The sequence below is a fragment of the Equus caballus genome, chromosome 9 (assembly GCF_041296265.1).
Source record: "Equus caballus isolate H_3958 breed thoroughbred chromosome 9, TB-T2T, whole genome shotgun sequence".
Lineage (NCBI taxonomy): Eukaryota > Metazoa > Chordata > Mammalia > Perissodactyla > Equidae > Equus > Equus caballus.
The window spans coordinates 6,214,971-6,359,149 of record NC_091692.1 but is presented as its reverse complement, the minus strand read 5'-3'; the positions used below and the strand labels follow the sequence as shown (position 1 = coordinate 6,359,149).

Sequence of the window (144,179 nt, the reverse complement as noted above, 5' to 3'; positions counted from 1 at the left end):
TCTCAAACAATCGTTGAAGTTTATATATTTTTTACACATATTGCTGCTCCGAAATAGTCCCTGGAATATACGTATGTTCCTTAGAATCTTCCTAATTATTTATTTCTTAAAGCCTCAAAGAAAAGAGTTCTGACTTAGGCAAAACATCTAATGTGAAATACCTTTTTTTCCTTGCTTTGCCGTAATATGTCTGAGTTTTATAAAATGCATTTCTTTTTCTCAAATGAGGGAATCAGCATCCTTTCAAAAATTCTAGCAGGTAAGACTATGCGCTTAAGCGTTCTCAGGGATGCCAAAGTGGAATTTCCCTTCATCCAAGTTTCTCCAGGGTTTTGCTTCCCAATTGCCCTAGAACTTGGAAGCAGCTATTCCACTCTTGCTCTTTCCCCTGGTTATCTTGCCAAATTCTGCAAATGTTGTTCTTGCTTCCTCCCAAATCACACCCAGGGACATTGTCCTCACTTCTTTCTAGATGGCCTTTTTCCCCTTATCCTTTGACATACTTCTGAGTTCCTTTAGCACTACAGAACATGCACTATTTTAAATCAAGTCAATGACACATTCTCAGTTCCCATATCCATGCTTTTTAAAAAAAATTCTGATACATGTATTGTCTTTATTCAAAAACAGCACTCTATTCAAACTCGTAGAATAGTAGTCCAGAGTGAAACTCAACTATGTCATAGGTGCAAGAATATCTGGAACAGAAAACCTTAGTGAACAGATCTTCTTAAAAGTACATTATTCCTTTTAATTGTTGGATACTTACCTAATAACATGATTTGGAAACGCAAATGAAAAAAATCTAAGCATGTAGAAGAAGACATATGGTAATTTTACAGTGTCTACTTTTTGATGTTTTTAGGTTAATTTTTCCAAAAATGTCCTTTCATTCTTCATGGGATATAAGATATACTATTCTCAAAAAATTTACTGTTCTTATTTCACTTAGCATAATACCCCCAGGCCCATCCATGTTGTTGCAAATGGCAAGATTTCATTCTTTTTTATGGTTGAGTAGTCTCCTATTGTGTGTGTGTATGTGTATGTGTGTGTGTGTGTATCACACCTTCTTTATCCATTCATCCATCGATGGACACAGGTTGTTTCCATATCTTGGTATTGTAAATAATGCTGCAGTGAACAGAGGTTTGCATATATCTTTTTGAATTAATGTTTTCATGTTCTTCAGATATTTACCCAGAAGTGGAATTGCTGGATCTTACAGTATTTTTAATTTTTTGAGGAAACTCCATACTGTTTTCCATAGTGGCTGCACCAATTTACTGTTCTTAATTGTTACTCTCATTTCCTTCAATTACTACAATTTTACAATAATACCAAGAAAATAATTAGAAAAATCATAGAATTATGCTGCTGTTACTGACCTCTAATGAATTCCCTTTATTTTAGGGATGAAGAAATAGGTCCCCAATAGGTTACATGGCTTTCCAAAGTCACACAGATACCGACTCAACCAGTGTCAAAATAGAGTTCACTTTGTTTTATATGTACACTCTCTTCTATGTTGAAATATTATTTTCCCAATGCTATTCTATTTTCCCTAAATTACAGCCAACGTATACTATGTTAGAAGTTGTAATATTCACCATCTCTATTGGACACATGTAGGCATCTTCTTAGATTTTTTTGATGGTGTTCTCTCTTGGATCCTCTGCCCCAGCTTCCACAGCAACTAAGGCAGTAAATCATAAGTAATATTGCATTCCTAGAAGGATTGTGGCTATTAGTGTCAGCATCAAAGACTTTAAGAATGCAGGGATGGGGGTCCCCATCATATTCCTGTTCAGTTTACCGGCCTGTGTAGCCTCTGCAAAAACTAGGTGGATCGTGGCAGGAGATGATGGATGACCACCAGCTGAACCAGATGACATCTCTAAACACAGGTGACATGCCGGGTGTGGTATTCTTACCGCAGCAGACGAGCACATTCTGAGATCTGGGTGAGCGGGCGCTGTCAGGTGGGGCTCCCAGGCAGGGGACAGGATCTCAATGACAGGGCACCACTTGAGACTCAACCAGGAGGCTGACCAACAATAACAAGGACCAACCACAGGGGTAAGACAGTGATTTCACCACTGGAACTAGGCTACAAGGTAGGCCCTGGGGCCCAGAAACGAGAAGGAAGCCCAATTACCAGAATCAAGACGCTCATGCTCTGGAGCCTGGGCTGCAAGCTGGGAGGGCGTGACGATGCTGTCTCCAAGTGAGGACCCCTGTGTTCCTGGGGACAGCAAAGCTGAGACTCCAGGAAAGGACGAAGTGGCCTCAACCACAGGAAAGGGCATGATGACTGACGAGAGCCTAAACAGGTCATCATAGATACACACCGTTCCTACCCTCCCTCCCCCTACTGGGCTTTTAAAGTCGGTTTTTCTGTGTATTTCTTCACATGTTTGTTCACATACGTTCTTTATTTTAATGTCCACATTCCAGCTTTCCTTTTGAGGCTCACAGTTGAAGAAGCAATTTTCAGAGAATAAAAGACACTTCCAGCACCTCCTTTTTGCTCTCTCCACGAATAGAAAATCTGTACAGAACACTTGCAGATTGCTTTGTAATTAGCGACAGCCGTAACTTTGTAATTAGCAACTTTTTTGAAAAGTTAGCCCATTTATTCACTCATTATTAAACATCAATGATGGGGCCAGCCAGTGGCATAGTGGTTAAGTTTGCACACTGCTCTCTGGTGGCCCTGGGTTTGCAGGTTCAGATCCCAGGTGCAGATCTACACACCACTCATCAAGCCATGCTGTGGCAGCCTCCCACATACAAAATGGAGGAAGCTTGGCACAGATGTCAGCTCAGGGACAATCTTCCTCACCAAAAAAAAAAAAAAAAAAATCAATGATTTATTCATTCAACAAATATTTACTAAGTACTTACTGAATGCACAGAGTCTACTTCCAAGTCAGTCAGATCTGTGTTCTACATCAGCTTGCTGTTTTCTATTGATAGTGCCTATTCCTTATAGTGTCAAAAGGATTACGTGAGATAATTCATATAAAGCATAAAGCACAGAACCTTGCAATAGTAGTTAGCTAATATATAATAGCTACTACTATTACTTTTATTATTATTAACGATAACATTAAAACTAGGTGGCAGTCCATAGGGGAAACTAGACTTTGAAATAAATCAATGTAATATAGAGTAATAGGTCTAATGGTACGAGCACCATGGGGATGTGTAAAGTTCAGAGAAAATAATCACAGAAGCCTTGACAGGATGAATCATGTTTTAGCTTAAGGTTGAAAGTTGGAGAGTCCACCAAACAGTCACGGAAAGGATGTTGCAAGCAGAGGCGTTTCTTCGTGCCGTGTGATCCAGGATGGAAGGCAAGACTGGAAACGTACAAAGGGGCTACGTGACAAATAGCATCAGATCCTTTGCAGAGGAGGCAGGATTCGATATGGGTCAATTATTGAGAAGATTTTCAAACTCTGAAGATTTGAAGCTGTTTAAGCCGTGGGGAAACACTTTTCACCTTTTATAAAAATCATTCTAGCAGCAGCTGGAGCTGGGATTAAGTGACTGGAGAAAGGGAGGTAGGCAGCCAGGGAGACCCTGAAGGCCAGAAGGCCAGTGAGGAGCTGTGAAAACAGATGAGGAGCAAGGGGGTGGGCATCTGTCTGGCTCTGTGTTTTTTACCTGGGACTCGCCCAGCCTAATCCTGAGCAAAATACACCAGGAATCCCAGCCGTGTCCCGGACAGTCATCCTGTCCACCTTCTTGCGCTCTCTCTGGCACTGGTGTCATCCAGATGCAGGTTGATGCGGCTTTTGGAAGACCTTTGGAACTGAACCTGGTCAGGCAACTGCTGAGCCTCTCAAAGGTGTCGCAGTCTTTGCCCTTCTGCTCCCTTTTTGCTAAACCCTGAACAGAGAAGTGTTTCTTAGAGTGACTTACACTGGCCACCTGTTTCAGGGGCTTGTTAAAAATGCCCGTTCCTAAAAATCCCTCAGCATTGGACATCAAATCTGCACTTTTTACAATCTCCCCAGGGCAGACTGACTTTGAGAACCCCTGCAAGAGACCACTAGGCAAGTGGTTCTTTTTTTTTTTTCTTTTTTTTGAGGAAGATTAGCCCTGAGGTAACTGCTGCCAATCCTTCTCTTTTCGCTGAGGAAGACTGGCCCTGAGCTAACATCCGTGCCCATCTTCCTCTACTTTATATGTGGGACGCCTACCACAGCATGGCTTGCCAAGCGGTGCCATGTCTGCACCTGGGATCTGAACTGATGAACCCTGGGCCGCCGAAGCAGAACATGCAAACTTAACCGCTGCGCCACTGGGCCGGCCCTGGCAAGCGGTTCTTAAACTTAACTAATCATCTAACTAGCTTGGGGAACTTTTGAAAAACAGCCTTTGAGGCCCCATCCCTGCAGAGGTCTGAAGGCCAAGCATCCAGTGGGGAGTCCTGACCCAGCAAGAGCTCCCCTTGGGGTTGGACACCAGTCAGATTTAGAAACCATTGCCTAATATCTCCTTCCTGGTAAATTGCCCTTCTGCTGCTTGAAGAAACGAAATAATTAGTCGCAAACCTTTCCTGGTGTAATTACAAAGGGATGGCTGAGTTGCTATTTTATTGAAATGAATTACCGCAGAAAGATTTTGAAAAATGAAGAGGCTAAGATGAAAGAGGAAGGTCTTTCTCCCAACTTGTGGCTATTAAAAGCTGGCCTTGAGAAGCGATAGCTACAGATGAGCACAGCACTTCTTGACTGATGCGTTACAAGGTGTCCATTATGCAGAAAACCACCGATGCTTGACAAAGAATTTTCTTTCATCTAATCACTTGCGTCAGAGGCCTTTTCCAGCTCCTCTCTCATTTGCCCCAGAATCCAGGGGAACTCCCTTTAACCATGTAACGCCTGTGCTTCCAGTTCCAAAAGCAAGGATCATCATTTTTCCACTTGCTTGTCTGGCAGCGTGGGTGAAGTTTATGGGACCTAAAAAGGATCTAATCCGATAATGGTCCTGTTTGGGGAGGGAGAAGAGGGGGAGAGAGTAAGAACTTTGGAGAAATTTAATAACAATTCATCGTTATAAATCAAAAACAACAACAACGGGAAAACGGCTTCCTGGGTCTTGTCCACCACATCAGAATCCAAGTCTAGTGACCGCAGTAGAGCTAGTAACTTAAATGAGATTAAGGAGTCGAAGGGGAAAGAAAGTTCTACAGAAAGAGAATGTTACGCCATTGGTTATCTCTTAAAGTGGATCTGGTTCCACTGTTTATTTTTCCCTCGTTTGTTTATCATTCTCCTCGGGTTTGCCTATGATAGCTCTTTGCTCCATGAGAAACTCTGTTGAATACATTGGAGGGAAACTTGACTGGTTTCTAAATGATGAAAAGGTGCTCTTGGAAAACTTTTCAAGGGAGTAACGGTAGTAGCTCAAACTTTTTGCTATAATTTACTATGGTTGAGCAAGTAGGCAGGCTTCCTGCAAGAGACCTTTCAAGAACTTGCGAGTACAGAAGAGGGCGAGCTTTTGCTTGAGGTAAAAACGCGAGCCTTCTCATAATTCCGATTATTTAAACATTCATAAAGAGAATGGCCCAAGAACACGTGAATGATCCTTTCTACATCCTGGGAGACCAGGAAGGGAATTTATTTTTAAGCACAGACCTGCCAGTACTAGTGCTGCTCAACCATTTGGCCTGGAAATTCCAGAAAAATATTCAAAAGAAAAAATCTCACTGCAATCTATAAGTATTTAGTCGATAATTATTAGGGAAGGACCAATGCATCCTCCGAGACAAGAAAGACTTGCTGAGAAAGTGTCACTTGAACTGAGTATTACAGGATATTACAAGTTTGCCAGATAGTGGAGGAGATAAGGACATTTTAGGAGTGTGACCAGGCAGACACATGCGGTGATTAAGACCAAAAAAAGCACATGATTTAGTGCCAAAAGTGTGTGGGAGAGTGAAGATGAGTGCCTAAGCTGTCCGGTCGGGCAATCTGAAGGGGTGAGTCTGAAGCTGTAGGTCACGTGAAGGCGTTTGTCAGCAACAGGCCAGTCATCAAGTGTTTCCAGTAGGGGTGTTTGTTGTGAAATCAGATTCAAGTTTTAACAAGGAAATGCTAGCCGCAGAGTGGCTGAGTTTAAGGAGTGACCGGCAATTGTGACTAGGAGACCGATTAGAAGGCTAATGCAATTAATGCTAATGAAAGAAGAATGAAGAGAGGGTGAATTAGGATGGGGATAAAGGGGATGCTAGAAGTTAAAGCAATTTGACTAGGACCGATGGAGAGGTTTTCTGGAACGGTAGTCCTATGGTTTTTCCTACTCCATTCTCTTTACTGCTGATCGTCATTTGCTATCATTTGCTTTCTTTGAAAATATGTATCCTCTTCTCTCCTGCTCCCACATGGGCGACAGCAGTCTCCTTTCTCTGAAATACCATTTCAGTCAGCACCTCCTGACTTGCATTATTTGTAAACTTGTTTGATAGGATTCCTTCCCTGCTTTGAATCTAGCTGAAAAGGTAGCTATCACTCTGCTTAGGATCCAAAAAAAAGCACATTCAGTGGAACCAAACATACTATACTCTCCCCATCCACCACCACCACCACGACTTCAGCCCTGATGACATAAACTGCGAAACGCAAGAAACATCAAAAAGAACGTTTACTTCCCCAAAAGAACCTGATCCCAAACAAGATTTACCAGAAGCTCTATATTTCCTTCCTCAGGCCCCTACTTTGGGCTTTTCTAAACTGTCCCAAAGTGTTATGCTTCCCAAGTAGAAGACACACAAGTCCCCACACCTCTTCAGCCTACTGAGCAAGAGAAAAAATAAGGAGGAAAAGGAACAAAACCTTTATAATTCCTTTCAACCCTCTCATTAATTGTTCCACGTTTTAGCGTTGGAGGAGGGGACGGTCAGGATGTTGCTTTTTGTCGCCCCACTCTCTAACCAATGTCAGGGAGCACAAGATGAGAGGGATGGGGAAAGTGGGGTGGATATAACTCATCTACGGGACTTTTGTTTTCTCAAGAGCAGGGCTGAGGATCTTACTTCCCTGTAACTTCTACTTACAGTAGAAGTTGGCTTCCTTATAATAGGTACGTAATAGTAATTAAATAGAGCGTATTGAATTGAATCATTATACTTTTTAAAAAATTTGTATTGTCTCTAAGTCTTTATGGTTTTAGAGAATTTCCACACAGTCTCCCTCTGTTCTTTCCGTAATGTTGAAATATAATCAGTGGAAGTCCCCACTATGTAATATAATTATATAATAATCTAAAATGTGGGTGAAAATACTTAAGTTAGCATCAATAAGCAGCAGGTGGAAAACCAGGACTCAGACTCAGGGTTTTTGACTCGGTATTCTGCTCTCTCAAGCATTCCTGGATCTTTCACGGGACCCTTGTCGTGAGAGTTGTATCTGAGGAGCCTGGACTCAGATATGTGCAGCTATTTTCAAATTCCTGGGCAGTGATGGTAGACCTCCATTTCCTGGCTATGAAGGAATTTTCGAAAACTAGGAAAATGGGTAAAGAATACTAGTGATGAGATAAACTAAATATTTGTCCAACTACCCAGAACTGATGAAAATTTGTCGGGATTAGTCTTAAGATAAGAATATGGCATAGGATGTTCTCTGATTACCTATTATATCAAAGCACCATCTCCCAAATGAGGTTCCCACATTCCGAGGGTCTTATAAAGATGGAAATCTCAAGCCCCACTCCCACCTACTGAGTCAAACTCCCTAGGATTTGACATGTTTAAAAATCTCTTTAGGTGATTCTTATGCAGTCAAGTTTGAAAAAAATCACTGGACTAAGGATTTGGTCACCTCATTTAATCTCTCCAGATATTTTGTCCTCAATTGTTCTATCTGCAAAATGGGATAATAAGACCTTATCTTCCCAGAGCTAGGAGGTTAGATCTAATTATCTCTTCCAGTCCGCCATGGTTGAAAAACTTGATATTCAATTATTTATTTTTCTCTTCAATCATCATTGATGATTAGAGCCTACTTCCCTCTCCTAACACCACCACCTTCCCCCAAATTCCCTTCCCCAATCCCTTCTCTCATTTACAATTCAACTCCTCTGTGAAACTGCTCCCTATGGCACACACCCAGACACACCCAGAACTTACCCCCATCTCCTCTCTGAACTCAAAACATTTAAGGTCCCAGCACTGATTTGGCCCAACGCAGCCACCGCTTTGTGGTGACGACCTCTCTTAAGTCTCTTTTGTAACTCCCTCTTGAGGACAGCGACTGTCCTGTTGATGACATTGATGTTGATCAATACCATGTCCACTATCATCTCAAAACAGATTTACAATCACTTTTTTATACATGTTCTATCATCTTGAAGTAAATCCTCCAAAAAGCCTGCTATGCACAGCCTTCGAACTTAGTCTCTAATAGATTTGAACTCATTTCGCTTCCTCAACTAAAGGCAGTTAACTCTCCAGTGTCTAGATCGCTAACTCTTCAAATCAGAAAGAATATAAAGTATTTCCTAAAAACAAGGAGATTTTAATTAAATTACAAAAAAATGCTAAGTTGAATAACCAGTTTGTGGCTTTCGAGGGAAATAAACACTCTTGAAAGATAATGAGGAGCATGAAAAAAGAGACGTGACCATCAGTCAGCCCTTCCCAAAAATGGACGGGAAAGCAGTTAGTTGTATTTTTGATGTTGAACTTCCCCCTAGAATCATAACTCTATTTAAATCAACGCTATCTACTAAATTATATCTGAAGCCCCTAGTCAAGAGTCCTCTTAATATAGGATTGCAAAAAACAATTAGTCCCTACTTTTAAAGTTGGTACAAGGCAATGCTTAAACATTATCTAATTGTCAGCTTTCAGGCAGCTGGTGCTTTTTTTTTTCTTTCAATTATCTATTTTATTCTTTTATTTTAAACTCAAACTTTGGAACTTTGTGGCATTTTGGTTTGAGATTGGAAAGAGAAAATTAATCTCCTGAACAGGCAATTGTATAGAGCAATTCACTGGAGATTAGTGATGTCAAGAGGAAGCCCAGATTTGAGGACCAGCATTTTCAGAATGATCCCTGGTGTCTCTCCAGCAGTTCTCTACTCCACATTCAAGGTAAACAAGTGTGGTAGGCGGAAAGGAATCTCATAAATCTCCCGAAAAGATCATTGCTTTTCAGTGATCCACCGTTAACTTTACCCTTTTCTATGATCGCTTCAATGTCTGAATATTAATGAAATTTGCAACTGCAAATAATTCTTTGATCCCATAATAAGTTCTCTTGACCCTCTGCCTGATATTCTTTCAGTATTCTAGAGTGTCCTCTGCAGGAAAGGGTGGGGACTAGGGAAAAAATAGGGAGCTAAGAAAGCAAGCGACATGAGAAATATGCCATTGGCCATTATTTAGCAAATAAATAGAAAACAATCAAAAGTTTACATTTGGCAGCATTGTTCTTCTAGAGAGTTTACTAGAATTCACCATCCTAAAAAAGTGTTGGAACCAAAAGGTTAGTGATGGGTGAATCCACCAAGCAATAGCAAATATATTCAAGGCAATGGGTCAATGCAGGGCAGCATGCTGACCTTCATGGGCCCTTGCACTTTTTGCCATCATGGGTCCCTCCCATCATAATAATATCAATATTAAAAATTATTTTTATATAACTTTAAATATTTAAATGTTTCATTATTTTTAGGCAAAATTTAATCAATTTTTATAGGCCCTAAAAATGTTTTTTTTTTTTTCTGATGGAGAAAAAAATTAAAACATTTTGTATGACCCTACAAGTTCCTTTTTTTCTTATGATTTTAACAAAATTAAAAGATCTTAGTGGATTTCTCAAAGTATTTTAGGCCATGTGCTCTGTGCTACTGTGCCTAACAGATTAGTTGGCCTCGAGTCAGGGAAGTAAAGACGATGGTTGGTTTGAGATGAAATGGGTCTTTTCCATTCTGAAGCTTCCTTTGTCGGATTTCACCTGGTGCTGTAGCCGTCTCCATGGTAGATGCTCAGTAGCGTAGCTTACTCAAGAGAAGTCTGAGATCAAACCTTCTCTGCACACCTGCTTCTCTTACAGGGTAAATCCTTCTAACTAGTAGAAAGTCTCAGATCCATTTGGTGATTTTAAGTAATTGCCTGGACCAGAAAATTGCCTTTATGGCACTAGACTGAAGTTGTTTTCCAAGTTCTCTGACTCAATTAGCTTGCATGATGTTCTTGTGATATATGACCAGCAATTATATTTCTCACAAGTCTTAGAGACCTGTTAAAATTTTCAAGGATTGAAATTAATTAGTTGAATTTAGTGACTAAACTAAGAATTGATGATAATGATGATAATGGCAATGATGATAACTATGATAATTACGTTTTCTTATACATGTTTATTTATTCAAGAAAGGAATACTAATATGTGAATTTTAATTCAGTTTCTTCCCCAGAGTCTATATACTTAATTGGCTCTACTAGTTACTTAACAGTGCTATTCCTGTCCCCAAAAGAGTGAAAAACAATAAAAATATTACATTTTTTTCCAAAATACATTGATTTAATGATAATGAAATTGACCTCAAAATTAAATTACAATGGCAGAAGAATATGATGTATGGTAAAGAGCACTGGGAATCAAGAAGTTTTAGCCTTACTTCTGCCCTTTACACTGTGAGAATTTGGGAAATTGAGATGCCTTCTCTGGATTAAAGAAATTGAGAAAGACTAGAGAATTCCCGAGGCCTCTTCCAATGTTAAAACTCCGTGAAAGCAATAAAAAGCTTATAATCTCTAGTTAATAAAAATATTTATTTCAACATTGTGATTCTGCATATCTATCTGGATTGCAAACTCTTTTGAAAACGCAGATTATTAGGCCCCAAACCGAGCTCTCACCCACTGCAGAAGTTCTGATTTTTAACAGGCACCCCAGAGTTTGGAAATACTAATCTAGGTAATAGAAGATTTATAACTATTTCCGTTTTGCAAGAGTTCTAGCTTATCTGAGTCCTAAATAATAAAGATCTACATTGAAAGAATTAATCATATTAAGAAGTCAGGAGGAAAGCAAGGTGCCTAACTATGGTAACTATTACAAAGGACTAACGAAGTGGATTAAGTGCAACAATAAAGTCATAGTATACGGACAGAAGACTGCTCTCAGGAAATAAGACACAAATGCTAATGATAATTGTAGATCAATACAGTAAAAAATAGGAACATTTCTGAAAAATTATTAAAATCTTTCTTATGTCAAAATTAACCACTAATAGTGTAAGATTAATTTTGAGACAGGAACGATTTAAATTGCTTTAAATGGTTTGAGTCTGGAATATCCAACTATCTATTCCCTTGTCTTGTGTTTTCTTTAGTTTTGAGAGGCAATATTTTTGGAATTCCACCTTCTGAAAAAAATTATAGCTAATACTTATATAGCACTTACTATGTACTGGGCGTGCCATGTTGTAAGAGCTTTACATAAAATAAATAACTTAATCTGCACGACGAATCTGTGATTGGGACACAGTCATTATCCCATTTTTACACTTGAAGAGATTAAGCGTTGAAATGTTTGATGACTTCATCAGGGTGAGGCAGGTGGCATGGCACTCCTTTGCTTACCTCTATCAAACGCTTTATTTCCATCTTGCTAACTTCAAAATATTATGCAGTGCCTTTTAAATGATTGGCTTCTGGTGAACCCACCCCCCACTCCCGCCAACACCACATGCCAGGCATTGAGAAAGAGGAGAACATGAGGAAAGGGATAAAAAAGATAAATTAGGATATATTCTCTGTGCTCATGTAGTGTACATTGTGCTCATCGGCTTACATTTGTTATAATTAATTGAAATGTTTTATACTTGCATTAACCCGTGCTTGGAAATATGTGTCTTGTGTGAACACTGTGAAAGAGTCACAGTATCTATGCTGAGTCTGTGTATCCTCAGACATGGAATGGGCAGGGTGTACTACTTTCAAACCCCCACGAGCTCAGCCAGGTATTTACGCAGGTGAGCAACCTGAAATCTTGACAGTTTTGGGGCAGGACAAAGAGGAGGGAGAGTGTAGATGGTGGGAGTTACATCAGTAGCCTGCAGCCCCAGACAACCCTGCTCCCTGTCTGACTCTTCTGCGTTCCATCCCCACAAGACCTTGCAAGCCTTGAACTTACCCAGTGTTCAGAGATAACTGGGTGCAATGAGGTCTTTTTCCCAGCAATACTTGGTTGTAAGAGGGGGTTCTTGAAGACGGAAAACTTTGAAGAGCCAAAGGGAATAAATGATGTCATTTGAGGACTCATGACAGGAGAAATCAATGAGGTAGAAAGGGAATGAGTAAAGGATTTCATGAGACCTCTCGAGTTATTCCCACTAGGCCTGGGCTACTCTTTCCTATATTCAAGAGTAATAGTTAATACTTGGATCTTACCATATCCACAATCAATCGTTTTAAGAATAACAAACCATAGAATTTTCATTTCTTAAACAACATATTTTTGTTCATTCATATATTTTCTCTTTTCTCTCTACTAATTAAGATCAGTATATATAAGATTTTATGGAACTCATGAAAAACTGAAAATGTGTCTAAACATAAGAAATTAATGACAGAGAGAGGCCAGTCACCACTACATCCATATTAGAATAGTTAAATTAAAAAGATTGACCATACCAAGTGTTGACAAAGATGTGAAGAAATCGAAACTCGTACACAGCTACTTGGAATGTTAAATAGTACATCCATCTTGGAAAACAGTTTGACAGTTGTTTTTTTAAAGCTAAGCATACATTTGCAATACAATCCAGCCATTCCACACCTAGGTATTTACTCAAGAGAAATGAAACTATCCATGAAAAGTCTATGGCCAAGTGTTTATAGCAGATTTATTTGTGATAACCAAAACTCAAAAGAACCCCACAGTACATCAATAAATGAATGAATGAATAAATTGTGGTATATTCATACAATGAAATATGACACAGTAATAAAAAGATGAACATGATACACATAATTACGATCAGTGAAAGAGACCAGAAGAAAAAGAGTAAATAGTGCACAATTCCACTTACATAAAATTCTAGACAATAAAAGCTAACTTAGAGTGATGGAAAGCAAATCAGTGGTTACCTTCAGATGGTAGAGTGGAGAGAGGAAAGGATGGACGGAGGAGAGATTTCTAAGCAGAATGAGGGAACTTTGGGGAGTAACGGATATGCTCATCTGGAACGGGATGATGGTTTCACAGGTGTATGCATAAGTCAGAACGTATCAAATTGTACGACTTAATATGTGCAGTTATTCTATGTCAATTATATCTCAATAAAGCTATTATTTAAAAAAATACTAGTCAATTTAAAATTTGAACCAGGAAAAATACTGGACAATAAACATCCAAAAAAGACAAGAGATGGAGAAATGGAAAATTTAGCATTTATTGTATCAAAGTCTGTCAGATAGGTCCTTCTGTAATAAATGACAGTCACAGGAGGTGGAAGAGAAGTAGTCTAGGGCACATTTTTTAAGAAGTGTTCAAAGGATGATTTGCTTGTACAGTTAGAGAGAAACGGTGAGAGAAATTCAACGTCCCTGCAATCTTGTAAGCCCCTTCCAGAAAAGAACATAAATCTAAAAGATTGGGAGGTTGGAAAGACGGGCAGGTTAAAAAAAAGACATACAGTAAAAGGAAATTGATCACATATCAAGGCTACATTAGGGGAAAAAAATGAGATTGCTTGAGTGACCCTTTATGCTGTACACAGCACCACCTTGAGGAAAACAAGAGGAAATACTTTTTTTTTTTTTTTTTTGGTGTGTGCAAGCTGTTTATTTTTTTTTTTTATTAATGTTATGATAGATTACAACCTTGTGAGATTTCAGTTGTACATTATTGTTAGTCATGTTGTGGGTACACCTCTTCCCCCTTTGTGCAAGAGGAAATACTATTTTGTGTGTAACACGGCCCAATTCATGCATTGCTTTACTCCATTCAGCATTTACTTAGCACTTCTAGGTACACCCAGCACTGCTCTGCATGGGAGACAGCAATCAACCAAAACTCACAACAACAAGAATCCTTGCCCGTTTAGAGCTTGCTTATCAAGAAAAGCAGCTTTGTTTTTAAATAATTTATGGTGGTTGTAAATTTACTTTACAAACTTTTTAAAAAACAGAAGAATCTAGAGGAAGCTTTTATGTTGAAAATGAACATAAAAGACCATTGTGAATGTTCCTTTTTAAATGTGTTTTCACAGACAGATTTGCATAAATCAGAGGGTTTTTTTGGTATCACTCCACAGTCAATTCTAAGATTGTTAAAACAAAATAAAAACAAGACAGTCGATGCAGAAGTGTTCTGCTTTATTCCCTTTCCAGGACTGAGGCAAACATCCGCCTCCCCACCCCCCACCCCCCGAGCTGCCAGGAGTATAGCTGTGACCTCATCCTGGAATGATTGTACCCCTCTCTCAAACACTCTTTGAATTGTACCTGCACCTTCCTCCTGGAACATATTTAAACTTTGGCGAGGGCGCTCTCTTTAGCCAAAAGCAGTTTCCATCTTCATTTCTCTCCATGCTTCAGCCTGGATAGATTCTATTGCTGTGTCTTCAAGTTCACCAAGCTTTCCTTCTGCAGTTTCTAAGCTATTCTTAATTCTACCCAGTAAATATTCATTTCAGATATTGTACTTTTCATTTTCTAGAAGTTTTATCTTCCATTTATCTCCTCATTATGCTCAAGGTTTTTATTAAATCCTTGAGCATTTCAGCCTCTTTGTATGTTTTAAAGTGTTCTTAAAATCTGTGTCTGCTAATTCCGTCATCTCTGTCATTTCTGGGTCTGTTTCGGTTGAAAGATTTATTTTCCTGATTATAGATCCCATTTTCTCCTCCTTTTTCTTGTCATGTTTAATAATTTTTGATCGGATGCATGGACACTGTGAATGTAACATTGTTGAGTGCCTAAATTTCGTTTTCCTTTAAAGAGTTTTGGTCTTTGTTCTTACAAGAGTTTAAGTTACTGGCAGATTGGCTTAATCCTCTCAAGGCTTATTTTTAAGCTTTGTTAAGGTGGACCTTAACACCCTCACCTTTACTCTCAGGATAGTTTAACCCTGAGGTCTCTTCTGCATGCCCTGGTGGAGTACTGAGGATCTCCACTCAGGCTGGCCAGAGCTCAAACAACTCCTTGCCCCATATGAGCTCCGTGAGTTGTTCAGTGTTGAGCCCTCTGGTCGTCCTTTCCCTGGCCTCTGAAGTTTTATTCTGTGTATGTGCAGCTAAGAATTTTGCCGAGACTAAAGGAGATCCTTAATACAGATTTCTAGAGCTCCTTTTTTCTGTAGATCCTTCTTCTGCCCCATGTCTTCCGGCTGCCTCAAATTCCTTACCTTCCAATCTCTGTCTTCTCAACTCAGTGGGGCCACTGTGCTCTTCTTATGATCCCTGTCCCTGATGCCCACTGGGGAAGTGTCCCCAGGACAATGGTAGGGGCTTGTCTCAAGTGTTTCTCATCTCTAAGGCATCATGGTCCAGTATTTCCTGTTCTCCAATATCTGAAAATAGACCCTTCATACATTTTGTCCAATATTCCAGCCATTTATGGTGTGAGGGTAAGTCTAATTCTTGTCACTACACCATGGCTAGAAGCAAAGTTCCAAAATTCCTTTTTTTCTCATCTGTACATGCAGTATAGTGTGAATACAAGCTCATTTCAACAATGCGTACTCTCCATTTTTATAACATTGTTCTTTAAGAAAATGTATTTGAGATCCTAATGTGAGAGAGCGTATAGCTTTTCCCCTTTGCTAGTCCTTAAATAGTGAGAATGGAGGTGGGTGCTGGGAACAGAGAATTGGGAAGAAATGTTGATTCCACTCAGTACGGCAACATGCTAACTCTCTTTACTTCTATATTTGCATAGGAAATGGTAACCCTCTAGGAAACAAACAAACCAAAAATGAAGGGGAGTATTGCAAGGGAAGAAAGGAGCTAAAATCTAGATTCAAAATCATGCTGACCTGAGCCGTTCTACTTCAGCCAAGTGTTTGCAAGTTGGGGGCCTCCCAGGACTTTACTGTTTTGAAATACATTTTAGATTATCCTCAAGGGAACTAGCAAAATAAAGATTGCCAAACACAAGAGGTTACATCTTGTATGCAAGAGCTCCTATGTTCCACATTTGACAAACTTGTGCTTGGTATTCAAAGGTCACCACAAACACCACCACCAAAAACCAAACAGCAAATCTCAATAGTTTATTATAGGTGTTGAAATAATATTTATAGAATTCTTGATATCAAATGCATCTCCCATCCCTTCTCTAGCCTTCAATATCTTTTAAAGTAAAGAGTAACACATAAACAGAAATACTCCTGCTTTAGCCCTAATCCCAACAGTACTGCTGAAAACCTTGGTTCTGTTTCAAAGCCCTGTATCCAGCTACAGTGTTCCTTAGTGATTGATGGAGAGCGAAGTCTTTCTAATGAGGTAGTCTTGGATCCTGGATTCACCATTTGCATCTTCATAACCTGGGCGGAAGTGATTCAACTTCTCTAAGGCGTAAGTGTAAAGTTTAGATGTAATGTCACTTAACGACATGCATCCTTCTAAGGTCTGAGACCAAAAAGTTCTAAATCACCCTTAACTCTCTCCTTTCAAATTCAATCCGTCGGTAAATTCTGTTAACTCTAACTTAGAAATCTATCCCAAATCCTACGATTTCCTGCCCTCCCCGTTGCAAGTGACCATGATTGTGTGCCTGAAATATTGTTGGAATTTTCTAATTGATCTGCTTCTATGCCTAGCTCATTCCCGAACTGTTTCATATTTTACTCAAATGGCATATCGTTTGTTCCTATCGGCACGAGCCCAGCGATGTTTCTTCAGACTGCCAGCCGCAGGAGTTTCCAGGGGCTGCAGCTGATTTGAGTTCACAGTTTCCAACCTTCTCAGAACCAGCCTCATGGCACCGCATCCAGGATGTGTGCACCAGTCGTGCGAAGCCTCCTGCACAGAGATCTGAGCCCCAGCCCCACAGGGTTTCTCATAAAGGTGGCTCTCAGCAGACGGGGAGTGAAATTAAGCTGTCCTAGTCTGGTGCCCTCCCTGAACATGGGAGAGCAAATGCAATCCTTCACGGGATTCTGGGACTTCCCGCGCAGGCAGAGGAGTCCTGCATGCATGTGTTTCACTCACTAGTGCTCTACATACTACTTATTGGGCAAAAGGGTCCATTGATTGAAAAAAAATATTTGAAAACTGCTGGTCAACAGAATTAAGTCAGAAAGTTTTGGAGCATATACAAAGAAGTGCTCATACCACAAAATGAAGAGGGCACATTCTTTGCCGTAAGCCTTAAATGAGTCTTTGCGTCAGCAAAACACTCCTGTTTGCAGCTGGAGCTGGTCTAGATTCAGTATATTTGTTCAATTAAATGTCATATCTCATCAGAGATTCCGGTCAAAGTCGGTCTATAATAGTGACTTAAGTTTTCCGTTGATTTTGTCTACAGGACTCCATGTCGTCCACAGCAACTGCTAAGCCCAAATCCATACGACACCCCAGTGGTCAGCCAGAACCAGGACGACCGCCTGCAGGACCTTGTCACCGACCTCAGTTCTCTGGTCTCTTTAAACGAGAAATCCCCATTTAGGACCCTCAGAGCCGCATCGATGCTAAAAGCATGTTTCCAGGACATCTCCACGCTGTGTCAGTAGGAAAATTCTCCAGATTCACAACATGTAACCATACTCGCAACTTACTCTTAAACATGATTCTCATCTATAAATGCTAAGCTGAAACTTACTGGACCTTCAGTTTCTCCAAGTTCACTTCCTCTGGTCTCAGATTCTTAGATCTTATTCCTTTTGTTTAGTGTCCTGAGCAAGAACTTCCTGATGAATCTGCCTTATAAGGGGCATGGATTCTTCACGGTTTGGCTGTTTTCTGCTTCTTAAATCTTCAGCTTCAAAAGATCATCTTTCTCATCAGTTTAGGCTGGCAGAGTTCGGGTCGGGCAGGTTTCTCCAGCTTTACAAGTTCAGGTCAATGGTTTTAACCATGCATTTATTTATCATACTTATTATTACATAGAAAGACTCTGAAAGACTCTCTCAGAATTTGTATCTTGACTTCAGGGGAGGCGTTCCAGCACCATGGTTGAAGAACGTGGACCTGGAATCGCAGAGAGCTCGTTTCGAACTTTGGCCCGAGTATTGATCAGCTGAGGAAATTTAGGCAAAATATTTAACCTCTCTGAATCTTAGCTGATACCTTTGTAAATACATCATGGAAGTGAAGATGAGGTAGGCATGGAAAGTGCTAAACACAGTGGCTGGCACTTAATAACTACTCATAAAACAGTCTGCTATCATTCTTGTTATTTTATTTTTCACCTCAGATTATTGTTAACTGAATTATGCAAATACAACATTATTTCCCCAAATTTATTCACTGGATAGAAAATATTCCACGTCCGTCAATCACAGTGAGTGACTTTCTGTTTTAATAATTCTCAACTGGGTAAAGGGGGTGGGAAGAAGGTAGGCATCCTGCTTACTTCTTCTGAAAACCTTTGCTGCTGTTGTATATTCGGGTTTTTTTGTTTTTTTGTTTTTGGAGTACCCGAAAGTCTCCAGACTTCATCAGGTTGTTGACAAATAAAATCATATTGACATGGATATCCAAACGCCCTACTTGCACCTGCTCAGGCAGAACTCCAGTTCCCAGCAAAGCCCACCCCTGCTGCCCACCCCAGGTGCTCCTGGAGTCATCAGGGTACCCCTCCCATGTTCTGCTGGCATCTGATAACTACCCCTTCACCACAAGGCTTCCCACACTGACGCCTGCTGCCTACGAGAGGACCTCCCTTCCACAGCAGACAGCAAACCCTCCACCAAAGCCAGGAGCACTGCTTGTGAAGCTCCCACAGACCCTGACCCGGGAGAGGTCAGAGCAGTGCTGGGTTCCATCCCGATGGGGAGAGTGCTTCTTTCTCGTATCCATGCAGCAAGTTGTCACCTGGGCCCAGCCACAGAGCTGCTCATGTCCTTGACCATACGCGGGGCCTCAGGAAAACAGCCCCTTCCACCTTGCCTGGAATCCTCTCTCTGTCCAGTCCAAGCAGCTCAGGAGGATGCTTTCCTGTGCCTTCTGTTGTCGTCTTCATCACTTCAGTACACCAAAAAAGTAAACAAGCACTTCTCTCACTTCCACCAGAGCGCCAAGATCCCCTATAGGTCAGTTCGGGCAAATGAGCCGTGACAGGCCACATGTTCAAATGGCCAAACTCTATGTCCACTCCCGGACGCAGCTGTGGCATCCTGCCACACATTTTAAGACACAGGGAAGCTTGTTTAGTCATTAGTTGGAGGTAGTGTTACACTTAATCCCTAATTGTACACTGTGAACCTGTTTCCACCTAAATTCCCTTTGTTATGGTTGTGAGGTGAATAATTAGAAAGCATGGATTCTGGTGCCAGTTTCTCCTGAAAACATCGGGGTGATATTGAAGTGCATAGTTAACCAATTTAGGCCTGTTTATCCACCTACAAGATAAAGTGATCAGTCCGCGTGGTTTCTAAAATCGCCCCCTGGCCGAAAGTACGTGAGGTTTGGGGCTAATAAAGTAGAATATTCTCTTTTGTGTTGCCTTTCAGTGATGGTGGTAGTGGTTATGGAATTCTCTGTAAAAATAGTTGGGTATTGTATTAGATTGTCAGTTATTGCTCTGGTTCCAAACCTGTTTGTTACCCTTTCCCATAAGTTGAGCTATTACCTATAAGGCACACTATGTCCCAACTAGTTTATTAAAAAATTAATACTGGGACTGGGTCACTGGCATAGCAGTTAAGTTTATGCACTCTGCTCCAGTGGCCCGGGGTTCACCAGTTCAGATCCCGGGTATGGACCTACACACTGCTTATCAAGCCATGCTGTGGCAGGCGTCCCACGTATAAAGTAGAGGAAGATGGGCACAGATGTGAGCTCAGGGCCAGTCTTCCTCAGCAAAAAGAGGAGGATTGGTGGCAGATGTTAGCTCAGGGCTAATCTTCCTTAAAAAAAAAATGAATATTATTTTCCCAATATAGTGCAGATCATGTTAAATTTAAAGGATTGACATAATATGCCTAATTAGGAGAAAATCAACATGAAGTGCTTCTCTGAATGTGTTACAGCAGCCCCACATCGAACAGGATACATCATCCTGATTTCTTACAGCCACCAATGCCAAGGTCCTGTATGATACAGACATTCAGCAGGGCACCCAAATTGTTGGCACTCGTGCAAAGGTTGTCATATTAGCAGTCATGGTATTTTACCACGGAGTTTTATTTAAGCAACCTCAGCACTTTGGATCATGAGAGTGCTTAAGAGTTTGTGACTGAGTTTGTTGGTACTCTTTCATATGTCCGAGTGCAGGTGACATTGTTCACGGCACTTTCCTAGAAGACAAACAAAGAATGAGATATTTCAGTATTGTTGGTGAAACTGACATTTATAAAAATGCAGACTAAGTACTATCCATACATACATTCCTTAAAAATCTTGGAAAGAGATCTAGATAGACAACTATAGATAACGATTTGTTGGCTGATTTTGCCATATATGTATATATGTACACAAACACACACATATGGCAAATCACATATATGGTGTGCTTATATATATATTTGTGTATATACATATATATACAAAAAACCAAAGTGTATTTGTAGGAATTTGAAGCATTTATTAAAACATTTTAAATGCCTACATTGAAGCATTTTTGCTATTTTACGTAATCTATACTTTTCAAATGCTAGTAACAACTGACATCGATGTAGTATTTTATGGTTTTCAGAGCACTGAAATATACATACATACATAATTCTCTCAAAAACACTGTGAACATATTTTCTACATTTTGAAGGCAAGGAACCTAAATCTTGGAGAGGATAAATGATTTGTCCAAAGTCACATAGGTACTGAATGGCAGAGATGGAAACCCATGTCTGTGGATTCTGAATCTAATATTCTTCCTGATGAACTATAAAACCTATCTGTTTAGTGGTTAATGTCATTATAAGAAGCAATAAAAGAAGTAATCTTAGTCCTCCACTTCTTACTTCATAAGGAAATGTACTCTTCATTGTTGAAAGGAGAAACATCCTTACGTTAAGAAACGAGGACAGAGAATGACATCAGCATCATGGGGGAGTGAGTCATTCCCTTTGTCTCTCCCCTCTGAGTTACAACCAGTCAGAAAGCCAGTGACCAACACAGGACTCCCTGCACAGCACACCAGGACGCCTGGGTGATACATGCATCTAGACATCTGAAGGTGGGTGGACTCAACCTCTGGGAGAGTCGAACCTGGGGAGCATCCCTCTCCTTCTGCCCAGCAATGGTAATCCAAGATGCTTATCCTCCCATCGGCTCACACACCAGCAAATGCAGGCTGCTAGGGCAAACACAGCACTTGTGCCTTGGCCCCTGCCCTCTGCCCCCTGCCCCCAGTGGTGGCAGATGTTGCACACATGTCTTGAGGTTCCAGGACACAGTGGAGTTGGTGACCTGGCCCCCTCCCTCTCTCCCCAGCAGTGGCGCCATCTTTCCTGCAGTGGGGACTACACCCAAGCCGTGAATTTCCCCAGCAGGGGCAGGGTCCCCTGATCTGAGGTTTCAGAGCAGGTTGTCAGTGTGAGCACCAGCCCCAACAACCAGAGGCTGGGGTCCCTGTCCACCCTTAGTGGTGGTGGATGGCACATGTCCTGAGGCTTCAGGACACAGAGCGGTGCCACGGACCCAGCCCTCTCTTCCTCCCTGGCAGTGTTGCTCATTTCTCTAGCAGTAGGGACAGCAACCAAAACTCGGACTTCACCAGCAGGAGCAGGGTGCCCTGATCTGAGGTCTCAAAAAGCACACCATTGCGCGCCAGTGACTAGAGATGGCAGGGCCAGCAGCAACACATGCAACTCAGCCCCTACTCCTCCCCCAGCCACAGCAGCTGGCACCTGCACCCTGAGGCTTTAGTAACCACAGCATAACCTGAGATCCAGCCCCCAGTGGTGGCACCCCTGACACCAACTCTACCAGCAGCAGGGGCTGCATACAAGAACTCAGGCCCCAACAGCAACAGTGACACCTGTGAGCCCACAGCCCCTGGCTGCAGTGCTGCCAGTACCCCCAGATAACACAAGAGCAGCAGTGCGGGTGGTCTAAGGGACAGCGGAACCCAAGCCTGTAAAGAGCCCATGGAGAGAAGTCGGGGAACATGAGACCCAGGCAACCCTGGAAGCAGCAGAAGTGCTCACAGCCTGGTGACCCCAGTGGTAACACCTGAGACTGCAGCAACATCGAAAGCAGCAGGGCACCAGCAACCCCAGAGGCACAAGCAGCACAAGGAGGGCACTGATGACACTTCTAGCAGAGGCAGTGGAGAGCGGAAAGTGCAGGCTCTCAAGTACAACCAGAAGCAGGTCAGAATCAGTAACTGAAGCCATACCCAAATAAGAAAGTGGTGACTACCAATGTGCCAGCAGAGGATCAACTCATCAAGCACCATGAAGAACTACAGGAACATGGCAGAGCAGAAGGAGAATGACAGCTCTCCAGAAACCAAACTGGAAATCACAGAAGATTACAATCTGACTGACAGAGAACTCAAAATAGCCGTCATGAAGAAACTCAGTGACTTACAGGAAAACTCAGGAAGACAGTTGAATGACCTAAGGAGTAAAGTTAATGAACAGAAGGAAGACTTCACCAAAGAGATTGAAGCTCTGAAAAAAAAAAACCAAACAAACAAAAATTCTGGATATGAAGAACACAATTAATGAGACAAAATGTAATGTAGAAAGCACAAAGAATACAGCAGACCTTGTGGAGGAGAAAATCAGTGAGCTTGAATACAGAAACCTAGAAATGATCCAGGTGGAAGAGGAGAGAGAACCAAGATTTTTAAAAACTGAAGGAATTTTTCAAGAAATATCCAACTCAATTAGGAAAAGCAGCATAAGGATTATAGGTATTCCAGAGGGAGAAGAGAAGGAGAGAGGAGCAGACAGTTTGTTCAAAGAAATAATGGCTGAGAACTTCCCAAAACGGGGGAAGAAAGTGAACTTACAAGTACATGAAGCCAATAGAACTCCTAATTACATGAATGCAAAGAGACCTTCTCCAAAGCGTGTAATATTAAAACTGTCAAAAGTCAATTACAAAGAAAAAAATAATAAGGGCAGCAAGAGAGAAGAAAATAACCTATAAAAGAACCCCTGTCAGGCTGTCAGCAGATTTCTCAGCAGAAACCTTACAGGCCAGGAGAGAATGGGACGATATATTCAAAATACTGAAAGACAAAAACTTTCAGTCAAGAATATTCTATCGAGTGAAATTATCCTTCAGATTTGACAGAGAAATAAAAACTTTCCCAGACAAATAAAAGCTGAGGGAGTTCATCCCCACTAGACCCGCCTTACAAGAAATGATGAAGGAAGCCCTCATACCCAAAACAAAAAGGCAAAGGTTTACAAAGCTTTGAGCAAGGAGATAGACAGACAAAATCAGAAAATTGCAGCTATCAGAACAGGACAGCAAAGACTTAATTATAAAATAAAGGATAAAGGTGGGGAGAAAAAAAGAAGTGAGGATAGATGGTTTTTTTTCACCTCCACACAATTCTTGCGTATTTCCTTAGAACTATTTTACGTTACGTCCCAAATTACCTTTTGATTCATTTTGGTGGAGGTGAGGGTTTGGGAGGAAGAGAAACATTGACATATTTCCCTCCACTCTAAAGAAGCAAAGAGATGACTTGGGAAGCCATCTTGAGAGGGAGTGGGGTAGACTCAAAAAAGTGTAGACTTTGGCATTACGCCAACCTAGATTTTAATCTCAGAACCACATTTTTCTAGCTGAATATCCTTAGGTAAATCAGTGTTTGAATCTCAATTTTATCACCCGTTAAGGGGGTGAATAAGTCTTGCCTCACAACACTATTGTGAGGATTGGTTAAATAACATATGAAAACATGGGCAGGTGGTAGCCACATAAATGTTAGTTTTTTCTTGTATCGACTCATCCTTACACCAAACAGACACCACTTAAGCTTTGCACTCTCAGTTTAAATTTCCTTTTCATGCTTTTATTTGGTGTTGATCTGGAAAACTGTGAGAAATTAATCCTGGCGTAGAGCAGAAGATTAGCAATAATTCTCAATTTCTGCTGAAATCTTTATTGCACAAATACACACTTATTTTGGCTTATGCACAAGTCAAAGAATTAGGCAAGACAATTTCTTAAATTCTCTTTCGTGTTTTAGTTCCTCAATCCATGTGCTTTTTATTAACATTTATGATCATATATTTATCTGCCAATGTTTTCCCCCGCTCTTAGAAATCAAGAGGGAAAGAAAAACTGCATTTACCTCCATTGTTTTGGAACAAACTATTTGAGTGATTTTATAAATAGATGTTATAGTAGGTGGAAAAAAGTAATGAGAAACAGCTCACTCACCACCACCATTTTCCCATCCACCAACCTTCTTGTTATGGTGGTCTCTTTGCCTTCCCAGTCCTTAACCTGAACCAAGGAGTCATTATCTAAGGTTACCAGACTCTGAAAAACAGACAAAACCAAATCCAGCTCAGATTGTTGTATTTGAACTCTAAAATCTTGTCAGATGTCAAATTCTTTTTGGCTGCCGTGCTACTCTCAGGTTGTTTTAGAATGGTGTTTACGATTCATTTATTTTAAGACATTGTCAATGGTAAATTTGTTGGCTGATTCTTCTGGTAAAAAGTAGTTTTATAAGAGTAAAAAACATAATATTACTTTGAAGAGTAAGTCATTCTTTTTTATGTTTTATTGTATAAGCAAAGTATTATCTTTTTGCATAAAGAATCACAAGTAAGTTTCGACTTTAAAAATACATATGAAGCTAATTCAAACTCCCATTGTAAGACCTTACTTAAATGAGAAAAGTCCTGTTTCCTCCTCTTACCTCAACAACATAAAAATAGTGAAAATTATAATTATAGTCACAAGAACAACCTCTACCACTTATGTATCACTATTGTGTAAGGCACTCTTCAAAGAGGTTTTAATATATTAATTCATGTAATCCTCACAACAACCATATGAGATAAGTACTATTATTATCCATTTTTGCAACGGAAAAGACTGAGCCAGCAAGGTTGTGTGGCTTGCCCAAAGTCACACAGCTGATTGGGGTCAGAGGTGGGATTCACACTCAGGTCATGCCGATCCAGTCTGCATCTTCCTCCATTATATTATATATCACAAAGTTTAGAGATATCAATGATTAAATTCTACTCTATTGCAAAATCATGTTATATAATCATTTGGATGCATACATCTCAGAGCTTACAATTCCAGTGAGTTGGGCCTTCTACCAAAATTATTTACTGTTCTATTCTGTAGCAGAGACAATGATAATCATTAAATTTTCCTTCTGCTTTCCTATATTTTGTAGCCTTTTTATTCTAGTAGATTTTTGAAAATTTACCACAGACATCTTTATTAAACATTTTAAGCCAAAATTCTTCTTTCATTTTACGTTGTACAGGAATCTGAAGTCTCATATTATTTAGCAACTATCTGTTAATGTGATGCGTTAGTTCCTTTTATCAGGGCATCCTCTTCCATATACTGCAACAATCCTCTATTGAGTTCATTCATCCAAACAACAAATATTTATTGAGCAACTATTATGTAACAAGTACTGTGTTCTGTGAAACAAAACAGACAAGACATTCTGTCTTTGAGGAGCTTACATTCTGGTGTGGGGGAACATATAATAAACAGAAAATACAAAAAAAACGTAAATTATGTATTCCAGTTGGAGCCCACAAGATGAAAGAAACTGTGTGTGTCACTTCCAGGCTGAGGCAATACAAACCCCAGTGTCTCTTTCCTTGTTGACTGTCTTGTTGACTGAGTCCACAAGTTCCCAACGGTGGAGGTACAAGGTAGTTGAACCTCCTTGGGCCCGGGTCCCTGAGAAATTGAGAGGGGAAGACACCCTACGCCTCCATTTCCTGCCCCCACCCTACACGTACACAAACTTCCCCTAACTCCACCCCACCACTGAGTATGCACTATGAGTTAGAAATAAATCCCCACTGTAAGTCACTGAGAGCTTGTGATTAATTTGTTAGCGTGGCATAATCTCACCTATACCAGCTAATATGTTTTATGCATTATAATTTTATGTGTGGAAAATGCTACAAAATGGAAAGCAGAACTTTTGGTTGTGAGAGACAATCTAGAGAGATAATTCTCAAAACATGGTCTGCTAATCATCTGCATCAGAATTGTTGTCAAAAATACGATTTTCAGGTGCCCACTCCAGACATCGGAGCCTCTGGGGATGGGACCTCGAAGTAGGCATTTTTCACAAGCATTCCAGGAGATTTGAATACATTTTAAATTTTGAGGTCCTCAGACCTAGGTTTTAGCCCAAAGTGTATCTAATACAGACTTTTGATATGTTTGCTATAATTGCTTACTTACTTAGGATGATTTCAAAATTAACATGAAATTTATCTGAAACAATGTCGAAGGCCTCACCTTGATCTTACGGCCAGCTGGTGTGGTTTCTTCAAACTCTTCTCCCAGTTTAAAGGAGATCTCATTATTTTTAAAGATGCTTTTGGTTTTTATAGTGATGACATCTTCCTTTGTATTTATGGTCACAGTGGGTTTTGCCAGACAGCCAAGCTTCCTGCTGACTCTTCCTATTCCTGGAAACCAGATAAAAAAGACGCAATGGTTAAACCTGTTGTTGGCTCCAAGAACTCACATTAGCCATATAATTCTCTGCTAACTAGGAGACTTCTGAGTTAAACAGATTTAATGCCACATGAATTCAAATATCTAAAGCCAGTAGCACCATTGTATGTTAAAATTGATTACATTTGCAGAAAAAATATCAGTGGCCAGCTTTTGCGTAGTGACTGTTACGTCTCTCTAGTCCAGTAGTTATTAATCTTGTTGGTTCCTAGACCCCTTTGAAAATTTGATTAAAGCCATGAAAAAATACACTAATTTACACACAGACAACATACTTAGGCATGGATTCTTCCAGAACTTTGTCTCTTCACTTGCATTCGTATATGAACACACATATAGGGTTTGTTTTCTCTATTATGTTTTTTATTGTAGTTAACTACTTATAACATAAAGTTTATTATTTTTAACATTTTAATGTACACAATTCAGTAGCATTAAGTACATTCACAATCTTGTGCCACTATCACACTATAGATATAGGTTTCTAAAAAGTATATAAATGTTAGTATAACTATTGTTTTCCAACTTGCTTTTCCCCCTTATCTGTATCTCTTGGAGCTTTTCCATATCAATACACATAGATATATATTTTTGTCATAACTACTGAATATTCCACAGTGTGTATATTCCAAAATTTTTTGTCTCCATCTCTTTATTGATAGGCATTTAGTTTGCTTCCATTTTTTGTTACTATAAATAATGCTGTAGTGAACATCTTTGCACACACAACTTTATATGGTACATGTAGGAGTATTTTCTATAGCAATAGCATTACACATATAGTAATACCTAAGTTAAATTTCTAAGAGAAGATAAATTGGGGAAGCACTATATATGGTTTGTGGAATTCATATTGTGAAACATGATGACAAGCTATGATAGATTGGATGATGGCCTTCAAAGATATTCAGATCCTCATCTCTGGAACCTGTGAATGCCACCTTATATGCCAAAAGGGACTTTGCAGATATGGTTAATTTAAGGACTTTGAGATGGGGACATTATTCTGAATTATTGAGGAGGACCTTGCATGTAATCATAAATTTCCTTATAAGAAGAAATTTTCCCTATTAGAAGAAGATAGATATTAGACTACAGAAAGGAGAAGGCAATATGACAATGGGAGCAGAGATTGGCCACACACCAAGGAATGCCACAACCATCAGAAACTGGAAAACAAGATGTGTTCTGAAGATCCTCTAAAGATCAAAAGCACACGTTTGCAAAATGATTGTTTATTAAAATCATTTGCTGTTTAGTACATGGCATACGTGCGTTTAACCTATGTCAATCCATGGCAAATTACACGAGGGCGGGGATTATCTCAATCCCGACCTAGTTTTGCACAGAGCTATATCTAGGTGCTGAATCAATATTTATTGTTTCTATGTGAACAATGGAAGGGAGGGGCCTAAGAATAATCTAATTTCATGCAGAGTAAGTTCTGTGCTGTCAAAGCTCCCATTTTTACTGGATATGATGTACAAGTAAACATGGCTCACCTAGTTCTTTCATATATTCTTCAAAATTTTCACAAGAAATGGATTTCCACGTTCCCTGGAGCTGATCAACCATTCTGTCTACGTTGATCTTAAAGAAAAATAGCATTATACGGATGAGTATATTAGTGCTCCCTGAAAGAGTATTGGAACCTGTTCTTAACACAATCCTGGTAGATAGTGCAGAGAAGTCAGGGGAAAAGTTTAGGGACTCTAATCCTGTCATCTTCCCTTAGCACCATCTAAAGAAGAAAAGCTCTCTCAAATGTAAGTCAGGATGAAAATGGAAACAGGTGGCAGTTTTTAGCAGAACTAGATATAATTTTTCCATCTCTAATTTAGGATCAAAACTAGATATTACAAATTCTCTCTATTTTCTTCCATAAGAACTGACACACGCACACCAATTACAAGGGGTGGACCAAAGCAGCTATGTTTATGCCATAGGACCCCTGTACTCCAGCTTTTTCTTTTTTGCTGACCAAGAGTGATATCAAAAAAGTGAATTTATTGCCTGTTTCGAGATCTTATCATATTCTTGTTCTTGAAAACTTGAACTAAAAACTATGGAGACTTCATAGGTAGTATTTGGTGCTTGAACTAAAGTTAACTTTAGTCAGGGCTAGAACAACCATTTTGAGCTTGTACATACTGAGCAAGACAATGGAACAGAGAAAATATGAAGGAAAGAGATTGTGTTACACACAAACACACACCCACAGCCTTGTTCCTGGCGGTTTTCCAGATGCCAGCTCAATTCCACGTGAGGCTAGAGTTGTCAGTGCTGTGAGAACACCAATGTCTTCTTAGCAAACCCTCCTTAATCTAGGCTACTTTCCGTTCCTTTCAATCTTGACTGTATCACTCTGCTGTCCGCTGATATCTGTAAGGAATCAGAATAGAGAACAAGAAATACAATAGCAAATATACCAAATAGAGAAGAGGAGACTCCAAAGGTTAAAGTAAAACACAAACACAGCCTTACACGTGCCATCAGCCCTGAGGACAACATCATTGATTCTAGGCAGCGCTTGATGTCCATGTGCTGACACAGACTTATTAAGAAAAAGCGAAATTATAAAATGCTTTTAAGACAGGAAAGGAGATACAGCATTTTATAGCAATTCCCATTAAAATGTTAAATTTCCAGTATCCATAATTATCTGCCAAGGCACTTTCCCAGGCCAGTGGTCTTACTGATAATTATTCAACGAATATTTATGGAGCAACTAGTATTATAGACCCAACAGGACACTAAGTGATTTTGCATACACCATTGATTTAATGCCCCAACTATGGTTGGAAAAGATACCATAATTTGTTTCTGTTTGTTTTCCTTTCCTATGTTAGGCAGTTTAACATTATAGATTTTTTTAATTAATGTGTACAATTTTTAAAGTTATGCATACTCAATTGAATAGGCATGAAACTGAAGCCAGGAAATGACCCACCACTGAAGGTACTAAAGGTGTTGAAGTTAGGCCCTGAAGATGCTAAAATTCCTAGGATTTTTCAAGAAACTGTTGATGGTGTTGCCTCGCATGTTGGATGCACATTGATCGCCCAACATAAGAAAAATCACCTGCGGAAAATCATTTCCTTGAAGGAGATGCCATATTGGGAGCTCAGTGTCGTGCTCTGCTGCTGGCAGGTTAGACTTTCAGAGGCATCAGTGAAAAAGAGCCCATGCATGGCCTCTGTCTCTGCCCCTGAGGTCCCTGCATTCATGCACCCATCGTGTCAACTCAAAGACTGGCTAATGTCAACTGGCCTAGTCATTGTGTCTCCTTGGCTGTTCACTGTCTTCTTGTGATGTATGCTTTCTGGTGTCTTAATATGTGAGCCAAAACTCTTCACACATTGTGCCCACTCTCCTCAGGACATCCATAGTCTTCTACACCAAACTGCCTTGTCTCCAATTTTTCAGTCTTTTTCTTTCCAGATCCCTGAGCAGCCTATCAAAGTATTCCTTCCACCTACAAGCACATTCTCATCTCAGGCCGCTGCTCCCTCCACACAAAATGAGGAAAAAGTGCACCACTCTGAGCTTGGTCCATTGAAACGATTTTTCCTCACCAATGTTTTTCAAGCCCCCTCCCTCTCTGAGTATAATTAAACCACTGCCCGTTTTCAGCTTGCATCCTCACATGGAGCTGATCTACTTATAAAATATGTTCAGGCCTTTCCTACTCCTTCAGCTGGTCACATGGGACCCCCACATTGTCCTAGGAAGGATCTGAGGGAGGGATGCTGGAACAACTGTGGGGGGTGACAGGGGGTCTGGGACACCTGCTCATGCAGTTACCTCATATCTGCTGGTCCTACTTGTCTTGATCCCAGATACACGGCTTTGATCTTATGTTGGACTGCTGCTGGGCCTGCCTGAATTTATGACTCCGTGGGTCTGACAGAACCTAGATCATAATGGACAGTTCCAGATGCGTGGTTACTTATTGTCCTATAATCAAGAATTCTGTCTCTTGTAGGCCCCAGTAACACACCAGGAACTCTTTTTCAAAAAGCATATAAGATTCTATTGCAGGGGTCCAACCTCATGGCCGAGAGGTTAAGTTGGCATGCTCTGCGTCATGGCCTAGGGTTTCACCAGTTCAGATTCTGGGCGTGGACATGGCACCACTCAGCAAGCCATGCTGAGGCAGCAGCCCACATAGCAAAACCAGAAGGGCCTACAACTAGCATATATAACTATGTACTGGCTCTGGGGAGAAGAAAAGAGAAAAAAGGAAAGATTGGCAACAGATGTTAGCTCAGGTGCCAATCTTTAAAAAAAAAAAAAAAACAGGGCCAGCCCTGTGGCCAAGTGGTTAAGTTCACATGCTCCACTTCCACAGCCCAGGGTTTTGCTGGTTCTGATCCTGGGTGCGGACATGGCACCGCTCTTCAGGCCACGCTGAAGAGGCGTCTCATGTGCCACAACTAGGACTCACAACTAAAAATACACAACTATGTACCAGGGGGCTTTAGGGAGAAAAAGGAAAAGTAAAGTCTTTTTAAAAAACCCAAAAACCAAAAAAGACTCCTAACAACAAAAAAATATTCTATTGCAGATGGAATGGCCTCACTCCAAAACTCCAGAGGTCTGTGTGGTGATGCTCCCACTGGGGCTTCATCTATATGCCACACTGCCTTGTTTCCCATCACTGACACCTCCAACGGCATTGGGTTTGCCAGATCATATGGTCCCAGCCCAGGGCTGCTTGTACTGCAGCCCTGACTTCCTGCTCTAGGCCCCACTCAAAACAGGGAGCTTCTCATGTCCCTAGGAATGGGCTGGAGCACATTCCTAGATGTGGAATATGCTGCCACCATAAGTCAAAGGATGTTACCAGGAATTTTGTTTTCTTCTTTCTGGTAGCAGCAATTTGTCTTTCTGAAGAGATGTCCTCACTTGCCCTTGACCCAACTGGATCTCTAAACACTTTACAACAGTGGAAGTCCCTCAATTGTTACCAGCTTTAACTCCCATACCCTGTAATGCATGTGTCCTACCAATGCCTCAGCATGCTAGCCACTTCTTGCTCATCCTTGTGATCAACAAAATGTTGTGCAGGGTGTCCAGACAGCCCAGATCTCATCTGATTCTATTATGACAGAGAGCAGAGGTAACATAGCCCCCAGACAAACTGTACTTGTATAGTATTGCCTTCCGTGTAAATACAAATGGTTTCTGATCCTTTTTCGGATCTTTCCTGATTGGGATAGAGAAGAATGCCAAATCCATGTCTGCAAACCATGGACCTGAGGCCATAGTAATCTGCTCTAGGAAAGATAATACATCTAGCACAGTAATCACAATTATTTGAGTTTCCAGGGGCCTCTAGTCATTCTCTAAGATTCATTTGGTTTCTGCACTGGTCAGACTGGTGGAGCTACGATATGGATCATCACCACATGCAATCTTAAGATCTTTTAGAGTAGCCTTCATTTCCGCCATTCCTCCCCATCACCACCACCAAATGCAATATTTTTTGATTCACTACGTTAGCCAGGACTGGCGAGGGGGTGGGGGGTTGGGGGCAGGAATGTGGATGTGCAGCTTCAGAAGCTTCCACTTCATCTTCTTCACCATGATAGATAGCTCTCATTTGGTAGAACGAGAAGAATTCAAGGTGGTGGCTACTCTAACAGCCAAGATTATCAATCCCAATTATACCTTCAGGGACTGGGGAGGTGACCACTGGATGGGTCTTCAGACCTACAGGACCTACTGAGAGCAAGACTTTGGCCAGCACTCTGTTTATTTCTTGGCCCCTGTATGCCTCCACTCTAACATGATGCTTTGGAACTCTGTGCTTCAATGTTAATTCAGACCCAATGCCCTCAAAATATCTCCATATTCCTCTTTCCTCAGTATGTATTTTCCCAAATAAATTACCATACGTCTCTTTCGAGGAAAATGGGAGAAATCAAGACAGTATATTTTTGCCATATATTTCAAGATTCATCCTCCTGTGGACTTGGCCACCCCCTCAGTCAATAGTTTCCGGATCTGAAAACTGGCTGAGGTCTGGGATCTGGGCAAAGTATCCTGACTTTCTATTGGGGTGACCACCCTCAGCCTGCTGCTCATCCGTTCTTGCCTTCTTTTGACTGTGTATATTAAGCAGCACCCTCATTGGCTATTCATCTTTTTTGCCCCAGGGATGCAATGCTCTATTAGTCATCTCCACAGTTCCCTCCAGGTGAAACCCTCTTACCTACCCTTCACCTCTGCCTCTTGTTATGGTAATTGCAACCCCCTGGCCTCTGGAAGTAAAGGGCTGCCACCTGGCCCCTATTGGTTCAGAATCTCATCATCCCCATGGCCATCAATGAGCCAACTGTTGACTGATATAGCTATAACATAGATATAGACGTAGGTATCAGTTTCCTTTCTAAGAAAAGTATTGGGACTATATTTATTCGTAACAGAAGTACAGATCTCACAACTTTCCTACAGAGGAGAGCTCCACCATACACGAGTTTCCAGTGTTTTGGCATACTGAACTCGAATTATTTCAGCTAAGCAATTTGAAGTGTATTGGAGCTGGACCAGGCTTAGTGGGCACCTGCAGAGACTGGCAGGGTAGGACAACTCAGGCCTTACTCATTTGCTGTTCATTAAATAAACATTTGAGTGCCTACTAAACAGAAGACACTGTGCTAAGGCACTGGGTATAAAATGGTTAATGAAAGAGATGTCCAAAATATTTCCAACATTATGAAAGAGAATCTGAAATTATGCTATATTCCCTAATATTTCCATATGGATACATGTCCTTATAATAGAAACATGGAGAACTGGTTGATATTTTAGAGTAGGGATTGGCAAACTATGACCTATGTACAAAATCAGGCCACCACCTGTAAATAAAGTTTTACTGGATCACAGACACACATTTCTTTACTTATTTTCTATGGCTGCTTTCATGCTGCAGTAGCAGAGTTGAATAGTTGTGAGACACACCACATGGCCTGCAAAACCTAAAATAATTACTCTCTGGCCCTGTGCAGAAAAATGTTTGCCCATCCCATTTTAGAGTCTCAAGTCTGATTATTTAAAACTCAGGATCCTAACTATTGCGTTTGTAGACTTTCTTTGCTTGAGATAGAAGAGCGGTGGATAACGTTTTTCTTTCCATAGCTTTTTCATCAAGAAAAGATATTTTTATAATTATGTCATGGATAACGCCAACAGAAAATTTCATATAAGGAGCCAAGCTCTGGCATTTTATAAAAATCACATAAGAGAGATGGTTCTCACTCAAATATACATGAAACGTTTAAAAAATGGCTCTGAGTACTGCAAGACAGAAAGACACAAGAACAAAAGATTAATTAACTAGGAAAGAAATGGTAAAAAAAAAAAAAAAGCTGTTCTTTTGTCTGCTTCTTCCTGAGTCTAGCCTCACGTGGCTACTGGTCCTGTGAAATTTTCTTCGGAAATAGCCCTGGGTCTCTCACTCTTTTAGTCACCTTACTGATGCTAAGCCTTTATATTTTTCACGCAGTTCTAATCCACTTAGATTAAAACCATGCTGTATGAAAAATATCTTTAATGACTTTTTAAAGGAAAATTTATTAAAAATAGGGAAAGCCCATTACAAACTTCAGGTGTTGTGGCAAACAGAAAAAGTGATCTAAAGAGTTGCATGGTTCTCCTCTTATATTGCTTGGGTTTTGTAGGGTGTTAGTGAACGTGGGAAGAAGACAGCCCTCCATGGTCACCCTCAGAGGGCCCTGGTCAGGGACAATGGAAAAAGGCTGGCAACTAGGCCTTTCGAGAGACTCAGGGTGTTTCTGCACTGCCCCTACAGTTGAAATGAGCAGCTGGAAGTGAGCAGCAGATGGGAAGCTGGAACCGACCAACTGGAATGAGGCACATGGACACCCAAGCAAGCAATCACCCGGCACTGCTCCTCGCCAATATTCTTCACACACTTGGTCAATATTTTTCAGTAGGATTGGGAAGGGTAGTGGTTTGAATTGTGTTCCCCAAGAAGATATGTCCAAGTCCTAACCCCTACTATTTGTGAATATGACCTTATTTGGAAATAGGGCCTTTTGCACCCATATGTTCATTGCAGTATTATTCACAATAGCCAAGACTTGGAAGCAATCTAGGTGCCCATCAAGGGATGAATGGATAAAGAAGATGTGGTGTATATATACACAATGGAATACTACTCAGCCATAAGAAATGATGACATCCAGCCATTTGTGACAACATGGATGGACCTTGAGGGTATTGTGCTAAGTGAAATAAGTCAGAGGGAGAAAGTCAAATACAGTATGATCTCACACATAAGTAGAAGATAAAAACAATGACAAACAAACACATAGCAACGGAGATTGGATTGGTGGTTACCATAGGAGAAGGGGATAAGGGGAAGGGCCAAAGGGGTGTTAGGCTCACATGTGAGGGGATGGACTATAATTAATTTTTGGGTGGTGAACATGATGTAATCTACACAGAATTCGAAATATACTACAACGTACATCCGAAAGCTATATAATGTTATAGTCCAATGTTACTGCAATAAAATAAATAAATAAATTAGAAATAGGGCCTTTGCAGATGTAATTAAGGTTTTCAAGATGAGATAGTCCTGGATTTCACTGGACATCCAATGACACATGTCCTCATATGAGAACGAGAAAGAAATTTGAGACACAGAGACACAGGAAAAGGCCACGTGAAGACCAACCAAGGCAGAAATTGATCGGCTCTGATAAGCCAAGGAATACCAAATACTGCCGGGAGCCACCAGAAGCTAGAGAGAGGCATGGAATCGAATCTTCTCCAGAGCCTCTGGTAGGCTGCCAACACCTCGATTTCACACTCCTGGCCTTCCAAACTGTAAGGGAATAAAGTTCTCTCTAAGCCGGCAAGTAGTGACAATTTGTTATGGCCGCCCTAGGAAACTGATAAAGGGAGAAACTAATTTTTAAAAATCTTAGGCCACTATAAAATAAGAAGTTTATTTCATTGGGCAAAATAGCATTTAAACTTATTAGAAACTGTCTTTATTTCACTGGATTTTTTGATCAGTTAAAAGTTATCATCATATTTACCAAAGATAGAGATAACTTCTATAAATAATAAGTAATCACAATAATAGAATAAAAGGCTGAATAATAATAGTAAACAATAGTATAATTATATAATAAAATTATTTAAATTAAAATTTTTTTCTGAAGTTCATGTAAGAAAAACACTTTCCTTATTTCTCTACTTTTTTATCTTCTCCCCACTCCACCCCCCCCATCAGTTTTCTTTTGAAATATTCAGAATCATACAACTTCTTTTGGGTGAATATTAAAGGTTTTAAGATTTGGACAATGAAATAAATTCCTTGATGCTGGTAAATAGTCCTATACTGTGCTTTGCTCTGTTTCAGAATTTCAGCAGACTGCTCACTTTGAGCTGGCCTTGGGTTAAGTGCTGTCTGCTTCCAAGCAAGCCTGTGATTCAGACAAATCAAAATAACAGAGGGACTTCCTGGAGGGATGAATAAAGACAGCAAGGTCAGGGCCAGGCAGGCTGAAGGCCTATGATTCAGACCCCGCTGCGTTCCCAGGCTCCCCTGCCCTTCTTTTCCCACAGCTGGAGCTGTTTGAACCCCACCTGCTGCCTTAGCATTGTCCCCAGGCTGCAGTTATGCATTCACCAGATTATTGCAAAGTAGCATTCACCCAACTGGTTCCCAAGCTTGACTTGCATTTGTAAAAATGCCAACTCGTGTGTGCCACCCTTAGACTTTTTCCCTTGGGATTGCCAGGGACCAGACCCGGCAATACAAATTTTTAGAATTTCTCCCAGGTGATTCTACTCAAGTCTAGGGCTCAGCAATGAAAGACAAATGCCCTAGATTAGTAGCTCTCAAAGCGTGGTCCCTGGATCAGCAGCATAGCCAACACCTGGGACCTTGTTAGAAATGCAAATTCTTGGGCCCCATCCCAGGCTTGCTGAAGCAGAAGCTCTGGGAAAGGGACCTTGTGCTCTCTTTTAACAAGCCCTCCAGGTGATTCTTTTGTGTGCTCAAATGTAGGAACCCTTGCCCCACTTAGACTCACTTTGAAAGAATAGAGCGTGGAAGGTGAAAAATAGTAATTTTAGAAACCCGGTGGACATCACCTTAACCACGTGATCAAGTTCAAAATGCCCTGTGTTAAGCCTGCCGATGTCGTGTGCCCCCGATGCGACTCAGTGAGAAGGCACTTCACCTCTATGGTCTTCTTGCCAAACACTCAAACCCAAATCTAATCGTAAAGAAACATCAGACATGTGAAGATAAAATTGAGGGACATTATACAAAATACTCTTCAAAACTGTCAAGGTTGGGGCCCGGTCCGTTGGTGCAGCAGTTAAGTGCACACGTTCCACTTCGGCGGCCCCGGGGTTTGCAGGTTCAGATCCTGGGTGCGGACATGGCACCGCTTGGCAAGCCATGCTGTGGTAGGCGTCCCACGTATAAAATAGAGGAAGATGGGCATGGATGTTAGCTCAGGGCCAGTCTTCCTCAGCAAAAAGAGGAGGACTGGCAGCAGATGTTAGCTCAGGGCTAATCTTCCTCAAACAAACAAACAAAAAAAACACAAAAAACTGTCAAGGTCTTGAACAAGAAGGAAAAACTGAGACTGTCACAGATTGGAGGAAACTAAGGAGACAACTAAATGCAACACGGGATCCTGAATTGGATCCTAGAATGAAAAAGGACATTAGTGGAAAAACTGGAGAAATCTGAAGAAAGTCCATAGCTTAGTTACCTGTATTGTACCAGCATTCATTTCTTAGTCTACAAATGTACACCGTCATGTAAGATGTCAACATTAGGGAAAGCAGCACCAACAGTATATGGGAACTCTCTGTCCTATATTTGCAATTTCACTATAAATCTAAAATTTAAAAAAATTTAAAAAATCATATAAATAAGAAAACAAAAAATAAGACAAAAAGAAGTGCAGTCCACAGATCGGTAGCATCTGTGCCACCTGAAAGCCTTTAGAAATGCCGATGATCAGAACCCATGCCGGATTTGCTGAATCAGAATCTACATTTTTCGAAAGATCCTCAGGTGAATCATTTAATGTACAATAAAATTTGAAAAACCCTGCTCTTGACCAAGAGCCCGGGATATAGCATGAGCTCATTGTCTAGGCCTGAAACATATGCCAGTTTTTATTTTATAGCATCTGCCTGCTTCTTAAGACCTCAGGCTCAGTCTTCAACCTAATCCAGATGGCTAACTTTCTGTGCCACTCTTAGGGCTCAGACCTTACACGGTAACACCTCCGAAAAGACTCAGACTCAATCTTGTGTTTGTGAGATATTTTCTTCCTTAGAAGAAGGGAGTCTTGCCTTTGAGCCCTAACTCTGCGCCTGGGACCCTGCTACCTGCCACAGACTCCACTTTTGCTGAGAGCCAACCTGCCTTGTATTTTAAATGCTGCCTCCTAAAAGCCTTCTGTCACGCTGTTCCGTGCACCTCCCATGCTGATTAGAGCTAGGATTTCCACGTATTGTCACTATAAACTCAGCTGTTGTGCTCTATTTGCCAGATTCAACCACGCCTGGAAATATCTAGAGATAGGATGACAGGTGCAGAACTTGCTTCTCCATCAAATGGCTCAACAAAAAGGGCAGGACTTCCAGAGGCCCCAGTGTTTACAAAAGAAAACAGTTTCAACAAGATCTACCATCAGAGGTAATGGCTAGGAGCCACCAGAGGCCTGGGAATAAAACTAGAAAGGTAAACAATTTTCTCTGGGCCAGATGTTTTACTTTTGTGTCATCGAAGTCTCAGAAACAAGTATCTACCGATTCTATAAAGACAGTTTCTTGATGGGGTATTAGAAAATCCAGCCAGATTATTGAAAACGGATGTTTCCCCTGGACCTCTTGGCACTGACCGTCTTTTGGGGAAAAGGATTGAAGCGAATTGCTGAACATTAAAATTCAGGAGAAATTACTCCTTGAAAACATGCCGGGCCCAGTCTGCCATAAGGGAGACCCGGACTTCTTGCTTTTTGTAGGGAACCACTGGGCACTCACCTTGGGGCATCTTGACCAGTGTCCTCCTCAGGAAACACGATCTGAATTGGACCATGGCACACAGATTTTTCAGGGAAGAGTTGCACCAACACCCAAATGATTTGAGAGCAGCTGAGGCACCCCTGCAATGATCTGAATGTCAGAACCAAGCTGGTAAGTGAGGTGTGGGGAGAAGTTTGTAGGATTCCACACCTCTCTGAGCCATGAAAGAACGCTGAATGGGACGGGATGTCCCACAAGTCTACAGGTGGTAGGTAGGTCATGGGCGACCCAAATACAACTCTCTGGGAGAACTTAATGTGGTCAAGTTGCAGTGACCCGGAAACGTGCCTTTGAGCCAACACACTCCATACTCCATAAACGCACCCATTTCTAACCTTTGTGAGTCTTATTTCGTTTAGTCTCCACTTTTGAACAACTCTAATCTTGATGCTGATGAACTGAAAGAGATGTCCCCACATTTTGATCAGATAGACAAGATATTATCATCTGTTATAACATCAGTGACTCCTTGTACAACTGGGGAAACAGAAGAGGTGGGGAGGAAGGAAGCCAGGCCACCTGATGTCACTCACCCAGGCTGCAGTGGAGAGGGCAAACCGCACCCAAACATGGACAGGGTTGACTTCAGTGTCAACTGTAGGAAGAAAGTCCACTATTCTATCAAAAAGCTTATGGAATAAATGATGTAACATCATCTCCAATTAAGATATTCAAGTTTAAAATTTTGACATTTTAGAGTTTAAAAATTGCGATGAAATATATGGTAATGAAAAACATTGTCACGGAAGGCAGAGCGTTTAGATCCTCGGCTTTGTGATCGTAAGTGTATGTTATAAAACTAATTTGCTGTAGGCTAGGCAGTATGTGAGTAATTTATCCTCCTCATATTAATATCAACTGTGAAATCTAAAGTGAATGATGACATTCCAGGAACAATTGCATATGATAATTCTTTGGCAGGTTCGGGCAATGTGGAGTAGCTGCCATAAGGGAATACATCATCTCACGCTATTTTAATGATGATGGCTCCGCTGGGAAGGAACATAAGGGAGGAAATGAGTTTAGTGTCTGGCCTCTGGTTCAAGTCCAAGTGAAGATGAAAAGCAAATACTATTTTGAAATTAATTTAGGGGATTGTTGGTAACAGATAAGGAATTATGTTTCAGGGGTGTCTAAAAACAAACACCAACAATTTTGAAAAGCAGTGAAATTTCCTCATTCATTGTTCTATGGGCATATATATTATATACACCCTGATCAAAAATGTGAAAAAAATTACATAATAAAATGACTGGAATTAAATGCGCTAGGTTAATGGTGAGTGTGTTAGATGATGGGACCAAGGGAAAGTTAATTTTTTCTTTCTTCCTACTTCTCTATAATTTCAATTTGTCTGAAATTTTCCTGTAATTAAAAGAATAAATTCTATTTAAAACATACAGCACAAAACGACAAAGACTGTATGATTCTACTCATATGAAGGATCAAAAGTAGTCGAAATCATAGAAACAAGGTAAAAAGGTGGTTGCCAAGGGCTGAAAGGAGAGAGGAGGGAGTTCCAGGGTTGGGGGAGGTTGGCGTAGAGTTTCAATGTTGCAAGAGGAACAGGTTCTAGAGATGCATTGCAAAACAATGCGAATATACTGACCGCTATGGAACTGTACACTTAAAAATGTTCAAGATGGTAAATTTAACGTTATGTATAAATAACAATACAATACAGCATGGGTAATAATAACACAAGAAAGCTAAAAAAAATGTAAAGTACACTCAGCAAGGACTTGTGAGACTGAGAAGAGATGGGAGTTAAGGTCAGAAAATCGTCTAAAGTGACTTCCTGATGCTGCTACCGTGCAAGAAATAGTGCCCACAGGAAAGGCAGCAGCGTGGTAGGAACAAGGAGACACGAGTTCAATTTAGACGGCCAGTGTCTGTAGCATAGCCAGTTCAAAGTGTGCAATAGGAAGTTGAGTATGCAGACCTGGAGGAGAGGAAATGAAGATCTGGATCAGAAAAAAAGACTTAGTGATCTGGAGTGAACGATATCACTCTAGATTAGAGTGTAAAGCAAGAGGGACAGGCATAGAGCTGTGTGAAAACTAGCAAATAAAAAACAAACAGCAGGGTGACTGAGAAAGGGGGAGGGTATTCGTTTCCTAGGTCTGCTGTAACGACACACCACAAATTAGGTGGTTTATAACAACAAAAATTTATTCTCTGACAGTTCTGGAGCCAGAAGTCTGATGTCAAGGTGTCAGGAGCAACGGGTTCCCTCCACAGGCTCTAGCAGAGAACGCTTCCCTGTTCTTCAAGCGCTGGGTGGCTCTAGGTGTTCCCTGGCCATGGCTGCCCTACTCCAGTCTCTGCCTCTGTCTTTGCATGACCTTCTCACCTGTGTGTGTGTGTCTTTTCCTCTTCTATCTCTTATAAGGAAGTTTGTCATTGGCTCTAGAGCCCACCTTGGAAATCTAGGATGATCTTATCTGGAGATCCTTAACTACATGTGCAAAACCCTTTTTCCAAGTAATACCACATTGCCAGACTCCAGGAATTAGGATGTGGACATATCTCTTGGGGGGCTACCATTCAACCTGCTATAGGGAGAAGGCCAGAAAATTGTGAGAACTATAATGGAAAGGGTCTCTCTGCATGGGTTGGGAAATGAGAAGTCCTGCGCTTAAAAGAAAGAAAAAAGATCTGTTTAATTTTGTATAACACACTTTTTTCCAAATGCATTTGGCACTCTCTTCCTTTAGTGTAAATATAGAGATGAATAAGACCCAATCCCCACTGTCATGAAGCCCAGTGGGGAGGAGAGCATATAATCAAAATAATTGCAAGGCACTATTTAAGGGCTACAACAGAAAAATGTTCAAAGTATCATGAAAGCCCAGTGAGAGGGAAAAGTAATTTTCTACAGGATCAAAGAGTTTGCTAAGTGGAAACTCTGGCCAAAAGAAAAGGGGAGGGGGTAGCTAATTTCAGGAAGAAGTTTCGTGACCACTGGCTTCGAGTCCAGGAAGTGCTTATGGAGTCTTTAGGGAAGAGTGAAAGATTGGGTGACCCTCGAGAGTAAGCTCGAGGGCAAAAGCGAACAAGAGGTTGTGTAGTAGCAGCTGGGACTGTGGGTAGAAGATCTGGTCTTTACCTTTGTGTCACACTCTGATTGTGATCTGGAAAATTAAAGGCAGTCCTTGTGTGGGAAAAGAAATGGGTGCTAGTTGCCATAGAATTTAAGGAATCATTTGGGGCTCTATGAGGTGAGACTCATTCACTGTGAGCACAGGCTTTCGGAAGATATCTGAAAGAAGGACAGTTTGGCACAGGTGGGGACTAGGAACGGGGAGAATCGTCAGAAGGAACGTTCTTGCAGTAAATCAGAGGGGAAGGAGCAGCGAGCAGGGGAGAGCCGTGCAAATGAACAACGCACTGGGTATAGGAAGGGGGCTCTAGGAGAGGCAAGAAGCAAAGGTGATCGCTAGACTTGTCCGCTTGGGAGAATGGACAAAGAGGGAGACACTGAGAGAAGAGACGGCTGCGAAAGGAACTGGAGAAATAGAGTTCACCATCCGTTCCGCAGACGTCAGATCTAAACAGCTCTACAAAGCTAACAGTTAAAAAGCAAGTTTGGTGCAGCTCGCTTGGTGGCAAGCCTGACCTGCATCAACGTGAGGCCATTTGTAATCTGTATGTATCTTCTTTAGAGTGAATAAGCGCATTTTGCTGAAGAAATACTGTATTTCGTTATGGGTGTTGCCCCCATAATACACGGCGTATCCCTCATGTTATCTTTCTCAGCACTGATACACGTCTGAAACCAGATGTTTCTGATTCCAAGCCCCAAGTGTTTGGAATAAGTAGTTTTTACACCTGTAATGAGTCTAGTTTGAAAGGCGCATTTGAGGTGTTCAAAATGAACAGGTCCTGTACATAGACTAAAGGTGTGGAAAAAAACCTCTTCCAGTGAACTAGAGTAACTTCTACACCGTGGGAATTTTAAATAAAATGTCAAAATAATCCAGAAAAAATAATTCTCCACACAGAAAGAGCTCTTAGTTAACGTATCGAAGCAAATTCCACAGTAAGACTAAAATTTAAGGTCTAGGGTATATGGCGGAACTGCATGCAGATTTTCCTTACCATTTTCCATCAAGCAGACTTCTGTGTGCAAATGTCAGCAAGTAAGCTTTACATATTTTGTTGTCTGTGCTTTATGTTTTTCCATTTTAGCTATTATTGAATCGGATCAGTCCAACACAGACAGCTGCCTGTCTTCGCATGCCCTCCTTGAGTCACGGAACACACAGATTTCTCTTTTGACACTAGGCCCTTGGAGGAGAAGCATTTTTCCTCAGGCTATTTTTACTTGTTCAAACAGATTTACAAGGGTTATTTGCAAAAACTCACTTGTTCCCTTTATGTTTATTTTCTGAGTAACGTGAAGAAAGGGGGGAAAAAAATCAGAATTCCCAGGCTGCAGATCTAGAGAGAAAAGAAGCAGAAGTTGAACGATTTGCTACAATTTATAAGTAGGAGTAGTCGTTTGCCAGCTCACCAAGTCCTGACACATGGACCAGGCTTAATTTAACATCATGAACGTGGAAGAGCATGTTACCAAAGCACGTGTGTGTACACACACATGTACACACGCATATACACAACGTAGACAACTTAGGAGACAATTCAAAAACGTGTTTCTCTCTTCCTTCCCTCATTTCTCCCCTCCCCCATTTAGCCTTAGCACTATGCACTGACTTTTAATGTCTCTGGGATTCAACGAAAATCAACTGTGTAATTGCAAGTAGAGCTTGGGACCAGATGAGTTCATTTGATCACATTCCAGTTTCATAATTACCACACATACATTTTAATGAGAGAGAATGTGCGTAAATTATAACTGCTTCTCTTTTCATTCAGCAGGTACTGGCAGAAATATTATAGCATAAATAATTGCAACATATCCTGGGATAACACTTACTGTCTTATCTCTGCCCCAGAGTGAGGTCGTGGAATCCGCAAGGTCAGCAATTAAAATGAGACATTATCACTTTTTAGGCCCAGTTCATATCACTCAATACTGTATCTATTGCTTAATTTTCTATATCTCATTCATTTACTCAACACACATTTCATGCGCACTTTGTTACTGTGCTCACAGAGTTCCTGCTAGTGTCAGAAACAGGGCAAGAACACAAATTTTGAAGGGAAGGGAGTTAACGTTTGATGAGCATCTCCTACCTGACAAATATCTTTTGTCATCTCATTTGTTCTCTAAAACCACCCCATCCATATAAGCATTGTTACCTCCATTTTATAAATGTAGGAAACAGGTTTAGAAAAGTGAGAGAACTTTCACAGAGCTCAAACAGCTAAAAAATGGTGAAAACAAGATTCATTCCATCAAATACTTATTGGCCACTTACCATGTGTCTGGTACTGCCCTGAGATACACCATGATACAAATGGACAAAGGTCTTCCCCTCTCTTCTCTTTCTACTATAACTGGGGTTCTCGACCCTGGTCGAGAACATGCTAGAATCACCTGGAGAGCTTCCAAAACATACCAGTGCTAGTGTCCACTCCTGGTGATCAAGTCAGCATCTCTGGAAGTTAAGCCCGAGATTAAGGATTTTTTAAAGTTTACCAAGCGATTCTAAAGTGCATCCAGGATTGGGAATCTTTTCAATTATTAGCTTGTGCTGTATACAAGGTTACCACCCTCAGAAAACTTACACTGCCGCAAAGTTAGAGAGAAATGCACACAAATATAGTATATTTGGAAAACAATCTTAAGGTAATGCATAAGGAAATTGTGTGTATATATTTAAAATATTAGAATTCACAAACAGAAAAATTACTTTTAGCATTGGGATGGTGTCATGGGCTGAATTATGCTCCCCCAAAATTCGTATGTTGAAACTAACCCCCAGTACCTCAGAATGCAACTGTATTTAAAGACGGAGCCTTTAATGAGGTAATTGAGTTAGAATGAGGTCATTAGGGTGGACCCTAATCCAATCTGACTGGTTTCTTTATAAAAAGAGGAAATTTGGACATACAAAGAGACACACAGGGTGTGCACACACAGAGGAGAGACTGTGTGAGGCAGTTAGAGAGTGGGAATTTGGAAGACATTGTTGGCAGGTGAAAAAGTGGTTGATCCTGGGGGGCAAAGAAAGTCTAGAAAGAGTATGATATTTACAGAGGGGAGTGACAATGTCAAGGAAATCTACAGAATTGAAATAGACAGCACCATGGTTCATTGTATGCATCAACATGGCTGAGCCACAGTGCCCAGATATTTGGTCAACCATTATTCTGGATGTTTCTGCGAAGGTGTTTTAGGAATGAGATTAACATTTATTGGTGGACTTCGAGTAAAGCAGATAATGTGAGTGGGCCTCATCCAATTGGTGGAAGGCCTGAGTAGAACAAAGACTGACCTTCTCCACACAAGAAGAAATTCCACCAACAGACGGCCTTTGAGACTTGACTGCTGCTCTTCCCTGGGTCTCAGCCTGCTGCCTACCCTGCAGATGTTGGACTTACCAAGTCTCCACGGTTATGTCAGCCAATTCCTTAAATCTCTTAATAGACCGATGGATGGTAAATACATACATACATGCATACACACATACACACATCTTGTTGGTTCACTTCTCTAGAGAACCCTGACTCATACAGAAGGAGAACTTGGAAAGATGCTGGAATGCATTGAAGGAAGGCCTTGATGAGCAAGCTAAAGAGCTTGATCTTTATCTCATTGAGACTGTTACTGAAAGTTCAGTCTCTGAACTTCGTGCCAATCCAAATAATGAGAACAGAGTTTTGGGTGAAAAGGAAAAAAAAAACCAGTTTTTATTTTCTTTGCCAGGAAAAGGGGCCATGCAGCAGGCTAGCACATTAAGACCTGGTGGCTCCCTGTTAAGAAGCTGGCAGGGGTTTTAAAACTTTGCCAGGAATGTGGCTGCCTGTAGTGAGGGGGAAGCCTGTGACCTTGCTGGTCAGCACTTTTCCACCAGGCTGCATGTGGCCTTGTGAGGCTGTTTGCAGGGAGGGAGAGGTGGTGAGATAAGGGAATCCATATGTGGATATTCTTGGTTGTCTGCCTCTGTGAAGGATGGTGGATTCTGGTGCCAGGAAGCCAACGAGTTGGGGTCTGGGAAGCTTCAGCTTCTTGATATACCCTGGACATCAATTTCTCTGTGATAACTTCAAAGGCCTGTGATTAGCCACAACTTTAGTGTGAGCCCAGAGTGAGGCCACATGCACTTTAACAGTTTGTAACTTCTATTTGGTTGTAAAGCTCAGGGAGCCAAAGTTTGAAGAAACAGATATCTACATATGAGTATAACTAAAGATGCAGGGGAAGGGCAAGAGTGCTTTTGGTTTTAACCCCATATATGCTGGGTTTAATGTAGGGGAACTGATATCAGGGCCAGTAGTTTTTTTTTTGTTTTTTTTGTTTTTTTTTGAGGAAGATTAGCCCTGAGCTAACATCTGCTGCCAATCCTCCTCTTTTTGCTGAGGAAGACTGGCCCTGAGCTAACATCCGCTGCCAATCCTTCTCTTTTTGCTGAGAAAGACTGGCCCTGAGCTAATGTCCACGCCCATCTTCCTCTACTTTATACGTGAGACGCCTGCCACAGCATGGCTTGTCAAGTGGTGCCATGTCTGCACCCAGGATCTGAATCAGTGAATCCTGGGCTGCCAGCCAAAGCAGAATGTGTATACTTAACCGCTGCAACACCAGGCCAGCCCCAGGGCCAGTATTAATTAAAAGCCTATAATAGGACCATATCAGTTTTCAGATAAATGAGGTAAGCCTTCAGAAGACACGTTTTGCCTTTGGCATCACCAACAGAACAAACACTAGCATAGAGTGTGAGTTAATCCCTTTTCTCCTTTTCTCTTTAGACTAACACCACAGAAAGAGGAGCAGCTATACAGAAATACATAACTTGCCAGAGAAGGATTAAAAAGCTTGCTAAACTGTGAATTTTCTTTGTTGCTATGCCAAGAAATCACCAATATATCACAGGGGTGAGGTGGAGGAAGAGGTGAGGTAGTAACGAAAATGAGGCTATGGATTTCAAATCTTTGACACAGATACCAAACCCAGTGTCATTTGCTGAGATGTTGAATCTGTCCTCTCTTGATGTAGTAACCATGAAAAATAGCTAGGAGTTTTAAGAAACAAAACAAATCAAGTTAGACTTCAAAGGATTCAAATGCAGAACACTAGGAGTTTTATAATGTCCATTTCTAACTTGATTTTCAAAGACTTCTGCTCACACACATCTTGTGTTCCTAATGCCATTGGAAGAAGGCCTAATTTGCTCCGGGACCCACTTGTTTGTCTTTCTGGCAATCCAGGGTATCCATAGAGTTCTCCTCCAACACCATGTTTCAAATGAATCCACTTTTTTCCTGTCAGCCTTATTCACTGTCCAGCTTTTGCACCTGTACATAGTAATGGGGAATACAGGGTTGTGGATAACCTTGGCCTTGGTCTCTAATGACACTTCCTTACACTTGATGATCTTTCCTAATTCTTTCATTGTTGCCATTCCGAGTCTCAGTCTTCTCTTGATTTCTCAGCTGCAGTCTTCATTTAAATTGATGACTAAACCAAAGGAAACAACATCTTTAACAATTTCAATGTCTTCATTGTCTACGTTAAAGTTGTGTAATTCTTTTGTAGTCATGATTTTTGTCTTCTTAATGTTCAAATGCAGTCCCGCTTTGGCTTGCTCTTCTTTCACTCTCATTAGAAGTTGCTTCAAGTCATTGCTGGTTTCTGCTAGTGAGATGGTGTCATCTGTATATCATAGATTGTTGACATTTCTTGTTGAAATTGTTGACAATTTTCACACCTCCTTCATCTGAGTCCAGCCCAGTTTTTCATGATATGTTCTGCGTACAGATTAAACAGAGAGGGAGATAAAAATGCACCTTGTCTGACATCTTTGCCTATAGGAAACTATCTGTCTCTGCATATTCTGTCCTGACAGGGGCTTCTTGTCCACAAGACACGTTACGCATCAGGACAGTCGGGTGCTAAGCCACACCCGTTTCTTTGAGAGCAGCCTACAGCTTTTCATGATTCACACAGTCAAAGGCTTTACTGTCACGTATAAAACATAGACTAACCTGAAATTCTTTGGAGCACCTCAGCAGCCAGCGAATAATCACACATAGATCTCATGTGCCTCTCCCTTTGCGAAACCCAGCTTGGAGGGCAGGCATCTCTTGCTTCATATAAGGTCAAAGCCTTTGTTGCAGCATCCTGAGCACCACCTTACTTGTATGGAAAATCGGAGCAATGTCCTATTGTTACTACACTCCTTGGCCGCTCCTTCCTTGGGGACTGGGATGTATATTGAGTGTTTCCAGTCCATAGGCCATTGTTCTGTTTTCCATATTTGTTGGCTTATTCGTCTTAGGAGTCTGCCAGATTCAGTCTCTGTGGCTTGAAACAATTCTATCAATATCCCGTCTACCCCTGGTGACATATTTCTTCCCAGTGCTTTCAGGGCGGCTTTGCCTTCATTTCCTAGAATGAGGGGTTCTTCCTCATAGGAATCTTCTTCAAAGGAATCCGACATCCTTTTGTCTCTTCTGTGTGGATCTTCAGTAATGTTTCCACTTTCCCTTTATTTTCTCCTGATCAGATGGTGTGCTTCCCTGTTGGTCGTTCAGCATTCCTAATCTAGGTTTAAACTTCCCTTCGATTCCTTGAATCTTCTGGAAGAGACCTCTTGTTCTTCCTTTTTTGTTCTCTTTATCTCTCCGTGACAGTGGCTGAAAAACTGCTTTCAGGATTCTAACTCTGCTTTTTGTCACCTTTCACTTTTGCTTCTCTCCTGTCTTAACTATTTTTAGCATTTCTTCTGTCAACCACCTCGATTTTTCTTCTCTTTTTACTTCAGGCATTGCCTTTTTGCATTCTTCCTTAAAAATATTCTGGTTTCAGTCCATGGTTCTCCCGGTTCTCGGTCAGTTAAGTTTAACAATGCAAATCTGATTTTTATGTGGACTCTAAATTCATCGACAGTGTTGTTTATGTTGTATTTTGGCACTATGGTTCTTTCAGTGTCTTCCTCAGCTTTACTCTGAGATTTGATATTAACGGTTCACGGTCAGTTCCACAATCGGCTTCTGGTCTTGTTTTGGCAGAAAGAATGTAAATGTTAGGGGGGACACAATTCCATCCATAACAGTCGGTGTGTTCTCTAACTATTGTTTTTGGAGCTACCCAATATTCAGGAATCACAAAGTTAAGTTAAAGTATTTCTGAGAGGAGGGGTCGAAGTTAAGGGAACTCTCTTTCAAAAAGCAGATGAAATTAATCTATCATTTAAGTCCTAGGAATTATGCAAAATAAAAATGCATTACACAACTAAATTATTTTTTTCTCCCTATGATTATTCTAAATATATTGGATAAAAGAGGGGAAAAAAGCATTTTCCAACTCACCAAATCATTTCTATGTCCACAAAGTTTTCTACTTGCCGTTCTCCTCATGGCCTGAGCTAGCGTGCGGTGGCTGCCCTCCAAATGTTCCTTTCCTTCATCTATGTACGGATTTATTCATTCATTCGTAAATATTTGAAGGTCTGCTCTGGGCCCCTCACGTGCTAGGTCCTAGGAGACAACACAGAACAAGGCAGTCAAGGGTCCTGTGACACAGCTCTTTAACGCTGTGTGGAGCACAGACAAGCAAACAAGCATTAGCAGGAATCCGTGGGAAGGGCCAGGAGTGGTCTGAAGTGGGATGCTAGGAAGTGCAACACAGGGCCACCGAACCAATCTGTGGGATTCAGAAAAGGCTTCCCAGAGAAAACGATGTTTAAGCACTACCTGAAGAATGAATGGGAATTGCAAGAGTCGTTACAGGTGTGGTTTTAAGGAAATTAGGTGGCGTCCTAGGGCAATTGGAAGCTGTTGAAGAAACATAAACTGAGGAGTGACTCGATCAGATTAGGATTTTAATAAATTCACCCAGCCTACTCTGTGGGGAGGGTTGGAGGCTGGATGACAGGTGACATGTTGGAAGGTTGTTGAAGGAATTAAGAATGAATAATACTTGAAACTAGGGTAGTGGCAGTGGGGTAAAGAAAACTGTGACTTGGGGCTGGCCCCGTGGCCAAGTGGTTAAGTTCGCGCGCTCCGCTGCAGGCGGCCCAGTGTTTTGTTGGTTCGAATCCTGGGCGCGGACATGACACTGCTCATCAAACCACGCTGAGGCGGCGTCCCACATGCCACAACTAGAAGGACCCACAACAAAGAATATACAACTGTGTACCGGGGGGCTCTGGGGAGAAAAAGGAAAAAATAAAATCTTTAAAAAAAAAAAAAAAAAAAAGAAAACTGTGACTTGTGAAAAACTTAAGAAGGATTGCAAAGACCAATGCCCCATTTAAGTTCCATGGAGCACAGTGAGTTTCTTGCTTGTCTGTTTTGTTCACTGATGTATCCCAAATGCCATTCTCTAAGCTCACGGAGAACAGCAAAGATAAGGCAAGGGAGTGCCGGATTATCCAGACAGGACTGACTGTATTCTCCCACCAGATATGACAGTAACAATCGAGTCCATTTTTGAAGGCCTATCGTGTGCAAAGCACTATCCTACGTACCGTGCATATACAATGCTATTTCAGTCCTCACAAGAAACGTAAAGTAGAGAAACCAAGAAGCAGAGATTTGGGTCAGTTTTCCTAAGGGTACACAGTACGTCAATGGCAGAATCAGGATTTGAACTCAGGCCTTTCTGATCTCAAAGCCCACCCTCTTCCCATTATGATGCTGAAATCCAATCTTATGCTCATCTCTCAGTAATAAGGTGGAACATCATTTTTTCCGGGGGGCACTTTCTACCCGTTCAGGGGCTGGTAAAGCAACCAACTGTGCTTCCCTGACGATTTACCAGCTTCGGGCACTAAGCCCAGCCACATCCGCAGGGCTGCGGGGAAGACCCAGTCTCGAGCCACAGTCCTGCATAAAGTGGTCCTGGCCTGCAGCCTAGATTTCTTCTGCAGAGTTTGAGGTGGAGTGAGGTCAGGGCAAACATTTTCATGTTTTCTTTCTATGAATCGCTTGGATGACAAATTTTACTCTCAAAATATTTAAAAAGTAATGAGGAAAACGGGTACTTCAGGCTCGATTCTGACTAAGAAGAGAGAATTGTGGGCTAAAGAGGGAGTCACATGGTCCTTGGGAAACAACAACCATGTGGTCTTAATTGTTTAAACAGCCAGAGAATAAAACTAGGAGTGAGTTATTGGTATGGTATAGGTAGTCAGATATTGTTCTGGGTGCACAGGACAAGACAGAATGTCCCATCCCTCAGACAGCTGACATTCTAAAAGGTAGATGACAAGAGACAATGAACGTGAAAGGTGGACAATCACCCTAGAGTTTAGAAAACCTAATTTTAATAATTTGGGGAAGATTTTTAAGATTCAAAGTCCTAATGCCAGACAAATCTGAATTTTCTTTTTCTTTTTTTTTAAATTAACAATACAGTACTTGATAATGGAAAACTACTTTTAAAGTGAAAATTTATTCAGTAACTGATAAAACTTCCATGAGAATGATGGAAAGAATATAGTGGCATAGGATAGTTCCCCATCTTTTAATGGTTTTTTTTAAGTCTTTAAAATGTTTAGGGGATTTATCACAATTTTATTTTTCATTTCTGTAAATATTCTTTATCACTAAGTATCAATTCAGTAAAAGCAACATCCTATACCATAGTTAAAATATAGCTATTCTGTTAAATTCCAGCTGGGGATAAATTTTAAAGTGTACTCTTAATAGAAATTTTAAATAAGAGGACATGGAACGAAATAAAAAGTATTCAGGAAAATAATTTCGCCCCTAGAGGCACTACAGGAGAAGTCAGCTTAGGAGGCCAAAGATTCCAGATGTTTTAATTTAAAAGAAAAGTAAGTCAATTTGGATTGTGGGAAATTGCTAGAATCAATTCTTGAATATAGTTTGTGAGCATATAGGAAATGAAATGGTTTCTAGGAGATGGCTGTATCTTAATAGCAAACCATACTTTCCAGTGAGCAGAACAAACTGTGCTAAAACACAGCGCTCTGATATCTTTAAGGCATTTCTCAAAATCTTTCACAATATCTGTGTTCATAAGATTTTTAAAGTTCCGTGTGTGATACTACAGTTAGCAAGTTTCATTCCCCGTTGCACAATAACGTTGATTCGTGGTTGGGTGGAAAGCTGGCAGAAGCACCTTGTATCCACTCCTGTCTCTTTAACATCTCTGGTAGCAGAGATTTGAATGAAGATATGGAAGGCATGTTGTCAAATGTACCGATGCGCAAAGTGTAGGGTGAAAGCTGATGTGTTTGAGAAGAAAGCTTTGATTAAAAGCAGCTCTATGGACTGGACCAATTGGAAAGGCCAGGCCTGTCAGGCTGCTGTGACAGAACACTTGTTACCATTGCCCCCTTTCTCTTGGGTTTGCTTGGGCCTGAATCCAGAAGTAATTGAGCGCCTACTTTTGTACAATACACAGCAATTCATTAGCACTGGGGACAATAATAAGACGCTAATCATTGTCCAGAAAGGACTCATTTTAAGGGTAAATGATAAATAAGCTTCTTGTTGTTTTTGTTAGTTTCTTCAAATGAATAACAGTATAAAATTTTAGAGCAGGGAAAAAATCCCATAGAAATAACATAATTTAGTTTTCCCATTCAGATCCAAAATTTCCTATAAAATCCCAGCTTGTGGCGATGAGGCCTTTTCTTGAGTTGACTCATGGCTATATCTCAGTACTTAAAACAACGCCTGGAACTTAGTCCCTCAAAAAATATTTGTGGATTGACTGAATGACTTTAGAGAAGGAAAGCTTGCTCCTTTCTTCAGCACTGCATCTCATTTCTAGAAGATAACAGTTACTGGAATTGTGTTCTTTATTCTGAGTCAAATTTGTTTTTCCATAGCTCTCTGTTTATCTGATACAAATGTGCTTTCCTGATATGGGCAAAATAAATCTAGTTGTCTTCCAAATATTTTAAGACTACTAACATTTCCCCTTTAAGGATTTGTTTTCTAGGAAAAAGGTAACTAATTCCTAAACCTTCTTTAATATGGTTTCCTACTCCTTAATCATTCTTTTTTTTTTTTTTTGAGGAAGATTAGCCCTGAGCTAACTGCTGCCAATCCTCCTCTTTCTGCTGAGGAAGACTGGCCCTGAGCTAACATCCGTGCCCATCTTCCTCTACTTTATATATGGGACGCCTGCCACAGCATGACTTGATGACCAGTGCCATGTCCGCACCCGGGATCCGAACCAGGGAACCCCAGGCCACCAAAGCGGAATGCTGCGCCACCGAGCTGGCCCCTTCTTAATCATTCTTAACATCCTCTTCTAAGTATGCCTCAGGGGCCAGCCCCGTGGCCGTGTGGTTAAGTTTGCATGCTCCACTTCAGCAGCCTGGGGTTTCGCTGGTTCAGATCCTGGGTGCAGGCTTGGCACCACTCATCAGGCCATGCTGAGGTGGCGTCCCACATAGCACAACCAGAGGGACCTACAACTAGAATATACAACTATGTACTGAGGGGTTTGGGGGAGAAGAAGAAGAAAAAAAAAAAAGAAGAAGAAGATTGGCAACAGATGTTAACTCAGGTACCAATCTTTAATAAATAAATAAATAAATATATCTCAAATTTTCAAACATTTTTTTAAAATATGGTGCCCTGAATTAAACATATACCAAGACAGAAGTTGATCTGAACACCACACCACATTATTATAAGATTAGATTAGCTATCTGAAAGAAACCTATGTAAGCAGCAATTATTTCAGTTCGATCTAAAATCAGTTAAAATCTTAAAGTGTTTTCTCAAACTACAAGGAGGTTCTAGCCGACATCTGGGTTAAACATGTTAATTTTTTTTCAAAAGTCAGGTTATGTTTTCCATTTTGTTTTCTACAACATCTTTAATTAGCCAAAGGATAAAATAAGACATTTATTATAAGAAAAGTGGTGTCTTCTAAAATCCTTTGAATTGGATTGTAAAATCTCATAGGCCCAGTCAGATAAACACTCCTCGTTCTCTGTGCTCAGCCCTGAGGCCTGAAGCCACGCCCTGGTACTCAGGGCTTAGGGTCTCCATGGACAGGACACCTGTGGAGGCCTCGGTCAGCACAGAGCACTCAGGGAGGGGAGTCTGAGAGCCAGGTGGGTCAGGAGCCATGAACCACAGCAGAACACGATTGCCCAAGTCTCCTTCTAGGCCAAAGGGACATGAGGATTACATGAACAGTGCCATTGGCAAATAGAGAGCTGGTTTCTCTGACATGCCCCTTGCTACTCTACCCTGTGCTCTGGAAGGAGGGAGAACGCAAGATTTCTTCCCCAGAAGGGAGAAGAAGAAACGGCCGTAAAGGCATATAAGGACACAGCCTGCCCAGCGCGGCTCACACACTGTAAATGGACAGAATCTGTGTCAAAGGAGAGTATCTCCTGCATACGCCTGCGCGAGGGGATGGATAGTGATTAGATTTAGAATTCTGCCGATTTACCCTTCAGTAACTTGGATGCTGAGCTATTGGCGGCTCTAGGAAGGGTAACAGTGGAAGTTGGGGAGATCCAGTCCACATTTCCTGGAGACCCCCTCCTTCACTTTTTCTGCAGCACAGTGAACCAGGGCCAGCCCGCCCACGCCGCCTTCCAGGCCATGAACCTGTTCCAGATGAAAGCAGCCATGGCTGACCAACTCCTCTGCCCGTAGGGCTCACAGGTCGAAAGTACTCTTGGCATGTGGTAGATAGAGGCTGGGCCAAGGGCAGAGCAGGAGGACCACTGGTGGCACGGGGGGGCCTCTCTAATATCCTCACAATTCTTCTCTGGCTCCAACTTGCATACTCCACTCAGCAAAACACAGGCTTAGCTTAAGAAGACCATTTCTCCTTAGCAGGCAGGTCAGCAACTATATCTTGTGCCCTGAGCATACCCCAACCCACCCCACATTCCAAGCAGGTTATCAAAGTGTTCCTCTCAACACTTAACAGTTCTCTCCCTGGAAGGAATTCCAGCAACAAAATTTTCTCCATCCTATAACATTCCCAGTGAGGTTTTACACCCCCTATAGAGCAGTGTCTCGGGAAGTGACCTGCTGGTCCACCCATCCAAATATGGGATCGGCAAAGAGTAGACCTTGGGTTTTCTTCTTTTCATTTATGGGTCTAGGACCCACTCCCTTTCCCTTAGCCGGGATGAGAAGAGGTCTCGTTCAAATGAGGTCAACAGTGACGTAGTGAAAAAGAGCTCTTTCCTCATCCACCTTGCCAGGTAGCTCTGTCTCTTGCCACATGCCTTGCTTTCTACAGCTATAAGAAAGGGATGGAGGATCCTTGACCTACCCTTTCCTGAGGCCCCCAGAAGATAAGTCTTGCCTGGTAATATAGGCTATACTCTTTGTAGAAAATTCAGCGTCTGATGCTCCGTTCCCAGGAGTTCCAGAAAGGCCTGGGTGAGCATTGCGACACAACTGCTACCTATACTGGTGAGAGGTTCGGGCCCTGGGTGCTCTAAAAGGTTATAATTTGTCTGCAGTATGAGATGATCAACCTCTGTAGTCTGGTCCAGGAGGAAGCAGTTTAATTTCTGAACTACTGAACCATAATTCACAAGCGGAAAGGACTCCCAAGGAGTACAAACAACTCTGTAGGAATGTAAGCTTCAGACATCACCATGTGGAAAAACGACAGGCTCTGTTTACATATTTGTTCTTACTCTTCCTCCACTCTCATCCCCAGCCAAGTCACAATCTTTTTCCTTGAATTTATTTTGAGAAAAAAAAATTATGAATAATATTTTCCCAACAAAATCTTATCTTGCCCCACCCTCAGCTGTATTTATATATGGCTGAAGCAATGGTCTCCTGGTACAAGGACACAAGGACAATAAAGAATACCAACTGAGGGGCCAGCCCAGTGGCCCAGCAGTTAAGTGTGCACCATCCGCTTCGGCAGCCCGGGGTTTGCCGGTTCGGATCCCAGGGGCGGACATGGCACGGCCTGGCAAAAGCCATGCTGTGGTAGGCGTCCCACATAGAAAGTAGAGGAAGACGGGCATGGATATTAGCTCAGGGCCAGTCTTCCTCAGCAAAATGAGGAGGATTGGCAGCAGATGTTAGCTCAGGGCTAATCTTCCTCAAAAAACAACAAAAAAAAATGACGATAGTGTATATGAACTACTTCATAAATGGGGAAGTGTTCTATGTGATGTACCGGTCCAGCTTAAGCTCCAAAATTTGGGTCAATGTGTTCATTACCCTACACCCATTGGCAAAAAGATTAAATAAAATTGCATAAACTAATTTTTTCCTCTGCTAATATTGTACCTAACATTGTAAAACTTACGTGTTTAAAATGCTGATTTAACAAAAGAGGCTTTTGGTAGAAACCAAGATGGTTGTCAAACAGGTTTTTACCACTGCGGTTTATTATATGGTTCTGGAGTGTAGCCAGATTAAATAATGATGGGGTCAAATGGAGATGCACAGCGTTAAACCCTGGGGCCCTCAAGAGCTGGCACCTGGGATAAGAGACAGTCTGATTCCGCAGTGATCTGAAGCAAGCAGGTGACTTCGCAATTCTGTCTTCATTTCCTCTGTGGTGTGGACTTAGCATTAAAAGGGAGCAAAGCTGGACTTCTGCCTCCTTTCATCTATGTCTCCATCAGAGTCAGGAGACCAAGCTAGAGACTGCAAACACGGGGAAGCGCCAGCTTCAAGGCTGAGTAAGCAGTTTCGAGCCATCACGGCTCACTCAGAAGGCCCAACTTCTTCCAAGGAGTTTTAGAATGAGATATGTTCCTTTAACTCATGAGAAAAAAGAAAAAAAAAAGGGCTTCCCTTTGCTAGTCACAGAAAAATTCCATCTGGATGATAACCAAAATTTTCTTTACGTTACAAAATTCTTCCAAATATCCTACCTTACGTGAGAAAGGATTATTCTCTTTTTGTGGATGAAGAAACTAAATTTCAGAGAGACTGAGTCACATAGGGACTAACTGGCAGAGGCCGAACTTTCTTTTTCAAAATATCATAAAGGTTTTTCTGCGCTCCAGTCCTTTTCAATATCATCAGTGCGGCGCGGGGTCATTTAAAGCCAGGGCTTTGCATTCAGTGAAACAGGTAACAAAGAAACACGAGGCAGCGTGGGTAAATTTCAGAAAGCATTTATTCCAGATTTTACAGGATAAACCCCATTTGACAGTTTATTTCCTGTTATCCTCCAATAATTATTGAACCTGACATCACACACTTCCCAAAATCTCCTCACTATTACTGCTTTATAAAAAACTCTGGGGGCCAGCCCAGGGGTGCAGCGGTTAAGTGCACATGTTCCGCTTCGGCAGCCCGGGGTTCGCCAGTTAGGTTCCTGGGTATGGACATGGCACCGCTTGGAAAGCCATGCTGTGGTAGGCATCTCACATATAAAGCAGAGGAAGATGGGCATGGATGTTAGCTCAGGGCCAGGCTTCCTCAGCAAAAAAAGGAGGATTGGCAGCAGATGTTAGCTCAGGGCTAATCCTCCTCCTCAAAAAAAAAATTCTGGATGACTTTTAACACTGTCCTTTAAATGCTGAAACTTACTTACATGTGTATGTGCTGGCTCTTGACTCAGAACATAAGGTTTTAAAGGACAGAGCCATTTGTGTTTGGGGCTGAGGATGGGGAGAGGGACGGGTGGAGGAGGAGGATCTTGGGGTGAGGTCTGGTCTGGTTAGCTCAGGTGCCCTCAGAGGGCACCAGAATGCCCATAAGAAACCTTAATCCCAAATGTGTCTAATTCTTTTGCTAATAATTTGAATTGTACCATGTTTTAAACATGAATACGCTTAGGATGATGTTTGTAAAACACTGGGTGATACTAATTACATCTAAGAATGATCTATACTGGGCAAATTGTGTCTGAGGAGACCTAAAAAGTATTCCAAAGTTCCCATGTCAGAGAAACAGGAAAAGGAGGAAGGAATGTTTGATAAGGAATTATAGACAAACCGGCCAATTGTGCCTTGACCCACAAATCGACACACAACCCAAAAGGAGCCGAACCAACTGGCAACTGTGTGATACTACTGAGCAGAGAATCAGGAGCGGGAACTTCCTGCCCAGCCAGGCAGGTGGGGCCATTGCAACCACCGCCTGCTCATCAGCCCGCACGCAGGTTCAGACCTGGCCCTGCTCTCCGGGGACTCCCCAGGCCCAGTAACCGCAGAACCAGTTATCTGATCTGACACAAACTCAGAATCGACGTGAGAAGACCTTTCGACACACCTGCTGTTTTCTTCCCTGAAGAGACCTGAGGAGCCCTAGACATTCTACCTTCAGACCAAGAAGCGGGTAAAGAAACAGGAGGGTCGCCCTCTGTTTTCCAGATGAATACTTCCACCCAATAAATGGGCATCCGCTTCAGTGACTTAGAATTGGGTGCTCAAGTTGATCAGCCCCAAGTGGGTTCAATTTAACTTGATTTATTTATTTATTTTTGAAGATTGGCACCTGAGCTAACAACCGTTGCCGATCTTCTTTTTTTTTTTTTCCTGCTTTTTCTCCCCGAATCCCCCTAGTACATAGTTGTATATTTTAGTTGTGGGTCCTTCTAGTTGTGGCATGTGGGACGCCACCTCAACGTGGCCTGATGAGCAGTGTCATGTCCGCGCCCAGGACCTGAGCCAGTGAAACCTTGGGCCACCAAAGAGGAGCACACAAACTTAACCACTCGGCCACGGGGCTGGCCCCTAACTTTATTTTTAAGTAGTATCTTAATTTCTATTCTACACTCTACTGGAGTGTGCAGAAGGGGAATAGGAGAGGCAAAGGGCAAAAAAAAAAAGAACATAGTTTAATAGGGTAAAGCAAATCATATCTCCAGAATGAGAAAACAAACAATCTAATTCTAAAATGTGCAAAGAAACATGGTTTCACTGAGAAGGATGACTAAGCACATGAAAAGCTGTTCAGCCATCAGAGAAATGCAGATTAAAACCACAGTGAGATACAACTACACCCCGGTTGGAATGGCTAAAATTAGAATGACTGACCATTCTGACGATAGGCACAGAGGTAGAGCAATTAAATCTCTTCAGCACATGGATGGGAACGTAAAATGGTACAGCTGCTTTGGAAAGCAATTTGGCAGTTTCTTAAGAAAAACAGAAAACATACTAAATATATATATATATATATATATGTGTGTGTGTGTGTGTGTGTGTGTGTGTGTGCACCTACCATGTAATCCAGCCATTCCGTTCCTAAGTATTTCCAAGAGAAATGAAAATACATGTCCATACAAAAACTTGTACATGAATATCCAGTATTTGTAAGGATTAAAAACTGAAAACAACCCTAATGGCCATCAGCTGGGTGAAGGAACAAACTGTGGTATATCCATTCAATGGACTACTACTCAGCAATGAAACAGGAATGAACTATTAAGACACACTACAACATGGATGAATCACAATGGAATTCAATTTAGTGAAATAAGCCAGACAAAAAGTGTATATACCATGATTCCATTTATATAACATTCTAAAAGATGAAAACTGGTGTGTCATGACAGAAAGTAGATCAGTGATTGCCTAGCTATGGGGGGTGGGGAGGGGTGAGCGAGAGAGTGAGGGATAACAAAGGGACATGAGGAAACTTTTGGGGATGAAGGATATGTTCGTTATCTTGATTGTAGTGATGGTTCCATGAGGGTGTACATGTCAACTTATCAAATGGTATACTTTAAATATTTGCACTTTTTTGAATGTCAATTAAACTCCAGTAAAGCTGTTAAATGAATACCGCAAACACTGAAATGTTTCTTTTTCTTTATTAATTTTGTATAACAAACATACACATGAAAAAAATAATACTGAGGGCCTCATAGTGAAAAATAACACCTTCTGTACAAATGTCTCTTTAACCCCACTTCCTAGAGTAAACTGTTTTCAACTATCTCTTATTTTTAATTTAGCAGTATTTTACTTTTCTAACTTTGAGTAATGCCTAAATTACTATTTTCAATTTTCCAATTGAAGATTCTCTGAGGATATAACTCACTTACACCACCTCTCCCCTTTCTCTACTTCCCTTTATGGTGTTATTTTACTTCCTTTATTTCCTCAATTTCTCAAGATTTTCATAGTCAAGCATATCTTTCAGTGGTTTTTGGTTTTTTTCTTCATCATGTCTCTAATACCATCTTGCAATGTATAGTCACACTACTTACTGCTTGGAAACTGTTCCTTGATTCTTCTTAAGACAATCTTCTAGGGTCTATGTACTTCACTTCCCGGCTTGCCATCCAACTGCCATGCAAGGATTCTCTTTGCCTGACTGACTCATGGGTTAGTTCCCAGTTCCTTTTATCCCATTTCTTTCTTTTTCTTTGTTTATATTACCATCTTGCTAGATTATACCCTCAAATAACTTTCATGAAAATGATGCATGGAAGTGAAGTTTCTGAGACCTTCATTATTCAACAGGGTCTTCGTTCTATCCCTAGATTTGATTAAATTGACTAAAGCATAGAATTCTGGGTTAAAATTCATTTTCTCTAAATGTTTTACTGATGAAAACTCTTACGTACCAGTTTGATTTGTTTTCCTTTTTGGTGGCCTGAGTGTTTTTTTTAACTCTCTGAAGAAGTTTGTGGTTTCAGCCTTATCTTTGGGGTATTGAATCTTCATAAAGTTATGTCTTGGTGAGGTGGAGTTTTTTTCAGTCTGCTCAGCACTTGGTGGATTGCTTCCATCAGGAGGCTCTTTGGCTCTGGGAAATTCTCTTAGTGCTTTTCTTGTGTCCTCTCCCTCAATTTTCTCCCCTTCCCTTGAATTTCATTTTCATTCTCTCCTTTCTCAAACTCTTACAAGTCAGCTTGTTGATATTTTGTGTTGACCTTCTGTTTCATTTTTCCTCTCTAAATTTCCATCTTTTTTTTTTCATTTTCCTTTATGCTTGAGAAAATTTTCTGATTGTAATTTAAACCCTTCTAAAAAATTTGACAGAGGGGGTGGGGCAATCATAGATTTTATTTCTCAGAGCTCTTTTTTCTATTTTCTGATTGTCCGATTCTTATTTTATGGATACCATATCTTCACAGCTCTCCTTAAGGACAAGAAGTAGAATTTCATGGATTTTGTTTTTAAGTTTTCTTTGGTTCTCTGGTTACCGTTTCCTTTAGAGCCAGTTCTATTTCTTTTTCTTGATCTTTCAAGCTGCTGGTTTTCTTCATATGTGTAGTCATCTTTGGTTGTCTTTTACATTTAATTCATATTTCATGTTTAACGTTTCAAGGTAACTGGTGTGGGTTTCCTTTTCTGCTGTGTATGTCACTTTCCCACAGGGAAGGCTCCAGTTTAGGGTAAGCAAGCAAAAATCTCCCAAATGGAAAGAGAGCTTGGTGATGTCTACCGTACAAGCCTGGATTCACCCCAGGCAGTGCTTTAATTATTTTTTAGAGAAGAATTCTAAGGTTGGAGGTGTATGGGAGATGAGTGTGAAAAGCCAATTGACAAAGTCGTTTTGTAACCAGATTTTTAATTAACACCCTGTTATTTTAACTTTCGATTTGAAACAATATTAGATCCACAAGAAATTTCAAAAATAATACAGGAAGTTCCCCCGTACTCCTTGCCCCACCTCCCCCAATGATAACATCTTACATAACATTATAAAAGCTAAGAAGTTGACATTGGTATAACACCATTAGTAAATAATATAGATTTCGATTTTAACAATTTTACATGCATTCTTTTTTTTGGTGCATAGTTCTATGAAATTTTGTGACATGTGTAGATTAGTGTTACTGCCGACACAATCAGGATATAGAACTGTTCCATCATCACCATCATCATCATGATGAAGCCTTTCATAGTCACCTTCCCATCCCACCCTAATCCCTGGCAACTACTGATTTATTCTCTCCCACTATAATTTTGTCATTTCTAGAATGTTATATAAATGGAATAATAGAGCACATGACTTTCTGAGATTGGATTTTTTCACTCAATTGAATGCCCTTGAGATTCATCCAAATTGTTTCTTTATTAATAATTTGATCCTTTTTATTGCTAAATAGTATTCCATTGTATGGATTACCACAGTCTGTCTATCCAGGCACCCATTGAAGAACATTTAGGTTGTTTCCAGTTTGAGGCTATAAGATGCTATTGATATTTGTGCACAGGTTTTCACGTGAACATAAATTTTCATTTCTCTGGGACAAATACCCACAGACGTAATCACATAGTCGTATGCTAACTCTATGTTTAACTTTTTAAGAAACTGCCAACCTTTTTTCCAGAGTGCCTGTACCATTTTACATTCCCACAAGCAGTGTATGAGAAACCCAGTTTCTCTGCATTCTCATCAACACTTAGTATTGTTAGAATTTTTTATTTTAATCACTGTAATAGGTATGTAATAGCTTTAATTTGCATTTCCCTAATGGCTAATGGTATTGAACATCTTTTCATGTGCTTATTTGCCATTTGTATATCCTCTTTGCTAATATCTTTATCCAAATTGTGATTGAATTGTTTCCTTTCTTACTATTGTTTAAAGAGTTCTTTATATATTCTGGATACATGTCCTTTGACAGATATGTGATTTGAAAATGTTTTCTGCCAGTCCTGTGGCTTATCTTTTCATTCTTTTAACAGGGTCTTTCCAGAAAAAACTTTTAAGAAAATTGTTCTAAGTTCAATTTATTGATTTTTTTATGGATCGTACTTTTTTTTTTTTTTAAAGATTTTATTTTTTCCTTTTTCTCCCCAAAGCCCCCGGTACATAGTTGTATATTCTTCTTTGTGGATTCTTCTAGTTGTGGTATGTGGGACGCTGCCTCAGCGTGGTTTGATGAGCAGTGCCATGTCCGCGCCCAGGATTCGAACCAACGAAACACTGGGCCGCCTGCAGCGGAGCACGTGAACTTAACCAGTCGGCCACGGGGCCAGCCCCTATGGATCATACTTTTGACTCCATATTTTTTAAGTACCCTCTCCATCCCATTAATGCCCTTCTTTATATTTGAAAACCCTTAGTCTGGAAACTTCCTGGGTTCTGTAAGTTATATTGTGGTGTGCTGCTTTTCTAAAATTTTTATTCTGTTTTTAAGTTCCCGGCCCCTTTTTACCTTCCAGAAAATGTATTAAATTATTTCATCCTTTCATAGTCCACCTTGCAGTCTACTCACTTGACATCATTTTATTGAGTTATCAGAGGATAAGAGAGATAATGCTTGTGTTTGTCCCCCATTTGAACAGGCACTAAGCACTACTTTTTGCTGCTATGTATTTACGGTACTATTGACAAACTTTTTCTATAAAAGGCTAGATAGTAAATATTTAGGCTTTGCAGGCCATACTACCTCTGTCACAACTACTCAACTCTGTCACTGTAGAGCAAAAGCAGTGTAGACAATGCCTAAATGAATGGGAACGATAGTGTTCTAATAAAACTTTATTTATAAAAAATGGTCAACAGACCAGGTTTTGCCTGTCAGCCATAGCATGTTGACTCCTGATTTAAGGACATGAAGAACTTACTTTACAATGGCCATTAGATCTATAAACAGTTTTTAAAATAATAAGTTGATACCCATGAGTCTACGTGAAAGAGGATAAAGCAAGAGAATGACAGAGCCTGGGACCCTGATATATTGCATGTGAAACCTGACCTACCCATAAGATTTTAAATTTTTCTTCTTATTATCGTTGAACTTAGTTTTCTGTTTAGCCAATCAAAAGTTTTATTTACGAACAAGAATATCCTGACTAATATAGGACACACGCATTTACAATTAAAATAACAAACTTCAATCACTTAATGTTCAGAGACTTTCTTCTCAAATTTTAGATAACCATGAGACTAAAGCCTTTCTTTCCTCCTTACTTAATTTCTAGCCTTTAATTATGACCCAACTTGAATAATATTACAATAGAAATAAAATCTCAGATTAGAGGCACAATGATCTCATTTTAATGTCACATTTGCCAGCCCCGGCGCTTGAAGGATTCATATAAAATCCTTGCATACACTTTTTTAAATTTAATTTTGTAACATATAATATTTTCTCATAATTGAAAATTTAAATGTATAAACAATATAACATCATCTTCCATCCTTGTCCTTCATCAAGTTGTTTTCCTTAGAGGCAATCAAAATTTCCAGTTTCTTGACTATATTCCCGGAGATGTTCCATGTTATATAAAACAAACATGGCAAACGCATACACGCTTTTTAATTGCATGCTATATATATTGTTCTGCACCTTGATTTTTTCAGTCAACAAATATCTTGGACAATATACATTGAACGTCATTATTTATTACTAAATAATTGTTCCCTTCCTTTTTATAGCTGCCTCACATTCAATTAAATGGACAGGCTGTCAGGTTAGCCTAGGATATGCTGCAGTAACAACCTCCAAATCTCAGAGGCTTCAAACTACAAAGGTTTATTTCCAGCTCGTGTCACATGTTTATCATGAGCTGTCTGGGAATTCTATTTCTGTCTGGGATCTACATCACCGTGGGGTCAACACAAATGGAGCATCCACTATCTGGCCACTTTGGCATTAGGAAAGAGAAGTCTAGAGAGAATTACGCAGCAACGACAGTCTAAAAGTGGCAGATGTCAGTTCTGTTTACTACATTGGACAGAAGGAGTCGCATGGCCACGTACAACCACATGGGCCCAGAGAGCGCTGAAAATATTTGAACATCCCTGTTAACAATCAGAGGGTGTATCATACTTTCTGAACCAGTTTTCTACTGATGATTATTTGTTTCCAATCCTTTGCTGTTACATACTACAATAAATGTGCATATACATCATTTTGCACATACAAATACAGTAAGGGATAAACCCTTAGAAGCAGAATTTTGCACACATCTTTAGAAGTCCATCTGTGGCACACAGCCCTCAGGAATTTAGTTTCTACACACTTGACATATACTGAACATAGATTATGAAAACTATATTTTCATTTCGGAGGTGGGAGGTGGAAGCAAAGAGATATTTCAGTGGAAGTGTTTCCTTCAAATATCTTAAAAATGTTTTGTATAACCTTGATTTGACTAAATGCATTGGATAAAGAATATTATATTCTTGGTCTTTTCTTGCTTTAATATGCTTAGTTATTACATGTATCTTCCTTTGGACGTCTTCCAGGTACACAAGTGACTACAGCTACAATCTCTAAGCTAGAATAGGAAATAGGTATGGATACAATACTTTTCATATTTTAATTCTTTGTCCCAATATTTCCACAAATTATCTTTAAATTTCAGTTGAGTCTGAACCACAGTCCTGGATGTTCCACTTGGGGCTGGAATTAGAAGATGGAATCTCTTAATAATTTACTTTTACTAGATTTTCCAATAGTCCTATGGTATGTTAATTTATATTATATTAAAGTATGACTCTATGATCAAATTAGTTTGGGAAACCACTGGGTTAAACTAAGCTAACATTTTAACCACATGACATTTCACAGCCTAATTTAACGCGAGTGCAGAAATTCCAAATTTCCAACACAGGACTATACTATGTAGTTTTGCAAATTTATCTGACCACAGAGCCCATGTTTCATGAGCATCTATCTAAAGACCCTAATTCTCAACAGAACATATTTAGGAGAATATTGGCTTATAGTATTAAAAATGCAACTCAACAAGTAATTATTGAGCATGAATTATAGGCTAGCCCTATGGTCATCACTCTGTGATTATTAAAGATAGGCTGATGTCTTTGTTTCTAGTAGACTGCACGTTCTTGGGAAATGAACCACACAAAAACTGCAAGAAGTCACTGCAGTTTTCACAGAATGTCAATAAACACTTTCCTGAGATAAAAGATTTTTTTGTTCTCAGAGTAAATTCTGATACTTTTATTCAGTTCAATTTTCCCTTTTGTGTCCAAATCGCCACTTCTTTTGTGAGAAAGAGAAATATTTAGCACAAGAGAAAAACCCTTTTCTTACAGTCTAATTGATTCTTTCACTCAAAAGGAAACAAATGTTAAATCAGCAGATCCATGACTTTCATTTTATTGTTTCCAGATTCCTCTTTCCACAGTGAATAAAATAATTGCCTAAAGAGGAGATGTCCTATAGTTTAAATGAGGGAAGACACATTTCCAAAATAGTAAAAAAAAAAAAAAACCCAACAATTTCTAGGAAGAATTTTCAAATTAAAAATATGCTTCTTGTTTCTCAATTTTCTCAGCCAAGACACAAAATATTTAGATTGATAAATATGTCCTGAGAAAGTCATCATATAAAAATCTCCTTGGGGCCGGCCCGGTGGCGCAGCAGTTAAGTGCGCACGTTCCGCTTCGGCGGCCCAGAGTTTGCCGGTTCAGATCCCGGGTGCAGAGGTGGCACCGCTCATCAAGCCATGCTGTGGTAGACGTCCCACGTATAAAGTAGAGGAAGATGGGCACGGATGTTAGCTCAGGGCCAGGCTTCCTCAGCAAAAAGAGGAGGATTGGTAGCAGATGTTAGCTCAGGGCTAATCCTCCTCCTCAAAAAAAAAATCTCCTTAAGGCAGATGCAATTAATTCTTGATTCTCATTTGTCTGGCACTTGTTAAGCTTCTGTCAGATGAAAAATTACACTGTTACTGGCATGTTGCTACTGTTCTTTAAATGTGTTAATATTATTAATAACTGTGTGATCAGCCCAGATACTGGTCACAATCTACTCCCCTGGAGGTTTCCACTGTCCCAAAAAAGCAAGATTCTGGCAACCCCTCATGGCTGCACAGTGGACACGAGTCCAGCTGACGCTCCCCCTGCCCATCTGTCTCCTTGCAGCAGGCCTTGCTGCCCGCGTTTCCGAGTTTGGCTTGAAAGAGAAGCCATACTGAGGCCAGAGACTTTAGAAAGATGCACAACAGAATCGTTTGTAGAGGCATCAAATTCCATCTTGTTCTTCCTATTGTGTGAGAGTCCGCACAGAGTGGGGATTTTGTTCTCTCTTCCTTACACGTTTTATCCAAGCAGCTTCCTCCTAGGGGCTTGCGTTGCTCACAAGGGAGACAGAAGAGGACTTTGTGTTTGACAGCCTGGCCTGGAAGACGCCCTGGAGCAAACCTTTAAGACCAGGGCAAGAGGAAGTTAACGGGAGGGGACAGATGAGAAGGAGCTGGTTCTCAAGAGCAGAAGAAGCCCAGAGTCTCCCGCTAAGTAGAAATGCTGAACTCTAGTGGGGGCGCCAACAGGGACTGGATGAAGTCTGGGTAGACGGCGCGAAGGGAGAGCCAGCTCTGGAGGGCTCTTGTGCCTCCGCTCGGCTGGAGGGCCCACAGGTGCCCACCTGCAGGACTTGGACAAGGAGGACTTTGTCGCCAAAAATGCCTATTCCCTGATGTCCTTAACTGCAGTAACTCCTCCCTGAATGACCTTCAGGAAGAGGAGTCCCCCCAGACCGGACTCGGGCTGGGGAGAGAAAGCTCACAAGCAGATTGAATTTGGCTTTGAACAAATAGGGGAATGTGACATTGTCACTGCACATGCCCTGCCTCGCCTGCTCCAGCTGCTCAGGGGGTTCAGCCAGATGCCTCCAGAGAACATTAAAAAAAAAAAAAACAAAAAGACCTCTTAGCGAGGGTTACTGCTGAAACTGGGTGCCTGGATGGGCTTTCAAACTTAACAGCATCATACAATTTATTATTTGTTTCTATGATAAGTAGAATGGAACTCATGAGATGTAAACCTTGCAAACTTGACCTCAAATTACACAGAGACTGAGTCCTAAGAGAGTTGGAGGTCCTCATTGTTTAGCTATGAGAATCAGAGTGCAGCTGGTTTGGAAGTTTCCACACATTCTGCAGGAAGACATGATCTGGTGTAAGCCTCAAGGGGAAAGTCAGCTCTGACAGTATCAGGGGCACAGGGCAGGGTTGACCAGCAAGCTCGTGGATAATGTCCGGAGACCCAAATGCAAATAGCCAGCAAGTGAAGTCTGGTTTAAGGTTGAACTCGTAGGCATCAGGAGGAAGGAATGATTCAAGTGTGGTCTTTCAGGTGACATTTTTTCCTTTAAAATGGGCTTTTGCGGGGTCAGCCCAGTGGCACAGTGGTAAATTTCACACATTCCGCTTTGGTGGCCCTGGGTCCACGGGTTTGGATCCAGGGTTCAGACCTACACATCACTTGTCAAGCCATGCTGTGGCAGGCGTCCCACATATAAAGTAGAGGAAGATGGGCACGAATGTTAGCTCAGGGCCAGTCTTCCTCAGCAAAAAGAGCAGGATTGGCAGCAGATGTTAGCTCAGGGCTAATCTTCCTCAGAAAATAAAATAAAATTTAAAAAATAAAATAGGCTTTTGCAACAGACTGGATTTCTGAATATTAATTTGAAACATCATAGGATTATGTGCATAGATTTTTCAAATGCCTGAGATAATTTAGTTCTACAAACACTTATTGGGTTTCTATCATGTCCTAGACGTGATAGACTAGACTGTCACTGTGCTAGACGTATAGGAGAGATGTAAAGGGGGAGAAGACAGTCTCATCTCTTTCTTCGGGAGCTCACAATTTAGTGGGAGAGATGGAGTCAAACATAGATCAGTCAATACAAGAAACAGTATGTCATATATTCAAAGAAAGGAATATGACCAGCTTACATTTATTGAGAGCTTTCTATGAACCAAGCTCTAATCTTCACTGTGATATTTTAAGGGACATACTATTATTATCCCCACTTTACACACGAGAGAACCAAAGTCCAGAGAGGTTAAGACGCTTGCCCAAGATCACATAACTAAGAAGACTAGATCCAGAATTTCAATCCAGAGACATTGACCCCAGAACTCAAGCTCTTAAACTCTATGGTGAAATACAAATATCGTGTGATAGTAGAAAGGGGGAGAAAGAGGGTAAATTATTCATCAAGGGGAGGAGAGATTAGGAACCAATAAAGACTTCTAGATTTTTTTATTTACAAGGAGAAGAGTAAAAATGGACAAGCTATGTATTATTTCACTTTCAAAAGCAAATAAATTCCTTTTACTTAATTTTACTCTAAATATAGGCCCAAAGGTCAGATTTAAGAGTCCTTCAAAGAGAAAAAATTTATGCCACTGATATTTCAAATACCAGCAGGGTCACCCATGGTGGACAGGTTTCAGAGGAGCTTCCAGACTAGACAGACTAGGAAAAAGGACCTGGCCACCCACTTCTGAAAAAATTGGCCATGAAAACCCCATGAATAGCAACAAAGCATTGTCCGATAGAGCGCCAGAAGATGAGGGGATGACACAAAAGGACGGGGTAGGGTTCTGTTCTGCTGTCCACAGGGTCACAAAGAGTCAGAATCTATCCAATTAACTAACAGAGATTAGTGTCTAAAGGAGATTGGACTAGAACAGGTAACTTCACTTCCAACCTAGGACTCAAAGCTACCGTCCCACACCAAGTAGCAAAGTAACTGAGGTTTGGTGGGGCTAATGAAATAAGCTATGTACTATATAAACTATGTTAAACTAGTTACATAGTTACATAGTTAAACTATGTTAAACTAGTTACATAGGAACTATGTAAACAAGTCAACCAAAAAATCAGTGTACTGTTCCTAAAATCCTCCCTAAGAAATCCGTCTTGTGAAGATTATTCATATCCAAAGTAGCCATTCTGTAGGTTTTTTTCACTATAAAATGTATATTTCTTCATCTTTGTCACAATTGTACGTCACATCATAATGTCACGTCATCTACACAATGGTAGAGACACTTTGCTGGAATGTGAGCAAACAAGGAGAGGGAATGACAGAATGAAGACCTTCAGCGACAGAAGTCTGAGAATTCCGTCTCTAAGCATCTGTTTTAGTCGGATCAACTCTCCTTTTGGAGCTTCAGAAGTTGGGCATGTCCAGGCTCACAGGAAAAAGCCGTGTTCGTGGGGCCCGCCGTCTTCTTTCTGCAGGCCTACTGTGTTCATATTTGAACTCTCCACACTTGTCTTCAGTGGGGACTGAGTCTTTAATCACAGTTATTCTTTCAAGGCCAAGCTGCAGAGTTCTTGGCTATTGTTTTGCAGTCTTACTACGGTTGAGGAATTTTCCTAGGGCCTACCAGACGAGCAGTTGTTTCCCTGCTTGGGGTCAGTGACTGTGCTGCCTGATAAGCAACCATCCCAGGGTCTAAGATAAGAAGGATTGTTTACCAGAGGAGTGAGATCAGCTTCTAGGATGGAGGCTCCTGAAACGCTGTGACTGCAGACTCTCTGGCACCAGAGAGCCTCAGAGGTCAAGGGTCCAGCACCCAGAGAAAGCCACTCACGCTCTTAAGGGACCCCTGGGGCTGGGTACTGTGCTTCTGTGTACTTGGGGTTCTCACAACTGAGAATTAGAGAAGTTTGGTCGCCGATTCAAGAGTCAACAGTGAACTGTGACTTCAAGGTCACCACACGAGAGATGACACCACAGGGCAGGAGACGTGAGGGACAGGACTGAGGTGGTAGACTGAGGTACACAGTCGCTCAGTGGTCATCAAACAGTAGTGTGACAGCAGAGGGCCATTCTTTTCTACTTCCGAGGCGGGGGTGGGGGGTCTAGACCCTTAAGGAGACTCAGTCAGCTGCACACTAACTGAATAGCAAAAGATATTTATCCACACACACATTCACTCACTCACACTCAGGATTCAGGGAAAAGGGTCTTGTTGGTGTGACTCAGGATCTTGAGATGGGTGGGCTATCTGAGTGGGTGCTAAATGCCATCACGAGTATCCTTGTGAGAGAGAGGCAGAGGGAGAGTTTCATGAACACACACACACACACACAGGAGGTGATGAGAAGACAGAGGCAGAGATTAGAATGACATGGCCACAAGCCAAGGAATGCCAGCAGAAGCTTCCAGAATTCCACCAGAAGCTGGAAGAGGCAAGGAACAGGTTCTCCCCTAGAGCCCCAGAGGGAGCATATGCCTGCTAGCATTTTGATTTTGGTCCAGAGACATTGATTTCAGACTTTGGGCCACGAGAACTGCGAGAAAACAAATTGCGAATGTTTTCAGTCCCCCAGTTTGTCATAATTTGCTGCAGCAGCCACAGGAAACTAATACAGGTTATTATCTAGTACAAATGTATTTATCTACACACACAAAGCCCTCCCACGCACACTCAGGGTTCAGAAAGAAAGTAGACCAATAATCCGTAGCTGGGAATAGGATAACACTGACGAAGCGGGTTGAGAGCACTCGCTAAGAGTTCCCCCCCGACAAACACACTCCTCGTTGTCCAAAGGACAGATGGACGTTGTCAGGAGTGAGGGTGAGAGAGTTGTGCCATGTAATTCCGCTACTACAGCCCTCTAAACACGCACAAAGGCATTCCTGCCTGCTGTTAGTTTGAGATTCCTGTTTTCCCTCCAGGAAAATACTTTTGGCTGTTTCCTATTAATGGTTTTTAAATACTTCATGCTCCCCCCTTGTGTGTCACTGCAGTTGGTGTGTGAGCTGTACATTTTTAATGACTTCTTCTCATCACGTGTTCTGTATTTAAGATTACCGGGAGTTTTAGGAGATGGAAGGAAATTGGAGTTTCCCCAAGCTCGGAATACGTGTTTTTACATCCTCTTCGTTGGACACAGGGACCGAGTTTCTGGGACCGGCCCCTGCCCCTGGCCTCTGACCCCCTCTGGTCTCCCTGCTGCCTCCCAGGGCAGCGTGAGGACCACATGAGAATGCTTTGTGATGCCCACAGTGCTGTGGTGCTCGTTGCTTGTCTTGTCCTCTGTCTGTTTCAGGAGACTCCTCCACTTGCACAGCCGGCTTGAATGCTAAATTTTATCACACTACGTGAATGCCCTTCTTGTGCTGCCCCTAAACTATCATCCCCATTTTGCTATTTAGTTCCCAAACTTGTAAACTGTTTCTCTGTCTCCTGAGCCTCCCTGCATGCTTTCTTTTCTCAGATCCCCAAGGAATCGTTTCACATATAGTTATAAAGTCTCGCATTATGAAGCCCTTAGCCACCCAGGAGCTAATTGCCTTCCTTCGCTTAACTTTACTGCAACGTCTCACCAAACCAGCTGTCCTGAAACTCGCTCACTTCTCACACCAGGTTTTTCATATGCTTCTCATCGCCTTCTATCTGTGTTACTCTTTACATTCCCACGAGTCCACTGAAACATATTTTGAATTTTTTTTCTGTCTTGTTCCACATCTCACGATAGTGAGCCCTGTAAGTCTCTTACTTACTATGAGAGGAGTCAAAAGGCTCATAGAGTCACCCCTGAGTTTTGTCAATGAGAAAACAAGGGGGTTACATCATTGGCCCAAAGGGTTACAGCAAGTGGCTAAACATGGGAGGCCAAAGATCTGGGTTCCTGTCAGGTCATGTGGTTCGGGTTAGAAGAGAGAGATTTGAGAGGGCATGCTTGTCATATCGGTGGATGGACTAGCCCTGTGAAAGAAGACTCACTCAGAGCTCCAAGCTGTCTGCCTGGAACCTAGCAGAATGCAGTTGGCAGGATAACAACACGAGCCACTGAGCCTGGGTGCACGAGCAGCCAGTACGTGCCTTACCGGGACGCCATACTTGATTCCTTACTGAACTGAAGTGAACGCCATCTCTTCTTATTTATTTTTTTCTAAAATTTGTTTAAAATATACTTGGCTGATGTTTTTTAAGGAAAAATTGTAAGGATTTGAACATGAAGCGATTCTGATTTGTTCTGGAAATGGCCTCCAGACACACCGTGTTGAATCTTCCCTTTCTTACTGGGAGTTGAGTCCCTTCATGACTACTGGTCATATTTTGTAACTTCCAACAAATTTTGGTTATCACAGAGTCATGTTTCATTTTTAAAGACTCATTTCTGTTCATTTTTAAAAATTAAACCACAAATTTAATCCGGAGCTTTCCCCCACGACCCCAGCATTGGCAAGGTCCTGCTATACAGCTCCCATGTGTGCCTTTTGGGGAACCAGCATGGTTTGCTCTTTGCGAAACTTTCCCCTTTCCCTCTTCTAGTTGCTAGCTCCTCCAGTGCCTTGAGAAGAATAAATATCTCCTTACTTAACCGGGAGAGGTTGCAGTTGTCTCCCTGGTTGGCCATAGCTGCTTATCTGGATGGCTGTCATTAGGGGTGGACAATGGCTCCAACCTGCCCTGCTCAAGCCGTGCTCAAGCCTTCCAAGCTTTCCTGGGCATGGATGGTTCACTCTTAAGCTTGGCCACCTCTGCTGCTGAGGCTCAGCTCGCACACTCACACGGCCTTCCTCTGCTCGCCTCTTCGCTTCCCTTGCTTGGTTTGCCAACAACTCTATAACTCTGAATCTCATCTCCCCTCTGCAGCATCCCCAGGCAAGGACACATGGAACCCATCGTCCCTCCCTCCTGGAAACACCAAATAGCCCTGAGTCCCCGCCTTACCTGGCAGTCCCTGAGATGCCAGGTCATTCCTATTAACTTTCCCCCTGCTTAAGGAGAATGTCAGATCCACAAGTCCCTGAAGAAGCAGACATCTAATCAAGGGGAAGAGTGCCCTCCTCTTTCTTTCAGGAAGCGCCAAGCCTCGTGAGGATTGTCTGGGCACCTCTGCCTCTTTGGGTTTTGAGAGCAAAGCACCCTACTCTCTCTGTGCATTGCACTTTCTCAGACAGGTACCTGCTCCCCTCTCAGCAGTCACCATTTTCCTTGACGGCCTCCGACTGGGTCTCTAATTAGCCTTTCAAGAGGGAGCCAGCTTTAACACAGGGGCCCCCTTGGATTTGAATTTGAACCATAGAAAGACTTTTGTTCATAGCTTCGAGCCACTGAAATGTTAAACAACATGAAAAATTCCATACAACATTCTACTGTTTATACATATACAATAAAATACTAAAGACATTTCTAAAATTGTTCTTAATGATAAAATAATCTTGATTTAAGCAGCAATGGGTCATACCTGAGTGTTCCAGGAAGTCACAAGAGTCCCCAGGAAGGAACCTGCCCTTTGACATGCAGTGATGCATAGGCAGCACTCGCTGCGGACCCCCTAGGTGAGCGGATTACTGGCTCTGTTAGAGGATTGCTGTGCTATTTATGCTTCTCGCTATTTATGCTTCTCGTCTCATCGCTTCGACAGAGGCTCAACGCTGGTTTTATAGTGACCGCCTATACCTTACAGACTCCAGTCGTGAATATGAGCTAGAAAGACGTTTTCATGAAAAGCAAAATATTATGATTCACCAATGATCTGGGTCAAGCATGCAAGAGAGTGTGCAAACAAATGAATATTGGCAAACTTTGATTTGTAAACAATCAAGCAATGACACGTCCATATGATTTTTAAAGAATCGTAATCCAAGCGCCCAAAGATTAAAAAATGAGTGGATATACACCCTGTTCGTGATAGATCTTATTCTTTTTGCAGTTAATGAATAAAAATTGATTTCCTTTCATTTTTATTCTTCTGTTACAGAGTTTGACAGACTATGTGAACCACATTTTGATCATTCCTTTTGGCTACCACTTGATTTGATCTGGGGCCTTTTTTAACTATCTATTTAAATCAAAACATACAGGCTGTGGCCTTGGCTCAGGTGGTTGCTCCATTAACTCATCATTTTAAAGGGCTTCAGGCTCAGATGCTGTTGGGAAAGGCTTCCATGTGGTAGGTAACGTGCTCCCTCTAGCGGATAAAGAGAGAGAAGAAAGTACTGGATTCCTTCCTTGGAGGATTAGTTACGATTTCAATTTCTGAGCACAAATTCTGTTTTTGGTTTAGTTTCTCCCTAAAAAGCTACACTTTGTTACATCCAATTTCCCAAGGCTCCATTCACACATCAAGTCTATGAATCTTTTTTGTATTTCACTTTTATCTCCACTGGTGACTTTTTTTTCCTTTATGATTCTCTTCATCATTAAAATCACTCTGCCAACAAATACTTATTAAGTGCCTTCCATGTGTCAGGAATAGCTCTAGGCACTGGGGGTATAGCAGTGAGTGAACAAAATGCTTCAAAATCCTGTCATCGGGGAGCTTAAAACAATATCAATAAAGTTCATTGTGAGATTCCTATGTACCATTCTGTGTCCTTAGTGATTTGCAGATATTATTTAACTCATCCTCCCAACAACACTCGGAGGAAACTGAGAAACTGAGACATTTGCCAGGGGTCACACGGATAGCGAGAGGTACCACACCTCAGAGAACTTTGCCCACCAGACCACCTGGGAACTCTGAACCTCAGGCCCTGTTTGGATTTTCTTTCTTGTTCCCGAACCGACGTGCGTTCCCTCCTGGAGAGTTAAATCAGACTCCCCACCAGAAGTAGTTGTCTGACAAGTAAAGTATATTTGCAGCAAATAGGAGACCATGAGGAATCATTTCCAGAGTCATAGCGTCCTCCAACAAAGGGAAGCAGGGACATTTATTTGGGATGGGGAATGAATATTCAAAAGGAGAGGTGGGCATTCGCTTGCGCAGGCTCAGTTGGAAAACATCCTTCCACATGCACTGCAGGTTAAGGTCTTAAGGCGTAAGGTCCTCCTGGAGCGATGTTAGCATTAAAAATAAGGCAAAGGTCATAGCTGTAGCTCTCATGGTGATGCCTGGTCTGGTTGGGGGAGTGGTGATTACATCTCCTTAACATAACAAAAGGAAAAAGAACAATTTGGAAAAAGAGTTAAAATATCCAAACCCACCCTTGAGTTCATCAGGGCAACCAGTCAGTGACGTTATGGTTTGTTTTAATTCCCTGTCTCCTCCAACTAATGGGGATACTCCATGTGAACAAGGACCGTGTCTGCCTGCTCGTCACCGTAACCCAGCCCCTAAAGCCTGCCCCGGCTGGTTCTCCAGAATAACTTGCTTCGATGGCTTAACCACAATGAAATCAATGAGCAGAAAATGGAACTGAGGACTAATTGACTCCAAACCCTTCTCCCCAAGGTCCTTTACTACTTCCCCGCGTATCCAAAATAGGAAGCAACCCCTTACTGGTTGGCTCAATTGAATTATCCTAGAGTTGTATGTTCTCTCCGTTTTCTTAAACAGTAGGTGAAGGAAAGAGTCTAAAATGAACAAGATCTGGTTCTTCAGAAGACATCAAGTCTTTAAACAGTTTCTCACTTGTCAGCTCTCCTGAATTTTGCAACTGGAGGAGAAAGGGAGAAGACAAAGCAATGTCCACGTTGGGCTGAATGGATTCCCTTGAAGAGCCATTCACGCTTGGGGTGGAGAGCAGAGGATGAGTCGAGCTGAGCTGCCCTTTCAGGATCTACTGAGCCTGCTGTGACTATAACCTAGTGCCCATATAAAGGGGTCAGTGTCCATGGTGTTATTTTGTTATTTATTTTATAGTAGTTATTTTCTCAATCTTTATATGCCCTATACAATCACTTCCACTCGCCAAATGACTTAAGGGCACGATAGCTGTCATTCAAACCTGTTAACCCTTCTTTGTGTGTTTGAAAGTCATCAGCACCACTCTGGCCTAAGTTGCCCACACAGAATGGTAAATATCGAAAGAAAGATCTACCATGTGAAATGCTTCTGGCCTGAATAAATGCCTGCTCAGTTTGTAGCGATGCCTAGGTAATTACTCGGTCATGAAGCAGGCTCACCTTTCAGAGCTGAAGGAGTCAGAAAGAATTACCGGGTGCAGGAGCAGCTCGTGGATCTCTCTCAGCCTACCCCTTAGGTTTATGTTTTTAAAAGGGTTTGCCAGTGTCCTGCTTCTATTACACAGACATAAGAAAACAAACCAAAAGGAGAAAACTGAAAAGAGGTTATTTCAGGCTGACAGTTATTTAAAAACAGCAGCAACAACAAAAACAACCCAGGGGAATCCTGAATATCAAAAATCAAGAGGCCTAGAGTGTCATCTGACAAGAGATTTTCAAATATTGAGGTATATTGGGTAACCGAGTTCAAAACTGATTCGTCTTGAACTAGAAAGCCTGACTTATGGCCTATCAAAGATACATTGTACATGTGCTTATCCATTAAAATAAGGAATCTCTCTTGAGATAAAGAACGCCAACTTCCCCTCCTACTTCCCTATTGGTAATGCCATATTGGTAACACCCAGATTAGTCCCTTTCCTGGCATCATGGTCATGTTGATCTCCTAATTTGCAACTGAATACTGAATTTATAGTGTTGACACAAAAAATCCATAACCAACCTATAAATCAAAACTGGGGTGAGTTTATTGATGAGGATCAAGGCTGCCCCAGGGAGAAGCCCAAGGCGTCCTGCCCTACACACTGATCTATATCATCCTCTGGGAAGCATAGGACATCCTGACATGATCATCTGACTCTTATCTAAAGTTATAGGACCACCTGATAACCAGACCCCACCTGCACTGATACCATTTTAACAACTTTTTTTACATACTCTTTCCTTTGTCTTGTAAAGAGATAACTCGCATACCTATGCCCTAAATTTAGCCCTACCCTCAACCCATGTTTGTAGCTCTTCCTGCCCATGTGTCCTGTCCCCATGCCTGCAGCTCTTACTGCCCATGGGTCCTGTCCCCATGCCTGCAGCTCTTCACTGCCCATGGCCCCTGTCCCCATGCTATTCTCTGAATAAAGGAGCACTGCTAACAGACCTTGAGAGTCCAAGAAATCTTTCTTTCAACTTCTTGGCTCGCTGAGCCCACATCATTTATTATGAGCCAGAGTGAGGATTATAACCCAGGAAGGTCTTAGAAGGCTTTCCAGAGAAGCATGGGTTTAAGTACAGTCTTATATCCTTTTAGAACAAAGAACATACATTAAACACACCCAGGAAACATTTTCAAAGAGGTATTCAGTTGCAAATTAGCAGGTCAAAATGACCATGCTGCCAGGAAAGGGACTAATCCGGGTATTACCAATAGGGCGTTCCCAGTAGGGTATAGGCGGGGAAGGAGGCATTCTTTATCTGAGAGAGAGTCCTTACTTTAATGGATAAGCAGATGCACAAGGCATGTTTGATAGGCCATAAGTCAGGCTTTCTAGTTCAAGCCAAATCAGTTTTGAACTCGAATAGTCACCCCATATGCCTCAACATGTGAAAATCTCTTGTCATTAGGTTGGTTATGAATTATTTGCATCGACACATTCACCCTTTATTAAAACCAGAGGGGTGGTTCTTCCCTCCTTGTTAGGTCTTTTGTGAATGAGGAGCTCTGTAAAGTTAAGCTCGCCAATTGATTCTATACAGCTCTTCCTTCATTGCACCCAGGTTTTTTTCTCCACAGTCAGATTGTATTTATAGTTGATAACCACCATCTTATTTTGAGAGGTCAAGATACCAGTTTCTGATGGGGTTAAATTGCTTTTAGTCACTATTTTTATTTTATACCTGCCAACTTCCCTGATAAACCAACCTATCTCCAAGTGGATGGATCCACACTCTACGGAGATCCTCCAAGGAGAGGCTTTTATCTCCAATCTCTTTCTTCTGCCTTTCTGCAATTGCTTCTTCTCCTATCGTGTCAACTGTCACCTGTGTGCAGAAATCTCTCATGTCTTATCCTCCCTTTGCAAACTCTAGGCAGCTATTCCAACTGCCCTCTGGGCATCTCTACCTTGACTTCTACTCTTGCTTGAATGTCAATATGTCCTAAACTGAATTCACCCCCAAACTTGCTCCTAATCTCCTTAGTCATTGCCAAAGTCCTAAGGATGAAATCACTACAATGAGTTTTGGATCTGTTCCCCTCCTCTGAGTGCCTGCTGCCCACAGCCAAGTTGCCCTCACTCTTTCTTTCTTGGACTTCTTTAAAACTCTTTTTAACTGGTCTCTGTGCTTTCCAAAGACCACTCTTGTATGCAATCTGCTCTTCATCTTCTTAAGTGCAGCTGCCGTCAATCTCTCTGCTGCCCAACAACCTTGAGAGGTCTACCAACAATTTAGAGAGAAACTCCTGAGCCCAGCTGGGTGTCCAGGGCTCTCCACAATGAGGTCCTCTTGGCGGGCCCTTATGATGCGGGGTCGGTGAGCCGAGGAGTCGAAAGAAAGATTTCTTAGACTCTCAAGATCTGGCAGTAGTGCTCTTTTATTTAGAGAATAGTGTGGAATAGCATGGGGACAGGACCCATGGGCAGTCAGAGCTTCTGCTGCCCCCGCTGGTATGGGGACAGAGCCCATGGGCAGGCAGAGCTGGTGCGTGGGGACAGGACCCACGGGCAGTCAGAGCTCCTGCTGCTGCCCCGAGTTGAGGGTTAGGGCTAATTTTATAAGGCATAGGTATATGATTCATCTCTTTACAAGACAAAGGAAAGAACATGAAAAAAAGTTAAAATGGTATCAGTGCGGGTGGGGTCTGGTCATTGGGTGATCCCATGACTTTTAGACAAGAATCAAATCAGATTAAGTAAAGGTTAGAAAGGTTAGACGCCACCACCCTAAACCAGTTACATGAGATTGCCAAACAGCAACCAACTTAAGTTCTTGCCTCTGGCATTGACCAAGAGCCTCTAGAGATAAGACCATCCCCCCCTCTTCCTGGCACAGAGAGGGAGGCATCTTCACAGATAGAGGTTTCCCTTAGAAATGTAAATGTTTCCCAACAAAGGGGCAAACAAATTCCACTCCTTGGAGCCTGAATCTCATCTGTAGTTTTAAAACTAACCAGCCTAAAAATCCTCATCATAAGCCATTTTAAAATTAAGCAGCCTAAAAATCCTCATCACTTAGACCGACCCTCAATGCTCACTAAACTGGAGTTCTCACCTTTCCTACACTAACAAGTCCTTTCCTGTCTCTGGGTGTTCTCTCACACTTTTTCTTCCTCGTGGTGTACCAGTCTCAACTCCACCTTCCCTGTTGCATCCATTCCTTGAGACCTTTAGCTCAATTCAAGAGCCAGTTTTCCAATTCCTCCTGAGGGTTTTTTCCTCCAGATCTTTATAGCACACTGTTGGTTTTTCTCCCACCGTAATTTCCTTATTTTCTTCTTCTTGGTATTATAGTTACAGGCATACCTTGTTTTATTACATTTCACTTTATCACACTATGCAGATACTGCAGTTTTTACAAATTGAAGATTTGTGGTAGATATTTAAAAAACACATTTCACAAGCCTACAGCTGCCGCAGAGAGTGATTCCTCTGACGGATCTGGGCAAAGTAAATTGAAAACCTTCAGGGAAGGATTCACCATTCTAGATGCCGTCAAGAACATTTGTGATTCATGGGAAGAGGTCAAAATATCAACATTAACAGGCATTTGGAAGAAGTTGATTCCAATCCTCATGGATGACTTCGAGGGGTCCAAGACTTCAGTGGAGGAAGTCACTGCAGATGTGGTGGAAACAGCAGGAGAACTGGAATTAGAAGTGGAGCCTGAAGATGTGGCTGAATGGCTGCAATCTCATGGTCAAACTTTGATGGATGAGGAGTTGCTTCTCATGGATGAACAAAGAAAATGGTTTCTTGAGATGCAATCTACTCCTGGTGAAGATGCTGGGAAGATTGTTGAAATGACAACAAAGGATTTAGAATAGTACATAAACTTACTTGATAAGGCAATGGCAGGCTTTGAGACTGCAATTTTGAAAGCAGTTCTGCTGTGGGTAAAATGCTATCAAACAGCATTGCACACTACAGAGAAATTGTTCACAAAAGGAAAAGTTAATCGATGCAGCAAACTTCATTGTGGTCTTATTTTAAGAAAGTGCCACAGCCACCCCAGCCTTCAGCAACCACCGCCCTGATCAGTCAGCAGCCATCAACATCAAGGCAAGACTCTCCACCATCAAAAAGATTATGATTCTCCCAAGGCTCAGATGATGGTTAGCATTTTTCAGCAATAAAGCAGTTTTTAATTATGTACTTTGTTTTTTTAGATGTAATGCTGTCGCACATTTAATAGACTATAGTATAGTGTAACTTTTTTGTCTTAGATCATACTTTTGTTTCAATTATTTTATTGAGACCATAATAGTTTATAACATTGTATAATTTCAGGTGCACATTATTATTTATCAATTTCTGTATAGACTGCGTTGTGCTCACCAACAGTAGTCTAGTTTTTATCCTTCACCATACATATGTGCCCCTTTACCCCTTTCACCCACCCCTTCCCCTTTCCCCTCTGGTAACCACTAATCTGTTCTCTTTATCCATGTGTATGTTTATCTTCCACATATGAGTGAAATGATGCAGTATGTGTCTTTCTCTGTCTGGCTGATTTCACTTAAGATCATACCCTCGAGCTCTATCCATGTTGTTGCAAATGGGATGATTTTGTCTTTTTTTATGGCTGAGTAATATTCCACTGTGTGTGTGTGTGTGTGTGTGTGTGTGTGTGTGTGTGTGTATACCACATCTTCTTCATCCATTCATCAGTTGATGGGCACTTGGGTTGCTTCCATGTCTTGGCTATTGTGAATAATGCTGCGATGAACATAGGTGTGCATAAGTCTCTTTGAATTGTTGATTTCGTGTTCTTTGGATAAACACCCAGTAGTGGGATAGCTGGATCACATGGTATTTCTATTTTTAATTTTTTGAGAAATCTCCAACTGTTTTCCAGAAGGGCCACACCAGTTTGCGTTCCCAACAGCACTGTATAAGGGTTCTCTTTTCTCCACATCCTCTCCAACATTTGCTACTTTTTATCTTGGTAATTATAGCCATTCTCACAGGTATAAGGTGATATCTCTTTGTAGTTTTGATTTGCATTTCCCTAATAATTAGTGATGTTGAACATCTTTTCATGTGCCTGTTGGCCATCTGTATATCTTCTTTGGAGAAATGTCTGTTCATATCCTCTGCCCGTTTTTTGATCAAGTTTTTTATTTGTTGTTATTGAGTTGTATCAGTTCTTTATATATTTTGGAAACTAACCCCTTATCACATATGACTTGCAAATATTTTCTCCCAGTTGATGTGATGTCTTTTCATTTTCTTCATGCTTTCCTTTGCCTTGCAGAAGCTTTTTAGTCTGATATAGTCCCATTTGTTAATTTTTTATTTTGTTTCCCTTGCCTGAGTAGACATGGTATTCAAAAAGATGCTGCTAAGACTGATGTCAAAGAGCGTACTGCCTATATTTTCTTCTAGGATTTTTACGGCTTCAGGTCTCACATTCAAGTCTTTAAACAATTTTGAGTTAGTTTTGTGTATGGTGCAAGATAATGGTCTACTTTCATTCTTTTGCATAAGGCTGTCCAGTTTTCCCAACACCTTTTATTGAAGAGACTTTCCCTTCTGCATTGTATGGTTTTGGCTCCTTTGTCGAGGATTAACTGTCCATAGATGTGTGAGTTTATTTCTGGGCTTTCAATTCTGATCCATTGATCTGTGTGTCTGTTTTTGTGCCAGTACCATGCAGTGTTGATTACTATAGCTTTGTAGTACATTTTGAAGTCAGGGATTGTGATGCCTCCAGTTTTTTTCTCCAGATTGCTTTGGCTATTCAAGGTCTTTGTTGTTCCATATAAATTTAAGGATTCTTTGTTCTATTTGTGTGAAGAATGACATTGGGATTCTGATTGGGATTTCATTGGATCTATAGATTGCATTAGGTAATATGGACTTTTTAACTATCTTTATTCTTCCAATCCATGTGCATGGAATATCTCTCCATTTCATTATATCTTCCTCAATTTCTTTCAGTAATGTCTCATAGTTTTCAGTGTATGAGTCTTTCACTTCTTCAGTTAAATTTATTCCTAGATATTTTATTCTTTTTGTTGCAGTTGTAAATGGGATTGTATTCTTTCTTTTTTTTTTTTTTTAGGAAGATTAGCCCTGAGCTAACTACTGCCAGTCCTCCTCTTTTTGCTGAGGAAGCCTGGCCCTGAGCTAACATCTGTGCTCATCTTCCTCTACTTTGTATGTGGGATGCCTACTACAGCATGGCATGCCAAGTGGTGCCATGTCTGCACCCGGGATCTGAACTGGCAAACCCCGGGCTGCCGAGAAGTGGAACGTGTGCACTTAACTGCTGTGCCACCAGGCCAGCCCCTGTATTCTTTCTGCTGGTTCATTATTATTGTATAGAAATACAACTGATTTTTGTAAGTTGATTTCTAGTGAGTTCTTTAAGGTTTTCTATATATAAAATCATGTCATCTGCAAACAGTGAGAGTTTCACTTCTTCATTGCCTATTTGGATTCCTTTTATTTCTTTTTCTTGCCTAATTGCTCTGGCTAAAATCTCCAGTACTATGTTGAATAGGAGTGGCAAGAGTGGGCAACCTTGTCTTTTTCCTGTTCTCAGAGGGATGGCATTCAGTTTTTGTCCACTGAGTATGCTGTTGGATGTGGATTTGTCATATATGATCTTTATTATGTTGAGGTACTTTCCTTCTATATCCATTTTATTGAGAGTTTTTATCATAAATGGATGTTGGATCTTGTCAAATGCTTTCTCTGCTTCTATTGAGATGATCATGTGATTTTTATTCCTCATTTTGTTATTGTGGTGTATCACATTGATTGATTTGTGGATGTTGAACCATCCCTGCATCCCTGGTATAAATCCCACTAATCATGGTGTATGACCCTTTTAACATATTGCTGTATTTAGTTTGCCAATGTTTTGTTCAGAATTTTTGCATCTACGTTCATCAGTGATATTGGCCTATAATTTTCCCTCTTTTAGCTGTCCTTGTCTAGTTTTGGTAGCAGGGTAATGTTGGCCTCATAGAATGAGTTAGGAATTGTTCTACCTTCCTCAATTTTTTGGACTAGTTTGAGAAGGATAGGTCTTGAATCTTTTTTGAATGTTTGGTAGAATTCTCCAGAGAAGCCATCTTGTCCCAGACTTTTGTCTTTGGGGAGGTTTTTGGTTACTGTTTTGATCTCTTTACTTGTGATTGGTCTATTCAGATTCTATATTTCTTCTTGATTCAGTTTGGGGAGGTTGTATGAATCTAAGAACTTATCTATTTCTTCTAGGTTATCCAACTTGTGGGCATACAGTTTTTTGTAGTATTCTCTTATAATCCTTTATATTTCTGCAGTATCCATTGTAATTTCTTCTCTTTCATTTCTAATTTTATTTTCCTGAGCCTTCTCTCTTTTGTTTGTAGTGAGTCTGGCTAAGGGTTTTTCAATTTTGTTTCTCCTCTCAAAGAACCAGCTCTGGGACTGGCCCCATGGCCGAGTGGTTGAGTTTATGCACTCCACTGTGGCAGCCCAGAGTTTCGCTGCTTTGGATCCTGGGCGCAGACATGGCACCACTCATTAGGCCATGCTGAGGTGGCATCCCACAGAGTACAAGCAGAGGCATGCACAACTGGAACATACAACTGTATACCAAGGGACTTTGGGGAGAAGAAGAAGAAGAAAAAGAAGATTGGCAACCAATGTCAGCTCAGGTGCCAATCTTTAAAAAAAAAAAAACGAACCAGCTCTTAGTTTCCTTGATCCTTTCTACTGTTTTTTTTTTTTTGTCTCTATTTCATTTTTTTCTGCTCTAATTTTTATTATTTCCCTCCTTCTGTCGACTTTGGGCTTTGTTTGTTCTTCTTCTAGTTATGTTACGCGCAGTTTAGGATTACTTATTTGAGATTTTTCTTGTTTGTTGAGGTGGGCCTGTATTTCTATGAGTTTCCCTCTTATAACTGCTTTTGCTGCATCCCATAAGAGTTGGTATGTTGTATTGTCATTTTTATTTGTCTCCAGGTATTTTTTAATTTCTCCTTTGATTTTTTCATTGGTCCAATGGTTGTTCAGTAGTACGTTGTTTAGTCTCCACATAACTGTGACATTCTCAGCTTTTTTCTGGTAGTTGATTTCTAGTTTCATAGCATTGTGGTCAGAAAAGATGTTTGATATGATTTCAATCTTCTTAAACTTATTGAGGCTTTCCTTGTTTGCCAATATATGGTATTTCTTTGAGAATGTTCCATGTGCACTTGAGAAGAATGTGTATTCTGCTCTCTATATATCTCTTAAGTCTATCTGATCAACTGCTTCATTTAAATCCACTATTTCCTTGTTGACTTTCTGTCTGGGTGATCTATCCATTGATGTAAGTGGGGTGTTGAGGTCCCCTACTATTATTGAGTTGCTGTTAGTTTCTCCCTTTAGGAATGTTAATAGTTGCTTTATACACTTTGGTGCTCATGTGTTGGGTACGTATATATTCATAAGTGTTATGTCCTCTCAATGGAAAATCCTTTTTATCATTTATACTGACCCTCTTTGTCTTTCTTTGTCTTTTTTTTTTTTTTTATCTTGCAGTCTGCTTTGTCTGATATAAGTATGGCAACACCTGCTTTCTTTTGTTTGCCATTAGCTTGGAGTATCATCTTTCATCCCTTCACTCTGAGCCTATGTTTGTCTTTAGAGCTGAGATGTGTTTCCTGGAGCCAGCATATTGTTGGGTCTTGTTTTTTAATCCATCCAGCTACACTGCGTCTTTCACTTTGAGAATTCAACTCATCTACATTTAGAGTAATTATCGATATATGAGGGCTTAATACTGCCATTTTATCTCATATTTTCTGGCTGTTCTATATTTCCATTGTTTCTCATCCCTTGTATTTCTGACTGCCATTTCATTTTGGTGGTTTTCTGTGGTGGTTTTCTCAGTTTTCTCTTTTTTTTATGAATTGTGTCTCTGCTCTGATTTTTTATTTAGTGGTTACTGTGAGGTTTATGTAAAAGATCTTGTAAATGAGGTAGTCCATTTTCTGATAGCCTTTTATCTCCATTAGCCTAAGTAGGTTCCACCCTTTCCCTCTTCTCCTCTGAGTTATTGTTGTCACAAATTATTCTGTTTTATCTTGTGAGTTTGCAACTAAATTGAAGTGTTTATAGTTACTTTTGATGCTTTCCTTCCCTTTATCTTCTAAGTTATAATTAAGTATTTGCTACCCTGTTCAGAAAGAAAGCTGCAGTTTTCTGATTTTGTCTATTTATCTTCTTGCTCAAAGTGTTGTAGACCTTTGCCTTTTGTTTCAGGTATGATATCATCCTTGATACTTTCTGGTAGGGGAGGTCTAGTGGCAATGAACTCCTTCAACTTTTGTTTATCTGGAAAAGCTTTTATTTCTCCATCATACCTGAAGGATAGTTTTGCTAGATAGAGTATTCTTGGCTGAAAGTTTTTGTCTTTCAGTATTTTGAATACATCATTCTATTCTCTCCTAGCCTGTAAGGCTTCTCCTGAGAAATCCGCTGAAAGCCGGATAGGAGTTCCTTTGTAGGTTATTTTCTTCTGCCTTGCTGCCCTTAATATTTTTTCTTTGCCATTGACTTTTGCCAGTTTTGCTATTATATGCCTTGGGGAAGGTCTTTTAGCATTGATGTCATTAGGAGTTCTATTGGTTTCATATATTTGTAAGTCCAGTTCTTTCCTCAGGTTTGGGTAGCTCTCAGTTAACATTTCTTTGAACAAGCTCTCTGCTCCTTTTTCCTCCTGGAATACCTATAATCTTTAAGTTGCTTTTTCTAATTAAGTTGGATATTTCTTGAAGAATTTTTTTTCATTTTTTTAGAATCTTACTTCTTTCTCCTCCTCCACCTGAAACATTTCTATATTTCTATCATGTAAATCACTAATTCTCGCCTCCATATCAGCTCTATTTTTAAAGGATTCTAGACTTTTATCTCATTAATTGTGTTCTTCATATCCAGAATTTCTGCTTGTTTTTTTTCATATAGTTTCAATCTCTTTGGTGAAGTGTTCTTTCTACCCAGTATTTTATTCTTGAGCTCATTGAATTGTCTTTCTCAGCTTTCTTGTAACTCATTGAGTTTCTTTATGACAGCTATTTGGAATTCTCTGCCATTTAGACTGTAAATTTCTGTGACTTCAGGGTTGGATTCTGGAGACTTGTCATTTTCCTTCTGTTCTGAATTGTTGCTGTAGTTTTTCACCAGTGTTTGATGAACTAACCCTTTGCCAGCACTTTTGTGGTAGTATCAGGCCATGGATTCCACCTTCCACCACTGGGGGGAAGCAGGAGCTGTGTTTCTGATCCCACCCCATCTGCTGGATGTTATGGTGGTCTGGTGGGGGCTCCCACCAGCTGGAAAAGTGTTCTCAGGTGGGCTCAGGGCAGCCATTGCCTCTTCATACAGTTGCGTCAAGGCACGTTCCCACCTGTGGGGCCACAGCAGTACTGTACTCAGTCCTGCCAGCTGAGAAAGCATTAACACATGTACGTAGACCTGGGCCACTGGTACCACAGTGGCATGGTGGGCTCTCCAGCTGGCCAGGAAAGCATTTGTACACGGGCTCAGGGCTGCCTCTGCCTCTTCTTACAGTCATGCTGAGACACGTTCCCACTTGCAGGACCACAGCAGCACTGTGGGTGTTTGGCCAGGAAAGTGTTGGCACACACGCACTGAGCTGCCAGGAAAGGGTTGGGGAGTGTTCACCAATCTCCACTACTTCCTGGAGGCCCAGTCCTTCCACCTTCAGATGTATAGCTGTGTGGGTCTCTCAGGTGTGCCATTGTGCTGTGTGGGCTTCCTATTGGTCAGTGAATGTCCATTTAGTTGTAGTTCAAAGAGGGAGAGATAAAGGGCGCAGCTCACTCCACCATGTTGCTGACGTTACCCTAAACATAACTTTCATATGCATTGGGAAACCAAAAAGTTCATGTGGCTTGCTTTATTGGGATATTCCTTTATTGTAGTGGTCTGGAACCAAACCTGCAATCTCTCCAAGGTGTGTCTGTTATTGATTTATGAGTCTTACTCCCCGCGAGCACACACACACACACACACACACACACACCCACATCCCATGCTGGAAGTGGCATGGTAGCTAGGAAAAAGCAGCAGCTTTGGATCCTAACTCTAAATCTATCTACACGGGCTTGGGCAAGCTCCTTATCCATTCTGGACATAGTTCTCTTATCTGTAAGAAGTGAGCTATGCTCAACTTTTTCAAATTAAATTAAATTAAGTTACGTATATTGACTACCAGGTGCTCACTAGATCCTGGCTCTCATTATTAACCATAATTATCAGTCTTCCCATCTCCAGGTCCCTGCAATGCCTGGCCCATATCTTACACAAAATAGGTGCTCAGAGTGTTGGATGAACTGAAGACCCTTGTCTTTAGGTGGATTCCTTTGCTTAATACTTATCTCAAAATTTAGTAGCAGTTTGACAAGCACTGTGTTAACCTACAGAGCACTGAATAACATTTTCCAATTAGATTTGTTGGTGCCCAGGGCAGGCTACCCCAAAATATCCTGCATTGGCATATTGATTATTTTGAATTAATGTTACTTGTTTTGACTTAGTAACATTTTGACCATCTTCTGTCTCTTCCCCCTGAAAGCAGGAAATAAATCTTTCATGTGAAAGGTACCCTCCCCACACCAGGAGATAGAGACATCCTTATCACCAGAGCCAGGAAATTCAGGGCCAAGAAGCCTATATAAATAAACCTTGTTGCTTTTACTAACTTACTACGTTAAGCCTAAACTCTGCTCAAATTCCTCACTAATTACATACCCCAAATCCAAGTTTCTTATTTTTTTTTTTTTTGAGGAAGATTAGCCCTTAGCTAACTAACTGCTACCAATCCTTTTTTTGCTGAGGAAGACTGGCCCTGAGCTAATATCCATGCCCATCTTCCTCTACTTTATATGTGGGACGCCTACCACAGCATGGCTTGCCAACCAGTCCCATGTCTGCACCTGGGATCCAAACCGGCAAGCCCTGGGCCTCTGAGAAGTGGAACATGCGAACTTCACCACTGCGCCACCAGGCCAGCACCAAACCCAAGTTTCTTTGTCCTGTCAATTCCTCACAAGTTTATTGTTTCTTTGTGTAAAACATTTAAATAAAAGCAGCCTGCTTTGCCCATCTTGGAGAGTATCTTTTTTTACGATCTCCAATATATATGTATTAAATTGGTTTTTCTCATATTAATGTGGTCTTGTGCCAATTTTATTATTAGTCCAGCCATTAGAACTCAAGAGGAGTAGAAGGAGAAATTCCCCCCTCCCCAAGAGATTTATCAGATGCTAGGGTTTTCAGCTGAACCAAAATGACCCAATTCTTACCCAATTATTATAAAGTTGATCTTGCTATGTTGAAGCTGAGCTGTCACTTATATTTTAGAACAGACGGAGCCAGGTGACAAGTAGATATCCAAAAAGCGAAAATCCAGCAACTGCAGTGAAGCCCAAGAGCCTCAAGCCTGGTTTCTAGGACAGAGAGCTGGTGTCAGGCTGCATGCCCGTAATGACTCCCTGAGGTCATTTAGCTGACATGTCTCAAACCGTGGTCTCACTGGAGCTTCCTCCTGGGAATGACTGAAGAGAGTAAAACAAGAGAAGAAAATCTGGTTCTCCCAGCCACAGACACCTGACCCGTCATTCAGATACATAAACCATACAGTTACCCGTGTGGTATAATTCCCAGGCTTAACGCCATTTATAGTGATTTTGAAAAGCATGGTGGTTGTACTACTGATAGAAGAGCAGAGATTACATTTCCTCTTACTGAAACGTATCAAGACAATCTAGGGGCCTTCTTCACTCCCAGTAATTCTGAGAATCACTCTGTAAAGCTCCTATAAATTAATGCCTTCATGGGGATTAGCTTGCAAGGAACCAAAGACAAGACAAGGATTAAGGTGGAAAGGTTTGGGGCCAAGTAAGAAAGGGCACAATGGAGGGGAAAGGGCAGTGCCATCAAAACATCCACGTCACTGTTTCAGACATGAGTTTTCTGGCTGGTACATAAACCGTGAATTTAATGAAGAGCAACAACTAAATACAATTGCTTTTTGACAGAAAAATTAAAAAATCTTTCACTGATAAACAGAAGTACAATAGTTTCCTAATCCGCATGCATGACCTCCTCTCCCCTTTCCTCCAGCATGCACGCCCACACACACTCACACACCCACACACACAGGGCGTTCTTTAGGTCAGCCAAAAGTGCTTACTCTGCACCAATTGCCAAGAATACTTTTTCTCTACAGAAGCTGAGTGCAATAATTATTTATGTATTTGTCTGGCTATCTAGCTGTTTGTTTCTTGTTATGTTCCAAAAAGATTTAAGATGGCTTATGTGGATATGTCATATGACAAGAATTTAAATTAGAAGTGGGGTGAAAAAAGAAATAAAAATAAACCAAAGATGAAAACGTGGGGAGACAGGAAAAGAATTAAAAGTCATAACATGATGATCTTATACAACGTGCTACCGGTGAACCATAAATCTGCCTCTAATCTATCCAGTGGCTGAATTTGAAGAGAAATCTAGTCACTTATATAATTCTCGTCTATCAGAGGGATTCCCAATCTTTTATTTGCATCTGAGTCATCTGAAGAGCTTATAAAAAGTAGAATCACTCAGGCCTCACTGAATTTCAAATTCTGTAGATCTGGGCTGAGATCCTAGAATTTGTAATTTTAACACATTCCCATTGATCTCTCAGATAAAAACCAACCAAATTCTCAAGACAAGAACAATTACTTTTGATATTAAGATCATAGAGGAATTTATTCTAGAGAATGACAAAGAGAATCTTGTGAAATACAAAACATTCTTACAGACATTCAAGATGAGTCTCAGAGGTTCATGGGCCATTGCTTATAACTTTAAAATAGGCTTTCACATAGTTATGTGAAAGTAATTATGTTGGGATTTGGTAAAGAGAGGACAAAAAACATAACAATGTTATCCAGGAATCTGATTTTTGCTAGTTCAGCTCGACCCAAGATAGGAACTAAAAAGGATTTTCTATCTACTGAAGCCCGTTATCTTTACACGGAGCCAAAAATTAAGAAAAATTAAGAGCTCATCCTTATGGAACTGCTCTTTGGGAAGACCTAAACCTGTTCTCGTGGACCCAAATCGTCCAAATTTCTCAATGTCGTAAAGGTCACAATACACACGAACTCTGCCTGATCGTGTAAAGTTTCGTTCATTTCAATTTTGTAGTAAAAGAGACGAACTTCATTAGATTTTTCACATCTCACATCTTGTCACCTTGAATCTACAGTGAATCCACAAGACTTTGGAGCTTCATGGATATTTTGTTTCCTAAATCAATCGAGAACTAGATAAGATGGTCTTTCGGTTTTCTAGGAAAGGGACAATTTGTGCTGGTTTTAGACAATTTATTATCTGCAGGTGTGCATAAAGTTACTGCTCTCAAACCTTGGTACAAAATGGCATAAAAGGGATGCTATGAGATATTGAGGCCTCACTCACTTATTCAATAAACGTCTGTAGAGGACTTGATATTTGCCAAGCCCTGAGCCAGAGAGTGAGAATACAAGAATAAGCAAGCCTGCCTCCACGGTGTTTGCAGTCTCATCTTTACAGGCAAGAAAAGAGGTGATTATAACATGGTGTGGTAAGTAGTCTGAACGAGGAAATGTAGAACACTCCAGAGAGGATACAAAACCATACTTGGGTGGTCAGGGAAGGCTTCTTGGAGGAAGTCACATGGAAGCTAAAACCTAAAATGTACGTAGAAGTTAAACAAGTGAAGGTGGGTTAAGCATGGATTGAGATGGGGTTCCAAATGGGAGGTGAGAGAGAATGTTAACAAAAAACTTCCCATCTTGTGAACATTCATGAGACAGAAGAAGGTATGTTGCTGAAGCTGAGAGAAATTCAATCTGACCTCTACATGGTGTACGTGAAACTGAGGGTGATACGGTTGAGAAAGACGGAGAGGGGGCAAGCTCTTCAATGGTCTTCTAATCCACAGTAAGGAATTTAGACTGTATCCCAAGACAACTGGGGAGCCATTAGGCTGGTGATCATGTATCGGCATTTAGAAAGATTCCTTGAGCCTCTAAATCTCTCCAGTCATCTTTCATCATGTGCAAGGTCAAATAATTGTTTAACACTTGAAACCCTAAAGTAGTGAAGGAAATTTAGAATGGAGAACCCCAGTGCTTCCTGGAAAAACCCAAGCAGCTCCAGAGTACCCTGTCCTGGCTGCCCTGGGTATGTCACCTTAGAGGGGGCTGGACCCATTGCTGCCACTTGGAGGTCAGGAATGTGAAGATCCTTTGCCGCTTGTTAGGTCCTGAATCAATGACCGCATTAACATACTTCTCTTATGTTGCTCCTCACATATCCGACCCACCTCTGTATCTCCAGCATCCAGGCCAATGCTGTTTCTAAGGAACAGGAAAAGTGGGCAGATAATACTGTCCAAGGGCTGGAGATGGATGGACGAGCTCCCTAAGGAGGGCAAGCAGGACATTTGTAATCATTTTCCATTAGTGGGTCAACTGACAGGGACGTTGAAATTTACTGGTAGAGGTGTTCTCAAGTATGATAACAAAAGAAAAACATTTCATTTTATTTATGTTTATAATTAAAGAACCTCTTTTTAAACCTAAAACTGGCGGATGACTAAAATCCAGGCCATAATATATACTAGGTATCTACGGCTCTGCTGAAGGGAGTAAGAGTTGACCCACAATATAGACTAATTCAATTTATGAAAAAGTACCCATGTCTTAATACTTATTAAATATTAATACTTAATATTAATAATACTCAATAATTATTAAACAAATATTGGCTAATGAGGTTATTTGGAGGGAAAAGAAAATGTTTCAGAAGTCAAAATGCTTAACATAAGATAATTCCCTATGTGTAGTTTGCCACCTAGTGTTAATCCGTGGAAATAAAAAGGCTGGGACGATAATTTTCAAATCAGGCTCACCAGGTGACAAACGGATGACTCAAAGCAACGTTTCAATTTTAACACATCGAATTCTACTACAACCCCTCTGAGGATTGTGGGGGTCGGGGAGTGAGTGGCTGGGTGAGTTGGCTACTTGAGAGAAATCGGTTACTTCTGGGAAGCCCTCTGTTTTTATCAGCTCGACATGTCTCTAACCAAACCAATTTTTTGCCCAGAAACTTTTTTGCCACTCTCCTGTATGCATCCCTCTCCACCCCCTCTCAAATCAGGACCTGTTACATTTGAAGTTCCCTTCCCCCCAGACCCCATCTCCAATTTGTCTTGACCAAGTTTTCCACACGATGGTCCCACCTAACATACCCATTGTAGACTTCAGCCAAACACTTGCTCTTCCCTGCACTCCTCGGAGCCTTGTCAGATCATACTCCTTCCGCCCGCATGGTTTACGGTCGTAGCAGAACTCAGACAGGAAATATGGGCCTACGTGAAGATTTGGGAGTCAGGAGAATGGATGTGATAGATGAAGCCACGGGAAGGCAGGAGTTTCCTGAGCGACTGGACAGAAGAGAGGACTAAGGATGGCACCTGTAGGACAGGGCATTACCAGAGAAAGAAAAGTTGGCAAAGGAGCCTAAGAAGTGGACCAAGAGGAGAAATTTAAAAGTGTGATTTTACAAACAGAGAACAGGTGAGGGAAAGAACTGCAGAGATCAAGTTAAAGGCAGACGACATTTGGCCCGTGTAAATTAGGACATCACTGGCAATTTCCAAAAGAGCAGAAGCATTAAGTGATAAATGCGGCCAGGTGCTTCACAGACTTACAGCACTTGGCATCATCCGGAGTTCATTTGGTTTCTTTTGTTGTTGCTGGATTTTTGTTTTGTTTTAGCCATTTTTTGTGTATCTAGGGTTAATAAATTAATAAGTTACTAATAAATTAAACATGTCTAATAAGCTAAACATTGTTTAATTTGCATTCCTTGGATAACACGATATTGAGCACTTTTAGTTTGGATATATTCTTTTGTGGAGCTTGTGTTCAAGTTGTCCTTTTGTAACTGGATTATCTTTTTTTACTGATATGTAGAAGTTATTTATGTACTCAGGATATACTTTGTCAGATGCATGTATTACAAACTCTGTGGATTGTCCTCTGACTCTCCTACTGGTGTATTTTGATGATAGAAGTTCCTAATATTAATGCAGCCCAATTAATCAATCTTCCTTTACAGGTAGTGCTTTTTTGCATCTCTTATTTACTAAGTCTTTGTCTAGCAAGATCAGGAAGATTCTCCCATGCTGTCTTCTAGAAGCTTAGTTTTACCTTTCATATTTAGAAACCTAAACATCCATCTGGAATTAATGTTTGTGCATGGTGTGATGGATCAAGATTCCTTCTTTCTCCCCTATAATGTGGATATCCAATTGATTCCACATTTATTGAAAAGACCACCCTTTCTTTATTGCATTGCAGTGACACCTTTGTCATGAACAACACATTTCTATGTGCTCGAGTCTATTTCTGGACAGTATTCCATGGATCTCTTTGTCCGTCCTTGTGCTAGCATCACTCTTTCAATTGCAGGAGCTCTGTAACAAGGCTTGCTATCTGGTGGTGCAGTCTTCTAACTTTGCTCTTTTGCTTTAAGATGTTCTTTGCTATTTTTGGCTCTCTACGTTCCCATAAAAGTTGCTAATCCCCCACCTTACCTCCTCACCCAAAACATTGGCACCTTGATCGGGACTGCTTGGATCTGTATCAATTTGACAAGAATTGACAGTTGAACAACATTGTTTTAAATCATAAACATGGTATATTACTCTTATAGAGATCTTTAAAAATTTTCAGGAATGTTTTGCAGTCTTTCTGGGTAGAGCTCTTGCACATCTTTCATTAAACTAATTCCTAGGCATCTAATGGCTTTTTTTATACTGTAAATGGTATCTTCATTAAACACTATCTCATGTGTTGCTAGCTCACACAAATACAGTTGAGTTTTGTACATCGACCTCACCTCCAGTGACATCACTAAAGCCACTAAAAGGACTGGTTTGTCTGTGGATCCTTTTGCATTTTCTAAGTGGACAATCACATAGACTGTGAATTCATTTTATTTCTCCCAGTCAATCCTTACACTCTTTCCTTGCCTTGCACTTAAGACTATAGATTTGCCTATAAGTAACGCTTAACCTGCATCCCACAAATTTTAATGTTATATTTTCCTAACAAAGGATTATCAGATAATTGAGAATCCCTGAAAATGAAAGAGAGACCAAATCAAAAAAACTGAAAACTGAAGAACTTGAAAGAAAGGGACAACGCAGAGGGTCGAATAAAGGGATGGAACAACATTAAAAAATATTAAAAAGAATACCCCGAGAAAGATAACATACTGAATCAATGAACCAAGAACAGGGTCCTTAAAAACAAAAGGACCAGAGAATACATAAAATCTTTTGGAAATTAAAAATGACAGCAAAAAAAAAGGTTAACAGAAGGGTTGGAAGATAGTTAAGGAAATCCCTCAGAACCCCCAAAGCAAAAAGACGTAAAACAGAGAAAATAGGAGGATAAATGTCTGAGGTCCAACATTTGAATAATAGATATTCCAGAAAGAGAGAAAGGAGGAGGAGGAAGCGAGGAAATGGGAGGAAATTATGAAGGAAACAAAACACTGAAGAACTGGAGAACATTCCAAGATGAAGGACATGAATAATTACCACAATGAACGAAAAAAAAGACACATCAAAGATTATCAGAGGGAAATTAGAAAACTCCAGAAATAACGAGAAAACCCCAACCTCTTGCAGAGAAAAGAATTGTCAATGGACTGACAATTGGAGTGACTTCTCCTCAGCAACACTGAAAACTAAGAGATGCTGTAAGAATTCCGAGGGGAAAGTTGGTTTGAACCTAGAATGGGAAACTCAGCCAAACCATCAGTGAAACAGGAGGCAACAGATGCTTTCTGACATGGGAGATCGCAAAATGTCACCTCCCAAGGACCTTTTCACGGAACGCCCCTAGAAGAGGGGCTCACCAAAATGAGAGAATAAGACACAAAAGCTCCAGGACACAAACGATGGGACCAAGAGAAGCAGATGGAAGCCCCGGAAGGACAGAGATACTGCACACCCAGCCAGTAACCAGCCAGCCTGGAAGAAAAGGATAGGGCCCCAAAGATGTATCTTCAGGAGGCAACAAAAATAGAACATAAAACCCGACTGTAGTTGAACAAATGGAAAATAAAGAGGTTTTACAATCCTGTGGAAAATGCGTTAACTTCAGGAAAAACAAAAAGTTGCACAGGAAAAAAAAATGTAATCATAACACACTACTAGTTAGCTAACCAGTGAATAAAAGTGGTACATTAAACAGAAACCGGGCTGGCATAGTGGTTAAGTTCGCGTGCTCCACTTTGGCGGCCCGGGGTTCATGGTTTCAGACCCCAGTTGCGGACCCACACACTGCTCGTCAAGCCATGCTGTGATGGTGTCCCACACACAAAACACAGGAAGACTGGCACAGACAGCTCAGCGACGATCCTCCTCAGCAAAAAGAGGAAGACTGGCAATGGATGTGACCTCAGGGTCAATCTTCCTCACCAAAAAATCCAAGACAAAAAAACGACTGAGTATAAATTTAACAGCAAAGAAACATTACTATACTAGGAGGACAGAAAGGAGGAGGTAAAGGTAACTCACAGGGTGAGGTGAGAGTACAAAACTCTCATCTTCCGTAATAAACAAGTTAATAGATAATGAATAAAGCCAATAAATGAAGCTGTAGCAGAATATATCTATTTTTTAAAATATGGAGAGAAATACCAGCAGAAACTCCTAGAACAGTTTGCGGAGATGGACTCGTGTGGGGTGGAATGGCATAGGAAAATGCTGCTTTCCATTCTGAGCATTCTGAGCTTTGCATATTACTTGAAATTTTTAACTACGTACATGTATTAATTACATAACAATAAAAAGTATTTATATTTATAAAACAGGGTAGGGTAAAAAACAGGGGTCCACGAACTTGAAGCAAATAGAAACGGTCTGAAATGATTATTCTTTTCTTTAAATATAGTATCTTAGGCTCTAGACGAGATCTTGAGACGAAGGACAACTGAGTCAAAACGATACATATGACAGGCAAACTACTGACCCTGACACTGAACCGCAGCCAGGGACACCGGTGATTCAAATGGAAGCCAAAGAACGCTTCACAGATAAGTACATGATAGAATGAGCTCATTTTTGTTTAAAAAAGGGGGAAGGGTGTTCAAGTGTGTATATTTTATGCATGTATGAGTGTGTGTGCGTATACACACACAGAAAGATTATATATACCCTGCCAATAACACATATTATACACATTAAGTCTGAGACATCCTGTCACTCGAAAAAAGATTAATTTCAAATTGTTGCTGGATACTTCACTTGTCAATCATCCTTTTTCAATGGCTAAAGAGGTTTTCGCTACAATATATCTAATTGCATTTAGAATAAAAAAAATGAAAAAAGCTATCTACTGAAAAATTATTCTAAGTTTTTAGAAAAGTTGGGAAAACTCTAGGCAAAAAACAAGAACATATATTCAATTACAAGTGCAAGTGTCAAATATTTATACCTCAACACAAAATCCCTAAAAGCAGTTTAAACTATAAACCTTAATTACAGAAATATCAATTATACTTTATTTAAAATTTTATTCATGATAATCTTAATTAAAATAAATTTAATTGCAAAAACAACCTGTCTTAAAACAGTATGAGATGCTTTTACAGCACATGACCAACAGTGCAAATACAGTAATTATACTCCTCAAATCTTAGCATCACATATATTCAATGTATTGGATGTGCACAACAATAAAATAACGCCAGACCCTGAGGTCTTGATAGATGCACTTCATTTTATCAGATACAAGGCTCACATGAGCCTAGGACAACACCTAACAGTCTGTTCACTGGCAGGCAACAAGGCTAAGCAATAAATTAATCTTTTAAAAATATCTATGAACCAGGACAATTTTCTTTTTGAGTTCGATAAGCCAAAGACTATTAAGGAATATTTAAAGGCTGAATAGAATCCAGTGGCAACACAGTTAAATGAGGAGTCTGGGAAGAACAAACAGTTCAATATTAACAGTACAGTATACGTGCAGGTTGTGGGTTTCCTGTGACAACCACATCAGCCTGCACATCTGTGAAATAATAAATATTGAATTCAGTAAAATGTTATACTGCTTCTAATTATGTCAGACACCTGATAAGGATGCTTTTTGGAACCAGTTTCCTCGCTTTTACAGAGGGACTTCAAAGGAATCCAAAGACTGTAATGCAGTGTTTTGAAAAGTATATCAACTGCAGAAATGTCCACCATTAGGAATGATATCTGGCATTACAGTAACTGAAATGGCACAGCAATATGAAATGTTAAAAGGAATGGTAATGTGAAATATGAAAAGGATGAGATGATTTTTACTTCAAAACCTGAAGTAAAAACAGAGAACAGTGCGCTCACGACTTATTTATCTGTTCTAACTAGGAACTGCGACCTGTGAACCAGTCACTCTTTCAGTGCTTGTTTCTGGACTGCCTTCGTGGGACAAGGACTGTGCTAAGTGCCACACGCGCACTGACGAGTACAGCAAGGTTCTCTGCAGAGAAAGAAACCTCGGTCTGGGAAACACTCGTTCTACTCTTACAAGCTTAATTCAACATGGCTCTTGGAACTCAAGAGAAAATTTGTTCCAAAAAGTTAACTTTCTAAATTAAGAATGTTATGTGTATAAATAGCAAGTCAAAATTTCAGAAGCTCAGATATACCTAAAAACTACGTTGCTAGCTATCTCAGTTGATATGGTAACTATCTCATCAACTGCCTGTGTATTTTTCCTGAAGGATTTTCTTACATGCAAAATCTTTTAAAACAATAAAACAAACATTTCATCTACTCTTTCATACTGTCTTAGCAAAATATGAAACAAGTTGCAATTTTTTAGTCTGGACATTGACAACAATTTAAGCCCATTATATTATATATCTGAAACAGGTGTCCTAAATTTTCTAACACCTTCAGTGCGTCAGCAAATCTGGGGAGACGCAACCGTGTTTGATCATATGAGGCTGTCATAATTAATCTTCATCGTCTCTTTGAAAAGGCAATATCTGAATTTCTTTGGCTATCCTTTCTGCTAAAGTTTTACTACTTGCAGCAATTATTCTTCGTGACATCAAATCAAATGGTCCACCTAAAATCAAATCAAATATGGGAAAGGGTTATATCCTGTACAAAAATAATTTCTAGACAACTAGTATACTAATAGGTACTATGGTCAATCACAACATTTTAATACTTTCAGTTATCCTTAAAGAAATCTATTCTGTCACATAACCATAATGTTTAATCTTTGGCAATACATACATGAGTTCCTAAGCATTTTTTTTTTTAGTAAATACCAGTTTTGGAGGGAAGGGGGGCTTCAATCTTACCAATCTGAAAAACATCATCTTTTCTCTTCTATTTCTTCTTTTTATTTCTTTTTATTATTCTTATTGCTTTTTTAATGTTTGGGAATCAATGGAGAAGAAAAACGACTCCAATGCATTTTCATACCACTCTCCTTCCCATTTCTTTATTTCTTTGCTGTTTTTTCCCAGATCACTGGTGAATTCTTTTAACCCAGGCTCACCTTCACTTTTAAAAATTTCCCCATGAGTTCAAAGCAAGTATTTAAGCTCTGTAGGCCCAGGGCAGAAAGTGATGGTGCAGGAAGTCCACTGTCAGCCACCACCAGGGTCACCATCCAAGGGCTCTCAGTACAATCCTCGAATCCAGGGACCTTCTAGACTTTTTCTGTGGCCTCTCAAGAGCTCCTGCTACTCACACTTGCAAAGGCTGAGCCATGTATCATTATTAATCCCACACTATGATTAGCATCTTATCCTTCCCTCTATCGCCCAATGTTTGTTATTTTGATTCTGCAGAAAATTACATGGCTTATTTTGCCTCTAAGGGTTGAAGCATAACATACATCAAACGCTAAAAAAAAAGCCATATATGGAGGAAAGTCCAATCAAGAGAAAAATGCTTTACTGTCCCCTAATTTCACCTGTTACATCCATGAGTACTCCACCAGCTTCAGTAACAATGATGCCAGCTCCTGCCATATCCCAGCAGTGAATCCCCATTTCATAATATGCATCCGCAACCCCAGCTGCCACAAGGCACATGTTAACAGCTGCTGTTCCAACGCCTCGGATCCTAACAAATGACATTGAAAAATAAGACTGGAAAAAATAATTCTTTCAAAGAAGGTATTCCTCCTTAACTTCAGTTTAAGTGTTGATTGAGATAACTTGAACCAATCTGGAGGATAAATGTAAAAAAAAAGTCATATCTAATTTTAAAAATACATAAAATCTAATTATCATAGTGCACTATACAAGTGACAAAATTAATCCTCACAAAGCAATCATTTAACAAGATAAATATTAAAACAATGATATTTTCAGGGGGAAAAAACTGAAGGAAATGCTATAATTCTACCATAATGGCACACGTATATTCATATTTGTCTAGGGACCACAGCCCTACAATACAAGTAGTCTCTAGGAGGGGAAATATGGTAATGGTCATTCCCATCGAGTGAGCATTGGTACACTTGACTACAGGGACAGCAGCAGGCCCGGCTCTGCTCAGACCTAGCCCTGCCTGGGAAGAGATTTCATGTTTGCCTTCTCATAGCATCTCTTCCTTGGGATGTACCAGGGTAAGGTAATGTGGTATTTGTTTTCTACCTAAAAAATAAAAACGAAAAAATATTGCACCTGGGTACATCCTATATGTCAAAGCAATTTTTTTTAAAAAAAGGATTAGAATTACATGTTGCCTCTGATTTCAAACACATTTTACTGCCTATCTTCTTAGTGCATATCGAGTTTAAGAAAGAACTAGCAACTACGACAAATCTCTACAACGTCTGACCACTTTCCAAATACACAAAACCAAATTAACTTTAGTAGCTTTTTTAGTTTACAAATTGTATTATTTTCTCCCTTTTCACATGGGATATGTGGCAATTCATATCTCACATCACAGAAAGCAAATACCAAGATCTTTCACAAATAATCCCTTGGTATTCTATTCAGAGATAGAAGCCTGGGCTGGAAGCACAATAGTGAAAGGTAGTGGCAAGACTTCTGTCTACTTCTAATAACATCACGGGCTCTCGGGCAAGAGTTCCTGTAGTCACGAAGAGCATATTCTTTTACGGGCAAATGCTACCAAAGAGAGCACTCAATTACCAAATAATTGAGGCTGTGGTTTACATTTTCATATGTGTTCTGAACCCTATCTTAGTCTAATTCTCCAACAGAGCTAGTCTGGGATAGAGTAAAAGGGACAATCTTTGGTATCACCAAGACTGGAGTTTGCTCCCCTGCTCAGCCGCTTAAAAACAGTAATTCTGAAAAGTTTCTTTGTCAGGTTTTAGCTCTCTTGACATCAGAATGGGGATACCAATTTACCTTGGACCACTGCTATAATGATTATAAACAACAGATGTAAAGCATCCAGCAGAGGGCCTAGCATAGAAAAGGGCCTCAATAAAGAGTTTATGTTTATGATGAAATTATTCCCCAAATCACGATGCCAGGAAACATGTAAGTAAACAGACGCAGTGCATTTCATCTAAATGAATCCCCCCAAATTAAATGCCCCCATAATGATTTACTGTGCCTCACAGGTGTCACTTCCTAATTAGGAAGCTGTAAGCCTGTTTCCACTTGTTTGAGGCACTCATTTAAATTACGCTCTTTAGTTCCATTTTGTTTTGTATACGTAACCCTCCTGAATTCACACTGAAATACTGCAGACTCAGCTGAATGCAAAAGATCATAGGACAAAATCAATAAACCAGTACTTCTCCTTGGTTAGACTTATGAAAAACTCCTGAAATAAAAGATTGCTGTTTACTTTTTATTTCAGTCAATGGAAATATAAAAGGTTAAAGCTGTAAAGCACTGGCAGCTCTTTTATGGCCAACATAATCATTTTATAGCCCAAGTTAAAGCCCATGCTTTCAAACAGGACACGGTAGCTGCCGGCCTTTTTAATCGTCCTGTTCTTCCCTTTAGGACATCATTCTGGGAGGCTCCATAGCTAATGGACAGCAGCTCTTCTCTTTTACTTACTCTGTACTATGCAGATCAGAGATTTACAGCCTAGGGTTATAGTTTGTACAATGGCCAAACTATACCTTGAGCGTATGACTCCTAAAACAAAAGTCTAATAAAGGAGAAAGAGAAACGGTCTGGAAGTCATGGTGTTAGTCTCTCCACCATCTAGCTGTGTGATCTCAGACAGCCACCTCACCTCTCTGAATCTCAAGTCAACTCACCTACAAATCAGGCTGGACTATTAGATGGGAAAACTTTAGAAAATGACTGTGAACATTTTGTAAAGTCAAACGAAAAACTAAGACCAAAGGGTGGGATCATGGGTTGAAGACTATGTAATAATGATATGTTCTGATGAAGTAGAAAGAATGCAACTTGGCAAATAGAATGAAAAGGGAGAGAAAAAGGGAAAAGGAGAGTAAAATCATTGACTGTTATATAGGTGACAGGTGGAGGCCCAAAAATTCAGAACCTATAAAGATAGTAAATAGTTAAGTAAGAAAAGAAAGTATTAAGGGCATTACAAAAAGTTTTAATACCAAAGAAACTCACTAGAAAAAATTTAACCTTTCATAAATACAAAAAGAAAAAGAGGGGACACACCAAAAAAACACAGTAACTAAACATGATACACACAGTAATTACAACGTAAAGTAACATGACAGAATTGAGAGCAAACAGAGGACTAGGCCTTTTTTTTTTGAGGAAGATTGGCCCTGAGCTAACAGCTGTGCCCATCTTCCTCGACTTTCTATGTGGGACACCTGCCACAGCATGGCTTGACAAGCGGTACACAGGTCCATCCCAGGATCTGACCCAGCGAACCCCAGGCCACTGAAGGGGAGCGCGCAAACTTAACCACTGCACCACCAGGCAGGCCCCAGGCCTAACTTTCGTATTAAAAGAAAGACATTTTCACATTGATTATAAAGTACAACTCCACATTACGCTGCGTTCAAGAGATGCACTTAAAATGCAGTGATTCACGAGGGCTAGAAACAAGAGTGGACAGAGATTCACCAGGCAACTGGAAACAACGGGAAAGCAGGGATTGCAATTCTGATGTGAAAGTAGACTTCAAGGCCAAAAGCAAGAACAAGACAAAGGCTGTAATGTTAAAGTCACACGATAAGGGCCAACAGCTATGAAGAGGCATCAAATAACACAGCTTCCACCTACATAAAAGCTGCAAGAGTTAGAGGAGAAACACAGAGAAACACACCAATAACAGAAGACTTTGACATACGACTCCCCGTGTGAGACGGGTCAGGCAGACAAAAAGATAACGTCATCAGCGAGAGCTCCGGCTCCATATCAAACATCACACCCTGATAACACAGAATATACTTTTTTTTCAGTGCATGTGGAACTTTCACGAAAATTGATCACGGACTAGGGCACAAAGAAAACATTAGTAGGTCCCACAAAGTACATTTATCATGATGTAATGGAACTACAAATTAAAAACAAAATAAAATTTTCCTTGTGGAAACTTAAGAATATAACTCTTGGGTGGAAGGGGAAATACAAACAGAAATGACAGATTTTGTGAAAAATAATTACAATGCAAACACTACATATCAGAATCTATGGGATACATTTAAAGCAGTGGTCAGAAAAATATTCATAGCCTAAAAAGATCAAAGAATAAAAATAAATTCTCTACTTAAAACAAAAACAACAAAATGATCCAAAAGAAAGCACAAGGATGAAAATAATAAGAGAGAGAGAGGAGAAAAATAGTAGATCAGATTCATAAATCAAAGGCCTGGGTCTCTGAAAAAAACCAAATAGACAAATCACTATGTAATTTAATCAAGATTCCAAAAAAGAAAAATGGGGCCGGCCCGGTGGCACAGCAGTTAAGTGCGCACATTCTGCTTCAGCGGCCCGGGGTTCACCGTTTCGGATCCCAGGTGTAGACGTGGCACTGCTTGGCATGCCATGCTGTGGAAGGGGTCCCACACATAAAGTAGAGGAAGATGGGCATGGATGTTAGCTCAGGGCCAGTCTTCCTCAGCAAAAAGAGGATTGGCAGCAGATGTTAGCTCAGGGCTAATCTTCCTCAAAAAAAAAGAAAAAGAAAAAAGCACAAATATACAAATAAGAAGTGACAAGGAGGAAATAACTACTGATACAGAGAAACCAGAAATAAACTATAAGAGTCCACCTTGCGTACCTCTATACAAATAATTTGAAAATTTAGAGGAAGTGTGTAATTTCTTAGGCTGTGGAAATATTCCAAGCAAAGGTGGCTAAAGACACTTGGCATCTGCATGTAATGCCTGACCCTAGACTGAATCTTGCACTGGAAGGAAAATGCTACAAAGGACATTGTCAGATCAAGTGACAAAACTGAATGTGGATGCTGGATTAGATGCAAAGTCAATTTATGAACTCAGTAATATACTATGGTCAGGGAAGAGAATATCCCTATTGTTAGGAAATAACAAAGTGAAATATTTAGGAGCAAAGAGCCACAATGTCAGTAATTTACCCTAAAATAGTTCAGGGAAAAAAAGGTGTGTGTGCACCTACATGTACACACACAGACACGAAAGGAATGCTTAAAATGATAAAGCAAATGGGGTAAAATGTTAACAACAGGTGAATCTGGGTAAAGGGTAGACTGTTTTTTTGCATTATTTTATTTCTGCAAATTTTAAGTTTGAAATTATTTTCAAAGAAAAGTTTTTAAAATTACATTATAAAATCAGAATTATGGTACTGATCCCATGTCTATTCATAAAAAATTTCAGTTCTAAAGGAAAATCCATTCCTTAAAATATTAAATTATCTGGAACTTCAGGGGGAAATGAGAAGAGCTTACCCGTGAATGGGGATGCAAAGAAGCTTTTCCATGTTAGAAAGAACAATTCTCACGGTCTCAGGTGTTCTGGAAGAGCCCAACTCTGTCACCAAGAGTGACTTGGTAATATCTAAAAGCAAATGTTTTAAATAATTACTACAGTTTAATAATAAGAATTCCGGAAAAAAATCTGACACTTGTAATTCAGAACAAAATAGGACACTTTCATCCCTCTTCCTAGTTGTTTCTTTCTAAGCCTTTAAATATTAAAGTACTGTTAATTTATTACCTCTAAGTGGTCGTTTTATAATCATCAAAAACAGTCTAGCTTCTTAGGCCATCCCCCAAAAGGTGCAGAATATAACCAGTCTGCCTGCATGCATGGGAAATAAGCAAATACCTTAAATACTTAAAAAGTGGAATTTAGAACTTAGGTTCAATAAATAATTTATATATAGCTTTGAAATAAAACAAAGGTTAAAATTAAGTGGCAGCTCTCTTATCTGACCTCCATTTACTCGTCTAACAGATTACCCAGTGCTTTCCATTCCCCCTGTGAAGCATCCAACTGAATTCATGACACACTCAACACTCAGCTAACGGCTACTCTCACACTCCCTGCACCTCATCTCCTCCCACCAGCGGGAAGTATGCTTACCAGCTCGTTCGGAACACGTTTACAACCACTGTACTTCTTCAAATAATCGCACAATTTAATTAAATATTACAAAAAGTGAAAAAAAATTATAAAAATGGAAAGAGTTGTTTCTATGAAAGCTACCACATTCCTTCAATTCTAAAATGTACATTTTTTCACATGTTAACGCCTTGAAAATTAGGATGCACCTTCCCATCTTTCGGGTCTTAGAGTTCAATAAAAAGGGAACGAAATAAAAATCTGCTCTTAAATTAAGTTTTTGAGGAGAGAAATTCTAAAAGCGTAGGAGGATTCTGAATTTAGATTGTTTTGCAAGTATCTTTAAGTTCTTGCTGCACTTAGAATCTGAAGTGTAAACTGTGGGAAGGTTGCACAGGGTTTACAGAACAACAGTGACTCCAGACCTCACTCAGCTGTCACACAGAGACTTAAAATGCCAATCACCATATGCATCCATCATTTTTCATGATTTCTAACAAACTCTTTACTGCCTAATAAGTAATATTAGGTTTACTGCCTAATAACTGGTCCCAATGGCACCAGATCAGAGGTATCCTACAAAGGCTTTGAGATGCACTGGCTGACACGGTGAACCCTGAGCCCCACGCAGGCAGGGAGCCGCTCTTGGCCATCTTCCCTCCCCAGCAGCCAGCGAGGCCCGCCAGCGCCTATGTACTCAAGCATGCCGTGTTCCCTGCTTCCACCACCACAGTCAAACCGCGGTCCAAATAAAAAAGCAGAGAAAACAAATACAGTGTATGAGTCAGCTGACACGTGGAGAACTCCACAAGTCAACATTCGAAAACAATAAAACAGGAGTACGTGGTACCACCCACAGCAAAACGAGAGGATAAACCCACCTTCTTGTCGTGAAACCTGCAGTTTTTGCCCGTTACAGAAGGCACCTTTTCCCTTCCTGCCAGTGTACATCTTATCCTCCATGCAGCTGTACACAACCCCAAACTCCATCTGCAGGAGGAAAACAAGTCCCCTTGACCACAACTGAGTATTCTTCTGCATGAAATCAATACTTTTTCTAAGAAAGCAACAGGAAAATCTGGAGAGTTGACTAACAATGTTTTCAAATGGCTAAACTGTGGGATACTTAAAATGCTAATTTCCAGCTTAATCAGAGGAAAGAGGTCATCAGACTCGAAGCCCCCCATCTCTAAACTTAAGAGCGCCCACCTCGACCTCTCTCCCTCCGCCTCAGGTGAGGACAGACCTTTCCTACTCTCCGGGAGAACCTTCCTCCTGCGTTGACTCCTACGCTCTCTCGCGTCTCTGAAAAGCGGCTCCAGCAAGCGGCCCTGCTCTCCAGCACGGCTCGTCCCCGCTAACTCCCGCCCTTACCAAACCTTCAAAATGCGACCTTCTCTTCCTCCCTTCACTGCCAAAGCATAGTCTACACTTTGCCTCTCTCATTTTCCTCTTAATACATGATAATGTGGCTTCTGCCTTGACATGCATTCTTCTAAAACTCCCCGCAAAGAGATCACTCAGGAACTCTTACCGGCCAAGTGCCCCCGCTGAAGACGCGGAGAGTGCTGACGCTCATCGCTGCTGCTTCAGCACTTCATCCAGTCCCTCCACGTTTCCGCAGGACCCTCCCACACCTCCCGCCTCACTCACTACTCTATCTTGGCGGCAGGACCCTCCCACACCTCCCGCCTCACTCACTACTCTATCTTGGCGGCAGGACCCTCCCACACCTCCCGCCTCACTCACTACTCTATCTTGGCGGCAGGACCCTCCCACACCTCCCGCCTCACTCACTACTCTATCTTGGCGGCAGGACCCTCCCACACCTCCCGCCTCACTCACTACTCTATCTTGGCGGCAGGACCCTCCCACACCTCCCGCCTCACTCACTACTCTATCTTGGCGGCAGGACCCTCCCACACCTCCCGCCTCACTCACTACTCTATCTTGGCGTCCGAACCCTTAAAAGACGTACACCTCAGGGTTTTCATTCCTCCATTCCCCTTCTAGCTCTCAGCATTCTTACAGGCTTGTTCTCTCCAGTCCACAAATTCAGCTCCCCGTCACCGTGGCTCCCATCAAGCCCGTCATCAGGTAAGAACGTCTGCTTCAGAATCTAGTCTTGCAGAAACTTCAACCAAAAAGGCCAAAGTCACTCACTACCTGATCTCACCTCACTTCTTCCCCGTCAGTCTCCTCCTTCAAATTCCACCTTGAACACGCTCCTGATCTTGGCATTTCCTTGGCTATTCTCACTGCCCCGTCTTACTTCAGAATCACTCGCCCCTCAGGTACCATCTCTTGACTGCTGGAATTATCTGTCGCTCTGCACTTAAAAAGCTCTACTGGCTTCCTACCACCTAAGAACAGAATGGAAATGTCCTGGCACGGAGAGGCCACAATCTCACAATAAGACCACAACTGACTGACCTCGTCAGGTCTGCCCCCACCGTGCCCAGAGTTCCACTCACGATCCCCATCTCACTGTTCCCCACACACATTACACTCCTCTCTAAGCTGTTCTTTCTACTTAAAATGCTTTCCTGTTCTTCTGTATTTGGCAAACCCTTAGTTTTCTAAGATCCAACACACATGACCAAATTCTAAGACCCCTTCTGTTATGAAGACTTCCCCAAAGCACTGTTGGCAGAATTGGTTACACCCTCTTCATGTCCTCACAGTATTTCTTCACAGTTCCAGCACAATCATCTGCTCATGCACCAAACACCTGCACTGAACTGGGAACCCAATGGCAGCGACAGCCCATAGCGCAGGCTGACTACAGGCCAAATGCTCACCCAGCTCCCTTTGGATGTTCTCACGGGCTAACACAACCCTGTGCCTAAGATTTCATTGGCACTAATTTGTGTTTTTATTTTCAGAGATTTCTTAAGTCTCTGTGTACATGCTGATCAAATATGTGACAAGCTTCTTGACTGAAACAGGTACGTAAGATGTTAACAAATATCATTCATTGTTTGATGAAACAGCCAAACAGCAAGGAAAGGCAACAGCCGCAGATTATACTCTACTGGGTTTCAGATACCGCAAGCACTGGGCTCCTGAACACACTCTGCGTCTGCCCACCAAGCCTCGGCCCCACCGCCACTTCCTGGTCTTTGATGGCTCCCTTCACTGACACCTATTAACACGCTCTTAGGTCAAATCCCACCGCTTCCACTGAGGATGCTAGATCATACATCACTCCTTGTCACATTTGATTCTACCATGCATATAATAGTAATTAAGGATTGAATCTATATTTCAGTTACTTGTGTGCATTTTTTTCCTTATAACTCTTGCTTCTCAGAAAACATTAAATTTTCTTCACTGGAAAATGTACCATGATAATCTTAACAGTGATAACCTTTTTCAAAATAACGCAGCTATATAAATTGAATATAGAGACAAACCTAAATTCATTAAGGAGACACATTTACTCTTTCTCAGAAAATGAGAGTAAGGCATTTTACCAACCATAAATTTAAACAACATACCTTTTTATTTACAACAAAGCCAATCGAAACAGCTACAAAAGGAAATCTTCAAAAAAAAAAAATACAAATTTACCAAGATAGAATTTATTTTTAATAAACATGTTTTTTCATAATACAATTGCTTATAACATTTTTCATAGAAACAGTCTCATCCCTCATCCTCCAGAATAGCATGTACAGTATGCAACCCTTTGTGTAAATGATGGTGGAAAGGGGCTGGGTAGGATATATAGATATACACAGGACGCCTCTACAGGCATGAAACATTCTGAGAGGATTCACAAGAAACTGACAACCATGATCACCTCTGAAGATGGGTCTCGAGAAACTGGGGTCAGAAACGGGAAGGATACTTTGTGCTGCATGCCATTTTATATCTTTTGAATGTCAAATACCACTAATATAGTAACTATGCAAAATATTTTTTCCAAAAAATCAAAATTTAAACAATTTTAATTGATCATGGTTAAAAAGAAAAGTCTCTTTTCTTTGGTCATTTCTCCCACAGTCTGGACCTATGCTCACCTATAAACACAGGTACTAAATTGTACAAAATACACTGTTACTGTTCTCAACTCTAACACCAAACTTGGAGCTTCACATCTGAAAAGTCAGGTGTCAGCCACGTTACTGCTACAGATGCCTGACAGTGTGAACACAGAGGTTGTAACTTCTTACTCAGAAGAGAATCAAGATGAACAAAACAGACAGACAAAATAGGCTCAATATAACTACTGAAAATAAAAACTTTTAAAAATATTTAATACAGTTTTTATTTTAACAAAAACGGGATCATACTATACACACTGTATTACAATCTTCTCTGTGTTACAATATATTATGAGCATCTCTCCACACCAACATTCTATCAGATATAGATTCTAAATCTCAGCTGTATAGACTTGAACAATTCTCTAGTAGTAGAGATATGTACAGCTATGTGGCAACTTCAAACATAACATCCACGTAATCCCACCAAATGAACTCTCCCTGGCATCTCCACCAGGCTTCCTTCTAGCGCTAACACACTGAGTCACATCCTTCCTTTGTGCCGGGCACTATACTACGTCCTTACCTAAAGGTACTACTCACTGGGTCCCAACAACAAACAATTCTTTGAGGCAGGTACCCTCAACACGCCCAATTTACAGATAAGAACACAACGACTAAGGCTTAGAACGATGAGGTAACTTGCTCAAGGTCACAAAGCCTATAAAAAAGCCCCAAGATTCAAGCCCAAGTCTGCTGATCCTATAATCCATGCTCTTTTTTTTTTTTTTTTTAAAGATTTTATTTTTTCCTTTTTCTCCCCAAAGCCCCCCGGTACATAGTTGTATATTCTTCATTGTGGGTCCTTCTAGTTGTGGCACGTGGGACGCTGCCTCAGCGTGGTTTGATGAGCAGTGCCATGTCCGCACCCAGGATTCGAACCAACGAAACACTGGGCCGCCTGCAGCGGAGCGCGCGAACTTAACCACTCGGCCACGGGGCCAGCCCCCAATCCATGCTCTTTTTAAGTTTCTCTCCTGGACTGAACCCATTCTATACAGACACACTCCAAAACGGACCCCACTACTTCCTTAACTGATCTCAGAGCAGCCAGGTTGCCTGCTTACATTTTTACATGGCTCCAACAGTGAGAAAAATGGTGAACAGGGCACTTCACTGCACAAGGCAAGCCCACAACATGAATATTTCATCACGTCTTCCGTATCTGATGAAAACTCTGCAGAGTACGTTTTATTCTACAAATTACATAATTCTCTGACGTATATATGTTCATGAACAGAGTTCTCTAAAGGTTCATTTGGGTAATATACAAATATTATAATTACAATATTAAAATTTAAAACACATACCTATGTACAAAGTTAGTTGTGCCATCGATAGGGTCAATGATCCATGTAGGGTTGTCGGTTAAGACACTTTTTTCCCCAGCTGCCACGGATTCCTCACCAATGAAACTAAACGCAAGAAGGGCAAACTTTGAATCTTTACATAGCTTTCAACAATTTTCACATTTATCATTTCCTTCTTAGCTACAGAGTCTACTATTAAACGTAACAAGAGGCTATACACCACACCTTTCTATTGTTTTTCCTTTTTCCTCAGACTGACAAAGTGAGAAAGCTTTATTTCCCCCAGAGCAAAGTCATGTGCAAAATAACAGAATTCACAATGCAATCCCAGGGTAAGTAAAGGCACGTGCATGTGTGCACGCACACACACATATGAAAAGGGCCTTGGCTGCAGATGAGAACTTATTAAGGAAATGTGGTTTTAAAAATAAGTCCACAGTTTCTCTCATACTCCTCTCTTCAAGAGGTAGGGCCTAACACGCCTCGCCTTGAGCGTGAATTTGGACTTAGTGACCCGTTTCTAACCAAGAGAACAAAGCAGAAGTGACAATGGGCAACTTTGGAGACACGCTCACAAAATGGCACTGTGGTTTCCATCTTATTCGCTCTATTTCTCCCTCCCTCCCCTTCCCTCTCTTGCTCTGGCGGAAGCCAGCCTCCAGGTAATGAGCTGCTCTGTGGAGAGGCCCACATGGTGAGGAACTGAGCTGCCACAGATAACCCATGAGGAACTGAAGTCACCACCAATGACATCCGTGAACGGATCCGTGAGCCCCAGTTGAGCCTTGAGACGACTGCAGCCCTGACTGGCAGTTTGACTACAACCTGGTGAGACCCTGGCCGGAACCCTGCAGCCAAGCCTCTCCCACACGCCTGACCCCAGAACTCTGAGATCATAAACGTCCGCTGTCCAGAGCTGCCAAGTTCTTAGAGTAACTTACTAGGCAGGAATAGACAATACAGAGAACACTGAATAAGTCAACGAGAAAGCACATCACCCACCACAACTTCTGTGTCTACATGCCTTCCTAAGACACTCTGGGCAATAAATCTCAGGGGAATTCAGTCAATGGTGTTTGAGTTCACTGGTCTTCTTTCCTTTCCTAATTTCTTTTTTTATTTATTTCCTTTATTCAATACTGAACTGTCCTAACATCATTATCATGACTTTCTCTGATCTCTTTTTGTCTTAGCTGCAAATCTTTTTCCTGAGAGGAAGTAAGCTTAGCCATGGCCTTCAACATTGTTTCTTCTCAACTGGCTAAAACAGCAGGAATGGCCAATGGCATGACCAAGAAGTAGGGAATGACAATGTTAAAACTTTAAAATGATGACAATGTTTTTGCTATACTTCTGCGCCTGTAAGAGAGCACTGATTTCAGTATTTTCTTTCAAACTCCCTAAAGCTACCACCACTCTTCCATATAAAAGAGTTGACATACCCCCTATCCACTGCTCCCTGGCAGCCTGGGCCTTGAAAACTACCTTGGTTCAGCAAGCAGTTGTCCCTGCCCAGGATCTGTAAGCCTGAGCTAAGGAGGCAAAGATATCCAAAGCCAGCAGAGGCAAGAGTGAGGTCACCAGCAGCATCCGACGGGATGGCTCCCGTGGCACATCTAGCTCTGCGGTCCTCCCTGAGTCCTGCCCCAGCCCTGCCCTCGGGGCTCCTGACACACCTGACACCCTCCGAACAAATTCCTGGTCAGCTTAAGGTAACTGAAGTCAATTTCTGTATCTAGAATCAAAATTCTTATCTAGTATATTGACTCCAAACTAGGTTTTATTTTATCATGAGAAACTGAAATAAGAAATACCTGTGAGATGGATACTTTTCCTTTATAGAAGAGATAAGCATTTTTTCAACTTTTTGGTCAGTAGCAGTTACCAAATCAGCTGGAGAACTTTTAATCATAACATTCATTTCATTTTTCAGGGCATCACGAACCACCTAAAGATTTTTTTGGTGAGCAAAGAGAAGAAGCACAAGTCATTTTAAATCAAACTAAAAGATAAAACACAGAAAAGGTTTAAAACATTCCATCTGTCTTAAATAATATTCTTAAAATATTCTTACGACAAAGTACATAAAAGAAGCCCTTAGTGGTTATGACTTTCTAAGTACAAAACCATATAATCTTACATCCTATTTCAGATTCAAAACTGTTATCACAAAAAGTTTAATGACATAAAATCCGAGTATTCACTCCATTTAAAGTGTTTGGTAAAATGGAAACAAATGCAGATTAATCAAAATAGATGTTTCATTTAACAAGGCAACCACACACTGTCCAGATCCATCACTCTATGGCCGGCGAGCTTTCAGTTCATACCTCTCCAGCTCGTCTTGCTAGTGTTACTGCATAATCCATGCACTCTTGCCAAGGATCAGCCATCTTCTGAACAGACTTAACACGTATCAGGACAAAGCAGTCACAAATCTCTGAAAGTCTTAATTACAGAATAGTTGGTCCACAAAAACATGTCAATGAGCAAAACACTTTCATTCAGGATTCAGCCTCTTCCTGATTCTAGAGTTCAATTTTTTTTAAAAAAATTACTTATTACTTCACTTCTATTGTAGAAACATTTCCAGAAAGAAAAGTAGTCTGTAAAAGTGTCTCCCAAAGTGCTCACAGCCTATCACACTTAAAAAGCATCACTGGTTTGGGGAATGGAGAAGAAAGGACACAAGAACTATTTTCAAAGATAGGTGCATGTCTGGGTGGAGGATAAAGCGAAAATAAGAGAAGGAACACGGGGACACTGAAATTAAAGAAGCTGAAGGGACGGGGCAGAAGTCACATGTACGGACTGTCAGCAGTTTGGCGCTCTGCATGTGTGAATTTCTTTTTAATGAGGTTGTAAAGACAAAGAACTTAAAGCTCAGAGATGATAAATAATTTGCCAAGGTTATACGATGACACAGATGACTCATAATTTGAACTCAATTCTGATTTAAAGTCCACTGCTCTTTCTACTATAACACTCCGAGGAAGGAAAATTCCAAGACTAAAACAATAATAGTATAGAAAAAATAAATTTATTTCCCTGAGTTTCAGAGAGGGAAAAACATATTTTTGTCTTCTGAACTTTCCTGCTTTCCACTGACTTCTGAAGAGAAGACTAAAATAACTCACCACTGGCGTGACCACACTTTAAAGTCTGTACCTAGGACACTGAAGCTTTTTAAGCTGCTAGACTCAGAAAAACGTAGCCTCATCTATAAAGCAACCTCAATTTCACCATCTTAATAACAGAATAACCAACACAGAATTCCAACTTGAAGACTACTCCGAAATCCCTCCCATGGCGCTCAGGGTATAGGAAAGGGGAGGGGAAGGAAGGGGAGGGCAAAGGACATATACGGTGAGCTGCTTGTGATATAAGCATTTAGAAATATCTAAAAAGAAGCCACTTTCTGAGTTATAGAAGTAACTCAGTTCTCAGGGTGCTTCAAGAACTGTTTCCAAACTCTTTTTTTCATTCTTACTCCCAGTCCTCTCTTCTAAGTTTAAGAGAACTAGATATTCTCACGCTGCATCTGCTTTCTTGCCAGAAACTTTGGTCAAGTCACTCCTACCTCTCTCCGTCTTCTAACACACTTGATATAACACCTACCAATTCGTCGACGCCCATTTCTAAAGCTACCCTTTCTTCTAGGGATTCTCCATGCAAAAGCCATTATTTGTTTAATCACTCAATAGCTATTTGTGGAACACCTATTATATGCTGTGTATGCCTTACGGTGAGGAAAAGGAGACCCAGTCCTCACTCTCTAGTGGGGAGTCGGGTATTAATCAAAAAACTCACAGACTACAAGCCAAACCACAAGTGTGATAAGGGCTAAGGAGGGGAAGTGCAATGGGAAGCAGATCACCGGGGAGCTCTGACGTGGTCTCAGGGAGCAGATGAGGATTCCCAGAGGACACGGTTAAACTGAGATCTGAAGGACCAGTGAACAGGCACTAACCCACTGCACTGCAGGACGCCTGGGACAGAAGCGTACCTGAAAGGCCCACGTGCGCCAGCTCAGAGATCCAGGGAGAACAGGGAGGTGAGGCTGGGGAGAGAGCGATCATCTGGTGCAGGGCTCAAAGACAAGATCTGAGAGTGAGAAACAGGCGTTGGAGGGTGGAGTGGAGAGCCGGGGTGGGTAAATAAGACAGAGGCGTAGTTCGGTTAGGAGATTTCGATTTAGGACGCAGCAGTTCAGGAAAGACATCTGGGTTGGCTTGTTGGCTTAAACCTTGGGAGCTGGGGAGCCTGGCAGGTAGAGACGTTCAGAGAATCAAGATAAGAGGCACTTGGTTTGGGAGGTAAAGCTGGGGAGACTTAATAACAGATTGGATATGGCGTATGAGGGAGAGAGAGAGTTTAGTGACGTCCAGATTTCCCACTTGGGCAAGTGAATGAATGATGGCGAAATCTACTGAAATGGAACAATAGAAAAGAATCAAGTTTGGGATTTGCGTGGGAGGTAGGGAGAAAGTCTAATTAGCAGAGGATGAGGGGCCCTCATGAAACCGAAAGGAGATGTCGATGAAGCAGCTGAACACAGACATCTGGAGCTCAGAGGAGAGGGACGGCCTGCAGATATAAATACGTAAGTCGGGGGAACAAGCAGCAACTGAGTCCTGAGGCCGAGTGACACTCCTGAGGAGGGAACACGCACTGAGAAGATCGGGGGACGCCTTGGCCTGGAAGAGCCACCCTCCTCTCTGTACCCGCGCTCAGCAGCCCGACTGCGGACAGCACGGATGCGGGGCTGGCGCGTGGACCACGAGACGTGGGAACAGGCCAGTCTCTCTGAGCTTCCTCGGCGTCGGTACAAGACAAAGGGGGACTTATTCTACCTAAGCCGCTGCACGGGTTCCGTGAGATCGCCTGGGCGAAACCGCTACAGCACGCGGGGCCGTCCCTGGTGCCACCACACGGCGGCGGCTCGGGATAACCCCGCAGGGATGAAGGCGCCCCACCCGCGGCCTCCGCCCTGAGTGCCCACGCCGCACCGACGACCGCACCCACCCCCGCGGCCGCCCGGGCCCGCGCCGCCCGCCGAGCCCGCCCGAGGGCCAGCGCGGGGTCGCAGACACGCAGGTCTCACCTCGGGCTGGAGGGTGGCGGGCTCGGCAGGGGACCGCTGGCATCCGCCGCTCCGCTCTTCCGGAGGGAGCCGGCAGCGTACCGGACAGGAAGTCCCGCCCCTGCGGCCCGCCCAAGGGGCGTGGGCACGCGGAGCCACGCCCCGCCGCCGAGACACGCCCCCGAGAGGTCTGGCCCGCCCCGCCCCTCCGCATCCTGGCCTGTCCCAGCGTGCGATCTGGCCCCTTCTGTCCCGTCTCTGGTTCTTCTAACTGCATTTCTCCTGCCTGCACTTTCTCCTGTAAATTTTCTTAAAATTCCTTTCGTCTTTACTCCGCCCATTCTTTCCTCCATCTTCCATTCCTCCCGTTTTCCCATTTCAGTTTCTTTCTCCCTTTTTTTATTCCATACTCCTCTTGACAAAACACCAATTTGAGGTATGACTCCGGTTTTGCAGCTTTTATTGGCTAAACCTATACTAGGTAAACCTAGACTATATATAAACACATATACATATGCATATCCATATACACTGTAGTAAACCTGTGATAGATAAATTGATGGCCAGAGCCAACTGCTCCTATTCTCAATACTTCATTTGCTTATCACTTTTCGAGGACTTACCATGCTTCAGGCCATTGTGTTTTATACGCTGTTTTACTTAAACGTTGCAACGGTTCCATAAGGGAGATATGATTAGTTTCATCATATGAAGAACCCGAGGCTCAGAGAAGTGATTTGTCCTGGGATCACACAAGAGCAAAGAGTGAAACACAGTGACTCCACAGTCCACACTCAGAGAATACATGGCACGATGAGGTTGCATTATATGATACAAGGACTATTCTATTGTCCTTAAAATGTACCCTTTTCTTGAAATAACAGGTCTGGCATCATGTCATAGATAGTCTTACCTTTATAACACAAAGAGCACTGCACAGATATAAGATGTCCTAGCCACAGCAGGACCAGGAAAGTGGGTTAAAAGCTCCTTGCTTGTGAAGTGATTGCTTCCCATAATCTGATCAAAAGCCAGGGTGTTGTCACCAACGTGTTGCAAATGAAACAGTTCTTGAAGATGAATGACTTGAACGGTGGGACCAATTCTCAAAGCTCAGGAAGAGCCAGAACTTTGTTTTCACTCTTCTGAAGAATCATGCCTTAAGTATCTGATGTGGATACCTTGATTTGTCTAGCAGATGATGCTTTTGTTTTCTTGACTTAGAAAAGAATAACACAAACTTCAGAAATTAGCCTTTTGGTTTTTCATTGTCAGTCATGTTAGAAATAAAAATCTTGCCAACTACATGGTGACAAGTGTTGATTTGTAATCAAATAAAATTTTCTAGGCTTTTGCAGAAATGTCACCAGAGTCCTCTTTAAACCTCTTTTAAATGAACATGGTCCCACTGATTTGGTAAAGCTGCCAAAATCAGTGGAGGCAATATGAGGTAAGATAGATCAAATAGCTTATTCCTTCAAATTCAAATCATTTCAAGCTTCCTATCTCAGATGAGCAGGAAGTCCAATCTTTTTGTAAGTGCCTCAGCCGCCACAGCACAATTGTTCTCAAGTAATCAGTGTTTTCAGTCCAAATCGGCCATTGTGCTTCCAGAAGCCTGCCTGGAAGTGAAATGAAGAATCCCCAGTGCTCGGACCCAGTCTGGCAGTGCTGCAGCCTGGTGCCACACAATCTCAACGTTTTTTGGCTGGTGCTGCAAGTGGTTCAGATGGCTGCAGTCCTCAGGACCCGATTCATTGCTCTTGGGTTCCCAAAGGGGCAATTTTTAAAGCTACAGTCATATCTGCAGTGGCTGTCCCCAATCCCAAAGATCACCTGCCGTGCCAAGGTGGTGGGGGCTAGGAAGGGGACAGGTTCCAGCCTCAGGCATACGCTGTGCCAGGACGAAACCTGATCCCTGGCGTGGTGTCCAGGTCACTGTTCGGGACTTCCCCAATGGTGAGATCCCTCTTTGGGGCCTTTGACATCCTTTCCTACCAGCTGACTTCCATCCCTGAGAGAGTTCTATTTACGCTAAACCTCAAAATGGAAGCGGTGAGATCCAATGCCCCACACCTCCCGAGACACCTGACTGCACATGGAGAAGGTCCGGGGAAGGATGGCCTTTGTCAAGCCACAGAGTGGTCTGGGTATCCTTCTACATGGACAACAGGTGCTCCATTGCCCTGTATCTGCACAATAAAGAGGGACCACCAAGGTGATTCCTTCTCCAGCAATCTCGGGTGTCTTGCTACCGCTACTTAGTCTCTGGAGCTGACTTCTTTCAAAGGGCAACTCCTTTCACTAAAAAAAAAATTCAGCTTCCACATAACAAGACTTTCTTAGTTAATAGTTAGTTGCATAGTGGATTATTTATTTATTTATTTATTGCTAAGGAAGATTCGCCCTGAGCTAGCATCTGTGCCAATCTTCCTCTGTTTTGTATGTGGTATGCTGCCAGAGCACGGCTGCCCCCGAGTGGTGTAGGTCTGTGCCCGGGAACTGAACCTGGGCTGCCGAAGTAGAGTATTCTGAACTTAACCACTAGGCCATGAGGCCAGCCTCAAGAGGATTTTGATTAAAAATGATAAAATCTACATACAAGATGTGCAGGTCCTCAGGGGTGGAATTTCCAGGCTATCTAACAAGATTCCATATTTTGACATAACATAGGTTGGAGTTGCAGATATTGGTTAAGATCCTGACATGCTCCATGGCTGAGTGGTTAAGTTCACTCGCTCCACTTCTGCAGCCTGGGTTTTTTTTCTTTTTTTTTAAGATTTTATTTTTTTTCCTTTTTCTCCCCAAAGCTCCCCAGGACATAGTTGTATATTTTTCATTGTGGGTCCTTCTAGTTGTGGCATGTGGGACGCTGCCTCAGCATGGTTTGATGAACAGTGCCATGTCCGAGCCCAGGATTCGAACCAACAAAACACTGGGCCACCTGCAGCAGAGCGTGCCAAATTAACCACTAGGCCATGGGGTCAGCCCCTGCAGCCCGGGGGTTTTGCCGGTTCAGATTCTGGGCGTGGACCTAGCACCACTCATCAAGCCATGCTGAGGCAGTGTCCCACATGCCACAATTAGAAGGATCCACAACTAAAATAGAAAACTATGTACTGGGGGGCTTTGGGGAGAAGAAGGAAAAAAATAATAATAATAAAGATCTTTAACAAAAAAAGAATATATACATGCAATTTTTATTCTAGGAGCAATATATTATAGAGTTGGAAAGGAACCTTTAAAAAAACTAGCCTAACCCCTCTACCTCTGGGTCTTTTTCCTAACCAATCATGGCTGTGTAAAATACCCGGTATGAACACAACCAATTAGACAGCATGCTTTATGCATCTCATTCTTAAAAGAATAACTTGAGGGCCAGCCCCAGTGACCTAGCAAAGCATGCTCTGCTTCAGCAGCCCAGATTCGGTTCCCAGGCATAGACCCACACCACTCCTCTGTCAGTAGCCATGCTATGGCTGTAGTTCACATAAAAAAACAAACAAGGAAGATTGGCAACAGATGTTAACTCAGGGCAAATCTTCCTCAGCAAAAGAAAAAAAAAAAGAATAACTTGAATAACTTCACCCCAATCCAAATTAAACAAATTTTATTATGTAAAAATCTTGGTTTTCTGTGATACATTGATAAGAGAAATAAAATATATTCCAAGTTCCATCCATGCATATTCAACTGCTTTTAAGGTGGAAGATCATTCAAATATGCAAAGTGACAATAATAATGAGTTTACTATGTGTTAAGCATTGTTTTGAGGACCTTACTCATGTTAACTCATTTAATCCTCACAACAATACCATGAAGTAGGTACTATCGCTATTCCCACTTTCCACATGAATTTGGGCATAGAGAAATTAAGTAACTGGATCAATGTCATGCAGCTGGTAAATGACAGAGATGGAACTGCAGATCGAGGCATAGTCTGGCTCCCGAGTATACGATCTTGACCTTATTAATTATCAATTATCATTTAATGCAATTGTCATTTAATGAGCACCTACTCTGTTCAAGGCATTGTGCTAAACTCTGCAGGGAATTCAAAGAACAATACATGGTCGCTGCTCTCAGGCAGCTCATATTTTGGCTGTGGCTTAACTACAAAGCAGCAGCCATGCATGTTTATTCTCAACAGCCTGGATCTTCCTCACTTTACCCCATCGCCCTGCCCATGGGGTTACGTCCCAGTTTTATGCCAGAACCACAGACTTAAGGAGTTGAGCAAGATCCTAAGCCTCAGTTGAACCTCTTCATTTTACAGATTTGAAAACTGAAGTGCAGAGAAATGTCTTGTTTGAGGTCACAAGGTTAAGGATAAAGTGCAACTGGAAAGGCAGCTCACGAAAATGTAAGTTAAATTTGTGCAAACTTAATTATATTTAAACTCCCTGGGGCTGGCCCCACGGCCGAGTGGTTAAGTTCGCGCGCTCCGCTTCCGGCGGCCCAGGGTTTCGCTGGTTCAGATCCTGGGCGCGGACAGGGCACTACTCTTCAGGCCACACTGAGGCAGCGTCCCATGTGCCACAAGTAGAAGGACCTACAACTAAAAATACACAACTATGTGCTGGGGAGATTTGGGGAGAAAAAAGCAGGGAAAAAAAAGAAAAGAAGACTGGCAACAGTTGTTAGCTCAGGTGCCAATCTTTAAAAAGAAAAAAAACCCTAAGTGGATATTTCTGTTTAAAGGACTCAGGAGTAAATTATTCCACATAGGAAATTATCATTTTATAAAGTGAATAATAACCAACCACCACCATACCAAACCGTGTCTTTTATAAATCTTGGTATTCATGTACTGGATTTGGTGAAACCAGAGAATAAAACTTCAGTTCTCTTACCGGCTAGCAAAGTAAACAAAAATTCTCTAATACTATGAATAAGATGGTGAATAACACTAATAGGAAAATGTTCAAAGATTTAGGTTCCATATGTAGTTATCAGATTGGTATTTCAAACCGATGGCAGATACATCAGGGCCAGAAGTTTAAGCTCTGATAAAATAATGGCAGTGGTTAACACTTTCGGAGTGCGTACTGTGTGCAGACACTGTTCTAGGTACGTTTTAAGTAGGATCTCATTTAATTCCTAGAACAATCTGAGGGAGTCCACACCATTATCTCCATTTTTCAGATGAGGAAAGTGGACTACAGAGAGACTAAGTAATTTGCCTACAACTACAGGGCTAGGACATGTGGGAAGCAGCATCATTGAGAGCGGTATTTCTCATTCTTGACGCCCACACTCTGTTTGGAGAAGAGTGAAAACTCCAACTAGATTCTAAAAATTGCCATTGAAAATTCAAAAGTGGTATTAAACAAGCACACTATTCATGCGGGCTCTAGTCTGTGCATCAACACGTTATTTGAATAAGCATGTAGGAAATGTGTTAGACATTATGGGGAGTAGCTAAATGAACACTGTTCAGATTATATTATTTTGTTTATTTTTTTATGTTTATAATTCTCATGTCAAGGATTTACAGCAAAATAGAAAGGATAAAACAGGAACACGAATAGCTGTAAAACATGTCAGACTGGTTAAATACCATGAATACAAAAAATAATGAGGAGAATTTAGAGAACATTCAGTTTACTGGTAGCTGAGGGGGATTAACAAAAGCTTCACGGCAAGGGTGGTATTGAGCCAGGTCTGTAGGAGCAGCTAACATTTAGAGAGAGCTGAGGCAGGCCCCTCAGGTTGCAGGAACAGTGTGAACAAAGGCATATGCATGAGATCCACGTCATCCTGCTGGGAGCAAAGGCTGTGTGTAAAGAAGTGGGAGGGGCGAGGAAACTGGAGGCCAGATTGAGGTCAGATAGCAGAGCATGATAAATGCCTCACTGAGGAGAATGGACTCAATCCAAAAGGCAAAAAAAGGCTTTGTAGCAGGGAAAGTACATGACCAAAGTTAGATTTCAGGAAGACTAATCTGACAGTGATTGCAGGGTGGACAGAGAGGACAAATGCCAGTCTAGAAAGGTTCACGGACGAAGTGATAGAGGCCTGAACAAAAGCAGCAGTGCTGGGAATGGAGAGGAGACTGATGGAGAGACATTCTAGGGATTTTCTGTAGGAAATAGGTTGACTATACAGAAAGAAGAGGGAGGAAAGGAGAAGAGGGGAACAGATGAGCCTGTCTTTCAGGGTCAACGGCTGTAGTGGGAGATGTGGGAGACAAGAGGAAGCACGCTGTCAGTGCAGAGATGCTACAGTTAGTTTTAGACACCATGAATCAGAGAGATCCAAATAGGAATTTATATATTCACTCACCACATGAGCATTTACTGAATGCTTATTACGTGGACACCTCTTCTGTAGATACTTGGGATATTACCACAATCACTACAGGAGGTTCTTTTTTTTTTTTTTGGTGAGGAAGATTGTCCCTGAGCTGACATTTGTGCCCATCTTCTTCTACTTTATATATGGGATGCCGCCACAGCATGGCTTCATGAGTGGTGAGTAGGCCCATGTCCAGGATCCAAACCTGCGAACCCTGGGCTGCTGAAGTGGAGCACATGAACTTAACTTCTACACCAGTGGGCCAGCCCCAGGAATTCTTGTTAAATTGTTTTATTGAGGTCATATTGGTTTATAAAATTATAACTGTGTAATTTCAGGTATATGTTATTATATATCAGTTTCTGTATAGACTGCATCTTGCTCACCCCCAAGAGTCTAGTTTCTATCCGTCACCATACATATGTGCCCCTTTACTCCTTTTACCCTCCCCCTATCTCCTTCCCCTCTGGTAACCACTAATCTGTCATAGGAGTTTTTTTAATTGCCCTTTGCCACTTATGAGACCATAATGAAGTATCATATTGAAATCCAACTCTATAAAACATTTCCAAACCAACACACTTGAAAGTGGTCTCCTTCTTCAGAATTCCTGTACAATTAGCTGTCTGTACTACTCACAGGGTGTTTAGCACATATGATTACACATACATTTCCCCCCTAATGTCAAGTTTTCAATCAGATAAGTGGATTGAGAGCAGGTATCATTTTAGATATTCTTTGAGTCTCCCACAGTACCTCATTCAGAGTAGGAATTCAATAATGCTTTAATTGTTAGGCCAAGGGAATGTTTTTTCTTTTATCTTCTATAAGGATCCATGTTTTCCTAGCCTTGTAGACCAGAAGGATCACTAACATTTCACATCCAGAACACATGGCTACTGTAAAAGGAGCCACAGAAGCTAAGTTTGCCTTGGACTGTGAAAAGGAGAGCTGAATAATGGCAAGGGCCAAGAAACTATTTAGTATGCCACTTTCAATAGCAACAGTTTTACAAACAGGAAGAGGCAGCATAGAAATTGTAGCAAAGGAGTACCCAAACGACAAACCCAAAGTAGGAACTAAGGCACCCAACAGAAGCACCTCTAGGCTAACTGTTTTTAGAAACATTAATCCTATTCTGAAAGTCATATAAATCCCTACAGACATTAAAATAAAACTCAAAGGTCTAATTATTCTCTCCAGAAGCTTTGCTTTTTCAGGTTTCCTACGCTTGATGACTATTCCAGCTGATATAGGTATAAGGATGAAAAGGAGTGTTGACGTGATTTTAGAAACGGGAATATGAAAGGTACCTGATAACCCTAACATTCTACTGTATATATAAGAATTGGCAGGCATCATTATCAGGGCCAATAACGTTGACGTGCAAGTCATCAAAATGGCCAAAGTGATGTCTCCTTCTACAAGCAGAGCAAAGAGATAGCCCCCACCCCCTCCTGGGCAGGTGCAGGTCATTATAAATCCAAACGCCTGTGCCTCAGGCAATGCCAAAATCTGAGTCAAAAGAAATCCACAAAAGGGCATAAGAAAAAACTGCGTAACTGCCCCAAGAATTATTGGCAAAGGTTTCTTCCATACTGTTTGAAACACCTCTAATTCAATCTTGCAACCAAATGCACATTTATTTAACAGTATCAATGGCAGAAAAATCATTAGGATATTTCTATCAATACGCATTGATGCCTGGAAAAGATCATCTTTTCTCTGTCTGAGCACTTTGACTTTGACATTCTTTATTTCTTCAATGAGTCTTTCTTGCCTACCTTCAGAATCCCACAGCTGAATGGTCAAATTCGTCTCTCCAACTTCATCTGTTACTAGGTTTATGGTGAAGTTTGTAACATCCGATAAGGTCTTGGTCACATTCACCACTCGCAGCATTTTCGGATCTTCTAGTTGCACAAAGAGGTAACTAGAGTTTGGCCATTTATCCTTGTAACTTGATCTTACAATGATAGTTTCTTCAGTCTTTGTGAAAAATAGTATTTCAGTCTTTTCTATAGTCAGAAAACTGAGAAATGATTTCCTTGCTTCTCCCAGAGTCACAAACAACAAAAGCAGTACAATAAAAAGTTTTCTACTCATTTTGAAAGCCTGAATAAATCATATATGCAAAAATGTTTTTAAAAAAGCCCAGAACAATCTTCGTACCAGTGTTCCAGTGACGGTCTGAGGTTGTTAGCTAACAGTGATTTTCGCTGGATCAAAGTCCAGCAGGAGGGACCATGCCCTTCTCAAATACAAAGCTACGTAGTGAGTGACACAACCTGTTTAACCTGTAGTTATGAAAATGCAGAAGCCCTAACATTTAATAGGTTCAATTTATCAAAGCAGAAACCCAATCTCTTAACTGTTGACTTCCTCATTTCCTCTAATGAAAAAACAGCTGTCTATTTACCTGAACTTAAAACCTTAGTGTCATCATTTTGAGTTCTGTTCCTTCCTAAGGAAAATCTACATTAAAAGCAGGCAGGATCCAAAAATCTACACTAGATACTGAGGAGGCCTTCTGGTGGGTGTTATTATTTTCTTCATTGAAGTCAAATCAAACCAATAATTACTGAATATGTTTGCTGGGGCAGTGAGGTAAGGGCCAAGTATACCAGTGTCAGCAAGCAGGATGCCATCTCTGCCCTCCTGGACCTTTGTCCCATCATTATCACTGCTTAACATTACTTAGAAAACTGCAGAGCCCATAAATTGGCCTTGCCATATCCTTAGGCTGCTAATAGTTTTCATACAACTCTAAAGAATGATTCTATCAGTGAGGCAAAAACTGAAACTGTTTCTGGTGTCCCCATGTGGAAAAGTTTCCTGGAGGGTTACCAGATAGCTTAGGAACCCAAGGAAAGCAGGTGGCTGGATGCACGCCAAAGGCACAGCCTGGGTAAGGGGCCACCGCTGCTGGACGCTTGGACTCTGACACAGGGGGCCAAAGGAAGGCCAGCGGCACTAATTCTAATCTCTTACACCTTCCTTCTAACCCTATTCCCTATTCCCAGCTGGGACAAGGACACTCAACTGACCCAACGTAGGTCAGATGCCTCTGCCTTGGCTGCCAAGAATAAAGGAAAATATCAGGCTTTTCAGACTTTAGCCTACAGACTCACAAAATTGCGTACTTCCCAAACAAGAGGGGGTTTCCAAGCAGAGAACACAAACAAGAAACCCACCAAAAAGAGCCACTACAGCTGTCTACAATGAGCCTACAGATCTAGTAGTCTCTGAATAGAACCACTTCCGCAGAGCCTTCACGCAATCGCGACACATCTGTGTTAAACACAACATTACTTTAGATCGTAAAATATCTGTGCCTCAAAAATTGTCAAAGCAATTTTTTATTGACATTTCTACAAGTTTTTAAAAATTCTATTTACGTAGATTAATCTTTCAAATGCAATAGACTCTGTATTTCATAAATTGTACTTCCACGTACCACATCAAGAAAAAAAGATACGTTATACCAATGAATCCAGGGGATGGAACTAATGTTTGTGTGATATCTCAGTTAAATTCCCAGGGAAATTGCCCAGTTTAAAAAGACAAACAAAACTGACAAAAACTTTATGAAACCAAACCCATCTTTACAGTTATGTGACCAATACCTTAATTCACAATTTTTGCAGCCCAGATCAAAGATGTGAGGAATGTAAGTTTTGTTTTCCTCAGATTCCTCTATCTGCAACCTTTCCCCTTCAGGTTCTGCAAGCCTTCTCCTCATTTGAAAACTGCAGGGAATAAAATCTGACAAATCTGGGAAAAACAATAATCTGTCATTCACATGTACTTACTGATTACATCTAACTGAAGCTCATTTGTATCACAGTGTTGTTACAACTATTTATCTGAATTTAACTTTTTTTTCCTACTTGTGGGTTTTCTACTTATAATTCTAGTTACCTGCAAGCAGGTGGAAAGAGTGGGGTGGGGGCAGACAAACTCAAAAATTTCATTAAGTATACTTACCTGAAAGTCCTAAATGAAAGGCTGAGAAAGTTGTCTGATTCCAGAGCCTTCTTCTCTTCAGGAGACTGCTCACGCTGCAGCCCCCAGTCCCAGAGACTCTGAATACGCTGGTACCTGAGTCTCTTCCAGACTAGCGTGCTCCACTATCTGGGATGGGGCCTCACTCACTATTGACGTGCGTCCTTCTTCCTTCCGCGCTATTTCATGTCTTTTCTGTCTCATCATTAACAGGACTCTTCTTCATCCTCCCTAGGTTTAACTGAATCTCTGCCAGGCTTACCTCCCTCGTTCTCAAGCCCCATAGGTATTTTCTCTGGTATATTTAGCTTTAGTTCAATTCTTGAGTCACGTGTTGATCACCTACTATGTGCAATTAATTATGTCAGATGCTAAGGTATTAGTTTGTATTAAAACTTTCTGGTATCTGAGAATACATTTAAGGATTATTTCTACTTCTGATCTTACAGTTTCTGATAAAAGAGCTATTGGAACATAGTTATACTTACTATCTATTCATTTGGCACTTGCCACACTGATTTGTATTACTGTTGTAAGTATGTACTATACATCTCTTTATTGTATCCACCATGGCAATTAGAATCAAATCCTTACATTTAGTAGGTACTCAAATGACTATATCAATAAATGAATGTATAAGCACCTGATAAAAGTGAGAAGTTATCTCCGTTCCTTGCACTAAACTAATACGAAGAGTCTTCTTTATCAGAGATACGCCCCAAAGTAGTTAGGTGACACCAAGAAAATCACCTCCCCTTTCTAGGCCTGAGATTCCTCATCCAAAAACTTAGAAGAGTGAATGAGATGACCTCTATGTTTCTATGATTCCTATACACACATCAATTTATACATCATGATGTAGGCAGACAGTAAGGCTATCTTCCTGGCCCCATGATGCTATGCTTGGTCATGGGACTTGCTTAAAGCAAAAGGGATACATCTGTCTTCTAAGAGTCAACCCACATGTCCGTGAGTCAGCTCTTTCTTCCTCTGCCATAAGAACGGCAATGTCCCAAAAAGGAGCTGTTCCTTCAGCTTAGATGCTGGAGTAAAGACGACACAGGGTAGAGTCACAGCCAATCAACAGCTGACGTTACTCCAACGAGACATACACCTTTGCTGTTGTCACTACAGCCAATAAAAGCTAACTAAACACAAGAGTTTGCTAATAATTTAGGGTCAGTTCATAGTTAAACTTTAAAACACAAAAACTCCAATTTAATAGAAAACTGATAATATAAATTATTACACAGTGAAAATAAGTTAAAAAGCGACTTTTAAAAACAAAAAAATATATAGTATTTTTAATAAAGGAAATTGACTTAACATAGAGTTTTCCTCATGATTTCCGGCTTGAATCCTTTACTGACTATTCCAAGTAAGAATCAACATTTTCTAAAAACTGTTCTTCATCATTAAGATATTCCAAGATAATACTTCCACCATTATATAAAGGACAGTCCTCCTTAGCAATCCAAGTTTCCAAAGTATGATCCAAGGGTAAGGCTTCTCCGGAAGTAAGGTGACACAACCTTAATTTCTGTTAAGAGAGCAATATATCATACTGTGATAAATAAACAAGCTTGTATAGAGAATCCTAAAAATTTTAGGGAAAAATTATTATAACCAGTTGTTACCTTAGCTGTCAATTTGTTATTGTCATTTTTAAGACTGGCTAAAGAAGCTGCGAAGTCTATGACCTTTCCAATGCTCCATCGGTGGCAAAAGAACATTGGTTTGCTCTTCTCTTTGCTCCCCTTAGGTAAGAAAACCTGAAAATAAATTCTTTCTGTCTGTAAAGATAAAAAGTTAAAATACAGATTATGTACATGAAATAGATGTCTGTTTTTGTCTGGTGACATCTCTTTGTCTCTTCTTCAGGGAAGAGAGAGATTACCCTCCAATGACGCAACTCTTAGTGGGAATACCAATCAGTGCTCCAGCATCTATCCAAACGCATAGGCATGGGACCCAAGACCCTGGGCAGAGTGATCTGTGCAAAGACAGGCATGGGACCCAAGACCCTGGGCAGAGTGATCTGTGCAAAGACAGGCATGGGACCCAAGACCCTGGGCAGAGTGACCTGTGCAAAGACAGGCATGGGACCCGAGACCCTGGGCAGAGCGATCTGTGCAAAGACAGGCATGTGACCTAAGTTAGGCCAATTATGGTCATTTCCTGGGATTTTATGTTCAAAAGCTGGCGGGGAGGGGTCCTCATTTTTGGAGTTAAGTTTTGCTGAATTAAACCTGGGGTTGCCTGCAGCCATCCCTCATGCCTCTCAGCCATTCCTGAGGCAATGTGGAAAAGCTTCCTCAAATGGGAACGGATGATTGGGGCTGGCCCAGTGGTGCAATGGTTTAGTTCACACATTAAGGCCGCCCAGGGTTTGCTGGTTCAGATCCCAGGTGTGGACCTATGCACCGCTCGGCACGCCATGCTATAGTAGGTGTCCCACATATAAAGTAGAGGAAGAGGGGCATGGATGTTAGCTCAGGGCCAGTCTTCCTCAGAAAAAAGAGGAGGATTGGCAGCAGATGTTAGCTCAGGGTTAATCTTCCTCAAAAATAATAACAAATGGGAAAGGATGAGTCCAACACAGAGAGAGAGATAAGTCAAGGAAACAGATTCTTTCAACAGCATTTGAGTCCTGGAATTCGGTCATCCCTTGAAACCACATTAATGCTACTTCTCATTACGTTAAAAAACAATTGTTTCATTAAGCTAGTTGGTATCAAGCTCTGTAACTTGCAATTGAAAGATTCATGACACATATAAAGTTTCTTTTCATGTGAAAGACCTCACTATGTATTTAGAGACAGCAGGTTTTTTGAGAACAAAGAAATAAGAAATCAAACAGGATAAACTTCTATAATCTTCAATAAAAAGGCTTAACTGGTTGGAAGATGGATTTGAGAATCCAGCCCGCAGAATGCAACACAGACATAAAAATAGAAATTATAAACCCCAAATATATGTTTCCATATTTCCAAACTATAAATCTAAAAAAGAGTTTCAGAAGAGAAGAAAAGGAATGGTGGAGAGGCAAAATTCAGAGATAAAATGACTATAATTTTCCCAAAGTGAAGAGACAAAATTAAAAATACATCTCAAGGGCCAAATTGGATAATTAAAATACATCCACATGTACAAACATGGCACAATCTTAAAAGCTACCAAAAAAAGATAAGATCACCCATAAATCAACAAGAATAAGAGTGACAGCAGATGTTTCCTCAACGATAGACAACAGAGGCCAATGAACAGGATATGGAAAGAGCTGATAGTCTAAGAGACAGTCCCGCCCAACTGAGGGTAAAGTAAGGGCACTTTCAGACAAAGACTTAACGAGTTTACCAACAAAGACTCTCAACGAATGAGCTACTAAAGAACGCACTTCAGCAAAGATAAAAGTGAGTCCTGAGGAAAGGAGAAACTCAAAAAAACATGTAGGTAAATTTAAATAGCTACTGACTCAAAAATAACCTTTATGTGTGAACAAAGATGATGGGATGGGAGATATTTAACTAGATAGGCCTATCAAGTTCCCTGTCTTACTATATTAAAAATTAAAAATGTAAGCACATGCCTGTTATCACTATTATTATAAAACATTCTATTGGAGATTCTAGATAATATAATAAAGTCTAATAACTAGTACATTAAAAAATAAAATTAAAGCTATCCTTATTTGTTAATGGGTGTGAATGCATACCTAGGAAGTCAAAGGCACTAGTAGGGAAAAAAAACCTTCTAAAATTGTTTTAAAAATTTAGTGATGTGGCTGAATAAGACAAACATACAGTAATGAAAACCTTTTTCTCTATATTAGCAGTAAGTACCTGGAAATAGAGGTGGGGGAAATGAAATATTCAGTTCACAATAGAAAAAAAATCCATAAGATAAAAAATAAATAAGGAATGGGGCTGGCCCTATGGCATAGTGTTTAAGTTTGGCACATTCTGCTTCGGCGGCCCAGGTTCGTGGTTTCAGATCCCAGGCGCAAGCCTATACCACTCGTCAGCTGTGCTGTGGTGGCAACTCACATAGAAAGTAGAGGAAGACTGGCACAAATGTTAGCTCAGGGAGAATCTTCCTCAGCAAAAAAAAAAGAGAAGAAGATTGGCAACAGATGTTAGCTCATGGTGAATCTTCCTCAGCAAAAATAAAGGAAGAAAGAAAGAAAGAATAAGGCTATAATGAAAAAAAAGATAAAATGTTACAGAAGGCAATAAAACATGATCTGAATAAATGAAAAGACAAAGTTCTCAGATAGGAAGACAATGTCATAAAAGTGCCAATTCTCTCAAAATTAGTATATATCATATAATGCAAATCTACTAAGAATCCTTCAGGAATGGTCCTCAGTCAGGACTTGCCAATAGATGCTGCTAGGAAACTGAATTTTACTTCACCTAGTTCATAGAAGTCACTCAATAATGTATTGAGAAGGTTTTCCATCATTTACTTGCACATGGTGAACAGGGAGGAGCCAGAATTCCCAGTACAAAGAGGAAGAGACCAAGAAGGTCTAAAATTCTCTTGAGAACGGCAGAAGAGGCTTCTCAGAACGGGCAGAATCCTCACCTCCTATAGGCACTATTATTCACAGCTTACATCCTCGTGGGAAACTCTGGGGGACATGGCAAGCCACAACTCTAAGACCATGCAGTGTTATCTCCTGCTTTTGATAATGATTTGTCTCAGTTTCTACACTTTTACCTTTAAAGAGTCTATATTTGTTAAAAGTATCTGCTGGAGTCTGTCACTCACAACCTTGTTCCATTACTAAAAGAATAAAAATCCCAAGAGATACATATTTTTAAATTTGGATATAATAATCATAAGGTTCACATGGACGAATAAAGCAAAAACTGCTAAGAAAAAGTATGGAAAAACTACAGATGGGATTGGCATTATCATATGTTAGAACATTCTATAAAGCTACTGCATCAAATCAATTGGTATTAACATATGAGTAAAAAAATAGATGTGCAGAATAGAATAGGAAACCAAAAAACAAATCTGGTATAAATAAATTTTAAATTTTTCATGAAGGGGATACTTTGGTATTTCAATTCAACGCTGACTTGTTTAATAATTGATGATAGCAAAACCAGCTAAAGAATTGGAAGAAAATAACAGTGGGTCCTTAGTTCATATCATATGCTAAAACCAAATTTCAGATAGATTAAAGACAGATGCAAAAAAACAAAAGTCCTAGGGTGTGGCCCCGTGATGTGGTGGTTAAGTTCAGTGTGTTCTGCTTTGGTGGCACAGGTTCATGGGTTCGGATCCTGGGCATAGACCTACACCACTTGTCAGCCATGCTGTGGTGGTGTTCCACAAATAAAGCGAAGGAAGACTAGCACAAGTGTTAGCTCAGGGCTAATCTTCCTTAAGGAAAAAAAGAGGAAGATTGGCAACAGATGTCAGTTCAGGGCTAATCTTCCTCAGAAAAAAAATTAATAAACAAAAAAACAAAAAAAATAAAAGTCCTAAAAAAAACCAAAACAGGAATGAAAGACACACCTTAGAAAAATTTAAAATACTGACATGTCAATGAGATACATAAGTGAAATCAACATATTTTTGATAGATTAAAAAAAATTTTCCAAAGCAGATTGATTATAGATAAAGGATTAACGTCTACTACAGTCCAAAAGTTTCCATAAGTTGACTAAACAAAATAAAAAGACAAATAACCCAAAAGAAAAATGATCAAAGGTACTCATGGGCAATTCAGAGAGGAGTAATTCCAAATGGCCAACCAACACATTAAAAGATGTTCATACTGTACCGCAGTCAAGGAAACACAAGTTAAAGCATTTAGGGGATAAGTTTTTACAGCCCTGAGACTGGGAAACATTAAAAAAGTATGGCAACTGCTCCTGGAAACCGTGGGAGGAGAGGGGCACTCTCACGACGGCCACAAGAGGCGGGGCACTAAGGGGCAGGACGGCAGGGTCTCACCACCCAGTGATCTTACACAACACACCTGCAGATTACTCATCTGTGACATGAGGACAATCATACATCACAGGAGAGCTGTGAGCATTAAAAGAGATAAAAAGTCTAAAGTCACAAAACAATGCTTGGCATATTGTAATCAGTCAACAAAGGTTGATTATTACAATTAATGTTGGTAGAAACACGAACAGTTGCAACTTCTTTGTAAAACAGTTTGGCAACATCTATTAAAATGTAAAATACACAGACTCTTTGACCCAGAAGTACACTCCTGAGACATTATCTCACAGAAATAAAGGTACCGGACTGAGGCTACTTAGCGTAGTAGTCAAAACTGGAAACGAAGTGAATGTTCACCAATAGGAAAATAGCAAAGTAAGTCACAGTACATCCAACCACAAAATACCGCCAAGCTCTAGAAGAAAATGACTTAGAGCCATACCAGCTCACTTGAGGGAACTTCTGCCAGGCACTAACGAAAAAGATATACAGAGATAAAGATATGTAACCTACCTGAAACCTACTTAATTTTTATTCCAACATCATAGTACATATTTAATATCTGTCTCACCTCATTGGAATATAACTCCATATGGAGAGAGACTTTGTTTTATTTACTGTTCTATCCCCAGAGCCTGATACATGACAGGTATTCAAAGTGTGTTGACTAAATGACTATGACGCCATTTTTATAAAACAATGAGAAAAAAACACTCCTTATGTCTTTGTATACATATACAAATAGAATACATTTCCACGTATGTAAAATTATACACACGCACACACATACCTGGGTGTGTGTGTATACATATATATATAAGTACACATATGTATACACACACACACACACACAGACACGAACGATGCAGGGGAAAAAGTTCTACCTATAGGATTGTGGACTGCTCCATGACAAGCTGTTAAGTGTGTTGAGAACAGGGTCTCTGAAGCCAGCTTGCCTGGTTTCACTTTGTAGTTCTGCACTTACTAGCTACACTACTAGCAAGTTACTTAACCTTTTTGTGCCTCAGTTTTCTCATATGTAAAACAGAGACATATCTCACAAGCTTGTTGTGAGGATTAAATGTCCTAGAAGAGGGAATGGAACAAAGTAAATGCTATAAAAGTTTTCACTGTTAGGTTTTGAGTAATAAAAGAATTGCAAAGTATAGTCGTGCATCACTTAACGATGGGGATACATTCCGGGAAATGTGTCACTAGGCAATTTCTATTATGGTGAACATCATAGGGTATACTTACACAAACCTAGATGGTAGAGCCTACTACACACCTAGGCTATATGGTACTAATCTTATCAGACCACCATTGTGTATGTGATCCACTGTTGACTGAAACGTTGTTATGCAGTGCATGATTGTAATGTGAATAATATTGGATACTTTAGGGCAGGCCCTCTCAACTTTGTCACTATTGACATTTTGGACTAGAAAATTCTTTATTGTGGGCACTGTCCTAGGCACTGTAGGATGTTTAGCAGCATCCCTGGTCTTTACCCCCTAGATACCAATAGCACCCCTATACCCAGTTTAACAACCAAAAATGTCTCAAAACGTTGCCAAATGGCTTCAAGGGGGCAAAATCACCCTCATTTGAGAACCACTGCTTTAATGCAATGGAAATAGGCACAGGAGGGTGTGTTTGGTTTTTCCTGTTTACATCTTTTAATAGTTACAATTGTTAAAAGTATGTACTACCCTTGCAAATTTAGAAACTTCAAATGAAGATTTCAAAAGAAGAAAATATTAAGGATAATTATATAATCAGTGATTTCTAAACCAGCAGAATCAAAGGGAATATAGAAAATTCAATCAATAGAAAAGATGACAGGACAGAGAAATAATCAAACGAAAGGGATGATGAGCAAAAATCATAAGATGGAAGAAATACATTCAAATGTACTGGTGATTACAATAAATATAAATGGATTCAACTCACCTATAAAAGAGAGACACTATCAAACTGGATTAAAATAACAAAGTCCAGCTATATGCTGCTTACAAGAGACATCCTAAAACAAAACAACACAGAATAGTTGAACATAAAGGGATGAAAAAAAGACATAAAAGTTAAATATTCACCGAAAGAAAGTTAGTGAAATATTATTATAATTGAAAATAGGATTTAAGGCAAAGTTCATAAAGAAGATATAACAATGAAGAAATTCCATGGAGTTAATAATACACAAATCAGGAAAACCATTAGAATTACAAGGAAAAAACCTGATAAAACTACAGCTACACTAGTAGATTTGAACACATCTGTCTCAGAAACTGATAGATCAGCAGACCAAAAATTAGTATGACACACATACACAAACACAGACACACATATATATACATACATACAGAGAGAGACTGCAAATGATAAAGCAATAGGGCAAAACCTAAGTAACTGGTACATTTGGATAAAGGATGTGGAAAAATTCTTTGTACTATTCTTGCAACTTCTCTGTTTGAAACTGTATCAAAATAAAGTTACCAAAAAACACACCAAAACAAGTAGGTTGAAAATAGGTAAGTTCACCACTCAATGTGAGAAGGTGGAAAAATATCAGAAAAAATCTAAACAGAGAAGAGGAAATAATATAAAAGCAGAATTTAGTGAAATAGAAAGCAAACAAACTATAGAGAGCTCAATAAAACCAAAATATGGTTCCTGGAAAAGACCAAAATATGAATAAGTAAAATAAACACAAACCTCTAGCAAGACTGTTCAAGGGGAAAACAAAGAAAAGTACAAATGAAAAATATTAAGAATGAAATGGAATGACTAACTAAAGACATAATAGAGACTTTGAAACATGAGAGAATAACTTGAACAACTTTATAACAATAAACTGTAAAATCTACACCAGATAGGAATTTTTAAGAAAAATACTATTTACCAAAATTTATTTCATAAGAAACAGATTATCCAAATAAAACAAAAACTATTTAACACTTTGAAATAGTAGTTAAAATTCTCCCCTCAAAAAAGTCAACAGAGGGGCCTGCCCGGTGGCACAGCAATTAAGTTCACACGTTCTGCTTTAGCAGCCTGGGGTTCACTGGTTCAGATCCCAGATGCGGACCTACGCACCGCTGGTCAAGCCATGCTGTGGTAGGCGTCCCACATATAAAGTAGAGGAAGATGGGCATGGATGTTAGCTCAGGGCCAGTCTTCCTCAGCAAAAAGTTAGCTCAGGGCTAATCTTCCTCAAAACAAAACAAAAAAAAAGGCAACAGATCCAAAGGTTATACCAACCATCACCAAACCTTCAAAAACAAATAATCCCTACCCTCTACAAATGTTTCAAAGAACAGAAGAGGGAAAGCTACTCAACAAATTTTACAAGTATAATCTTGCTACGAATGTCACTAAACAACACTAAATAATATATTACCAAATTAATTTAGCAGTACATTTTAAAAGAATTATATAACAGAGTCAAAGGGTTCATTCTGGAATATGTGAGTGATTCAACAACAGAAAAATCAATCAATGTGATTTATCACAGTGATAAGGGGAAAAACCCAACATGATCATCTTACTAGATATAGGAAAAAAACTTAACAGCAAAATTTAATAACCATTCATGATATATATTCCCAGCAAACTAGGAATAGAAAGAAATGTTACCTGATAAAGGCTACTATCGAAAATCTACAGCAAACTTAATATTTAATGATGAAATTTTAGAATAATTTGCATTAAAGTCAGAAACATAATGAAGATGCCTGCTATCATCCATATTATTCAGCACAGTTCTGGAGATCTCAACCAATGCACTAACACATAGAAGAAGAAGAGGTAAGAAAATTTGAAAAAGCAAAAAACAACCATCATTTGCAGAAGATATGACTGTACGGAAAACATCCCAGAAAACCTACAACCTGTGGGAACTATTAGGAGTTTATTTGCTGGATAGAAGGACAACATACAACAACCAGCCATAACCAATCAGGAAAACATACTTTTTTGTAAAAAGTTATCATTTACAATAGCAGCAAAAAATTTTGAAGAGCCTAAGAATAAACTTAAGATATATAAATATGTGTGCTGAGCACTATGTAATGTTATTTAAAGACACAAAAAAAGACCTAAATTAAGTTGGAAAGATAAAAACCATAGACATGGATGGGAAGAGTCAAACTTATCAACTGTCTCTAATCTAAAATTCGGCACAATTCCTATCAAAATCACAATTTCACAGAACAGGACAAAGTGATCCTAACATTTTTAAAAAAGAATAAATGGTCAAGAATAGACATGATTGAAAGCAAAGAATAAGGTGGAGAGACTTGTCCTACTTATTATAAAGCTATAATAATTAAGATAAATTAATGCAAAGGTAAACAGACCAAAGAAACTTAAATGAGATTCCCAAACTAGTCCCACAAATCTAGAACAATCCGGAGTAAGTCAGAGGCGTCATTACAAGTATGAACTCTTCTATATCTTTTGTCATGACAACAGGTAACCCATTTGAGGGGGGAAGAAATCTCTATCAATATTTACTTGTAATTAAATTCCAGATGGAATAAAGAGCTAAACAAAAAAAATAAAACTTCTAAATTTTTAAAGGAAAATAGAAGAAAATAACTTACTTCAGAAAGCACAAATCTTAAGAAAATCATTAATAAATTTGAGTATATTAAAATTTCATAAGTCTGGACCACTAAAGAGATCAAAAACGAAGTGAAGACAAGCCACAGACCAAGAGAAGATGTATGCAACACATTTAATCAAAAAAGGATTAGAATTCAGAATATATAAAGAATATTATAAGCCTATAAAAAGGTGCCAACAACCCAAGAGAAAAAAACGGGCAAAGGATATGAGCAAATAATTCACAGAAGAAAGTCAAACAGCCAATAAACAAACGCAAAGTAGCTGATCTTCACTAGTTACAAGAGAAATTCAACTTGAAACCTCAGAGAGGTATCATTTCACATCCATCAGATTGGTAACAATGAGTACCAGCCAATGTTGACAAGAAACACTGAAACTCTCAGACACCACAGGAAGGAGATAAATCAGTACAACCACTGACAAGAGAAAGTTGACAATATCTAGTAGAGCTGAAGATGAGCACAGCCTATGATTCAGCTTTTCTATTTCCAGGTGTATTCCCTCAAGGTCTCAATCCTTCATGGTTATAAAGTCAACAATCTTTAAAATAAAATAAAACAGAGTAAAAAATATCAGAGTAAATAGCATATAGCTGTAAGGCTAGGTATTACTTACTAAAGTGTGTTAAGGTATGTATGCATCTATGTTTATATGTACCAGGTTGTCATATAAAATGTAAGTGATATTATGGAGTTTTAAAGAGACTGCCCTAGAAAAATACTCCCACATGTACACAAGGACATTCACTGTCAAATAGTTTATAATAGCAAAAAACGGAAAAAATCTGAATTATGTTCATTAAGAGAACAAACTGTGGTATATTCATACTATGGAATAATGTGCAGCTATCAAGATGAATGGACTAAACTGAACGAATCAGCATGGATAAATGTTAAAAATATGATGCCAAGTGAAAAACCAAATAAGTTAAAGAAGGCTACATATGGTTCACTGCCATTTTTAAAAAGTGAAAAAATTCACAAAACTATGTATTATTTAGGCAGACACATACCATGTAATATTAGGAATGATACACATCAGATTCAGGTTAGCTGTTACTTGATGGGTGGGAAGAATAAAAAGGGGGCTCAAATATATTTGGAACATTTTTGTTTTTCAAAATCTCTAAGACCAACCTGTGGCAATGATTTATCTCCGTCAGCATGCATCTTTAATTTCATCAATGCTACTTTTGCAGCTGTTTCACTGTTTTTTGCACCTTTCCGTCGTTTACTTGCTGTTTCTCCTGTCTTGGAATCTAAGAAATAAGTATAAGCATATAAGCACATGAGAACTTTTACATTACATTTTCCAGAGTTTTATTATTATTATTTATTAATTATGGCCCTGAAACATATATGAATTACACATATTAGAGATATACAGAGACCATATTCATTTTTTAGGTATTATATTTACATGACCAATGGAAAAATACCATTGAGTTGATCTTAGTGATCTAGACATCAAAAAACTCAAATGTTATGTGCTTCTTTCCAACTTAAGCCTATTTAATCCAAAGCAATCACTAACACATCTACAGAGAATTTTTGGATTTGGTTATAGAAGATTTTAATAAAAGTACTATCCTTAACCTAGAACGAAAATCCTAGTGCCCTAACATGTTGGCAGGGAGACTGGTCTAAGTCACAGATGCATTCTTTCCTCAGATCTCAGATTATCAGCAGCATTCACAGAACAGCTGGCTAGGCTTCAAGTTTAGTCTTTAAAGAAGGCAAACCACTACTTCAGCTGCATGAATACCATTTCTAGCCATGATGGTTAATGGGCTAATAAAAGAGAACAGCAAAAGAGAACACCTGCTAGGGCACTTCCACAGCATTTCCAAATTTTCATTGATTAGGTAGGCCTTGTGAGAAATAATGTCACAAGAATGTCAAAAATCTATAGCAAGTTATAACCATCAGGGTTGTTAATAAGACCTTCCATAACTGGCAAACTGGCAAAGACACAAGAAACAGGGTCCCTGGAACTAAGAGTATACAGCAGTAAGGAATAACAAAACAAGGTTTCCAGATACTTGCCAATAATGTCTTTAACAAGTTTCTGAGTGGCAGCCATTCGAGGCTTAGGGATTTCCAGTTTTTCACATTCATGATCTGACTGATGACGGTGTCTACAAGCAACACAAGAGTGACACTAGTTCATGTATTTGCATATGCCTTAAACAGATAGGCAGAGTTCTGAATGGTCTGAGCAATCACCTCAGGCAAAAATTCTTCTCACAATAAGGACATATGACTGGCACAAGCTCTCTTTCAGCACAGTCCTTGAACGAGCATGGGTAGGAGGTATGCTTATCTGACTTCAGTCTCTCATTGCTTACAGTCACCTGAAAATGTAACAAGGGGAAATGGCATTATATTTCACATTTAAAGCAAATCAACAAATCTAGTTTAGATGTTCCTATCATTTTTCCATTTTGCGGAACTTATAAGAGCAACTCACTCTTGCGTAACAGATGATAACAAACGCCTGTGTGAGAAATGACTGCTGTGCTGACTGCTCCACATTTTCAGTTTTCCTGCTGTGGTATACTTATCTTCTAAGTCAAGCCAAAATGACTATTCAGTTATTCTTTATAATTTTAGTCTTCTATTTTCTAATAGTCCCAAAGATGCTCCATAATAATATGCTGAGGTAATCATCTTATCAACCCTCAAATGGCAAGTCATCCCTACTTTCTACACCAATTTTAGGTGGTTAAATATATGTAAGAGGACCTTTAAAAATTATGTTTATCCCTGATACAGAGGGCTAAAGCAGTTTTCATAATGATATACTATCCTCTATGCTGTATTTAATATATTACCAGCAAATATTACATCAGAGAAAGACAAGATTTTATAAGATTAAAGAAAACAAACCAACCAAGATATTTTGAGTATTAAGTAATTAGATTTTTAGAGTTGAATAAATTTAGGGAAATAATTGCTTCAAATCTATAATCAAAGGGCAGTCCCCTATATAAATGTTACATCTTATTAATTTCTTAACTATTTTTCCAAATTTGTTCCAATGTTCTAAAAGTAAAATTTTTATTTCACTATTTAAATAATGAGATCTAATTGAGAGAAACTCTATGAGAGACATTCTTAGAAATCAAATTACATCCTAAGAAAAAGGAAAGTACAGGGCAGATTTACAAGCTGTGTAAGAAACATCAGAATGTTTACTATGACTCTAAATGAGCATTTCCTTCTAATTAATCTGCATAATACCAACATGTTAGCTAATTTTTATTTTCCTCAAATAAACTACCTAAACTTCAAAGGGCCAGATTTTGACTGAAACTCTTTTAACCTAACTTTCTATAATCGAGAGGACAGATGTAAAACTCCCTAGTAAAGTGCTTGGTAAATGGTGGGCAGGAACAAATATCAACTGAAAAGTGTGAGGCAAATGCTTCTTTCCAGATGGAGTCAATTCAGCTTAACTTCCAGCCTCTCGCCCACCCAAGGCAGGTGGAGCAACGTATCTAATTGTCAAATTTGAGAAAATTACATTAGGCATGGCGGGCTCAGCTTTCTCTTCTTTCCTCTTAGAACCGAACTGCCCTCAAGGAGAAGGCCTAACCTGGTCCAGCAGTGCCGTGACTGCTGGGCAGTCTGCCTAATTTTGGATTTCCTTTGCAGACCCATTTGGCTCTACATTAAGCTCCATCATTCAATTTATCCTTTTTCAGGAATAAATACGATATTGTGGTTTCTATCTGCTAGTCTTTTTTAATCTTTCAATTTGGTCAGATTTAGGGTGGAGATTTTGTTGGACTACAGGTTTGTTCCTGGTAGTCCAAGGCTGACTGAGTCAGAACAATTTAATACAACAAAATCCTAACATCAGGCAGCAGTGAAAATGAACACAAGAGTGAAAGAACACTGGAAGGAGTAAATGATGAGGGTGTCAAAGCCATCGTAGATTCATAAATACAGATCCTAAAGCTGTAAAGCGGGTACCTAAACAGAAATGAAATGTAAAAAAATAAGAATTATAAGAATGAAAATTTATAAATACCAAGTAGACCAATTTTCCTTTAAAACAAACTAAGAAAAATAATAGAAATGAAGTAAGAGCCTCTTTATATAATCAGTTTAGGACGCCAAATTTTAATTTGCGGCATACTGATTGGTCTGAAACCTAATCAAATGCTGACTGAAAGTGCATAAAAACAAACATGTTTTATTAGAGAGGAGAATTATTAACATACCTCAGGACAGCTATGTGACTCCTTGCTTCTGTGTTCAAGGCTTAAATGATTTAAAAAAAAAGTGCTTATTTAAATCCAATCAAATAATTTACTTTCAGATAAATGCAGTACTTTGAGATATTTTAATAGTATCCTTAAGATTAATCACAATCACACTCATTAAGAACTCTGCATGTAAGAAAAAACTGAAATGCCAGATAAAGATGGAGCATCTATAGTCTCAAAAGTTTTAAAACACAACTGTTCAACTTCCATATAAGTAAAAACAATTCACTACTCTAAATCACCTTTGAGTGCTTTAACGTGAGAAAAATACACAGAATCCTCTGATTTCTTGTATTTCTCAAAGAACATCAGTAAAAACATTTCAAAGGAATGCTCCAGTTCTGAATTTTTACTTCTAATAAATTTTATTTACTTCTAATAAATCTTTCTGAATTATCCTCCGACAAGAATTTGTTCTTTCAGGGCTCTACTTAATAAATTAAATAGCTGATATATGAAAGTTTAATTGCAAAGAAAATACATTTTCCAAATTCCTTGGTTAGTTCTCCAGTTTTACTTTGCATGTGATGTGTGTGCAAAGGACACGTGGTACCCAGTTTCAGAAATGTACAGGTTGGGCTCTTTTCATTTTATTAATTCAAATAAGACTAATAATCATAACTGGTTCTTTGTATTGTGGATATCTTCTCTCCTTGTAATTAAAAGACACAAATATAACCTTTACATGACAGTCACACACAGAACTCCATTTCTGGAAGTTTAAAGATTAGCACATATACGTACAAGTAATCAGAGCCTAAGACTAGTCTATTTGATTTTTTTCCCCAAGTAATTATCATAATAAATATCAAAGGCTAAAGAACTATTTTAAATCATTTTGCTTTTCAGAAATAAACCTCATGCTACAAACACTAAAATTACTTCCAAATCTTGCATAAAAACTTACCAAAATATTCCTGAACAACCATCACATACAAATGGAAGAAAATCTAAAATTGAGGGAAAATGTTATATGTACTGGTCAGTATCTGATTTTGATTCAATTTTCTTAAGCAAGAAGAATCTTAAGGTACTGAAGCAGCTCTAAAGGAGAATTTTCCTTTTGGACCAATATCCTAGCGCAGCAAGCAGAGCTTAAACAAAAGCCCTCACAACCTCAAGCCCTCCAAAAGAAAGGAATTAGATTATCAGGAGGAAAATCTACATGCTAAGTCAGAAAAAAAATTGTTTATTGGGTTTGTTTTCCAGATTTACTAGGTGTTATTTTTGAGGATCGTATATTGCAAAAATCCTGCATTTGAAGTGAAAAATTGGGTTTCAATTCTGATTTCACTGCTTACTACCCTAGTAATGCTAGGCAAGTTACTTAATAGCAGAACTTTGGAGACTATATATACACACACATATATATATAAGTATATACCTATTTATGTATTTACTTCATATAGTATTTAGTATAGTATGTAGTGTATATTTCCACATATGCACACAAAAGCAAAGTTCTATTACTAGGTAATATAGAAATAAATAGATATAGAGGTCTGTATGTATGTGTTTGTGCATATACATGTGTGGGCCTATCTATATATATGCTATATCTACTTCACAGGGTAACTGTAAAAACCAAATGAGACAGACGTCAAAGACAAGAATAGTAAGACAGTAACTATAACAAAAAATAATTACAAAAATTAACTTGTGTTGAATATACTGAACTCAGAAAGATCCTGTGGTGGCTAGGTGGAGATATTTTCAAAGAAATTCCAGAAATTCAATAGATCCATTGACTGATATTGCAAAATTTAGTCCTGAATTTCTTCTTTCCTTGCTGTTGAGAACGACTAGGTTGGGACTAAGTAATTAACAACTTAGTTAAGAACTGAATTTTTGGAAAGTACATGAGAGTATCCACTCTCAGATGTGGCGACTGACCATTAATGGCCAGATACAGTGAGTCACTCTCTAAATGGCTTTCAGCGTACCTCATATGAAATTACAGTATACAGACAAGGGAGGCTGGATATAGCCGATCACATCATTTTTTCTAAGTGAAAACAAAAGCCATTGCACTTTCGAGAGAGCTACAATTGTTCCCCAAATTTCTCATCCTGCAGGGTATCTTAACCTGAAACAGAAAGAAGAGGTCTTATGATTACCCAAAGGGACCCCTGGATAATTCTGCTTGTGGGACAAGAGTGCTTCCTGCACCTGCGAAGTGGGCTTAATGAACTGTCTCCTGTTCCAACGGCATGATGCTCTAAGCACGTGTCATACCACGAAGGGATGTACATATGGTCAACGAGAAGGAAACTGAAGCACACAATACTCTGCAAACCTTTTATGCCTCTTCCAAATTGGAAAAATTGTACATGCTTGCTATTTCGAGACTTTTGGTGACCAACTAAATATCAGATGCAAACAAGGAGGACCCAGGGGGACGATTTAAAATTAGGATAATTTCCTGACACCTGACACCATCCTTTTATTCATCCAGAAGCCAAAGGAATTTAGGATTCTCCCCTAACATAATACTCTAAATCTTAACCCCGCTCCACTAGTCCAAAACATCTAGACTCCGGCCTGTGTTCAGATATTTACACTTTAAGAAAAAAGACACCTGAAGTTGGAAAGGAAGATGAACTAATCAACTGTGACACCCCCACACACCACCCCAAGGCGGCGGCAGGACCAGAGGGGAACCGGGCCCCAAGCGTCCGCCCCCCGGCGCCACGGGGCCTCTCCACGCCCGACCTCAGCGAGCGCGGCCACAGGTTCCCGGGGCCGCACGGTTCCTTCCAAAGAGACCGCAAGCCCCTTCCAACTGGAGCCCCGACGCCTCTCACTGCAGGCCCGCCCCGCCTCTCGGACTCCCGCGGCCTCCCCTCACTCTCCCCCACCCTCTGTGGAGGCGGAGCGGGGCCCGGGCCTCCTCCCTCACCTCGCTGCCGGCAATGCTGCACCTGGCAGTGCCGCCCGACGTCCAGCTCCGCCATCACTCGGCGCCGCGAGGGGCGGGGCGGAGCCGACGGGCGGGGCGACGGCGCACGCGCGCGCGGCGCCTGCTGGGAGCGCGGCGCCCCGGGGGCGGGGCCTGCAGTGGGGGCGGGGCGCGGGCCGGAAGCGGCCAGGCTGCGGTGAGGGCGCGGCATCCCGAGCGTTTGCGCGCAGGCGCCGGGTGAGGCGTCCAGGGGAGTGTCGTCCCCGGGCGGGAGGCCGCTGCCCGGCTCCTTCGGGAAGCCGTCGGCTGGCCTTCTGGAAGCGTGCGCTCTGCCGTTTCCCCCGCGCCGCCCGTGGGGCGAGGCGGCCGCGTCAGAACTGCCTTTTGATGTTTTCTGAATTATCGCGCGCGGCGTCGGGGGCAGGAGCGGGGGACCGTCGATGCCCGCTTCCTGCGCCCCGCGCGGCCCGATTATGGTCTTTAGAGTCGGCACCCCTCGCAGCGGGGTCAGCAGGCTTTTTAAAGTGGAGTGTTTCTTTTCCTTTTTCTTGTATTGCTTTTTTTTAAAAAAAAAAAAAAGATTGGCACCTGAGCCAACAACTGTTGCCAATCT

The 144,179-nt window shown here is 40.7% G+C and overlaps 4 protein-coding genes and 1 long non-coding RNA gene across 17 annotated transcripts in view; 1 reads left to right on the top strand and 4 right to left on the bottom strand.

Annotated features, from left to right (window-relative positions):
* Positions 1-17,796, top strand: part of LOC102148057 (uncharacterized) — a 19,118-nt gene extending 1,322 nt beyond the window's left edge. The window contains exon 2 of the long non-coding RNA XR_011421197.1: positions 17,504-17,796. This is a non-coding gene — a long non-coding RNA (uncharacterized lncRNA). The remainder of the gene's footprint in view (positions 1-17,503) is intronic.
* Positions 17,797-20,304: 2,508 nt separating this feature from the next.
* Positions 20,305-49,527, bottom strand: FABP12 (fatty acid binding protein 12). 2 transcript variants are annotated; one of them, XM_070221391.1, is made up of 6 exons: positions 49,321-49,527; positions 29,000-29,166; positions 28,287-28,374; positions 26,563-26,735; positions 24,487-24,588; positions 20,305-20,435 (listed from the first exon to the last, which is right to left on the bottom strand). In XM_070221391.1, the coding sequence occupies exons 3-6, from the start codon at positions 28,357-28,359 to the stop codon at positions 20,361-20,363; spliced, it is 423 nt and encodes a 140-aa protein (XP_070077492.1). In that variant the 5' UTR covers positions 28,360-28,374; positions 29,000-29,166; positions 49,321-49,527; the 3' UTR covers positions 20,305-20,360. The 2 variants fall into 2 exon arrangements, with proteins under 2 accessions (XP_070077492.1, XP_001490762.3); XM_001490712.6 differs by lacking the exon at positions 49,321-49,527 and adding an exon at positions 30,589-30,713.
* A 25,627-nt stretch (positions 49,528-75,154) lies between these two features.
* IMPA1 (inositol monophosphatase 1) lies at positions 75,155-125,555 on the bottom strand. 12 transcript variants are annotated; one of them, XM_001489233.6, is made up of 11 exons: positions 123,575-123,709; positions 116,407-116,712; positions 116,117-116,235; positions 112,741-112,858; positions 112,225-112,358; positions 110,411-110,515; positions 108,552-108,597; positions 105,933-106,041; positions 104,436-104,544; positions 99,538-99,689; positions 97,095-98,676 (listed from the first exon to the last, which is right to left on the bottom strand). In XM_001489233.6, the coding sequence occupies exons 4-11, from the start codon at positions 112,801-112,803 to the stop codon at positions 98,561-98,563; spliced, it is 834 nt and encodes a 277-aa protein (XP_001489283.1). In that variant the 5' UTR covers positions 112,804-112,858; positions 116,117-116,235; positions 116,407-116,712; positions 123,575-123,709; the 3' UTR covers positions 97,095-98,560. The 12 variants fall into 12 exon arrangements, 8 of the variants coding, with proteins under 8 accessions (XP_070077491.1, XP_070077487.1, XP_001489283.1 ...); XR_011421196.1 differs by lacking the exons at positions 97,095-98,676; positions 99,538-99,689; positions 116,117-116,235; positions 116,407-116,712; positions 123,575-123,709 and adding exons at positions 75,155-75,464; positions 88,804-89,055; positions 114,417-114,514; positions 115,515-115,593; XR_011421195.1 differs by lacking the exons at positions 97,095-98,676; positions 99,538-99,689; positions 123,575-123,709 and adding exons at positions 78,856-80,281; positions 88,804-89,055 and having other exon boundaries at positions 116,407-117,115.
* Positions 122,583-123,896, bottom strand: SLC10A5 (solute carrier family 10 member 5). Its single transcript, NM_001257077.1, has one exon. The coding sequence runs from the start codon at positions 123,894-123,896 to the stop codon at positions 122,583-122,585; it is 1,314 nt and encodes a 437-aa protein (NP_001244006.1).
* On the bottom strand, positions 123,415-143,715 carry ZFAND1 (zinc finger AN1-type containing 1). The gene is made up of 8 exons (XM_023648386.2): positions 143,567-143,715; positions 141,575-141,617; positions 140,623-140,662; positions 138,620-138,747; positions 138,440-138,531; positions 137,531-137,652; positions 127,433-127,588; positions 123,415-127,335 (listed from the first exon to the last, which is right to left on the bottom strand). Exons 1-8 carry the CDS (start codon positions 143,619-143,621, stop codon positions 127,165-127,167), a joined length of 807 nt encoding a protein of 268 aa, XP_023504154.1. The 5' UTR covers positions 143,622-143,715; the 3' UTR covers positions 123,415-127,164.
* Between the last annotated feature and the right edge of the window lie 464 nt (positions 143,716-144,179).

Coding starts and splice junctions, on each gene's coding strand:
- SLC10A5 (NM_001257077.1), bottom strand. CDS start 123,896: ATGAGTAGAAAACTTTTTATTGTACTGCTTTTGTTGTTTGTGACTCTG.
- FABP12 (XM_070221391.1), bottom strand. CDS start 28,359: ATGGTTGATCAGCTCCAGGGAACGTGGAAATCCATTTCTTGTGAAAAT. Junction 26,736..28,286: donor AGAATATATGAAAGAACTAG/GTGAGCCATGTT, acceptor TCTGGTTTCCAG/GAATAGGAAGAGTCAGCAGG. Junction 24,589..26,562: donor CAGCTGGCCGTAAGATCAAG/GTGAGGCCTTCG, acceptor TCTGTTTTTCAG/AGTCTGGTAACCTTAGATAA.
- ZFAND1 (XM_023648386.2), bottom strand. CDS start 143,621: ATGGCGGAGCTGGACGTCGGGCGGCACTGCCAGGTGCAGCATTGCCGG. Junction 141,618..143,566: donor GCAGCATTGCCGGCAGCGAG/GTGAGGGAGGAG, acceptor CCTCAATTTTAG/ATTTTCTTCCATTTGTATGT. Junction 138,748..140,622: donor AGTCACATAGCTGTCCTGAG/GTATGTTAATAA, acceptor TTACATTTTCAG/GTGACTGTAAGCAATGAGAG.
- IMPA1 (XM_014727930.3), bottom strand. CDS start 112,803: ATGGCTGATCCTTGGCAAGAGTGCATGGATTATGCAGTAACACTAGCA. Junction 110,516..112,224: donor GAAAAGTATCCATCTCACAG/GTATTTCTTATT, acceptor TCTTGCGTTTAG/TTTCATTGGTGAGGAATCCG. Junction 99,690..104,435: donor CTTTGCATCCCCATTCACGG/GTAAGCTCTTCT, acceptor GTCATTTGTTAG/GATCCGAGGCGTTGGAACAG.